The sequence below is a fragment of the Neomonachus schauinslandi genome, chromosome 8, assembly GCF_002201575.2.
Source record: "Neomonachus schauinslandi chromosome 8, ASM220157v2, whole genome shotgun sequence".
NCBI lineage: Eukaryota > Metazoa > Chordata > Mammalia > Carnivora > Phocidae > Neomonachus > Neomonachus schauinslandi.
Genome location: NC_058410.1, coordinates 74,683,768 through 74,826,197, shown reverse-complemented (window position 1 = coordinate 74,826,197; position 142,430 = coordinate 74,683,768). Strand labels below are relative to the sequence as shown.

The window sequence follows — 142,430 nt, the reverse complement described above, 5'->3', positions numbered from 1 at the left end:
GGGCGCCTTTTATAATGACAAAGTGATGACTGTTGATTCAGGAGTGATGAAATGTTGATATGTTTATCTGGCAAAGCTCCTATAAGCATGGATAAGGTAATAAACTTAAGAGAATATAATACCTCCCTTCTTCCTTTCATCACTTTTTAAGTTTGAGCTAGATTTTAATATTTCCATCCTACAAAAGACATTTCTGGCCTTTTTTTTTTCTGAGGTAATGAAAAATTCACCTCTCTTATGGTAAGAGTTTAATGTGAATAGGCAGGAAAATAAATTCCCTATTCTTGTTCTGTAAAAGACATTCTGTATTTCAACTTGCTGTGGTTATTTTCAGGCATATATGTATTGTGAGCTTAATGTTTAAATTACTGTTATTTTGTGTTCTTGAACAAAGAGTTCAGATGAATAGACCATTTGGTTCGGTGTTTCTGTTTTCCAAAAAATAATTTACCTGAATGGTAATACTAGATTTATGAGTATACACAATAATTTGCTATTCAACCAGAGGTCAGGTTGCTGTTAATCTAAGGTTCTGCGATACAACCTCAATTTGGAAGTAAGAAAAGAGCCCTCTTGATGAATAGTCTTTATTTCGTTAAAAGAGCTTTCACCCAAAGGAGTAGTTTCTTTCCTGTGTCTCTACTATAAAATAAAGCAGCAGGATAAAAGCAGTGCAGATAAACTCTTACATTTGAAAGTAACAACTGACTGTAATCAGAAAAACTATAAAAACATAGCAGTCTTAGTCCTTTAAGTTATACAGGTAAATAACTGTTTGCTTTTTGTGTGTGTGTGCTGTATCAGCTGCTTGAAACCCTTAGAATATGTGTTAGTATAATCAGTCAAATTTTCCAGTGTATATTGTACACCACAAACGTCATCCCAGTCTGCTATTACGCTTTCTGCTTGTCTTCAACACGATGTACTTTGCACAGTGGCTTTTCATATACACTTAACACGTCTTACAATGTCTTGATTTTAAAATTTCCTGGACAGAAACTGCCTTCAGCTCAGGTCGTGATCCCAGGGTCCTGGGATCGAGTCCCGCATCGGGCTCCCTGCTCTACGGGGAGCCTGCTTCTCCCTCTCCCACTCCCCCTGCTTGTGTTCCCTCTCTCTGTCAAATAAATAAATAAAATCTTAAAAAAATAATAAAAAAAAAAGAAAGCAAAAGCATAATAATACAGGCCTGAGTGGTGGCATGTTCTAAATCTTGATTGTGTTGGTGGTTACCCAGGTATGTATATAATGTACACATAAAATGAATGCACATTATCTGTAATTTTTTCCTTAAATTTGGTACCATGTCTTTGACCTATGCAATGAAAACTTATTGAGGTTTTAGGCTTGGATAGCTTGGCGGGGCGGGGCGGCGGGGGAGGGGGGTAAATAGGTAAATACAATAAAAGGAAATCACCATTTAAAGACAAGGGAATCAAAAGTACTTATTTTCATAACGTAATTAACCCACACTTATATGATCAATTAATCTATGACAAAGGAGGCAAGCATATACAATGGGGAAAAGTTTCTTCAAGAAATGATGCTGGGAAAAAGGGATGGATACATGAAAACGAATGAAACTGGACCACTTTCTAATACCATACACAAAAATAAAATGGATTAAAGACCTAAATGTGAGACCTGAAACCATAAAAATCCTAGAAGAGAACAAAAGTAGTAATTTCTCTGACATTGACCATAGCAACATTTTTCTAGATAGGTCTTCTTTGGCAACAGAAAGACAAGCAGTAACTATTGGGACTACATCAAAATAAAAACCTTTTGCAGAAAGGAATAACGTAAATTTTCAATAAAACCTGTAAGCTATTACACAGGTTAATTTCTGGGGCTCTCTCTTCTGTTCCATAGATGTGTCTGTTTTTGTGCCGGTACTTTACTGCTTTGATTACTACGGCTTTGTAGTATATCTTGAAATCTGGAATTGTGATACCTCCAGCTTTATACCCAATAAGGGGTTAATGTCCAAAATGTATAAAGAACCTATACAACTCGACACCAAAAACCACCCCCAAACAATCCAATTAAAAAATGGGCAGAGGACCTGAATAGACTGTTGTCCAGAGAAGACATACAGATGGCCAACAGATACATGAAAAGATGCTCAACATCAGTAATCTTCAAGGAAACGCAAATCAGGACCATGATGAGATATCCCCTTACATCTGCCAAAATGGCTAAAATCAAAAAGACAAGAAATAATTAGTGTTGGTGAGGATGTGGAAAGAAAGGAACCCCCACGTACTGTTGGTGGGAATGCACATTGGTATAGCCGCTGTGGAAAACAGTATGAAGGGTTCTCAAAAAAAAATCATAAATACCATATGATCCAGCAATTCCACTGGGTATTTATCCAAAAAAAATGAAAACACAAATCAGAAAGATATATGCACCCCTATGTTTGTTGCAGCATTATTTGTAATAGCCAAGATACAGAAACAACCTAAGTGTCCACTGACAGATGGATAAGGAAGATGTGGTACACACACACAATAGAAAATTACACAGACATAAAAAGGATGAGATTGTGCCATTTGCAATAAAATGGATCGACCTAAAGGGTATTGTGCTAAGTGAAGTAAGTCAGACTGAAAAAAGACAAATACCATATGATGTCATATGAAGAGTCTAAAGAAACGAATGAACAAAAAGCAGGATCAGACCTATAAAAATACAGAGAACTGATGGATGTAGGAGGGGATGGGGATGAGGGGATGCGCAAAATGGATGAAGGGTAGTGGAGATACAGGCTTCCAATTATGGAGTGAATAAATCATGGGAATAAAAGGTACACCATGAGGAATATAGTCAGTGATACTGTAACAGCATTGTATGGTGACAGATGGTGGCTACACTTGTGGTGAGCATACCATAAGGTCTAAACCTGTCAAATCACCTGAAACTAATGTAACATTGTGTGTCAACTATACTCAAAAAATTTATTTTTTATTTTTATTTTTTTTAAAGATTTTATTTATTTATTTGACAGAGAGAGACACAGCGAGAGAGGGAACACAAGCAGGGGGAGTGAGAGAGAGAGAGAAGCAGGCTTCCCGCGGAGCAGGGAGCCCAATGCGGGGCTCGATCCCAGGACCCTGGGATCATGACCTGAGCCGAAGGCAGACGCTTAACGACTGAGCCACCCAGGTGCCCCTCAAAAAATTGTTTTAAGTAAAATATTTTTGAGACTAGTCATCTATGGCTGCATAACAAATTATCTCAAAATGTAGTGATTTAAAACAATAAATACCTCTCAGTTTCTTTCAGAAGGGATTGGGGAGCAGTTTGGCTGTGAGGTTCTGGCTTAAGTTTTGTGAGGTTGCAGTCAAATAGTGGGCTGGACTGCAGTCATCTTTAGGTTCAGTTGGGGTCGGAGAACCCCTTTCCAAAGTAGTTCACTCACATACTAGCAGGTTGTTTCTGGCTGTTGAAGGGAAACCTAAGTTTCTCCCCATAGCGCTACTTAAAGTGTCCTTATTACCTAAAGGCTAGCTTGCGCCAGAATGAGTGATCCAAGAGACAGCATATAGACCAGCTGTGATTTTGTATAGGAGGGGTAACTAAACAAGAGAATGAATATCAGGAGGTGAGGATCATTGGAGGCCATCCTGGAAGCTAGCTACTACATTTTAAAAAGCTAGTATGTGTGCATGTCACTAATAAGCAGTACATACTTAATCAGTATGCAGTTTATACACAGCTCATGGTTTTAGAATATTTAAAGATTAACTTAATATGCTATTTGATTACATTACTAAATGAAGCATGTACTTTATCCACAAAATTCTTAGTTTTTGGGGTTCTGTGGGATGATTCTGGGTTCAAATGTAACACTAAAGATAGAGATTTTATTCATTTTGATTTTCTTTTTGTTATTTCTTAGATGAAGGAGGGAGGTAATGCCACATGTTACCCAGCTGCTATTTGATTTTCTATGGGGACATTACTCCTTTACTTTTTAAAAAAGTAAGCTTATTTAATACCAAAAAGAGGGAATAATTCACATGATTTTAAAAGTATAAAAAAACTATACAGAGAAAAGGCTCCCTTCCCCGGCCCCCATCTATGCAATTTCCACCTGGCCAACTGGAAGTAATCAGTTTTATTTTCTTGTTTGTTCTTTCAGAGCTATATCATATACATGCAGATTATGTGACTGTATTTTTCCCTTTTTATATAAATGGTAGCATACTATGTACACTGTTGTGCACCTTGATTTTTTTTTAGTTCATATATTTTAGCATTTTCTAAATCAATAACGTAGACTTTATTCATTCTTTTTACCAGCTGAGTATATTCTATTGTCTTCAGTTTTTATAATTATTGGTCACTTACTGTGAGTCAGGCAAGGACTAACTAGGAGCTGGGGATGTGAGAGCTAAAAATGATAAATGAGTACTCTATCACAGGGATTAATACCCTTGGGAGTCACACAGTTCAATTAAGTAAAGCAAAGTTCTGTGGTAGATGAAGTACAGTGTGTAGTGGGAATTCACAGGAAGGAGATGTATATGTGACTGTTGGAGAGAGAGAATAGTTAGGGAAGACTTCACAACAGGGGTAAAATCTGAAGCCAGAACCATGAGTAGGTACTGGCCAAGTTAAGTTGGGATTTAGTGTTTCAGGCAGAAGGAAGTTCTTAAGATTTTAAAACATATTACAAAGCTATAGTAATTTTAAAACAGTGTGGTACTGACATAGAGGCAGACATGTAGACCAGGGGAGTAGAATAGAAAGCCCTGAATTAAACCCTGGTGTATATATGGTCAAATAATCTTCAACAAAGAGTGCCAAACCAATCAATCGGGTAAGGACAGCCTCTTCAACAAATGGTATTGAGAAAACTGGATATCCACATGCAAAAGAATGAAGTTGGAAACTTATTTCTCATATGCTATATGAGAAATTAATTCAAAACAGATTAAATACCTAAACATAATACCTAAAACGTAAAACTTGTAGAAGAAATCGTAAGGGAAACCCTGACATTGGGTTTGGCAATGATTTCTTGGATATGACAACAAAAACACAGGTAACAAAGGCAAAAATAGGTAAGTGGGACTACATCAAACTTAAAAACTCTTATGCATCAAAGGATACAATAAAAAATATAAAAAGGCAATCTAGAATGGGAGAAAATTTTCAGAAATGTATCTAAGGAACTGATATCCTGATTATATAAAGAACTGCAACTCAGCAACAAAAACACAGCCCAATTAAAAAATGGGCAAAGACTTGAATAGTCATTTCTCCAAAGATTATATGCAAATGTCTGAAGTATATGAAAAGATTCTCAGCCACATTGGTCATTAGAGAAATGCAGATCAAAGCTACCATGAGATGCTACCTCACACCTATTTCAATGGCTACTATCAAAAAACTGAAAAGTGTTGGCAAGGTTGTGCAGAAATTAGAACCCTTATGCACTGTTGGTGGAAATGTAAAATGGTGCGGCCGCTATGGAAGACAGCTTGGTGGTTCCTCTTAAAAACAGAACTGCCATATGGTCCAGCTTTCCCACTTCTGGGTATTTTTGAAAGAATTGAAAAGAGGATCCTGAAGAAATATTTGCACACTCAAGTTCATAGCCACACCATTCACAATAGCCTAGAGGTAGAAAATATAAATGAACAGATGAATGGATAAATGTACACATAGAATCGAATATTATTTAAAAACTTAAAAGGGAAGGAGATCATTAGGGTCCATTCTGGGCATCAGACTACCTTAAAAAAAAAAAAAAAAAAGGAAATCTTGTCACATACCACAGCATGAATGAACCTTGAGGACATTATGTTAAGTGAAATAAATCAGTCACAAAAAAAGCCAAAATTCTGTATGGTTCCACTTACCTGAGGTATCTAAAGTAGTCAGATTAGAAGCAGAAAGTAAAATGCTGGTTGCCAGGGGCTGGCAAAGAGGGAAGAGAAGAGTTTTTTAATGTGTGTAGAGTTTCAGTTTTGCAAAATGAAAAAATTCTGGAGGTTAATTACACAATGTGAATATACTTAACACTGAACTGTACACTTAAAAATGGTTAAAATGATAAATTTTATGTTTTTTTTTACCACAATTGGAAAAGATAATATTAAACTTTTAGAAACATGAAGCATATATGCATTTTAAAATGCTATCCTGTAATGAAAGTCATGTCTCTAAATATTGAAAAAGGGGCTGATTAAAGAATGAGCCTAGAGGGGTTGAATTGTACTGGCTCAGTTGGTAGAGTATATGACTCTTGATCCTGGGCTCATGAGTTTAAGCCCCACATCAGGTATAAAGCTAACTTGGAAAAAAATATATATACAGAGTTAGAGCATTTTGAATATAGTTTGGTAGAAAAATTTTAAGTGATGAAAGGGAGTATGGGGCATACCCAGAAAGGTATGTGCCTTTATTTAAAGGCACTGAGGTGGGAGGCAGCAAGTCTTATACAGTTGGCTAGTTTTAAAAAATATGTATTGGCTCTTGTTAAAGATAATAAGGCCAATTTTATTAAGGATCATCATGATAGGTATAGGGACCACTGCAATGGGATTTTACAGTGGAGGAGAGAGATCGGCCTCAATTCTGAATACAGCATGTACAAGTGTTGGTTTGTAACCTCCTCAGAGCCATTATCTGAAATCCCTCTCTGTGGTGAGAAAGGAGTGACAGCAAAGGGATCAACCACTCCAGATTTATAGGTGGCAAGTTTAATAACAGGGAATTTACATATGAGGCTTGTCTTGGGTGGCCTCAAAACAAGTAGATCACACCCACTCACCTGCTGGAATCTTAAAAGTTTATATAGATGCCTTTACTGGGTTCAGTCACGTACCCAGTCCAGGTAGCCTCCACACCACGTTTCTTTCTCAAGGCTGTATCCTCAGAGCAGCTTCTGGGAGCAGGGAAGGCAAGCATATCACACATTCTAAGGACAGGGAAGGAAGTGGGGAGCCTCCAATTGCCTGGGTCCAGCTCATGGCTCAACAGGCAGTCACATCTTCTTGATGACCTCCAACAGCAAGTGGGACTTTATAGCCAAGGAGCACGGTGGGAGTCAGAGGATGGAAAATGAGTCTAAAAGGAAACATCAGGGGTAAGGGGGGATTTTGGCTAACAGGATTCTTGTTGAAGATAGATTGGGGTGTCCAAATGATGGAGGATGAGGAGGCTGATCAGATATGGAGGGTGGTCAGTTACTGAAGGTGTGGGTTTCTGGTTAAGCTGATATAGCAGGGTTCTTGATAAAACTACATTTTAGCAGAAAGTGCACAGGTGGGCCTAGGAGAGGATTCAGAAGTTTTACTAAAGTTCGGTCAAGCAACGAAACTTTGTCACCAGGTTTTGCTTAGCTAGGACAGAAATACAAACTATAAGATTGAATGAATAGGTCCAGTTTATGAAAAGACTTTAGTCATATGATTAAGGGGGTTATGTTTCATTTCTAAGTAATTATTACAATTATAGCAATGATAGAGTATTTCTTAGGTGTTAAGTAAGCCCTGGTCTAAAGTGCTTCTTGTGGACTAAAGTTTACTTTCAGAGCTTCCAGCAGGGCGTATGCCCAAACTGTGTTTTGCTGTGTAAAATAAATTGGCTCTTAGAAAGCTGAAGGTGGTGAAAATAGAAGGCTGTTACAATAGTCCAGGTGCAAACTATTCAGGAGACATGGTTAAAAGACCATTCTGAAAGATAGGGCCTACCACAGTCAACTTTGAGAGGGGGTGAGGGGGTGGTGAATTTATAGATAGATTTGATACAAGAATAGGAAATAAGGCCAAAGTGCAAGCTTGTGTGATTGGGAAGATGACAGTACTGTTTATTTCAGTAATGGAGTAAAAACAAAAAAACTGAGAATAATAATAGCAGTGCTTCACAGGTTATATTTCTAGTGTTGGAGGGATATCCTAAAAAAATTTAAGAGCAGAGTATGAAACAAAGTGAGGAGAGGTGTAATAATAATGATAACAGTTCATGGTTTATCAGTGTTTCGGAGGATACCCAGTTTTTGTAAAGAGACTCTGAATAAAGATTTTACAATAAGCAACACCGTATTTTGGTTCTGATTCTGTTAGGTGCTTTCAGAATCTACCAAAGTATCTAGAGTTAATTCTTTTTTCTTGCCAGGTAGGTAACACCTTAGCAAGGTTCTTTTGTTTATTCATGATATTAATACTGTTGCTCTGTTTTCATTTAAACCTTAAAACATGATACGAGATGCCCATTGGAAGAGATCATAGAAGCAGGGTCAGGGGTGCCACAGGTAGTTGCCCATTTTTCTCTGTGAAGTATCTTGATATCTTCAAAATTAATTATAGCTGCTTTCCTTTGCCCATTAAGGGATTTAACCCCTGCAGTGCTACTTACTGTCCCACACTATTCTTTCATAACTTTGAGTAAACTGATGTGCAGACACATGCATGGTTTGTGTCCAGTGTGAGTCCTTTTTTGTATATCCCTATATGTACAATTACTCAGCTAAAATGTTAGTTTCTTCCTGCTCATGTAATACTGTGATCTTATTCTTTAGATGCATAGGCACAGTTGAATTTGCATCTCTGTGTATGTGTGTTTTCCTCCTGATTTTACTTTTGGAACAGTTTTAATAAAATTTACAAAAGAAAATAAAACTCTGCATGGGATTTTTTTGTTGTTTAGAAAAGATTACATCTTTTTTCAAAGGCTAGAAAATTGGTTTACAGATACTCATTTAAACACACTGGGAAATACAGTGTACTGTTCAGTATATATAATATAGCATTTTTTATGTTCATGTAACAACCAGTCTCTCTTTTTAAATTGAATACTATAATTAACAGTGTGTCGTTTATTTTAAAAATGCTGAGAACATTACTATTATTTTAAAAATGATTAAATTTTATTTTCTTGGAAATAATTGTTTAACTTAATATGGTGGGTTTAATTGTACTGTAAATTATTTTTGCTTTTTTTTTTTTTTACATTTTTTCTAGTAGTTTAAGAGTATATTTCTTTCAAAGGTTAAGCAAACTCATTTGTCGTTGTTAAATGAAGAATAATACTCAGCGACTAATGAGCATATTTATTTTGAGAAGGATACTTTCTGAAAGGGGATGTTTTAAATAAACTTGAGGAAGTACTTGGTAGGATAGCTAACATTAGTGTTTCCTTCATCTTGTCTTTCACATCTTTCTTTTTAATCATTCTGTGTAGTCACACACTCATTATTGTTACTTATATTATCTCATATTTTACCTTCTGTTTATAAAAAAACAAGCAGTGTTTTTTTCCTTCTAATTGAAAACCAGAATATGGTCAATCTAAATAATTTAGATTTTCTTTAAGTATATTATGCTGACACTCTCAGGCTGACTTACTCTTGCCCCCTAAAAAGTTAGTTTCATTTCCCACCACCAAATTCAATCAGTGTATATATAGGGAAATCAAATGGATTTTAATATTAGCAAATACTAAACATTAAAAAGATATGTTTGAAAAAAGCATTATAAATCCCAAAGCCAAATTTTTTGTTTGACATTCTCAGTTTTAGATTATTCACTCTACTTCTTTCTATGTGGTTGATACAAATATGATATGACTAAATCAGAATATGTAATTGAATCATCAGTGATGTCCACAGGTTTCATAAAAATGTGGGTAATTTCTTTGAAATATTTGCTTTCTGAACTATTACTTTGTCCCCTCATAACAGCCCTCATGAATTCTATCTCGAGATCCCGAGAAAAAAACAAAACCTGTCTTTCCTGGGTCTTGTTGGGTGCTTCATAATAAAATTTCTAACCTTGAACATACCCCTAATGCAACAGGAATCTTGACATCATCCTTAATTTAGGGACTGCCACACCTATAATTCCGTTTTTGGATGCACAATCCAACCTGCAGCACCTCTCTAGGATTAATCCCACATGAGAGCATATTTTTACCTTTTTGGTATTGTTTTCTCAGGGGAGTAGATTGTGTTCTTATACATCCTGTATAGAGTGCTCCTTCCACCATGGTCATTGAAATAGGATCACTGTTTTACAGATAACCAAACAAAACCCTCATATCAGAATTTACAGTTATTTCTCCTTATGCTTTAACCTACACACTTTCAGTATTGAGCAGTGATGTAGCTTTGGGGTATTCAGAGTTAAGCTTTGGTCCTTGTCCCTAAGCCAAGGTCTAGAAGGAATGACAGAAATATATGTACTTGCACCATTATAGTATTTTATAAAGTAAGTGGAATAGGAAAAGAAAGAACAATGTCTAAAAAATGAGGAGTTAAAGAGTCAAGAAGGGCTATATAGCCTGAAGAGGTTTTTGAAAAGTTGAGTAAGAGAGGAGAGGTAGGATACGTCAGGCAGAAGAATTAAAAGAGTTGTGATAAAAAAATAGTTGAGAAAGGCAGTGATTATGGGCTGGGCCTAGGTGTCAGCCAGCCAGAGTTCTTCCTGGTTCCTCCTCTTAACTTTGTGTGAAACCTTAAACACCAGAATGTTCATATGTACATGGCTGCATGAGTGTACTTGCCTCATGGATTTGTTATGAACATTACATGAGATAATTTATGTAAAAGGACTTAGCATGGTGCCTGCTACACAGTGTCAGTGTGAGCTGCTATTAGTAATCATCATCAACTTGAATAATGTTTGGGCAATATTTATTTGGCTGCTATGGTTTGGGGACAGGATATTACCTTTAACTCAAGGGCATATGTTTCACTGTTATAGCTATTAACATTTGAAGCTTACAAAAGAACCCTAGCTACCCATTAATGAGTTATTTTAGGTGGTAGTATGTGTTCACACTGTTCTATTTTCTAAATTACTTTTCTTCATGATGCTTATGTGTCACAAAAATCAGAGTTTAAAGCTAGAAGAAATCTTTAGTTATCCTTTTTATAGAATTCGGACTATTTTTAAATGATGGATAATTTTTTATATATTGATTAACTTTACTATCTTTTTTCCAAGTAAATAAATCTTGCTGTTTGTCATCTGGTTAGAATTGTGGGATTTTTGATTTTTTGAATCTTAGGTTTTATTTTTATAATTTTCACCAAGATCAAAAGTGAAAATATAAATAAATATATAATTAAAATGCAGTAAAACTCTTTGTCAGAATTTTCTCCAACTAAAAATTTGCATCTAATTAATTTTAAAAGCTTTTAAAATTAATTGCATCCCTGGGAGTATCATACATTTACTTTCATGGGGCTAGAATGACATCCTCCATATTTAAGTAGGTATGCTAAATAAAGATGCTAAACTCAGCTAATTTTTTAAAATGTAACTGGACAAAGCACATTTTTTTATAGGTGTTCTTAGAATCTTTCAATTTTTTAAAGTACTTAATAACCATATGAATATAGTCTGTTTAAAGGGAGTGAGGTCAAGTGTGGCTATCGATTAAAAAATTGAAGTGTAGTTTTGCTCTTTTCTCCAAAGCTTTTCTCAGAAAAAAAAAACAAAGCAAAATGGTTTGTGAGCTGTGTTCACACTGATAGATGCATTTATTCAAAAACATATTTGAGGGCCTACTATGTATCAGCCACTTTTATGGGTCCGCTGATTCAAGAATGAACAAGTCCATTATTGGACATTGGCTTCTGACCTCATGGCATTTGCATTCCATTAAGGGAAAGTAGGTAGGAAACATGCAAACAATGGGAAATTTCAGATTGAAGTGCTAGAAAGGAAATAATGGGATATTCTAAAGTAGATGTTAAGACTGTGGGCTTGGCATAGGCCACTTGACATGGACTGTTCAGAAAAGGCTTTTCTCAGGGTTTGATATTACTTGGAGGATGGAAAGGAATTTGTCACACAGAGTTGACCTAAGAGTCTTCAGGTACAGAGAATAGCAAATATAAAATGCCCTACAATGCAAAAAATATTGGTGTGTTTAGATTTAGATATTCTCATAATGACATAATACTATTTTAAAAGATCTCTGGCTTCTCTGTGGAGAATGAATTATAAGGGCTTAAGAGTAGAAACAGGATTTGGTGGTGGAGTGCAGTGGTCTCTAAGCAGAATAATAGAAAAGGAAAAGTGGTGGTGGAGACATTTAGGATATATTCTTAACAAATGCTATTTGAAGCTATAGGACTAGAGGAGCTGACTCTGGAGAAGAGAGTTCCTGATTGAGCCTTGAAGTACTTCAGCATTTACAAAATAATAAATAAAATTTGAATAGAGAAGAGGAGCTGACATAGACTGAAAAAGACTGGCTAGAGAAGTCAGAACATACCTTGAGAATGAAGAGTCCTGGAAGCCAAGAACCAAGTACTGAACATTGCTGAGAAGTTGATTAATGTGAGGTGCTGGAGAAATGACCATTGGCTTTGGCTAATGCAGTTTACTGGTGGCCCTTATGTGGGTGGTTTCCTTGCGGGGAGAGTGTCATAAGGCATTTTTGAGTGGGCCAAAGAGTGAAGAGGAGATGAGGAAATGAAATAATATAGAAAAATCTTTCAGAAAGTTTTGTAATGAAAGAGAACAGAAAAAAGGGTTGGTATCCAGAAAGTCTGTGAGAAGCTATGAATTTTAGTTTCTCACCATGGGAGATCCCAGGATTTTGTCTGTAGGCTAATGGAGAATAATCCTGCACAGGAAGAGAAACTTAAGACTAAACAAGGCGCTTGAGGAAAATCCTTGAGAAAGCAAGAGGAGAGGAGATCCAAAAAGAGCAAAAGGGTAGGTCTTTGATTGAGGAGGGTCCTTTGTTCTTCAGAACAGGAAGCAAAGTAAAGAATATGGACATAAGTGGAGATAGGTTTGCAGATTGTTGGAGGGAATGTAAGCATTCCTTTTGCTTCTGTTTTCTTTTTTGTTCTTGTTCTTGCATGATCTTCAGTTATTTTTAATGGTTGAATATCTTATTGAAATGGTGGGCTAAAATTTTGTTATTTTTTAATTTAAATTCAATTAACATATAGTTAGAAACATATTATTAGTTTCAAAGGTAGAGTTCAGTAATTCATCAGTCTTATACCCGGTACTCATTACATCACGTGCCCTCCTTAATGTCCGTCACCCAGTTACCCCCTCTTCCTATCCCCCTCCCCTCCAGCAACCCTCAGTTTTTTTCCTGCAACTAAAGTCTCTTCTGGTTTGTCTCCCTCTCTGATTTTGTCTTGTTTTGTTTTTCCCTTCCTTCCCCTATGATCCTCTGTTTTGCTTCTTAAATTACAGATCATATGATAATTGTCTTTCTCTGATTGACTTATTTCTCTTAGCATAATACCCTCCAGTTCCATCCACATCATTGCAAATGGCAAGATTTCGCTTTGATGGCTGAGTAATAGTCCATTGTATGTATATACCCCATCGTCTTTATCCGTTCATCTGTCAATGGGCATCTGGGCTCTTTCCATAGTTTGGCTGTTGTGGACATTGCTGCTGTAAACATTGGGGTGCAGGTGCCCCTTTGGATCACTCCATTTCTGTCTTTGGGGTAAATACCTAGTAGTGCAATTGCTGGGTCATAGGATTTGCTTCTATTTTATTAATTAAATTTGAAGTTTGGTCTTTAGCAACAATGGAGGGAGGCAGTATTAAGAGTTTTGAAAAGAAGACAAGGTATGAAATACTTGGGTCAGGCAAGTACATTTACTAAGGAAACAGTGATTAGAACAGTGTTGAATGCCTATTTGAGGTTTGTTTCGCACTTTAAAATGCAGTCAGCCAGCGTTGGTTGTGATTTTTCTCCAGCCATGTTCAGTTGCTTGGGTTCAGGCATGGAAAAAGCAGAAAATCAAGTTCAATTCAGTTTGGGATTTTGCCAGTTATGTATCAAAAGAGTAAGGAAGACACTTCACTCCCTGGCCCTGAAATAGGATGGGTATAAAAAGGAAAAAAGCCTCCGTGAAACTGAAGAGTAGTGGTTAAGAGAACTCTAGGGGTGCCTGGGTGGCCCAGTTGATTGACGTCTGACTCTTGGTTTTGGCTCAGGTCATGATCTCAGGCTCCACACTCAGCAGGGAGTCGGCTTGAGATTCTCTCTCTCTCTCTCTCTCTCTCTGCCACTCAAAGAGTTAGAACTCTAAAGCCAGACTGTTTCTGTTCCCTGGCTCTGCCGTTTATTTAATGTATTACATAATATTTCTATACCTCAGTCTCTCTTTTTTTTTTTTTTTTTTTAATTTTATTTATTTGAGAGAGAGCACATGAGAGGGGGGAGGGTCAGAGGGAGAAGCAGACTCCCTGCTGAGCAGGGAGCCCGATGCGGGACTCGATCCAGGGACTCCAGGATCATGACCTGAGCCGAAGGCAGTCGCTTAACCAACTGAGCCACCCAGGCGCCCCTATACCTCAGTCTCTTTATCTGTAAATGTGGACAGTAATAATGCATACTTCATAGGCTCAAATAGGATTAAATTGATTAAAATAATGCAAAGCATTTAAATAGTCCCTGGCATGTTATAAACCACAGCATAAGGTTAGCTAAGATGCTGCTATCTCTGCTGCATTAGAGGTCTTACCTGAGAAGGTAGTTAGGACTAGAAGGCAGTCAGATGTGCAGAGAAAAGCTGAAGATCTGTTGGTCACAAATTTGGAGTTTCTTAAGAGGGTATACCATTTTGAAGGTTTGAGATGGGGTCAGATGAGGGGAAGTACAGAACATCAGGGTTCTAGTGGGTACCTTAACTTATTTGTGAAATACCTGGTAGGTGTTGTCTTTTATCCATATTGTTAGCCCTCCTGGGAAGTTTCCAGTTCTCTGGAGTAACTGGATTTATGAGTTGACTGAATAAATTATTTGCTAAAGAGTATTAGTGTGTTAGTATTTGAAACCCAGAACTTTTGACCAAAATGAAATAGATTTATTAATAAGTGTCACATTCATTTGTTAAATGGTAACAGTTAATGATAATTTTTCATTTAGTAAAAAATGTTTGGAAAGAGTATACTATTTATATAAAGCATTTTTTAAAGTACTTTTTCATTTATAATCAACAAGTAGAGTTTTTCCCCCTGAACTGCATGGTACTTTAAGTAATTTATTTATTTACATACTTGGAATGTGATAAAACTCTTAGAAAGTCCCCAGATATATCTGTGGAATTGGCTAATACTGAATAGTCCTTTGTCTCTTCAGCCCTCCTCTGACTTTTCATTGGCAAAGGAGAGAGGGAAGCAGGGAACTCAGCTAGTAATGAGCAAATCAGCCGAAGTATCTTTGTGTGTTTATTTTCTGAAATTAGGTCTACTTATTTTTTATAATGATTTAAACAAATTTTTTAAAAATGCAGATGGTCTGTTGGAATGTTTTCTTTCTTAAATTTTGCCTTTTCATCCTGTAAAATATGAATACCCTCATAATTATCATAGGGCCTAATTTACCTAGAGAAATCTACGCCTTTTTTAATAGCTACTTTGTTTCATTTTATATTTGAATGAGACAAAAACACTACACTAAATCATGCTTTATGACAATTCAGGTCCAATTTATGTAAGTTATAAGTTTGAAAGAACAGCTAAATTGTCAAGGGATATGATTATAGATTAAGTCAAAAAACCTGCTTATTAACAGCTCCAGAAAGAAAAAATTTTTTTTAACAAGCATAACTTTTTTTGTCAAAGTGTTATATTAGTTTCAGGTGTACAATATAGTGATTCAACAATTCCATACTGAAAGAAAAATTATAAATGCCACTTGACTTTACCTGTATCACTTTAAGAAAAAACAAATCACAATTTTTCTTTTTATTTATTGATTTTTATCTACATTTTCAAGTTTCCTAGTTATATTAGTTATTGTATCTACCAGGAAATAGGTTTTGGGTTTTTTGTTTTGTTTTAATTTCAAACCTCATCTGATAGAGGTGGTAGAATTGCTTGGTTTCTTGTTTATAGTGATGCAAATGTTCTATATCAACTCTGGTGAGGAATCTTGATTGTTGTGATGGTTTTATGGGTATATACATTAGTCAGAACTCAATAGGTATGTTAAATATGTACAGATTAATAGAAAAACCCACACATTTGGCAATGACAAATTTTAATTTGCATTCATGAGACAATTAGATATAATTTAGTGAGAGTCTTCACTTTTCCATTTTACTACCTTTATTAAGTTCAAAACAATATCTGGTTCTTAATTATTATTTATTAGTCTGTAAAATTAGCATACTTGCTTCCTAGTACTTTTTGTTTTTATTGGTTCTGATGGTGGCAATAACTTTTTAGAGCATTTTCTGTGTGCTAGGCACTCTGGTAAGTTTAATATGTTCTTTATTTAGTTTTGACAACCGTCGAGCTAGGTATTATCGTCTTGTTTTACAGATGAGGAAACTGAACTTTGACATCTTAACCAAGGTCATACAGCTGAGTGTTAAAACTAGGATTTGGATCCCCAGCTGTCTTGACTTTAAGTCCTGTGCTTTGTGGGTAGCCCACTATCTTTGTGGGCTGGGGGGGGGGGTGGTTCTACAAAACACTGTTTTATTATTGAACATGTGCATTTTTTGCCACCTGTTACTACATTTCTGGAGAAGAGGCAGTGTATGAAGTTTCCTTGATCCAGTATGGGAAATGCTTTATTTGCATTATGATCTAAGCCAATGGTGCTCAAAGTGTGATTTGTGGACCATTTACAAATTCTTTGTTAAGGAAACATGAGATAAATACAGATGAAAGTAAGCATTAGACATTTTTTTTTAAGCTGTATTTATTTGGGAGACAGTGAGTGCACATGAGGGTGAGGGAAGAGGGAAAGAAGCTCAAGCAGACTCTGCAGCTCAGAGCCAACACAAGGCTCAAACGCAGGACCCTGAGATGATGACCTGAGCCGAAATCAAGAGTGGGACGCTCAACTGACTGAACAACCCAGGTGTCTCTCATGTTTATAGCAATTTGATATCCCTACAGCTACATGCATGATTTATATTTATATCAGTAAGCAGTGGATTGGGGGAAAACTGGTTCTTCACCACACTAAGAAGTATAGATCTAAGCCACTTTAAAATAAAATATGGGAAAAAAATACCTGAGAGCTGGAATTTGCATTTATAAATTGGTTGAAAAATTCAAAAGTGATATATCCCTAGACTTCTCTTCTGATATGTAATGAGTAATTTTATTTTCATTAAAAGTCATTGAGGGGGCGCCTGGGTGGCTCAGATGGTTAAGCGTCTGCCTTCGGCTCAGGTCATGATCTCAGGGTCCTGGGATCGAGTCCCGCATCGGGCTCCCTGCTCCTTGGGAGCCTGCTTCTCCCTCTGCCTTTCTCTCTCGCTCTGTCTCTCATGAATTAAAAAAAAAAAAAATCTTAAAAAAAAAAGTCATTGAGGAAGCATAACCTAATTTCTAGTCCCAGGATCGGACCATCTTTTCACACAAAAGAAAGTACCATACATAGCTCCTTGCTGATGAAACCTGCAAAATACCCTTTTCCATTTTTCAGCTGTTTGCATAAGATTTTGCTTTTAATATTCTACCTGATTGTTACATGTGTCCAAACTATATGGATTCTTTTTAGTTACATTTAAATATTTAGATGATTTTTAGCTAAGTAAGAAAAAAAATCAAATTTCTTATCTGAGTCAACTTCTTTTAGCTGCAAATACATAAAAGAGTTCTAAACCCCACAAATTTAGCTGGTCATTATTGGTTGGTTTTTTTATACCAAATTTAAAAAGTATGTTTGAAGAATATGTCAATTGAGGTAAAATGCCTCAAAATTATATTACTACTCTGATTACAATTAACATACTTTCATTTATAGGAATTACTACTAAATCGATTTTTAGGTTAATTTCCCCATGCACAAATACTGTGTGTCTTATCTTGAAAATGATGTGTTATATCTTATACTGGAAATATTGCTAAGGAAAAAAAAGTCCTTGTCCGTAAAAATTATATGTGTGCTTTCTCTACCACTCTTCTTAGGTTTATTGATTAGAATTTAGTTATTTTATACTACTTTTATATGTTTTCAGATAATCCAGTCAAGTTGACTTTTTTTCCCTGAACTTAATTTGGTTTTACAATTCTTTCTTGTATTTCTCAGAAGCAAAACCAGAAATGATTTAGTTTGTGTTCATTCTAACCTTCATTCTTTGTATTTCACTATGTGTTAATATTTAGCTATTTTATCATGTATCAAAGTTTATGGCTTTAATTGTTTAGTATGTTAGTCTCTTTTTTTGAAGAATTTAAGTATAATATATCCATTTAATGAAACCATTAAGAATTATGATTGCATAAGAAGTAATGGGGAAATGGTGAAAAAAAAAATACCAAGACATATATGCTCTATGATCTTAGCTATTTAAAAAATACACATTAACAATTAAGTAGATAATCATGTTAATCACTGTTATTTGGCAAATATATCCACCTGCTTATTTTCAGTTGTTTGCATTTTATTTAATGCATTTTCTAATATATTTCTTTTATTTAAAAAAAATTTTTTTTTAAGTAGGCTCCACTCCCAATGTGGGGCTTGAACTAACAACCCTGAGATTAAGAGTCACATGCTCTACCAACTGAGCCAGCCAGGTACCCCTATTTTTCTTTTATAAAGTAAAACTCAGTAAAGAGAAATATAAAGATCTTTTTGGCCTTCTAGTTTGCCTTTACAATGACCTTTAATTTATATTGGCCTATGCTTTTACTTTATTTTTATTGAAATTTAATTGAAAATATTATAATAATTTTAGGTGTACAACTGTTGATTCAGCAATTATTACTCAGTGCTCACCATACAACATTGTTACAATATTATTGACTATACTTCCTGTGCTGTATTTTTCATCTTTGTTATTTATTTTATAACTGGAAGTTTATGCCTCTTAATCCCCTTTATCTGTTTCACCTATATGCCCACCTACCTCCCTTCTGACAATGACCAGTTTGTTCTTTATTTAAGAGTCTGGTTTGTTTGTTTGCCTGTTTGTTCATTTGTTGATTTTTTTAGATTCAACATGTAAATGGAATTATGTGGTATTTGTCTTTCTCTGACTTATTTCAATTAGCATCCAGGCTCATCCATGTTGTCACAAATAGCAAGATCTGATTCTTTTTTATGGCTGAGAAATATTCCTGTGTGTGTGTGTGTGTGTGTAGTATATACCATATCTTCTCTATTCATCTATCCATGGCAGTTGTGTTGCTTTCATATCTTGGCTATTATAAATAATGTTGCAATAAACTAGTGGTGTATATATCTTTTCACATTAGTGTTTTCGTTTTCTTTGTGTAAATTCCAGTAGTGGAGTTACTGGATCATATGGTATTTATATTTTTAATTTTTTGAGGAGCCTCCATATTGTTTTCCATAATGGCTGCACCAATTTACATTCTCACTAACAGTGCATGAAGGTTCCTGTTCTCCACATTCTCGCTAATACTTGTTATTTCTTGTCTTTTTTTTTTTTTTTTTTTTTTAATTTAGCCATTCTGACAGTAAAGTGATACCTCACTGTGGTTTTGATTTGCATTACCCTGGTGATTTTGATATTGAGCAACTTTTCATTTGTCTGTTGGCCATCTGTGTATCTTTTTTGGTTTCTACTACCTTAGGGCTTTGTTCTTTTTCTAGCTCTTCTAGGTGTAAGTTTAGGTTGTTTATTTGAGATTTTTCTTTTTTGTTTTTTTAAGGTTTTATTTTTTGAAAATAATCTCCATACTCAATATGGGGCTCAAACTCAAAACCCCAGGATCAAGAGTCGCACAGTCCACTGACTGAGCCAGCCAGGCACCCCTCTTGTTTTTTTGATGTAGGCCTGTATCACCATAACCTTCCATCTTAGAACTGCTTTCTTTTGCTGCATCCCAAAGATGTTGGACTGTTGTGTTTTCATTTTCATTTGTCTCCATGTATTTTTTTATTTTATCTTTGATTTCTTGGTTGACCCAGTCATTGTTTAGTAGCATGTTGCTTAGTATCTGTGTATTTCTGTTCTTTCCAGATTTTTTCTTATAATTGATTTCTAGTTTCATTACCATTGTGGACAGAAAATATGCTCGGTGTGATTTTGGTCTTAAATTTATTGAGACTTGTTTTGTGGCCTAACATGTGATGTATCCTGGATAGTGTTCCATGTGCACTTGAAAAGAGTATGTATTCTGCTCTTTTTGGATGGAATGTTCTGTATATGTTAGGTCCATCTGGTCTAATGTGTCATTCAAAGCCACTGTTTCTTTGTTGATATTCTTTCTGGATGATTTGTCCATTGATTTAAGGAAGGTGTTAAAATCCCCTCCTATTACTGTATTACTGTCAATTTCTCCCTTTATGTCTGCTAACATTTGCATTATTTATTAAGAGAGAGACAAAAGGAGGCAAAGAACTTACTGGAAGAATTAATAGGTAAACTCCCCTAATTTGTGGAAAGAAACAGACATCCAGGAAATGCAGAGAGCCCCTAACAAGATTAACCCAAGGACATCCACAGCAAAACACATAATAATTAAAATGGCAGAAAGTAATGATAAAGAGAAAATTTTAAAAGGAGCAAGAAAAAGCAATTACAAACAAGGGAAACCCCATAAGGCTATCAGCTGATTTTTCAGCAGAAACTTTGAAGGCCATAAGGGAGTGGCATGATATAAAGTGCTGAAAGGAAAGAATGTACAACCAAGAATACTCAGTGAGGCTATCATTCAGAACAGAAGGAAAGATAGTTTCCCAGACAAAAGTTAAAGGAGTTCATCACCACTAAACCAGTTTTACAAGAAATGTTAAAGGGAATTTTTTTAACTGGAAAGAAAAGATCATAACTAGAAGAAAATAAAAATTTCGCAGGTAAAAGCAAGCATGTAGTAAAGGTAGTAAATTAATCACTTGTAAAGCCAGTATGGAGGTGAAAACACAAAAGTAGTAAAATCAGTTATATCTAGAAAAACCAGCCAAGGGATACACAAAATGAAAAGGCATAAAATATTATATACATAAAATGGAGGGGGGAGTAAAAATTTAGTGCTTTCAGAATTTGTTCAAACTTAAGCAACCATCAACTTAATATAGACTGCTATATACACAAGATGTTCTATATGAACCTAATGTTAACCACAAATCAGAAACCTACAACAGATAAACACACAAAAAATGATCCTGAGAGTAAGAATTCCTCATAGCAGTGAGATCATATGATACATGTCTTTCTCTGACTTATTTCACTTAGCATAGAGGGACATAAAATGCACATTACTAAAAAACTACATACTGTGTATTTCCAACAATAAGACATTCTGAAAAAGGCAAAACTTATAGACTACAAAGTCAGTAGTTGATGGGGATGGAGATACAGTTGAATAGGTGCAGCACAGAGAATTTTCAGGGCAGTAAAAATATTATGTATGATATTACAGCTATGGATATGTCATTATACATCTGTCAAAACCAATAGAATATACAACATTAACAGTGAACTCTAAGGTAAACTCTAGGCTTTGGGTGACTATGATGTGTCAATGTAGGTTAATTAATCCTTGGTAAAAAATGTGCTGTTTTGGTGAGTGATGTTAACGGTGATAATGGGGAGGTTCTGAATGTGTCAGATTAGCAGGCATACAGGAAATCTCTGTACCTTCCTCTCCATTTTGTAGTAAAACTAAAACTGCTCTTTAAAAAAAGTCTTAAAAAAAGATAAAGGAATCCAAGCATAGCACTAAAGCAAGCCATCAAGCCACAAGGGAAGAGATCAAGAGAAGAAGAAAGGAACAGGGAAAAACTACAAAAACAACCAAAACGCAATTAACAAAATGGCAGTAAGTACATACCTATCAATAAGTTTAAATGTAAATATACTAAATGCTACAATAAGAAGACCTAGGATGACTGGATTTAAAAAAACAAAAACAAGACCCATCTCTATGCTGCCTAGGAAAGACTCATCTCAAACCTAAAGACACATACAGACTAAAAGTGAAGGGATGGAAAAACTGCAAATGGGAGGGAAAAAAGCTGGTGTAGCAATACTTATTTTAGAAAAAATAGATTTTAAAATGAAGATTGTCTTTTGTGTCCGAAGCATATGTTGCTGTGTGTTTGTGCTTATGGTTAAATCCAGTTTTTAAATTTTTTAGAATATTTGGTTGATAATAAAACTGCTTGCAGAATTTTTAACTTATTCCCAGTCTTAACTGTTATACTTATGATACTGTGTATGCATCCAGATTGAGCTTAACTATTTTAAGTTATGTGCTGTCCCACATACAAATATGTATGATATATAGTTCCTGCTTTCAGAGACTTCTTCCCTAATAGGGGAATTGCATAGCCAGTTCTTTATGAAACAAATCAATGTTGAAAGGGAAGGTAGTTAAGATTCATTTTGATTCATTTATCATTTAAGTTCTTATTCATCTTGGATTTCTCACAGTACTTCAAAATACTGCTTTATTTTGTTGCTGTGAGAATCCAGAGTATGAAGATATAACAATAAAGTACAGTTTTTTCCCGACATAAATTTTGCATTATTTTAATTCCCCAATTGGGAGTGAAAGTATCATGAGGGTCAGGAATATTCTTTTTAATCAGTACCCAGACATAGTGCTTGGCACATGGTGTACTAAAGTGAATAAAAGTCAAGTGACTCTGTGTTTAAGGTAGTCTCTCTAGAAATGGGATTTGGAGATTTGTCTGTTTTTATTTTTATGGATAAAAGAAGGTGGAGAATTGGGAAGTTTGTATCATTCTTTTTGTCACAGCCTTAACCAAGAAAATTAGATTTAATAAATTCATAGATTTGTACCTTTTTTTCAGTGCAAGCATGTATTACTAATATAGATTATATTCTCTAGAGTAGTGACTCTTAACCTTTTAGAGGATTTTGTTAAAAACCATTTTTGAGAATATTATAAAAGTAGTAGACTATCTCCCCAATAAAATGTAGGAGGAAAATTTTGCATGTAATTTGAGGTAATTCAGATTCCCTAAGACCCAATATATAGAAAAAAAAATATGTAGAGATATACGCACATAACTTCATTGAGATATAATTCACCTACCATACAGTTCACCTATTTAAATTGTGTAATTTAGTAGTTTTTAGTACAGAGTTGTGTGACCATCCTTACAATCAATTTTATTTATTTATTGAAGTATAATTATCATACATTGTTAGTTTCAGGTGTATAGTATAATCAACAATTCTGTATATTACTCAGTGCTCATCAAGATACATGTAGTCTCGGGCGCCTGGGTGGCTCAGTTGGTTGAGCGACTGCCTTCGGCTCGGGTCATGATCCTGGAGTCCCGGGATCGAGTCCCGCATCGGGCTCCCTGCTTGGCGGGGAGTCTGCTTCTCCCTCTGACCCTCATCCCTCTCATGCTCTCTGTCTCTCATTCTCTCTCTCTCAAATAAATAAATAAAATCTTTAAAAAAAAAAAAAAAAAAGATACATGTAGTCTCAGTCCCCTTTATTTATTTCCCACATACACCAACATACCTCCCCTCTTGTAACCACCATTTTGTTCTCTGTATTTAAGAGCTTGGGTTTTTTTAATCTCTTTTGTTTCTTTGTCCATTTGTTTCTTAAATTCCACACATGAGTAAAATCATGGTGTTTGTCTTTCTCTGTCTGACTTTAACTCAGCATCATACCCTCTAGGTCCATCCATGGTGTTGTAAATGGCACTATCTCATTTTTTATGGCTAAATAATATTCCATTGTGGGTACACATACCACATCTTCTTTATTCATTCATCTATCAATGGCCACTTGGGTTGTTTCCATGTCTTGGCTATTATAAATAATGATGCAGTAAACACGAGAGAATATTTCAAATTCGTGTTTTCATTTTCTTTGAGTGAATTCCCACTAGTGGATCATATAGTAATTCTATTTTTAATTTCTTGAGGAATTTCCATATAGTCTTCCACAGTGGCTTCACCAATTTGCATTCCCAACAGTAGTGCATAGGGGTTCCTTTTTCTCCACATCCTTATTAACACTTGTTATTTTTTGTCTTTTTGATTTTAGCCATTCTGACAGGTTATACGGTGATATCTCATTGTGGTTTCTCTTTCATTTCCCTGATGATTATTGGTATTGAACATCTTTTCATGGGTCTCTTGGCCATCAGTATGTCTTCTTTGGAAAATGTTCAAGTCCTTTGCCCATTTTTTTTATCAGATTCTTTTGGTGTTGAGTTATATAAGTTCTTTATATGTTTTGAAAATGAGCCCCTAATTGGATATATCATTTACAAATATTTTCTTTTCTTCAGTAGGTTACTTATTTGTTTTGTTGATAGTTCCTTTCACTGAACAAAAGCTTTTTATTATGGTGTAGTACCAGTAGTTTAATTTGCTTTTGTTTCCCTTGCCAGAGGAGACATATGGAGAAAAATGTTACTATGGCCAATGTCAAATTACTGCTTTTGTTTTCTTCTAGGAGTTTTATGGTTTCAGGTCTCACATTTAGGTCTTTATTCCCTTTTGAGTTTCTTTTTGGGTATGCTGTAAGAAAGTGGTCCAGTTTGATTCTTTTGCATGTTGCTGTCCAGTTTTTCTAGCACCATTTGTTAAAGAGACTGTCTTTTTTCCATTATATATTCTTGCCTCCTTCGTTATAGAATAATTGACCATATAAGTATGGGTTTATTTGAGCTCTGTATTCTGTTCTATTGATTTATGTGTCTCTTTTTGTGCCATTACCATACTGTTGTGTCTACTACGGCTTTGTGATATATCTTGAAATCTGGGATTGTGATAACTTCTAGCTTTGTTCTTTTTCAAGATTGCTTTGGCTATTCAAGATCCTTTGTGGTTCCATATATAAGTGTTGGGACTATTTTTCTAGTTCTCTGACAAATGCCATTGGTATTTTGATAGGAATTTACATTAAGTCTTTAAATCTAGATTGCTTTGTAGAATATGGATATTTTAATAATATTGGTTCTTCCAATCCATGAACATTGAATATCGTTCCACTTATTTGTGTCATCTTCAGTTTCTTTCATCACTTTTATAGTTTTCAGAGTGCAGGTCTTTTACCTCCTTCGTTAAGTTTATTCTTACGTATTTTGTTCTTTTATGGTACAATTAGAAATGAGATTGTTTCCTTAATTTCTCTTTCTGCTACCTCATTATTAGTATAGAGAAATACACAGATTTCTGTATATTAATTATGTATTCTGTGACTTTACAGATTTCATATTTCAGTTCTAATAGTTTTTTGGTAGAGTCATTATGGTTTTTTATATATAGTATCATGTCATCTGCAAATAGTAAAAGTTTTACTTCTTCCTTACCAATTTGATGCCTTTTATTTCTTTTTCTTATCTGATTGCTGCAGGTAGGATTTCTAGTGCTGTGTTGAATAAAAGTGATAAGAGGTAACATCCTGTCTTGTTCTTGTTCTTCTTAGAGGAAAAGCTTTTACCTTTTCACCACTGGGTATGATGTTAGCTGTGGGTTTTTCACATATGGCTTTTATTTTGTTGAGGTATGTTCTCTCTGAACCTACTTTATTGAGAATTTTGATCTTGAATAGATGTTATCCTTTATCAGATGCTTTTTCTTCATCTATTGTGATGACCATATGGTGTTTATCCTTCCTCTCAATGTGATATACACATTGATTGTTTTGCAAATATTGAACCACCCTTGCAGCCCTGAAATAAATCCCACTTGATCATAGTGAATGACATTTTTAATGTATTGTTGGATTCAGTTTGTTAATATTTTGTTGATAATTTTTGCATCCTTATGTTCATCAGAGATACCTGTAATTCTCTTTCTTGTAGTGTCTTTATCTGATTTTTTTTTTTAAAGATTTATTTATTTGAGAGAAAGAGAGAGAGAGAGAACACATGAGAGGGGATAGGGTCAGAGGACGAAGCAGACTCCCTGCCAAGCAGGGAGCCCGATGCGAGACTCGATCCAGGGACTCCAGGATCATGACCTGAGCCGAAGGCAGTCGCCCAACCAACTGAGCCACCCAGGCGCCCCTCTTTATCTGATTTTAGCATCAGGGTAATGTTGGCCTCATAGAATGAATTGTTAGCTTTCCTTCCTCTTCTAATTTTTTGGAATAGTTTGAGAAGAATAGGTATTACCTCTTTGTTAAATGTTTGGTAGAATTCACTTGTGAAGCTGTCTGGTCCGGACATTTGTTTGTTGGGAGTTTTTTTATTACTGATTCAGTTTCATTACTAGTAATTGGTCTGTTCAAATTTTCTCTTTCTTCCTGATTCAGTTTTGGGAGGTGATATAATTCTAGGTTATCCAATTTGTGGACATATAATTTTTTCATAATATTTTCCTATAACACCTTGTAGTTCTGTAGTGTTGGTTATTTCTTTTCTTTAATTTCTGATTTTGAGTCCCCCATTTTTTTTTTTTTTTTAATGAGTCTGGCTAAACGTTTGGCAGTTGTTGATCTTTTCAGAGAACCAGCTCCCGGTTTCATTTATCTGTTCTATTGGGGGGGTTTTTTTTTTGGTTTTTATTTTGTTTATTTTTGCTCTAATCTTTATTGTTTCCTTCCTTCTTCTGGTTTTGGGTTTTGTTTATTCTTCTTTTTCTAACTCCTTTTTTAAAAAAAGATTTATTTATATATTAGAGCACATGAGTGGGGGGAGTGGCAGAGGGAGAGGGAGAGAGAATCTCAGGAGATTTCCCGATGAGCACAGAGCCTGATGCAGGGCTCGATCTCACAACCCTGAGATATGACCTGAGCTGAAACCAAGAGTCAGACACTCAACTTACTGAGCCACCCAGGTGCCCCTTATTTTTCTAACTCGTTTAGGTGTAAGGTTAGGTTGTTTGAGATTTTTCTTACTTCTCCAGGTAGGCCTAAATTTCTATAAGCTTCCCTCTTAGAACTACTTTTGTTGCATCCCAAAGATTTTGGAGCATTGTGTTTTCATTTTCATTTGTCTCCATGTTTTTTTTATTTTCTCTTTGATTTCTTGGTGTCCCATTCATTATTCAGTAGCATGTTATTTAACCTCCATGTTTGTGCTCTTTCCAGATTTTTTCCTTGCAGTTGATTTCTAGTTTCATGGTATTGTGGTCAAAAATGGTGCATGGTGGGGCACCTGGGTGGCTCAGTCGTTAAGCGTCTGACTTCGGCTCGGGTCGTGATCCCGGGGTCCTGGGATCGAGTCCCACGTCGGGCTCCCTGCTCAGCAGGAAGCCTGCTTCTCCCTCTCCCACTACCCCTGCTTGTGTTCCTGCTCTCGCTCTCTCTCTCTGTCAAATAAATAAAATCTTAAAAAAAAAAAAAATGGTGCATGGCATGACTTCATTCTTTTTGATTTTTTGAGACTTGTTTTGTGCCCTAATATGTGGTCTCTTCTGGAGAATGTTCCATGTGCACTTGAAACAAATGTGTATTCTGGTGTTTTAGGATGGAATGTTTTGAATATATCCATTAGATCCATCTTGTCCAATGTGTCCTTCAAAACCACTGTTTCCTTGTTGATTTCCTTTTTGGATGATCTATCCATTGATATAAATGAGATATTAATGTCCCCTACTGTTACTCTATTACTATCAATTACTTTCTTTATGTTTGTTATTACCTGCTTTATGTATTTGGGTACTCCCGTGTTGGATGCATAAATATTTACAATTGTTATATCTTCCTGTTGGATTATTCCTTTTTTTTTTTTTAAGATTTTATTATTCGACAGAGAGAGAGGGCGGGGGGGTGGGGCACCCACAAGTAGGCACAGTGGCAGACAGAGGGAGAGGAAGAAACAGGCTCCCTGCTGAGCAGAGAGCCTGAATGAGGGGCTCGATCCCAGGACCCTGGGATCATGACCTGAGCCAAAGGCCGACACTTAACCAACTGAGATACCCAGGCGCCCCTGGATTATTCCTTTTATGACTATATAGTGTTTTCCTTTGTCTCTTGTTACAGCCTTTGTTTAAAGTCTGTTTTGCCCAATCTAAATATTTTTACCCACTTTCTTTTCATTTCATTCGCATGGTAAATGCTTTTCTATCCTGTCACTTTCAATCTGCGTGTGTCTTTAGGTCTGAAATGAGTCTCTTGTAGGCAGTATATAGATGGGTGTTGCTTTTTTACCCCTTCTGTCACCCTATTCCTTTATTGGAGTGTTTAGTCTATTTACATTCAAAGTAATTATTGATAGGTATGTATTTATTGCTGTTTTGTTGCTTGTTTTATGGTCTTTTTGTAGTTCTTCTCTGTTCCTTTCTTCTCTTGCTCTTTTTTCTCATGGTTTGTTGGCTTCCTGTAGTGATATACTTGGATTTCTTTCTATTTAATTTTTGCGTATCTATTACCAATTCTTGACTTGTGGTTACCATTAGGTTTGTATATAATATCTTATGCATATAGCAGTCTAAATTAAGCTGATGATCGCTTAAGTTTGAACGCATTCCTTACTCCTCTCTTATGTTTTAGGTATATAATGTCATCCTTTTATTTTGTGAATCCCTTGACTGATTCTTATTGATATACTTATTTTTATGGCTTTTGTATTTCCTACTTATTCCTGTTTATGGTCTTTCCTTTCTACTCATAGAGTCCCCTTTAGTATTTCTTGTAGGGCTGGTTTAGTGGTTATGAATTCCTTTAACCTTCGTTTGGGAAACTCTTTATTTCTCCTTCTATTCTAAATGATGGCCTTGCTGGATAGTCTATTCCTGGCTGCAGTTTTTTCTTTCAGCACTTTGAATATATCATGCTCATCGTCTTCTGGCCTGCAATATTTCTGCTAAAAAAATCAGCTGATTGCCTTATGGGGTTCCCCTTGTATGTAACTGTTTTCATTTCTCTTGCTGCTTTTAAAATTCCCTCTTTAAGTCACTACTTTTTGTCACTTTAATTACTATGTGTCTTGGTGTGGACCTCCTTGGGTGGATTTTGTTGGGGATTCTCTGTGCCTCCTGAATCTCAATTTCTGTTTCCTTTCCCCAGATTCAGGAAGTTTTCAGCTCATATTTCTTCAAATACATTTTCTGCTTCCCTTTTCTCTCTCTTCTCTTCTCTTCTTCTGGGATCCTTATAATGCAAATGTTATTACACTTCATGGTGTCACTGAGTTACTTAAGTCTATTTTCACTTTTTATTATTTCTCTTTCTCTTGCTCAGCTTGAGTGCTTTCCATTACTCTTTCATCTAGGTCACCGATCCGTTCTTCTGCTTCCTTTAGTCTACTATTCCATCTAGTGTATTTTTTTTCCAGTTATTGAGTTCTTCATCTCTAATTGGTTCTTTATGGGTTTTGTCTCTTTGTTAAGGGTCTCATGAGGTCCTCCACTCTTTTCTTAATAGTGTAGTGAGTATCTCTATGACCATTACTTTAAATTCTTTATCAGGCATGTTACTTACCTCTGTTTGGTTTAGCTCTCACTGTGATTTTGTCCTGTTCTTTCATTTGGGATATATTCCTCTGTCTCATTTTGTCTAATTCTGTGTCTAATTTATGTAGTAGGAAAGTTAGCTACGTCTTCTGCTCTTGAAAGTAGTGGCTTATGAAGAGGGCCTGTAGTGCCTGGTAGTGCGTTGTTCTCTGTTGACTGGAACATGGTGCTTCGGGGGTGTCTTCTGTGTGTGTTGCATGTGCTGTTGTGACTGAGCTTCTTTTGCCTTCTGTCCATTCATCTGCTGTGGCTCTCTGCCTGTTGTGGGCAGGATTTGATCCTTTTGTTGTTAGTGAGCCTGTCTGTGGCCACCTTGGGCTTAACTTGAGTCAGAACAAATGTTTGCCAGAGATATGGTAGCACAGAGCTGTAGGAGAACATGAGGGCAGGGTGTAAGGTGTCAGCAAGGTTGGCAGCAACAGAAGGAGACCTGCAGCTGTTGGGAACAGCGACACATGGGTTGGAAGGGACTGACCCACAGAAGCATGTGGGGGCGGGTCAGGTGGTTTTAGCAAGGTTTGCCCGGGTCTGCTGTGGGAGAAGATCTGGAGTGGGGTTCTGGCTGGTTGGGGTGTGTCTGCAGGAGAACAGGTGGGCAGGAGGCACTATTAGTAAGTTAGGTAGTAAGTGTTGGTACCCCACTGGTTCCTGCAGGTGTCTTTGTGTTTATGCTGGTGGGTGGGGGAGAGCAATGGTGCCTGCCAGCTCCTTTGTTCCTGAAGAAGTCTCCCAAAGATACCTGCCCCTCCAGCACTTGCTTTGAGGTTAGTAAGCAAATCTCCCTCCCAGATACCCAGGCTTTTTTCAAACTGCTGCTTCTATGCTGTATCTCACTGGGGCTGTTTGTTGTGCTGTCTCTTTAAGGCTGGGTACTCAGTTTCCTCTCACCCTCGCTGTTCTCTCACAAGCCGCCTGATTTTTAAAGGACCAGGTTTTAAGCCCCGCTGATTGTAAGAACTCACAAAATTTGACCCCTCTGGTTTTCAAAGGCAAATACGGTGATTCATCTACCCCATGCAGTCTCCCTGGTGTGAGTCTGTTTGTCTCCTCTCTGAGGCCTGGGGTGTTCTTCCCTCCCAAGGAGAGTCCCATGGATCCATTTAGCTCTCAACCTATCACCACCCTTCCTACCTTCTTTGATATGGCCTCTTCTCTACACTTAGCTGTGGAAAGTTTGTTCTGCCAGTCTTCAGGTCATTTTTTTGAGTTATTTACATTGATGTGGCTATTATCTAGTTGTATCTGTGGGACAAAGTGAGCTTAGAGTTCTCTCACTCTGCCATCTTCCCTAGAAGTCTCCTCTTTTCCTTTCTTGATGATATCCTTTGAAGCAGAAAGGTTTTTCATTTTGATGAAGTCCAATTTATTTATTTTTTTGTCATTACTTGTGATGTCTTCTTTAGTGTTATTTCTAAGAAGACTGCCTACAAAAACTTACTCCTGTATTTATTCTAAGATCTTTATAGCTGTTACATTTGGATCTATCATCCATTTTGAGTTGATTTTCATGTAGATATGAGGAAGGAGGCAATATCTTTATTTTACATGTGGTTTTCTTTTTTTAAGATTTTATTTATTTGACAGAGAGACAGCGAGAGAGGGAACACAAGCAGTGGGAGAGGGAGAAGCAAGCTTCCTGCTGAGCAGGGAGCCCAGTGTGAGGCTCGATCCCAGGACCCTGGGATCATGACCTGAGCCTAAAGCAGACGCTTAACGACTGAGCCACCCAGCACCCCTACATGTGGTTTTCCAGTTTCCTAAAACCATTTGTTGAAGAGACTATTTTTACCTTTCATTTAATCATGTTAGCGTCCTCTGAGTCCCATTCTTAGACCCTCCTCCACATCCATCAATCTAGCTCTAAAGAAAGGTACAGCATTAGTTGAAAGTCCTATAGGATACCAAAAAAGTGGAGGAGAGACCACATTGGGTTTTAAGTTGAGCGTAAGTTAAATCCTTATTACTACTCTATTAGTTATCTAGTGCTGTATAAGAAATTTACCCCCAAAATCAGGGGCCTAAGTCAGCGCGATTTATGTAGGTCATGAATTTGAGAGACTTAGTTATGTAGTTTGGCTCAGAATCTCTCATGAAGTCACAGTCAGTATGTTGGTACTGCCATCAGATCAAGGCATGCTTGGAAATGGAAGACCTGTGTCTAAAATGGCTCACTCATATGGCAGTTGGCAGAAAGCAGCAGTCCTTATCATGGGAACCTCTCCATAGGGCTCCTTTAAGTTCCTTTAAGTGTTCTCATCATGTGGCAACTGGCTTTCCCCAGAGCTAATGATTTTAGACAGGGTAAGGGAGGAAGCTGAAGTGCTTTTATGACCCGGTCTTAGCCATTACGCATTGTCACCTCTGCCTTGCTATTTTTGTCAGAACTGAGTCACCAGATCCACCCCAAGGGGCTGCAGGATTTGGAACCACTTTTTAAAATTAGTATCGAAGAATGTGTGAACATGTTTTTTGGTTTTTTTTTTAAGATTTTATTTATTTATTTGAGAGAGAGAGAGAGAAACAGCATGAGAGGGGATAGGGTCAGAGGGAGAAGCAGGCTCCCCACTGAGCCGGGACCCCAATGTGGTACTCGATCCCAGGAGTCCGGGATCATGACCTGAGCCGAAGGCAGTCGCTTAACCAACTGAGCCACCCAGGCGCCCATGTGTGAACATGTTTTAAACTACCATATGTATTTGTCTTTTTTTATTAAAAGTAAGGTTTAATTCTGAAAAGCTAATGTTCCTTTATACTATATGCTCATTTGTTGCCTAATAAAATGAGATGATTTCCAAGTAATTAATATTTTTTCTTTTTCTTTTTTTTTTTTTTTGCATGTCCTTGATGTTTCCAATCCAACCACTTTTAGTGTATCTTAGTATCAAAACAAAGCAGAGGAGTATGTCTATCACAAATGTCATACCAGAAAATATAAGAAAAATAAATGATTTCTAAACAAATAAGTACCAAAATATTTCCTATTTTCTGTCCCTTCGTTCTCATAGCCATTTTCCCGTGCCTGGGAAGGAGCATATGAGTAGTTACCTTTGAAGCTGTCTTTGAGTACTTCATGACTCTATATACTAGCTGACCAGTTTTGACCACTTTGAACTCAAGAAACATTTTAAAGTTAGCCAGTAGTTTTGTAGCAAGAGTATATGAGCCTGTTTTAATACTTTACTTTGTAACTTTGGTTCCTTCTGCAAACTTTTTTATAGGTAATGATTTTACATGAGTTTGGAACTGGTCTCTAGTGGGACGCTGTGGGAGGATGAACACAGAAGAGCTAGAATTACTGAGTGACTCCAAATACAGAAACTATGTAGCTGCAATAGACAAAGCACTAAAGAATTTTGAATATTCCAGTGAATGGGCAGATTTGATATCAGCACTTGGAAAACTTAATAAGGTATGTCCATTTTACTCATTTCATAAAAAGTAAAAATCAGAAATCTGAGTTTGTACTTACTGGATTTCTCTAAAGGTTGAAGTAAAGAATTGTAAAAACATAGCAACAGCTCAGAATTACTTTTGGTACTGCTATTTTACTTCATGAGTTGCCTACCTATATAGCCAGCATATTTTTGTGGCCAAAACAACAACAGTACTTGAAAAATATAGTTATTCCATCATTGCTATTAAAAACACAAGACTAGGAAGCAAATATGCTAACTCCCGAGGGCTAACAAATTTCTGTAATTGATTATCAGATACGGTTCTGCAGTTCCTGACAGCAAAATTAAAAACTGTGTATAGAATGTAGTAACTTCTCTGTCCTTTGTAAATGTCATACATGTAGCAGTAAGGAAAATTTTGTATCCAGGAAATTCTTAGATATATTCAGTACTTTTTACAAAAGTGTCAAGTAGTCACTTAGGCCTTGGAGGTTCACCTTGAGTATTTCCCCTTAATAAGTCTGGTTTTAATCCCCTGTTATAGTGGCATTATGAATCAACTCATAGTTTTAAATTTTAATGCTGTTTTTTGTTTGTTTGTTTCTTAACTTAGATCAAACTTTTCTCACCTCACACCTACAGTTTTGGAGGGTTTTTGTTTTTTGTTTTTTTGGTTGTTTTGTTTTGTTTTGTTTAACAGTTGTTCTTGAATTGGGATGCTTTTAAATATCAAATGGAGTGGAGAAGATAGGAAATGAGAGCTCTCCTGGTAACTTTTAACATCAAACAGCTGAGCATACAATTATTAGTAAAGAAATTGTCTTAAAATGCATTCCAAGGACACTACTGTTCAACCTCATACATACTATGCGTAATTACTTTTGTATCTTCAAAAAAAAATAAAAACTGTCATTTTTAATGTGCCAAGGACTTATCGTAAAATTAGATGCACAAACTTCTGTTTGACATGTTAACTTCTAACATTTATCGTTTGATAAATTCTCAGATTTTTTACAATAGCCTCAAGAAATTGCATTCAAAAGTATGAATATGCTTAAAAGTATTTAGGTTCTTTTTTGTTCTGAAGAGTCTCTTTCTGAAAACTTACTAGGAACTATGTTTAAAAGTAATTTATTAAACTGAAGAGTCTCTTTCTGAAAACTTACTAGGAACTATGTTTAAAAGTAATTTATTAAATTGTGGAAATTAATATACATAACTGATTACATAATCAATATTTATAAAAACATTTTACTGTATCCAGATAATACAAAGTAGGATATGCAAGTCATTGAAAAAACTTACTTTAAGTTGAGAAACAGGCAAGGATTGTATGTTCTATATGTAATATAAATTTGTTGACCATAGTCTAAATACATGTTTTAATATAAAATTTTATTGTTTATTAATATACCTAATTTTTACCTCATTTATATAAGTTTTTCAACTTCAAAATACTTTTAGAAAATGGTGCCATATTTTACTTTTTAAATTTTATTTGGTATTGATAGAATTTTTTTATGAAAACATTTTGTGTTACAGATCATTAAGTTCTCTGCAGAAGTAATTATACTTGTCCTTAAAATATATGTAAATATTGGAGTACCTAACTGGCTCAGTTGAAAGAGCATATGACTCTTGATCTCAGGGTCTTGAGTTTGAGCCCCACGTTGGGTGTGGAGATTACTAAAAAGATAAATTAAAAATATGTAAATATTGACTCTTGGCTACTGTGTTTAAAATTCAAATTAATATTTTGGAAATGGAAGCAGCTAGTTGAAAAATATTTTTCAGGGCTATATTCTTACTGGTATTTTGCCTTTAATTTGCTTTTCATTTATAGATTTAATTTTATTTACATTCATTACATCCAACTTAAAACTGAATTAAAAGCTTGTAGTGGGAAGAACATTGAAAATGGTATATCTAAGTGGACCTCAGCTAGAGCCTGTGGTTTTGTTATAAACTGGGAAATCTACTCCTGACTTTTCTACTGCACTGCCTTTGGCAGGTCATTTTATATATTTTATTTTTTTTATTTTTTGGTCATTTTATATATTTTAACTTCAGTTCTTTGTTTTGTAAAATAAAGGACTTCTTTTATATTTCTTCGAAATTCCAATTCTAGCATATTTTATTGTTTTCATTCTGAGTTTATTTTGTAATTTTCTATCAGCACTTTAATACTTTGAAGAACTTAGTTATAACTTCTTTTTTTACTTAAATAACTAATCTCCTTTGGGTGGTTTGTAAAATAGAATCTTCTATAAATTCTACCTTATTATCTCTAAAGAAATGTTATGTTTGAATAAATACAGTTGTATTTGGTCCACTTGGGAAATTAAGTTAGTAAAAACAAATGGGCAATTATAATCTTAAGTAGATTCTTTTAAGCATTAGAATTCCTTGCTGTCATATGATATACTAAAGCAATGGTTGTCCCTCTTCCCAACTGCATTATTTATGTTGAGATCTGGTTTCCTTCATATCTTTCAAACAGTGTATCAGAAATAGATTGTAGGATAACTGACATTAAAGATTTGCAAAAATTAGGGCGCCTTGGTGGCTCAGTTGGTTAAGCAACTGCCTTCAGCTCAGGTCATGATCCTGGAGTCCCTGGATCGAGTCCTGCATCGGGCTCCCTGCTCAGCAGGGAGTCTGCTTCTCCCTCTCCTGCTCCCCCGTCTTGTGCTCTCTCTCTCTCTCATTCTCTCAAATAAATAAAATCTTTAAAAAAAAAAAATTTGCAAAAATTAAATCATTGCCTCTCTTCTGAATAAATTTGGCAAAATATTGTGATTTTTTTTAATAAAAATATTTCTGTTAACATGTAGTGGGTTTTTTCACAAAATAATTTTTTTACATCCTCAGTTTTAATTTTAAATATGGCATATACTGATAGATATAACTGACTAAGACAAGAATTGTTAGGCACCCTTTATAATTTTTTAGAGTGTAAAGAAGTCCCATAGGATTTTTGATAATTCTGTGCTAGAAAATGGAAATAAAAGATAAAATTTGTTTTTCTCAACTGAATTAAAATGTTTTCTTCAAGGTTTTACAAAATAATGCAAAGTACCAAGTAGTACCCAAAAAGCTGACCATAGGCAAACGCCTAGCTCAATGCCTACATCCAGCATTACCAGGTGGAGTTCATCGAAAGGCACTTGAAACATATGAAATTATCTTCAAAATCATTGGACCTAAGAGACTTGCCAAAGATCTTTTTTTATACAGGTAAGAATTATTTTATTATTTATGTATAAATAAAAAACATTTTTAACTGTTTTATGTTTTGTGCAGTAAAAGCTAAAATATTGAAAACTCCTTAATGGAAGTTTTTAGATATCAATGTCAAATATTTCTATAGTTAAGTGCTTCAGAAAAATTTAGGATATTCCTTAATGTAAGATTTTTTTCTTCTATGTCATTTATGAAAAGTTTTTGTTTAAAATTGTTGAGACTACACTACTTTCTGCCTTTTTAAACTTGAGGACTACACTGAGAAAAAATAAGATACCTTTATCTCTCAGCAGCTTTCAATGTAGTTGACTGTCTTTACCTGCAATAGTCTTTTTCTGTTGGTTTATATTCTGCAGTTTACTTTCTCAGTCTTCATATGGAAATATGGAATTTCTTAAAGCTTGCTTAGTCTCACGTTTTCACTTTATATTCTTTTGTTGGGTGAGCTTATCCACACCTGTGGTGTATCCTTTAAGTGTGGACTCCCAACTTGGTATCACCAGTGTTGGCTTCTGCTTTAAACTTCTGGCTTACTTGTCATCTCTGTGTGGTTCTATAAAAGCAACTGAAGCTCACCCTCTTCCAACCTAACCTCATTTTCTATAAATCCAGCCTTCTGCAAGTGCACTAAAGTTCAGTAAATGGCACCGTTTTCCATCCATTTATACAAGCCTGAAATCCAAGGGTTACACTTAGTATCTTGTTTTCTTTGCCCATATTCTTCTTCCTCCCATGAACAGTCTGTCACCAAGAGTTTTGTTTCTTAGTGGTAAAAAACAGAAGTTTTAGAATCAAAATGGTCTGTGTTTACCACTCACCGGCTCTGTGATCTTGGATCATTTTCTTCACCTCTCTGTGCATATTCTCATTTGCAAAATGAGAATAAGATTACCAGTTTCACAGGATTGTTAGTAGAATTAAAAATGTAAACACGTATAAAGTACTTAGAACAATGCAGCATATGAGAAGTGCTCAATAAATGTTAGCTGTTGTTCTGATAGATGTTCCAGTACATCTACTTCTTTCCATCCTCACTGGCAGCATCTGCTGTAATGTCACTGGCCTCCTAACATGCACATAATATTGTTTTTATCCTTTTATACCCTTTTCTCTACACAGTACCAGAGTAAACTTTTTAATACATTAAATAGATGTTAATCTCCTGCTAAAAACCTCCACTGACTTCTTCCTGTTACTTAAAAGTAAAATTCAAAGTCCTTAGTATGGCTTCTAAAGTTTTATGTACTTTGGCCCTGCCTGCCTCAATTACGTCCAACTCCTACCACTTTCCACCCAATGTACTCCATTCTGTGACACAGGTCTCTTGTTTACTCTTCCTCATTTTTTTTTTTGTTTGTTTCCCTCACCCTGTCATGCTGTAATCCAGGTCTCTGATTAAATATCAAATCTCGGGGTGCCTGGGTGGCTTAGTTGTTAAGCGTCTGCCTTTGGCTCAGGTCGTGATCCCAGGGTCCTAGGATCGAGCCACGCATCGGGCTCCCTGCTTGGCAGGAAGTCTGCTTCTCCCCCCCCCCCCCCCGCTTGTGTTCCCTCTCTTGCTGTCTCTCTCTCTGTCATAAATAGGTAAATAAATAAAGAGCAAATCAGAGAAAACTTGCCTAGCTACCCTATCTGTAAGAGCCTTTCCTCTACATCTTTGTCATTAGTACCCTGTAGTTTTACTGTGATGTATTTAGAGGGAGGTATCTTTTTATTTATCCTGGTTGGGATTCATTGGGATTTTTAACTCTGTGAATCAGTAACTTTCATCAATTCTGAATCTCTTCAAATTGCCTTTACTCCATCTGTTCTCTCTCCCACTTTTGGAACTATGTGTAAGCATGTGTTAGATCTTCTCACTCTGGCTTCCACATCTCTTATCCTCTCTTCCGTGTTTTCAAACCTCTTCTCTGTGTTGCATTCTGGGTAATTTCCTCTTCCCAGCCTCCAGATCACTAATTCTTTCTCTCTTTTCATATATATGTGAAATTTTTTCTCATCCTTATTGAGATATAGTTGGCATACAACATTGTATAAGTTTAAGGTGTACAACATATTTGATATATGTATATACTGTGAAATGATTACCATAAGTTTAGTTAACACATCCATCATAACCTCAGTTAGGATTTTTTTTCTTACAATGAAAACTTTGTAAGCTAAGGTCTACTCTCTTAGCAACTTTCAAATACACTATTGTTAACTGTAGTCACCATCCTGTACCTTATATGCCCAGAACTTATTTATCTTGTAACTGAAGTTTGTACCTTTGCCCACCTTCACCCACTTCTCCTCCCCACCCACCCCAGGCAACCACCATTCTCTTCTCTGTTTTTATGCATTTGGTTTTCTTAGATTCCATGTTTAAGTGAGATCATATAATATTTGTTTTTCTCTTATTTATTTCACTTAGCATAATGCCCTCGAGGTCCATCCATACTGTCACAAAAACAAGTTTCTTTTTTTAATGACCAATTAATACTCCAGAGAGAGAGTGTGTGTGTGTGTACATACACATGCACAAGCACATGTGACAGTTTATCTGTTCATATGTCAATGGATAGAAGTTGTTTCCATGTCTTGGCTATTGTAAATAATGCTGCAGTAAACATGGAGTGCAGATACCTCTTCATGGTCATGATTTCATTTCCTTTAGATATATATCCATAAGTGAGACTTCTGGATCATATTGTAGTTCTATTTTTAATTTTTTGAAGGACCTCCATACTATTTTCCATAATTACTGTACCAGTTGGCATTCCCTCCAACAGCATACAAGGGTTCTCTTCACATCCTTGCCAGCATTTTGTCATCTCTTGTCTTTTTGATAATAGCCTTTCTAACAGTTGAGAGGTGATACCCCATTGTGTTTTTGATATGCATTTCCCTGGTGATTAATGATGTTGAGCACCTTTTCATGTACTTATTGGCCATTCCAATATCTTCTTTGGAAAAATGTTCAGGTCCTTTGCCTGTTTTTTAATTGGATTATTTGACGCTTTTTGCTATTAAGTCACATGAGTCCCTTAAATTAGTTTTGGATATTTATTTTTTATCAGATAATGTGGTTTGCAAATATTTTCTCTCATTCCATAGATTACCTTTTCATTTTATTGATCACCTTTTACTGTGCAGTAGCTTTTTAGTTGGATATAGTCCCAGTTGTTTATTTTTGCTTTTGTTGCTTGTGCGTTAGATTTCATATCTAAAAAATCAATGCCAAGACCAATGTCAGGAAGCTCCTATGTTTCCTTTTAAGAGTTTTATGGTTTCTGGCCTTATATTTAAATCTCTACTCCATTTCAAGTTAACTTTTGTGTGTGGCATAAGGTAGGGGTCTAGTTTCATTCTTTTGCCTATGCATATCCACTTTCCCTCTTTCACTCTTGATGTTGGTACCTCAGACCTTATTTTTGATCAATCTTGTCGTGGGTTTATCAATTTTGTTAGTCTTTTTAAAAACAAAGTTTTAGGGGCACTACGGTGGCTTAGTTAAGCAACCCACTCTTGATTTTGCCTCAGGTCATGATCTCAGGGTCATGGAATGGAGCCCCATGTCTGACTCCATGCTCAGTGCAGAGTCTGCTTGTTTCTCCCTCCCCCCCACCATCTCTCTCTCTCTCAAATAAATAAAATCTTTGAAAATAAATAAATAAAAATAGAAACAAACTTGGGACACCTGGGTGGCTCAGTTGGTTAAGCATCCAATTCTTGATTTCGGTTCAGGTCATGATCCCAGGGTCCTGTGATTGAGCCCCACATCAGGTTCCCCACTCAGTGGGGAGTCTGCTTCTCTCTCCCTATCTCTCTCCCCTCCCCTCCCTCTGTGCCCCTTCCCCTGCTCATGCTGTCTCTCTAAAATGAATCATTTTTTTTTTTTAAAGATTTTATTTATTTGAGAGAGAGTGAGCAAGAGTGAGAGAGCACAAACAGTGGGAGCAACAGAGGGAGCAGGAGAAGCAGGCTCCCCACTGAGCAGGGAGCCCCGTGCAGGGTTTGATCCCAGGACCCTGGGATCATGACCTGAGCCAAAGGCAGATGCTTTAACCAACTGAGCCACCCAGTCAACCCTAAAATAAATAAATCTTAAAAAAAATAAAAACAAACTTTTAGCTTTCCTGGTCTGCTGTACTGTGCATATATGTTTTATCTTTAAATTCTGCATCAGTGTCTTAAAAAACACTATCTGAACTCAGTAACAGGCTATTTTTTTTTTTTTATAAAGATTTTATTTATTATTTGACAGAGAGAGAGAGAGAGAGAGAGAGAGAGAGCACATGAGAGGGGGGAGGGTCAGAGGGAGAAGCAGACTCCCTGCCGAGCAGGGAGCCCGATGCGGGACTCGATCCCGGGACTCCAGGATCATGACCTGAGCCGAAGGCAGTCGCTCAACCGACTGAGCCACCCAGGCGCCCAGTAACAGGCTATTTTTAATAGTAATAAATACTGCATTTCAAAGAACAGCACTTGAAAAGCCACAAATTTCTGAATCAGTGTTGCATGTAATTCTCTAATAACTGATAGATTTTCCTTTCTTTTTTTTTTTAAATCTTTTATTTAAATTCAATTTAGTTAACATATAGTGTATTATTAGTTTCAGAGGTAGTAGATTTTTCCTTTTTAATGCAAGACTTTTATAACTCATGCTTGCTATTTTTCAACTCATCGATAACACAAATTTTACCTTACGAAACTGTTGACTAGTTGGCTTAGTTGGTAGAGCATGCAACTCTTGATCTTAGGGTTGTAAGTTCGAGCCCCATGTTGGGTATAGAGATTACTTTTAAAATAAAATCTCAAAAAGAGAAAGAGAGAAGTTATAGGAGGGGAAAAAAAAGGAAAATGGATAAAGCAGGACCCTGGCAAAAGCTGGCATTGGGCCCTGGCACTTATGGGGGAAGGTAGCTTTGAGGAGGCTTCAACTGTAAATTTAGATCAGACTACCTAAAATTGGAGGCAGAAAAGTGGGAAACTGAGGGAGTTCTCTCTTGATGACCTCTATTTACTATATAAACTAGGAGCAAGGGATTCTTAATGTATTTGCTAAGCACTTAAGTGCAAGAGGGCGTGATGCTAGGACGTTAGGATACAGAAACAAAAAGATAGTCATGGTCCCTTGCTTTCTGATATTTACAGAACTACCTATTAGAATTGTTTAATAAGTACAGAATTACTTCTTGAATAAGTAAGTATTGGGTACTATGGGAACACAAAATAGGGAGCCTAACCTAGTCTAATTAGAAGACAGTCTCCTCCAGGAAATGGCTTAGGCTAATTTCTGAAAGTCTAGGGGTCACCAGACAACAAAAAGTATGTAAGTAAAGGAGCAGGAATTGAACCTGTCAGAGCATCGTGTAGAAAGGCCTGGACACTAAAAAGAGCATGGAAGGTTCTAAAACAAACCTGAAGGGAATTCTTCAGTAGAGCTGGAGCAGAAGGTGCAAGAGCAAAATTGGTGAGCTATATGTGGTCTGTACAGAGGTATGTAGTAGCAAAATGTCAAAAAATGGTAAAAGCTACATTAAACTAGACTGTATCTGAAAGGCAACAGGAAACCAATGAAAGGTTTTACTGAGAACAGGTGCTTTGGGGAAATACCAAAGCAGTACCTGGTAAGTCAGGGTGATTGAGCTCTATATAATGGTTGTGTCTTCTAAGGAAAAATCTGGTAGTGATGGAGATAATTTACAATATTAAAAATATCTAGAAGAGTGACTCGGAGAGAAAACTTAGTGATTGATGACAAGTTAGAGGCAATTTTTTAAGAGTCAAGGATCACTCCTAAATTTACAGCTTTTTGGTCAACCAGATGGATGGTGATGCCATATTTTGAAATTGTGAAATTTAAAGACTTTGTGAAAGTCTAGTCTAGCCACTGGGTTTATGAGTATGAAGCTTAGGTGAGAGACCTGAGTTGATTAAATGGATGTAGAAGTCATCAATATAGAGGATCTCATTTTGAGTTGATCAGTAGAAGTTATTATTTCATCAAAATTTAAATCAAGATTTATATTTATATATATAGGTACATATGAATTAATATTTTGTAGTTAAAGTGCTTCTCCCCACCCCCTTTTGTTTCTATTTTTTTAAACAGTTCTGGGTTATTTCCTCTTCTTGCGAATGCTGCCATGTCTGTGAAACCAACATTGCTAAGTTTGTATGAGATCTATTACCTGCCTTTGGGTAAAACACTGAAGCCTGGTCTACAAGGATTGCTAACTGGTATTCTGCCTGGCTTAGAAGAAGGATCGGAGTACTATGAGAGGTAAGGTGGTGCTGTTATTGGTGCAGCTAAGTAAGCAAAGTCATAGATTTGTCAGTAAGCATCCTTGGATTAATGATGTTTTAACATCACAAAAATTAATTATTCTAGACACTTCAATATATGACCTGAAAGTTTCTATAACAACAAAAAAAATTAGTATATGTAGTTTGTGTATTGCACTGAAAATATAGGTAGGTAATAAGAGCACAGACTTGGGAGGTAGATGGACTGGATTCAAATCCTGGCTCGACAGACACTGGACAGCTTAGGAAAGCTTTTTCAGCATTTCAGAACTTTATTCAGTTTCTTCATCTGTAAAACAAACATAATATTCCATTCTGTTACTGTAATAATGAAATCACTTAGTCTAGTCGTTAGCACATATAAGTCACTCAAAAAACTGCAATCCATAATTTAAAATAATAATATATAGGAACTTAAATTAATAAAAGAATGGGAAATTGGACCATGTGCCAACAGTTTTTAACTTACTAGTGGTGGAAAAGAGCCTAACACCAACTACAGTGCTGTTTCACTAGGTGTGACATGATGCTCTTGATATTTTAACTTTTTAAAGAAAATGAATTAATCTGTTTTGGAGCCTATTACTACTTCTTAGGAAGTTTATACTTATAGACAATGCATGATGGCATTAACTATCTTTAGTAGCTTGTTACTGATATTCTTACCACAAAGGAAATTGTGAGTTGAGGTGGCAAAAACAGAAAATGCCAAGCTTATTTTATGAGTACACTTAATGATTTAAATTTAAATAATTTATTCTGATGCACTGACCAGCTACTCTATTTTATTGTGGTTCCTATGTTCCTATAATGCGGTAAGAATCTAATCCTGAAAACACTGGATTACCTTCCTAAGCTACTTGGAGAAAATATAATTTTTGTCTAAAAACTTTCTTTTGTTAACTTTTTTACTTGCTTACAATTTTAGAAACATACAACATAATTTCATTTAGTGTATAACTGAGTTGTGTTTCTAATTGTTATATTCTAAGGGAAACACTTTATAAGTCTGCTAGTCACAATTAAAAATTTAACATAATAATGATTTTTATGAGTGTGGTATCCCTATGATTTGTCTTGTTACGTGTCTTAGTCCGTTTGAGCTGCTGTAACAAAATACCACAGTTTGGGTAGCTTTATAAACAACAAATTTGTCACAGTTCTAAAGGCTGGAAGTCCAGTATCGGTATCAACAAGGTCATGTTCTGGTGAGGGGCCCTCTTCCTGGTTCATAACTGAAGCCTCCTCCCTGTGTCCTCACACGGTGGAAAGGACTATGGAGTTTCTGTGGGATTTCTTTCATAAGAACACTAATCTCATTCATGAGAGTTCCACCCTCATGACTTAAGCATGTCCCAAAGGCTCTGCCTCTCTTGATGTCATCATTTTAGGGGGATAGGGTTTTAACATGACTTTTGAGGAGACACAAACATTCAGACCATAGCATTATGTTTTAGCAGTTATTCTACACAAATTCTAATAAAGGGATTTATAAACATGTTCTTTTAATCCATAGATCTATTAAGGCCAGAAGGGAGTATAGTGTTAGGTTAAATCATATAGCAAGTAAACAGTAGAACGCATCATCAGATTCTTTTGATTCTGACTCTACTGTACTACAGTGTAATAAATTTTTAGGTGTTATGTTATTCTGTGCTTGAAACAAATCAAATGTAATTTATTTTTAAATGTAGTCCTTAATAAAGCAATAATGCATCTTTGATTTTGTTATAGGTCTGATTCATTAAAGTTTTATGAATTACAGGATGTGAGGAAATCTGGCTGTGACATCTGTCACCGGTGCATTGATCACTAGGGTTGATTCAACTGACCTGGCTGACTAGGCAGGTGGCCCCTTCTTCCTTCACTGTTCCATGTGTGTCCCTCCTGAAGCTGTGTGCTTGATCAAAGTGGACAACCTTCCACAATAGAGGAAGACCATTTTTCGGTCAAGGCTATATGAGTAGCTGTGCTCCCCTGCTAGAATCTCCAACAAAGTTTCAAAGTTATTGTGAATTACATAATATGATTTCAAAGAGAAGGAAACATTTGGAAAACATCCTTTAAGAATTCATGGGGTGGGGAAGAAGGGGCCCATTTGGTTAAGTGTCCGACTCTTGATTTCAGCTCATGTCTTGATGTCAGGATTGTGAGTTCAGGCCCCACGCTGAGCTCCATGCTGGGTGTGGAGTCTACTTAAGGGAGGGGTGCACCTGGGTGGCTCATTCGGTTAAGTGTCCCAACTCATAATTTCTGCTCAGGTCATGATCTCGGGATGTGAGATTGAGCCCCAGGTTGTTGGGCTCCAGAGGGAGCCTGCTTGAGATTCTCTTTCTTCCTTTCCCTCTGCTCCTCCCCCTGTGCACACATGCAGTACACATGTGCATGCTTTCTCTCTCTCAAATATTTTTAAAATTTTTCATAGAGGGGTACCTGGGTGGCTTAGTTGGTTAAGCATCTGGCTCAGCTCAGGTCTTGATCTCGGGGTCATGAGGTCAAGCCCCATGTTGGGCTCCAACACTGGGTGTAGAGCCTCCTTTAAAAAAAAAAAAAAAGAATTTCATAGAAATTCAACAGCAAATACATTCTGCTGTAGGATTACTGGTAACTAAGATGTATAGGACTAGGGGTGTTTTGTTGTTATCTTCATTTTACAGATCAGGACACGGAACTGAAGAAAGATTAAGTGACTTTTCCAAATTACACAGCTAGTAAATGGGGGAGCCATGGCTGAAATCCAGTCCTCTGAAGTATACAGTTCTAGTCTATCACACTTGTCTCCAGGGCAAAGCATGGAACAACAGTGGGAATGCTTTCATACATTCTGGAGGAGAAGAATTTCTTTTTAACAACGTGAAACTAAATGCTTGTTTTCTTAAGCCCCTTTGTTTTGTATCTCAGAACAAACACCTTGTTGGAAAAGGTTGCTGCTGCCGTGGACCAGTCAGCCTTCTACAGTGCTCTCTGGGGTAGTCTCCTCACCAGTCCTGCTGTACGGTTACCAGGAATCACATATGTTCTCGCCCATTTGAACAGGAAGCTTTCCATGGAAGATCAACTTTATATAATTGGCAGTGATATTGAGCTAATGGTACGTCTATGTATGGTTGCTCACGTAACATACTTCTTCCGAGCCAGGCACACTATTCCAGACAGATAGTGAGAATTGTGCCACGAACAGAGTTCCTGTTTTCATGGAACTCACAGTTTTCATCAAGGAAACTTAAAGACCAAATTAGTCACTAAGTATTGTTTTTAAAAGCTTCAAAAAATTTTTTTCATGGGGAAGGAATTGTAGGTTATATGTTATCTCCAGCTGTTATTCAAGCAAATAAATGGTCTTTATTACCATCTTTATAACTGATCAGACCACTATTAACATAGCCACATTAATTATGTCATTCCAAAGGAGACCTTCTCCTCAGTCATAGCTTTCATTATAGGAATGATGGATTTTCAACAAAGTGACAGCCAGATTCTGTATGGAATTTACACAAGAAGATATAATACCAAAGGAGATGGTGAAAGATAGTACCCAAAAAATCACATTGATTGCTTATACTTTTTAATTTCTAGATTAAGAACAGAGGGAAACCTTTTATCTCTGTAGAGTGCTATACTGTGAAAATTAGCAAGGAGTAAAAAACAAACCTTCAACGGTCACTATGAAAAGGTGTTTTTTTTTGTAATTATGGTTAATCATCCTGCACTTTTTTCCCGTATGATTATGAAATGACAGATTTCTATGCAGATTTTTGGTTACATTTATTAAACTATAATTAATGTACACTGAAAATAAAATCTTGTGTGTACAGTAGTATGAATTTTGACAAATGCCTACAGTTGAGTAACCAATACTATAATCAAAATAAAGACTATTTACATCACTCCAAAAGTTCTTCTGGGCCCCTTTGTAGTTATTTCTCTTCATACTCCCAGGCCCTTGTGAACACTGGTCTGATTTCTGTTCCTATAGTTGTACTTTTTCCAGAATATTATATAAATGGGATCATACAGTATAAAAAAGAACTACACCAGGATACCAATTTCATATATCAGATTGGCAAAAATGGAAACACACACACACACACACGGGTAAACATGGAAAAACAGAAATTGTCACACAAAGCTGGTGGGAATATAAATATATATAACCTTAATGGAATGCATTGCGTTATTTATATTGCAAATGCATATACCCCAAGACCCAGCAGTTCTATTTTAAGGGATTTATCCTACATGGGTACTTGTACATCTGTATATTGTAGCATTATTTACAATAATAAATATTTACAAACTGGGGCGCCTGGGTGGCTCAGTTGGTTAAGCGACTGCCTTCGGCTCGGGTCATGATCCCAGGGTCCTGGGATCGAGTCCCACATCGGGCTCCCAGCTCAGCGGGAGGCCTGCTTCTCCCTCTCCCACTCCCCCTGCTTGTGTTCCTGCTCTCGCTGTCTCTGTCTCTGTCAAATAAATAAATAAAATCTTTAAAAATAAATAAATAAATAAATATTTACAAACAGCATAAATATCATTAGAAGCCTATTAAAAAATTAGGATTCATCTATGAAATAGAGTCTTTAGCCATGAAAAAATAGTGAAGCTGTGTATGTAGTATTAAGCAAAGATCTCCAAAATCTATTATTAAAAGAAAAAGGCAAAATTTGGGATATATGCATGTGTGTTTTTATTTACTTATATTTGTAGGAAATATTCACTAGTTATACTGGTTGCATGCAAAAAGGAAATTGAGTGGTTGGGAGACAAATATGGGAGAGAACTTTTTGCTGTATATATTCTATTGTGTGCCTTAATTTTTTTTAAACCATCATAATATATTTACCTATTCAAAATAATGTAAATACATTTCATCAGTGATAAGAAACTGAGAAGGATACTTCTGTCTATTGGAGAAAATGAAGCATTCCACTTGCATGGTAAATCTTTCCCAGTGTAACAGGCAATAGATGTTAAAGGCTCTCTTTATTTCAGGTAGAAGCAGTAAGTACTTCAGTGCAGGACTCAAGTGTACTTGTACAGAGAAGCACATTGGACCTCATACTCTTCTGTTTTCCATTCCACATGAGTCAGGTAAAACATTAATAATGACATTAATATAAGGAATTCTTTGGAAAACCATAGATTCCTGATGTATAGTTATTTTTTAAGTTGGATTTAAGTTGAATTCTTTTGTTTTATGAATTGGTAAGTACAATACATACTATGTAGAATACATGCAGGGCTTGAACTCACAACCCTGAGATCAAGACCTGAGCTGAAATCAGGAGTCGGACACGTAACCAACTGAGCCACCCAGGTGCTGTGAACAAGTTCCTTTTTTAAGGAGTAGAATTTGTAGGGTTACCTGGGTGGCTCAGTTGGTTGAGCGTCTGCCTTTGGCTCAGGTCATGATCCCAGGGTCCTGGAATTGAGCCCTACATCAGGCTCCCTGCTCAACGGGGAACCTGCTTCCCCCTCCCCCTCTGCTTCTCCTCCCCGCAACTCGTCTTCTCCTTCTTTCTCAAAGGAAATAAATAAAATATTTAAAAAAAAAAAAAGAATTTATGGAAATTTTGAAAAAAAGTTTATTGATTTGCATAAGAACATGGAAATAAAAATAGACTTTTCATACCTTTAAAAAAAGTTCTAACCTGGGCGCCTGGGTGGCTCAGTCGGTTAAGCGACTGCCTTCGGCTCAGGTCATGATCCTGGAGTCCGGGGATTGAGTCCCGCATCGGGCTCCCTGCTCGGCGGGGGGTCTGCTTCTCCCTCTGACCCTCTTCCCTCTCGTGCTCTCTGTCTCTCATTCTCTCTCTCAAATAAATAAATAAAATCTTTAAAAAAATTTAAAAAATTAAAAAAAAAATAAAAAAAGTTCTAACCTATAAAAAACAAGAGGTAATCATTGCTAGCTTTGAGTGACGCAGGACTCTGTGACCCAGGCCTTCTACCCAGCTGTTATCTCTGTCCTGATGTAATTTACCTTTTCTTAGTTTGGCGATTTGGTGATTTATGTCAGACCCGTAGCAGAGTTCGCTGTTTGAAAGCCAAATATTCAGTCACTGTGACAGTCTCTAGTAGTTTTATTACAAATGAGAACAATTAACAAATCATGAGTGAAGTGTTTCATTGGTGAAAATATAATCAATGTCTTCATTTTTAAAGAGGTGGTCTGAATTCTTTTGAGTTCTAAACTTTGATAAGGACTTATGTAGAACACCAATATGTGAACATTCAGAATGGAAGAACAAAAGTAATAAGATATGGAAAATTTCTACCTTGGAAAGAGGTATTTATTTCTAAAAAGTCATTAGCAGAAAAGACTATTATTTTGGGTTTTTGTAAGAACTATGGTTAGTAGATAACTAATGAATTTTCATTGTGATCTGTCATGCTCACATTTTTCTTTATTACTTTATTCAGTTTGAAATTGAATTATTAATAATTGAAGAATTTTACACGTCATTGCCTGTAGTCCCTAATTGGGACATAAACTGTCCCCATTTTCTGTTTTTGAGATTTTCCATCCTTAAACCAGAGGCTTTTACTCTGCCTCTGGCTTTTCACAGAAACACCTGCTGGGACATAAGTCTAGTCTAAACTTACCAGTATAGGGGTGGGCAAACAGCTTGTCAGGTAGTGTAATGAGTTTGACTTTTTTAAAGACTCATAAAAGAAAGCAAAGAAGAATATGCTAAAGTAATGTATATGGCTCAAAAGCCTAAAATATTTATTACCTGGGTCTTTATTGAAAAAAATGTATTGACCTTTACTCTTAAACTTTCCCATTGTTTTCTTCCCTTCCAAGCATTTAACGTTATTAGTCTTTCAGTATACTGATAGGTGACTTCAGCAAGATCTGAGGGATTAAGTCATGGTAGACTTAAATTGGGAAGAACTTAATTTGTAATCTCATTAGACCAGTGTTTCTCAACCTTTTTTTTTTTTTTTTTAAATTTTATTTATTTATTTGACAGAGAGAGACACAGTGAGAGAGGGAACACAAGCAGGGGAAGTGAGAGAGGGAGAAGCAGACTTCCCGCGGAGCAGGGAGCCCGATGCGGGGCTCGATCCCAGGACCCCGGGATCATGACCTGAGCCGAAGGCAGACGCTTCAGGACTGAGCCACCCAGGCGCCCCTCTCAACCTTTTGTTTAGCTGAATTTCCTTCAGTACTTTCTTAATGTACCACCTCTGTATTCCTACCAGCCAAGATTTTCTTAAGCGTTACCTTATATAATTTGTATTATAAAACCAATAGCTGTATTTAATGTTTTTTTAATACATACCCTACCCAGACCCAATTATATTTTCCCCCTATTACTCTACCAGATTTTTAGATTACCTGAGAATATGGAAAGACAAATCATCTTTGTTCCCCACTTTTCCTCTTTCCATATCTTTCATATATAATCAATTTTAAGCAAATATTGATTGTAATCGTAACTTAAGAGAGCCTTCATTACATTGTCCCAAAAGTGATTGCTGTTAATAGCTTCAGCAGTTGATGGGTTCTTAGACTCTCTCTACTTATTTCATGGAGAGTTGACCCTAATCTCTAATACTTATATCTTTAAGTGAGAGTTCTTTTCCATATTAGAAATGTGTGGCAATGTCAACTGTAATCAAAAAGTGACTTCTTACGTTCTTAAGAGTAGTTTGGGCGCCTGGGTGGCTCAGTCATTAAGTGTCTGCCGTTAGCTCCAGTCATGATCCCAGAGTCCTAGGATCGAGCCCCACATCGGGCTCCCCGCTCAGCGGGAAGCCTGCTTCTCCCTCTCCCACTCCCCCTGCTTGTGTTCTCTCTCTCACTGTCTCTCTCTCACTCTCTAATAAATAAATAAAAAATCTTAAAAAAAAAAAAAAGTAGTTTGGGGGAGAGGAGGGCACATGGGTGGCTCAGTTAGTTAAGCAACCGACTCTTAATTTCAGCTCAGGTCATGATATCAGGGTCCTGAGATGCAGCCTGTGTCGGGCTCCACTCAGCAGGGAGTCTGCTTCTCTTCCCCTCTCTCTTCCCCGGCCTCCCCCCCAAGCATGCACTTTCTCTAAAATAAACAAATCTTTTTTTAAAAATAAAAGAGTTGTTTTTTTTTTTTCCAAAATAAGATTGAGAGACATTAGTACTTAAAAAAAATCTTTTTTTAATTTATTTATTTGAGAGAGAGAGAGGGAGAGCAAGCACATGTGCAGAGGGAAAGGGAGAGGGAGAGAAGCAGACTCCCTGCTGAGCAGGGAGCCAGACAGGGGGCTTGATCCCACAACCTGGAGACCATGACCTGAGCCAAAATCAAGAGTCCGATGCTTAACCAACTGAACTACCCAGGCACCCCAAGACATTAGTACTTACCAAGATTTTGTGAAAATGTCTGTAATCTTCATATCTGATGTTAGATAGAGCAGCAGTTCTCAAATGCTTTAGTTTTAGGACCCTATTACACTCTTTAAAAATATTGAGGATCCTGGGGTGCCTGGGTGGCTCAGCCGGTGAAGCATCTGCCTTCAGCTCAGGACATGATCCCAGGGTCCTGGAATCAAGCCTCTTGTCCAGCTCCCCCCTGCTTGTGTGCTCTCTCTCACTGTCTCCCTCTCAAATAAATAGAATCTTGAATGAATGAATGAATAAATAAATAATATTGAGGATCCTGGGGTACCTGGGTGGCTTAGTTGGTCCTGCCCGTGTGCTCTCTCTCACTCCCTCTCAAATAAATAAATAAAATCTTGAATGAATGAATGAATAAATAAATAAATAATATTGAGGATCCTGGGGCACCTGGGAGGCTCAGTTGGTTAGGGGTCCGACTCTTGATTTTGGCTCAGGCCATGATCCCAAGGTCTCAAGGTCCTGGGATCAAGCCCCACTTTGGGCTCCCCACTCAGTGGGGAGTCTGCTTGAGGATTCTCTCCCTCTTTATCTGTCCTTTCCCCTGTTCATATGCTCACTTGCATGTGTGCGCCTGCTCGCTCGCTCTCTAAGATAAATAAATCTTTAAAAAAATATATTGAGGATCCTAAAAACATATTTTGCTTATGTAGTTTAGATCTGTCTATATCATATTAGAAATTAAAACAGATTTTTAAATATTTACTAATTCATTTAAATATAACAGGTAACAGGAGCGCCTGGGTAGCTCAGTTGGTTGGGAGTCTGCCTTCAGCTCAGGTCATAATCTTGGGGTCCTGTGATCAAGCCTCTAGTCGGACTCTCTGCTCAGCGGGGAGTCTGCTTCTCCCTCTTACTCTTCCTCTGTGCTCTCCCTCCCTCTCTCTCAAATGAAAAGGTGAAATCTTAAAAATAAATAAAAATAAAGATAGCAGTAACAAAGTTATCATGTTAGTATAGATAACTTTTTATGAAAGTAACTCTTTGCCAACACATTAAAAAAAAATGGTGAATAAAGTAGCATTGTTTTATTTTTCCACAAATTTCTTTAATGTCTGGTCTAATAGTACAGAGCAGAATGCTCATATCTGCTTCTGTGTTCAATCTTTTGTGATTTTTTTTCTTTCAATTGAAGTGTATGGAAAAAGATCTCTCACTGATACATGATTGGAAAAGGGAGGAGTGTTTCAGCAGTCTTTTGCTGTTGTTAAAACAGCATATTCTTCGATATTGCACCAAAACTCAATAAGCTGTAGTTTTAAAAAAATTAATTGTAATATGGAATCTAAAACCAAATCAGTGAACTTTTCATATTCTGTTTCATGAAAATCTGATCTGTCTTGTACTTTGAATACATCTTTTACCCAAAGTTTTATTTGTTTGTTCGCTGGGCATGGGGTGGGGCTTGAACTCAGGACCCCGAGATTAGGAGCCAAGCTGAGGTCGAGTCCATCACTCAACCAACTGAGCAACCCAGGTGCCCCCAAACACGCTTTTATAACATCATGATTGGTTATTTGGAAAATGTTAGTTTCCTGAATTATGCAGATATTCCAGAGGTTAACACAATAACAAACTGTCACATTGCTTACTACTACCACCGATCTCATAGGTAAAGTTTTTTAGGTATTGGGAAGCTTTCAAGCCAAATACAGATTTTCTAAAATTTTAATTTTCTTGGGGTGCCTAGCTGGCTCAGTTGGTAGAGCATGTGACTCTTGATCTTGGGGTTGTTATGTTCAAGCCCCATGTTGGGTGTAGAGATGACTTAAAAGTAAAATCTTTTTTTTTTTTTTTTTTAAGATTTTATTTATTTATTTGACAGAGAGAGACACGGCGAGAGAGGGAACACAAGCAGGGGGAGTGGGAGAGGGAGAAGCAGGCCTCCCGCTGAGCAGGGAGCCCAATGCGGGGCTTGATCCCAGGACCCTGGGATCATGACCTGAGCCGAAGGCAGATGCTTAACGATTAAGCCACCCAGGTGCCCCTTAAAAATAAAATCTTAACAATTGTAATTTTCTCTTGGAAGCTCAAAATTTATTCTCTGTTATTATGAATATTAATTGTTTTTCTTGAAGTGACAGTCTCCCTTTATTTTTGAGAAAATATCTGCCAGGTGGTCACGTCTGAGTAATCATAGTTTGTATCAGTCCCTCTTTCAAGTAAAAGTGGTATTTGGTAAAAAACAAAACAAAAACGAGTAGTACAGCTCACAATTCAAACAGTCACACAGTGCTTTTCCTCAAGACATCTGTCTTGTAATGTCAAAAGTGTTTTGTGTATACTCCCCATTTCATTACACAGTATTAAAAGATTTGGGTGCAGGGGCTAATATTTAATAAAATAAACTTTTTTCTGCTTCATTACAACATTCCTAAGGGAAACTAGCTTTTTTGTCTTTGTTTTTAATTTTACTGTAAGTACATGACAGTAAAAAATCCCGACTCCAAGGACAGTAAATGCCACTGCTGTATTGCTTCTGTTCATGCTCAGGTGCTGGCAGGTTTACCCAGTATTGCTCAATCAGAGCAAATGTCAACACATCTCAGAAGGCAGATAGCATCTTGGTATTGTCAGGAATATAGTTTTTACCTTTTGGACCTCCTGAAAGGGTCTTAGAAATCCCCAGGAGTTCAGGAACCACCCTTTGAGAATTTCTTAGGTTAATAAAAGGCATCTGTGCTCAGATGAGTGACCATACTTTTTCAGCTTATGGTGATCTGTGTTCTGTAACATCTTAAATTTCTAAGATTCCTTTAAAATAAATAAGCTGGGTGCATCCTTTTCCAGTACTGTCAAGGAGCATGGTGTAGTGAAAAGTTGACAAGTCAATGATTAAGAAGTCTGTTCTCAAAAAGAAAAAAAAAATTGTTCAAATTAAAAAAAAAAAGGTTCTTTATTCAGGTGAGGTACTAACCAGATATTTGGTTAAGTACTTAGGCCCTGTGAGGCTCTGTTTTTTTATTCTAGAATGATTTTTAGACTGTAGTTGATTTCCACATTACCTTCTAATGCTCAGATTCCACGATTCTATTCTAAAGTCATTATCTAGTAATACTTTTAATAGCAATTCAATTAGCTGTCTTCCTTTTATCTTTCTTTTAACTTCACCTCTTTTAGCTAAAACCAGACCATTAGGAAATCATTTTTTGAACATCTAATTAAGACTATTAGGAAATGCAAAGAAAGAAATGAATTTTCTCTTTAGAAGATCTGGAGTAAAATGAAAAAAAAAAATTAAGATGTGTTAAAGTTGGATATGGGTACAAAAGCATTTCGTTATATTGTTTTCTTTATTTTTCTATATATTTGAAATACAAGATAAAAATGTTTTAAAGATCAGGAAATGAAAGACTTGGAATTGATGAAGATCGTGAACTTCTAACTTAATTACTGCCAATTGACACCCCTATGAATGTGAAAGACTAAAGGCCTACGATTTTCTTGAATCTGTTCCATTTCTCTCCATTTTTTTTGTTTTGTGTCAGATCTTGCTAATATTGGATAGGATAAAGAACTTTAAACTGGAGATTAAAATAATTGAGTTATGCAACTAAATATCTGTGCTACCTTTTCTTATTGTTTCCTAATCTGTAAAAGGGAAGTAATCATTCCTGTGTTTGAAAAGTCAAATGAGTCCTATATGAAACTTACCTCCTAAGCCGTAACATTCTGAGTATTGCAAGGTGGGATTTTTTTTAAAGAGGAAAGAAAGGAATGTGTTTTTGTATGTGATTAAGTAAAACCACGTTTCTAACTTTTTCAGGCCACTCGACCAGATATGATCAGGATCTTGTCAGCAGCCCTTCACGTAGTACTGAGGAGGGATATGTCCCTGAACCGGAGACTTTATGCATGGCTTCTTGGTAGGTGTTTGATGTGTATGGTCTTAGCTGAGGAAAGACAGAGGGAAATTTGCCATACCTAAATATTATCAAGTTTTATGTATGTCCTAAATGAAGAAACTCATAGTCTGCTTAAATAGACAGTAAAAATATAAATAGTATAAACTGTGTATTATATGAAAAAATATCAAAACCTTAACAACAGAGGCTATTTTAACCCATAAGTCATGTTTCCTTTGACAAGAGTATGTAGACAAGGAAAGATAAATTAATAACCAAAATAATAACAATTTCCAAAACTTCGAAGTCATCAAAGGAATCAACAATTACTATTGTCTCGCACACGGTTCCTTACCAGTCTCCCACTCAAGCAATAACTGCTTTGTTCTTCCATACTTTCTGTGAGTGTTTGGCCTGTCTTCATAACTCCTTACTGCCCAGAGTGAAAAGATACAATATAACTTATCTTGGGTTTTCTGAATCCTCAGTTATTTCACTCTTAGTAAGATTGAAAAAAAATACAGGATAATGCTGGAAGAATACTATGATATTCACTTAAGTATTGAACTGGTTTCCCTTTATTAAACTATCTAAAATGATCTCTCTTGCTGACATTGATTGGGCTACTAATTGGTAAGTGTTTGGTGCTGTTTTTGAGATATTTGCTGTTTTCGTATTTAGTGAACAACAGGAGAATTCCATTTTAATTTATTTTGCTATTTGCTTCCATGGAGGTTTTGATAACAACGGTGCTATGATAGGACCCAGAAGCACAAGGCACAGTAATCCTGAAGAACATGCCACTTACTATTTCACTACCTTTTCAAAAGAATTGTTGGTCCAGGTAATGAATGCTTTCACTTTATTTTTTGGTTACTCCCTGATCAGTGGAGTTACTCAACAAAGTGTTAGACAAGGTCATGCCTTAATTGAATTCGTTCATCGTTGAAGGGTGGAGACAAGGCTCACAAATATCCTAAGAATGACTGTAACAAGCAAATGATTACAATAAAACGAGTAAGTAATCTTAAGATAGACTCACTTCTTTATAAGTCCAGAGATCTTTCTTAACTTTGTTCTCATGACTTTATGAAAACATAGTTTCATCTTCTCACCTGTCTGCCCTATGAATTGGAGCTCTTCCAAAAATGAGCTAGGACCTGTGTTACTTCCTCTGAAGTCTCATGGAAATTTTGGTTGCAAGAGGAATCTAAATGTGGTAAAACTACTATTGTAATGGAAAGGTTAAAATGAGCCATAGTTTTATTTTATATTATTTTTACTTTAATTATGAGATATTCAAGATAGTAACAGAAAATACATGGTATCTGAAGCATTTTTAAATGAGTGAGGTTATAAGAATACAGTTTTGAGTTACCAGTGGGAAGACAATTGAATAGTAACAGACGCTGTCACGGTACTGTGCCATACTTTGGGGCCTGTTGATGATATTAAATAGAAACATTTTTATCTTTCAGGCAAAAAGTCAAAGTAACTCATGAATTTATGTTTCTAGATTTTCTTTAACTTTTCCACTTTTTTTCTAGAGAAAATGTAAGCACTCTTTTTTCCCCTCAAATGGATGAATATAACTTTTTTTTCCCCTTAGCAGGGGAAGAAAGCTAACTTCAGTGAAAGAACTTCAGAAAAGCAATAGATGTAAATCTCCATTACATATGGTCGTATTTAAATTTTTTCTTAAGAAAAAAGTCTTTGCATCTGTTTATTTAAATGACTAATATACTTTTTCTTTTTTAAAGGCAATGGTGGGGATCTTACAAGTGAATGGATTTGGAGAAGAGAGCACTTTAATGCAGGATCTAAAACCTTTTCGTATTTTAATCAGTTTACTTGACAAACCTGAACTAGGTAATATATACTGTCCTAGGGCATAAGATCACGTGTGGTTGTTTTGTACTGTTTCATAATAAAAATAAGACAAAATCATTATGTAGAGAAATTGCTGTATTTTGAGGTGGCCTTCAAATACAGGTTCTCAACAATTTCTTAACCTAAAATTTACTCTAGAACATTAAGAAGATACAGATGTATACATCCAAGCCATATGTTCTCATATTTTTACCTTGTGATATATATATAATGGAGGAATCGTTTTAAAGATACTATCTAAGCTCTTCTTAATCCTGATTAAGTTATTGAAGCATTTATGATCTATTATGACTGTCTTATGCATTCTCTCCCTCAGCTTGATTCCCCACATCCCCCTTGTTTTCTGTGTTTTCCCTATCTTCATTGTATATTTCTCAGATATTAGCTCTGTTGGGAAGTTAGTTATGGCACCTGAGACAGAAATTAAGAAAAACCAAAAATATTAGAAACAATAAAATGAAATAATAAAGTATGTAATTTTATTAAATTACATGCAGATGTTTTAGCAAATGTGCATGTCTTCTCACCAACTCAAAGTAAAAATGAAAAATTTTAAATATAAAAATAATTTGAGTTGTTCAGTGGCTTTGAGAATTTATTTTAGCTATTGTGTGATAATAGATGAAGTTCAGAAAATTTTTTTAAGGAGATTAGCATCTGTTGTAGCAAAATTTGCCTTGTGCATTTTTATATCATTTAAAATAACATTAGTAGTAATGTTAAGTATTGAATACTCATTATATTCTGGGAACTATGCTCCCCACCTTACAAATATTTTTTTCCCAACCATGTAACGGCCCTGTAAGTTTGGTATTATCCTCATTCTAGGTGAGGAAACCAAAGCTCAGAGAAGTTAAATAACTTTTCCAAGTATATTGCTATTTTAACTGCCAAAACATACTTCCTTGATTTTGTCATTTTTATTATGTCAACCTATTTTTAAATAAACATTTGTTCAGATCAAAATGTGAAGTTTAGTATAGCTTCCAGAAAAAATTATTTTTTCAAAATAGTTGTTTTAAAGCATCCTATGATTAGGCCAACTTGTAAATAATCCTGAAGTGTCAATGCTAATTAATTATTGCCTTTAATATGTATATTAATTTTAGGACCTGTAATTCTGGAAGATGTCCTAATTGAAGTATTTAGAACATTGTATTCTCAGTGCAAAGCAGAATTGGATCTTCAAATGGAACCACCCTTCAGCAAGGATCATGCTCAGTTAAGCAGGTGGATTACCAAAAACCTAAGCATGATATAAAGATGTCCTCATGGAATTTATGTTCTGAATGAGTAAATCTGATTTTAAATATTACTGTATTCTGGCAGTATGAACTCTCATAATGAACTGCACTGATCTTTCAAATAGGCATTTACAGCTTAAGCATTATATAGTAGAACCACCACATTCCAGGTTGGTTCTCAATCTATCTGGTTAGAATACTAAATTTTAGCAATTAATGTGAAGATATAGATTCCAGGGAATTTATTCACACTTTCCAAACTCAGAAGAGATTAACTGCCACATGTCAGTTAGGGATGGAAGTTGTACCTTGCTTGGTACTAGGCCTGGATGTTTGCATGGAGTTGTGCCTCTTGCTTACTTGACACACTCAGGAGACCAAATCGTAGTTCAGAAAAAGATTTAACGTGGCGTTAAATGAATCAAAGGACACCAGGGGTTCTTTCAACAAGTTTTTTTTCAAGTTACGGTTATTTCTTCTTTCATATATATATAAATATATATTAATCCCTGGGAAAAGTCATGTAATATTAGCATATCCTTTTCTCTAGTCAGTGATAGATTCATGTTGACAAGGTCTTACTTTTTCATTTCTTCTCTACTTTCAGCAGCCTGTTTTCCAGTCTCATCTGTCGTTATGACAAAGGTTTCAAGACTATAGTTTCTTTTACATAATTTGCATTCCATTTGTGTTTCCTTAGTGGGCTTTGGAGATAACCTGGGCTTTCCTAAAACACAGTTTTACATTATTAAAACATTTTAAGACAGTTTTTGATTTCTGATAAATATTCCTGTAATTTTTGTTTGAGAAGTTAATATTGACTACCCTGGTACTTGATTTCATTTTGTACTCTGCCTGATAATCTGTATTGCCCCATAGAGTATTCAGTTAGTCTTTTGTGCTGTGATATGCTAGCTGTATTGACAGTACCTCACTATATATAAAAACAACTGTTTTAATTGTTAGGAAGGTTGGCAGGAGATGGTAGGTAGGTGGGTGCTTAATAGTCCAGATGTTCCCCACTTGAAATAAATTATTTTTCCCTGATGGAATTTCAGTAATCATGGCATTTTACAGTATTATTTTGTTGTTTTTCAGCTAAGAATAATAATTTCCAAGGGAAACAAAAGAATGTAATGCCATATTAACAGGCACTCAAAAGTTCAAAAATAACTTGCTCTTCTTTTGCTGGAAGCACAGATATTTTTTCTTATACGCTAATTTCTGATCTTGATCATACATTTGAGTATGAAAACCTGAATTTGGAGAAGTAACTACACATAAAGTAATAGAGTGTCAGTATATAAAAATTATTTGTTGCGATTTTCTCACTAGCAAGTGTTCTAGCAGCTACCTAGGAATACGAACTGCCCTAACAACATTGCACTCAAATTTAATTCTGAAAAAAATAGATGTTAATATTTTTTCAGTTTTTGTTTCTCTTTTCCTTTTTTAGTAAATTAAGGGAAAATAAGAAAACAGCAGAGCTGATTAAAACTGCCAACCTTCTCTTTAATTCCTTTGAGCCTTATTATATGTGGGATTACGTTGCACGTTGGTTTGAAGAATGTTGTAGGTATGTTACACTATTTCATTTGTCTTAATTTAATAGCATCCCAAGTCAGTTTTTTTAAGTTGAGTCTAATGAAAAGAATGTTCTTATATATATACGTATGTAATATATATATGTACTATCCCCTGAACATAACAGGGCGCCTGGGTGGCTCAGTTGGTTAAGCGACTGCCTTCGGCTCAGGTCATGATCCTGGAGTCCCAGGATCGAGTCCCGCATCGGGCTTCTTGCTCGGCGAGGAGTCTGCTTCTCCCTCTGACCCTCCCCCCTCTCATGCTCTCTCTCTCTCATTCTCTCTCTCAAATAAATAAATAAAATCTTTAAAAAAGAAAAAAAGAAGATATATATATATTCTACTGACAACTATTATTTAATAAACATAATCTGGCTCTGTCATGTCACTCTAGAACATAGAATCATTGGTCATATAATCTTAGAATTGAAAAGGAATTTAGAAAACAAGTTATTTAGTTACCAGCATAGATGAAAGATTTCCCTCTCCAGTCTATAGTAATCTGGTTTTTCTTCGTTGTAGAGAAAATACCAAATTTTGGGGCTGCTGCCTCAGCACACTTTACCAAAATGATTCCCACTTTTAATAACAAATTCCTTGGTCATTCTTGTGTTTCTAAAATCCTAGAACCAACCCATATTGTCACTGGTGAGTAGTAAGTGCCCTCTACCTCTTAGGACATAAAGTTTAAAAACTCTGAAAACCCAAGAATACTGGTGAACCTGAGTGGAATCTCTGGATTCTAGACCAAATCCTCTCAGAACCAGATTAACCTCTCAAGCCTTGGGAGCATGTAGTCAAAAAGTAAGCATGTGCGATCTTGGAATTAGAAGTCTTTTAAAAATACAAAACAGTATAACACCCAGTGCTGGGTGTTATACGCAAACATGAATCATGGAACACTACATCAAAAACTAATGATGTAATGTATGGTGATTAACATAACATAATAAAATAGAAAAAAAAAATACAAAACAATAATCCCTACAATGGTTTATAAAGTTGTTTGCTTACTCATTCAATAGATAATGAGCACCTAGGAATATAGACAGTCCCAGTCTTCAGAGACCTTATAATGGGAACAAGTAAAACATGCACATGCTTATTCCTCGTATTAAATTAAAAGTTACAGATACCTTGGGACACCTGGGTGGCTCAGTCGGTTAAGCATCTGCCTTTTGCTCAGATCATGATCCCAGGGTCCTGGGATTGTGTTCCCAGGTTGGGTCAGGCTCCTAGCTCAGCGGGGAGTCTGCTTCTCCCTCTTCCTCTGCTCCTCCCCCCTGCTGTGTTCTCTTTCTCTCTTAAATAAATAAATTAAATTTTTTAAAAAAGTTATAGATACCTTAATAAATTAAAATGTGGTAGGAATATTGAGGAAATTATGAATGTCTTTTTGCCACCTAGCCCTGGCCTGGGTTTCCTCCTTCATAGTGGAAACTGTACTATCCCCTGAACATAACAGTGCCTGAGCCTTCACTCCTGCTGCTGAGCCTTCACTTGTGCTCTTTCTTCTAAAACATTCTTCTCCCACCCTCCCCCAGCCCCTCTGGGAGGTCCTATAGAGAAGTGACCCACCTTTCAGTAGCCTTCCATGACTCCCTCAAATCTCCCATCAGAATCAACTCCTACACTGCCACATTGGTGTATTTATTTGTCTATATGCTTATATTTTTGCTGGTTAGGGACTCTATCATATCCTTTTTGTGTCTTCAGAGTGTAGGGCAATGTATATGGTCTTATAGGACTTACAGTACTTGGGACTTTAAATCTTACAGGATTTAAAGTGAATGTTTGTTGGAGGAATGATCAGAAGACGCTTCCTGGAGGACATAATGTTTGGTCTCAAACCATAAAGGATGGGTGCATTCTGGATTTGAGAGAATGAGGTTGAGGGAGGACAGCAAATCAGGAGGACAAGTTGGTATTAAAAAAAGGCCCTGAGGTTATAAATCAAGCAGCAAATAATCCATGTTAACTAGGAGATGATATGTATAGTGGGAGCAAGTCCAAAAAAGTGAGATCCACCCAGAACACTTGGAAGTGTAGGATGGGAGCTTCAGGAAATTTAAACCTAGGAATCTTGCTTTGGAAATTTTCCACTTGGAGTTAAGTGTCCTGGGGAAAGGGAATGTTCACAGGAACATCATTGTGTGTGTCCCAGTGTTGACTCTCATTAAAAAGAAAGTTATGTATGTATGATATGAATATGCTTATCACTTATACTTGATAAAGTGAATTTTGTCCTTTTAGGAGGACATTGCACGCCAGACTTCAGATTGGGCCTGGAGATAGTAGTGAGTCATCTGAGTTACAGCTGACGAATTTCTGCTTACTGGTGGATTTTTTGTTGGACATAGTTTCTTTGGTAAGACCACCTTGGTAAAAAAAAAAAAAAAAGTATTGAGGCAGTGTAATAACAATAGTTCAAATATTTCATGTTGGACATAGACCGCATCTTTAAATAAATTTCATCTTTAAAGTTGATTTTTTTCCCTTTTGGCATAACTTTTTTTTTCATAAATTTTTCCAAGTGTTCTGTCCTCTGACATATATATAATACATATATAAGTCTTATATAATACATGGAATATACTTCATAGCTGCATGTTACTGAAATTTTAAATGTTTAGTGTATAGTGGTCTCATGCTGCATTTATACTCACTAATAATTCTTTCTATTAAATGAAGACTGTTGGAAATCTTTTCTCCTTTTCTCTCCTCAATTCTTTGCTTTCTCATTTTGAAGCCTACTAGAAGTATGAGGGTGCTGTGTCAGGTATGACGTTCAGCCTGTCTTTTGTCTTTAACTGATTGTGTTCACTTTTTTATATTATAATTTCTGTAATATAGCAGATGAAACTGGGATTATTTTATATTATATACCTTGGAGTACTTAAATTGAGAATTTGGGAATAGAAATTTTTTGTCAGTAATAAAATGACCATACAATATTAATTAAGAGCATGATACATATAAAATATTGCAGATCAATAAAATTATTTTTGTTATATACATTAAAAATAAATGAAATAATAGAATTTTGGGGTTATACATTATATAAACTTTTGTCATTTTCACTTTCCATCTTCAGGAAACTTACATTGAAATCCAGACAGAACACTTGCCCCAGTTGCTGCTCAGGATGATTTCTGCCCTGACAAGCCATCTCCAAACATTGCACTTGTCTGAACTCACAGATTCACTCAGGCTCTGCTCAAAGATCCTTAGCAAGGTTCAACCTCCACTCTTATCTGCCAACACTGGAGGTGTGTTGCAGTTTCCAAGTGGGCAGAGCAACTCAGTCAAAGAATGGGAAGACAAAAAGGTAAGGTTTGCTATTATTTTTGGCATTAGAACAATTATATTTCTTCAAAGCAGAATAGTTTATATGTAGTCATTTAAATATTAGTGAATTTTTTTCTAGATTCGAGTGTTGTGGCAGTAGACCATCCTATAGGCTTTTGGCAATTTAACTGTCTGTATCAGCCCTCCACTAGAAATACAATGCAAGCAGCATATGTAATTTTTAACTTTCTGGTAGCCACATTTAAAAATAGAAACAGGTGAAAATAATTTTAATTATATTTTATTTAGCCCAGTATAGCTAATATAATATCATTTCAACATATACTCAATATAAAATTGATAATATTTTAAAAATGAGCTATTTCACATTCATTTTTGTACTAAATCTTCAAAACACACTGAAATGTAAAATTTTACACTGAAATGTAAAATTTTTATCGGAAATACTTGATCTGTATTTAATTTTATAAAGTGTATATTTGAAAAATTAGATTCACATATCCAAGTTCTAAACATATTTAAAAGTTTTATCACAACTAAATTAAGTATTACTTTGTGAATTTTAAATTAACTGAAAAAATTTAGTTCCTTTGTCAGATCAGGCATATTTGAAAGCTCAGTAGTCACATGTGGTTAGTAGCTACCATATAGGACAACAGTTTTATAATCTAAACTTTACTCGTCCTTTTCATATATACACTAAATTTTTGGTGTGCTCTTCTCAAAATCTAGAGTCTTTTTGCTCTATTCAGTCTTCCAGATTCTTAATGCTAGCTTTATGACGTTGAACAGAATTATGATAATTTTAATGGCTGGCCATAGTATCTTACTTAAAACACCTGTGATGCACCTATGGAAAAAAACATGTATATAATTCTGTTGAACTTAGGCACAGTGGCTCTCTTTTAAAACAAAGATTTAAAATTTTCTGGCATTTAGGGTTCATTACCTTAATTCTGGGTTTGGGCTTGTATAGTTGCCCTTACTTTTTTTTCAGTTGCTTTTTTGTTTCCAGCCAGGCAAAATATTTTATCAGGATAGTCTAATACAACCTTTCCCATCAAATATTAATCCTAAAACTCTTTTATTGGACCTTTTAAATATATTGCTCTTCGTATATGAAATGAACGTCACTGACCCACAATCAATTTAAATATATCCCAGGATTATCCTACATAAATTAAAATCAGTCTCTTATTTTCCTTCTTACCTGCTTACTATTTATATGTGATATATATACTGATTCTGTTGTAGGAGAATTCATTTTGTATTGCTGTTTCCTTAATTTATGCCTCTAGGACCTTCTTAGAAATAAGACTAAAATAGGTTTTAACTGCTCTGTTTTTTGTTGTTGTTTTTTGAATGAGATTAGTTCCAGTAGGGGGAGGACCTCAGCATTCTCCCAATAGCATATTCAAATATGTGAATATTTACTACGTAGAAAACATCTGGAGGCACTTATCGATGGTTACAGGGTAAGGTAAATGGGAACATCCATTCATATTAAATGAAGGACAATGTAATATACTTTTTTTAACATAATGGTGCATTAACCTGAGTATGCTTTTCCCTCTCTTTGGTTTGTTTCTGTATTCTCAGGCCATATGTTTTTTGTTTTTTGTTTTTTTTTTTACCGCAGCACAATGGTATTGTCTTCACTGAAATGTCTAAAATTTATCATATTTGAAAGCTAAGAGTATTTTCCTTATTCCTTTTTTTAAAAGTATAAGTAAAGGAATGATTCTTTAAAAAAAATTGTGGCTCTAATTTTGTCTCCATGCGCACTTAGTACGTTGTTATAAAATTAGTGTATTGGGTATCTATACCCAAATGTCCAAAACATGTCATTTCTTTCTCTTTTCAGAAAGACATTTTATTATAAAATAATCTGAAACATAGTTATATAATATAGACCATACAAATGTATACAAGTGTAATTGAATTTATAGCTTGAATTCTATTAATGTAACGTCCATTGTTTTATGATCCTTATATGAAAAAAGATTAATACAGAAATAACTTTACCATAATAAGCTAATAACAGTTTTACCATTTAAGTGAGACTTCTTTTCAAAAAGGTATTAAAATACAAGGTTTTAGGTGGTTGTTAACCTTTCAAAGTAGAAATGTCGACAGTTCAATTCTGATAGATGCCTCTAAACTCTGGCATTATAATATGAAAAGTTCTTATACTGTTACAGTGATAGGTTACGGTAAAAATATGAAATTTAGAATCACCTAAGCTAAGCTCTTCTAATAACTACTAACCTTATTTGCTATGTAACGTTGGGCAAGTTTTGTTTTTAACTTCCCTGAGCCCTCAGTGTGCTTACCTTTGAAACAGTGAAAACAGCCTCTCTTTATCCAGTACCCACTCTGTGTATTCAGTGGTGAAGTATGCACAGTCCCTGCCTTCCTGACCCGTTTTTGCTAGTTGGAAGGCCTACATTAAACAAATAATTGCACATTTAATTATAGTTGTGATAAACACATGAAGGAAAACATAGAGTGGTAGGAATATGGAAAATGTGGTGATCTGACCTAGATTGTGGGTGTAAGGAAGGCTTTCTTAAGGAAGGATTGTTTGAGTGAAGCCCTAGAGAAATGGGGGTGGGATGAGGTAGAAAGAAGAGAGCACTTGAGAAAGGAAGAAGCATTCCGAAAGGCTCTTCGGCAGAAACGAATGCTGTGCACGCAGTGGGGGAGAGATGCAGTCTTGAGATAGGCAGGGGCCAGGTCATACAGAGCCTTTTCACTATACCAGGGCTTTTATTCTTTATTTTAGAAGCAGTGGGAAGGCACTGAAAGGTTAAAAGGCAAGTGACATAACATGATTTGTGTAATAGATAAATTACTTTGCAGTGTGCAGCATGGATCTCAGAAACAGTGTGGATGTGGGGAGACCTGCAGTAGTGCAGGTGAGAGGTGGTAACATGCTAACAAGATGGGGGCCTGAAGACAGAAATAAATGGATTAGCCTTACATTTAAGAGAAAACAATCAGTAACCCTAGTAGCGGATTGGTAAGGGTAATGAGTGATCACTAACATTTATTGAGTGCTTACTAACTGGCAGGCATTAGGCCATGCGCTTTAGATATACTGTCTTACTTAATCCTCACAGCAACTGTAAAATGTAGGAACTAGTGTTATCTCAGTTATATTTATCAGGAGACTGAGGTTTAGAGAGGTTAAATAACTTGCCAAGCTAGTAAGTGGCAGAACCTTAGCCAACTCATGGCCAGTACCCTTCGATGCTGTTCTGAAGTGGATGTAGGGGAAGTGGGAAGGAAAGGTGGAGAAGATCCCAAGAATCACCCCTAAGTTTCTGTCTTCTGATTTGATGAATGGTGGTGTCCTTCACTGAAGCAAGGAACACTGGGCAAGGCCCAGCTTTGTAGCCGCAGAACATTTTTTGTATCTTCAATAATCTTCACTAAGATCACTTTTTAGTTACTAAACAGTACTCATATTCAAATTCAACTTATGCTCTGGCACAGTCCCCAAGCAATTCATGATATGGACAACTTTTGTTTCCTTAAACTAAGCCAGAAAATATGCTTGGCGGTTGTACTCCTGTCTTTTTAGGAAGGGGATGGTTAATGCATTCCAGCTCTACTCAGCAGCTGGTCCATCTTTCCTTGATATTTTAATTGTCTTCCTATCTTCTCTTTCAGATTACAAACCATTCCTTTTATTCCTAGTACCTAATATAGTGTCTGACACATAATGTGCGTTCAATAACCATTGAAAGAATGTAAGATTAATGGCACATATTTTAAATGGTACTTTACACATTTCATACAGAAATTTCACCTTTGTGGGTTCTGAACAGATGACCTATTAGAATTTATTTGTTTTTTAAAATTTCTCATTCTTTGCGTTGTTTAGACATTAGGAAAGTGATTTCATCAAGTAGACTGAATAAATTGTCAGTCATTTGAAAACAAGGATATGGATCCTAGAGATTTGTGCATACACATATTTTGCCCTCAAGAACCCAGCATTAAGCTATGCATGTAGTGAATAATAAATATTTAGCAAATGAGTTTATATTAATATATTCATTAGACCCATACCAGTATTTCCTATTGATTATCATAGACATACGAATCAGTGGTAGAAACTATTCTAAGATTCCAGCAGACATGTAGATTAAGTTTTAAATCATCTAATCCAAACTGACTTCTCTCAAAACATGGCCATTTCTAATTTTTAATTTCTAATATACACACTTAACCACTTAGCCTGTGCTCTTTTTAATGTCTATCAGGTATCATCAGTTTCTCTTGAAAATCCTACTGAAGTGTTTGAAGATGGAGAAAATCCACCAAGTAGTCGATCATCAGAGAGTGGATTCACTGAGTTTATACAGTATCAAGCAGACCGAAGTGATGACATTGACAGAGACCTGAATGAGGGACAGGGGACGGCTGCCATCCCCATCGGTAGCACATCCTCTGAGACAGAAACGGCCTCCACCGTGGGATCTGAAGAAACCATCATCCAGCCCCCTTCCATAGTCACTCAGGGGACAGCACCCCGAAGTGGGAAGACAGCCCAAAAAACTGCAATGCAGTGCTGCTTGGAGTATGTCCAGCAGTTTCTCACCAGACTTATCAACCTCTACATCATTCAGGGTAACACTTTTTCTCAGGCTTTGGCGACAGAGCATCCAGGGGATCTCAGTCGAGAGCGAGAGCAAGGAGAGACTCCAAAATGGGACAGAGATTCGCACGGGGATGTAAAAGAGAGAAACATAAGTAAACAAAAAACTTCAAAAGAATATCTTTCTGCCTTCCTTTCTGCCTGTCAGCTCTTCCTGGAGTGCTCCAGTTTCCCAGTTTACATTGCTGAGGGGAACCATACCTCAGACTTACATTCTGAAAAATCGGAGACTGGTAAGGTCATCTTGGTTTTATTTAAATATTTTTTATGGCACGCCTTTTTTTAAGGAGCACTCAGATATTAAAACTGGGACTTTTTTTTAGCCAGTTCATTTTTTTAAAGTGTTACTTAGTTTGTAGATTTTTTTGATGAAATACTATCGTCATGGGGAGATATATAGTGATATATTAGAAAATGTTGTGATTTTGATGTCTTTCACAGATTGCTTACAAATGAGTAGAAGCTAAGAAGGACATTAACTTCTTTCTCTGGAGAAAAGTAATGTAACATTTAGATCCATTGGTTTCCTTTATTAAGACTAGCATCATATATGTTTACCATTATTTAATTTTTATATATGCACACGCATAGTGCAGTGAGTGCTATGAGTGCTACATCATGTGTGTCGATTAATGTACTATTTTTCAGGGCAGGGAAATAGATTTATGACTTGGCATAAGAAAACTACATACTAAAAAAGTTTATGAAATTCTTGTTGCTGCTTTATTTTCTTAAAGCTCCAGTCTAGGTGAGAAACCATGGTTTTACTAACGAATCAAGGCCTAAAGGTAGTAGGAGGTGCTTTGTTTTTTGAAATTAACCTGGAAGTTGGAATCTGCATGAAAGGTTTATCGTAATGAACCCTGTTGGCGTCCATCTTTTTGTTTCAGACTGGGAGCACGTGCAGCCTCCGCTGTGGCTCCAGACTCTAATGAATGCTTGTAGCCAAGCAAGTGATTTCAGTGTGCAGAGTGTTGCTATTTCTTTGGTCATGGACCTGGTGGGACTGACTCAGTCTGTGGCCATGGTCACCGGGGAGAACATCAACAGTGTGGAGCCTGCCCAACCCTTAAGTCCAAACCAGGGAAGAGTAGCAGTGGTTATTAGACCTCCCCTCACTCCAGGCAACCTGAGATACATCGCTGAGAAGACTGAATTTTTCAAGGTAAATTCTAGGAAGTACATACATGACTAAGATGGTACTTGACCTCGTTTGCTTAGCAGAGATTTTAAAGATGATAATCAGGCTTCATTGAATACCTCTTCGTATTATACTGTATAGAAAAAGATACATACCAGCTTAATCTGCACTGCTTTGCCAATCTTATCCCCAGTTTTGTGAGAGGGAAGAAGATAAGGATGAGAGGAGATGAGGATGAGGTTAGGGAAGGCAAGAATTAGGGCTCTAAAGTCACAGAGGAAATAATTACAGCTAAAAAAGAGGTAAGATCATTTACACAGTAAAACTTATTTCCCCATGATGTGGTTATTGCACTTTTGGTTTTCATAGAGTACAGTCTCAGCTCTCCAAAATTCCCAGGAAAAGTTTTTCTAACTCTGTATTGTCTGATCATCATCTGTAGTGTATGATGCCATTCAGAAAAAAAATGCAGTTTTTTTATTTTGATCACAACAGTTAAGATGATATCCTCTACATAGAACATCAAGTATATTGGATTATATTACATCTTAAGTAGGTAGATTCTTTATATATAAAAAAAATTTTTCTTTATCTCATTTCAAGTCATTGTGCCCCACAGGATCATTTCTCCTGCTAGATTAGAGTTGGTTTCTGTAACAGTATTATAGTGGTAAACCCTAAAAATGGTTACATTTTTTATTAATGCTATCATAGATCATCAAGTGCTGTGTTAACACATGTAACTCTGAAATACATACAACCTATTTTGTGTGTGTTAAATAATTTGGATATTTGGACTATGAATTAGATTTCATTTTGTAACATATAACCATAAATATTAAATTATATTCAATGTGGGGTTTGTATCCTCTTAAGGATAATGTATTCTAGCAACACTTTACTAAATGTCACTAAAATAGTGAAATGGGGTCTTCTCTGGGCCCTGTAGAAAGTGCTTCCATGTTTGATGTTTAAAACAATACCATTAGGGAGGGACCTTAAAAAAAATGAAAATAATCAGTCAATCATTAAAGGTCTATCGTAAGAGTTTCTAATTGCCTGTATGACCAAAAAGTGAGCACATGGAAAGCTACACTTGTAAATTTCATCCTAGTGGCGTAATGGATATTGAAGACCTTCGAAGTCTGGCCTTCAGAGGCTTGTTGTACCTAACAGGAAATGCTTGTTAAAGAAGGTTTAATTTATGGTTTCATAACACTGTCACTTTTACATCTTTTTCTATAGCATGTAGCTTTAACATTGTGGGATCAGCTGGGAGATAGGACACCTCAGCACCACCAGAAAAGTGTGGAACTGTTCTATCAATTACATAACTTGGTTCCTTCTTCTAGCATCTGTGAGGATGTTATAAGTCAGCAGCTAACCCACAAAGATAAGGTAAATTTTTTTTTTATCTTGTCCCACCCCCACCCACCCCACTCCCATTATACCAAAAGATAAATTAAAGAAACTAGGAAAATTATTGTGGCTAGTATCTGATTAGAGATTATATAAATTCTTTCAGAGTGATCTTCATGTCTTTAAAACAAATTTGTTCTGTCCTTTTTGGAAGAAAGTTCTTTGCAAAAGCACCAGTAATCTGAAAAATCAAGTAATCCACAATCAGATACTGGGTTTATTTCTTGGTTCAGGACACAAATTGTGGGCAGCGATGATTAAAGTTGTTGCTGGTCCAAGTTCTTGGATCATTTAAAGAGGAAGCAGTGGCCTTGGTTATCGAAGTATGGATACATTAACAAATGCATGTGAAATGAAGTGATATGTGTATCAAGTTACATTTATAAGGCACAGAATGCTAATACTGGAGATATTATTTGCATTATAATAAATATCCAAAATAAGCATTTTGTATCCTAATGTATACGAAGTAATCCGTAAGTCAGTAAGAGTAAAAGTGATAGAGTTCTGGGTGCTCCTGAGAAGAAGCTGGAATTGTCATTCTGGTTGACCTCTTCAGGCAGTTCAGTGAAGAGTGTGGTCTTCTCATGCCTGCTCTTGAACATCAATCCAAGATTTTATCAAACAGCTTTTAGAGGTGCATCACCCTAATTTTTTAAGAACTCTAAATGCTAGTGGGTTTCAGTGGGCCCCCAAAAAAGGCATTGTGTAGAGTAAATGAAGCTTTTGGCAAGGAGGGAAGTGGCAAATGAAGGAGTAAAAGAGAGGAATAAAAAGTTTATTTTATTAAAATTCTGTTTCTACTTTAGCACATTCTTTGAAAATTGTTTAGGAATAAAATGTTTAATAAAGCCTTGCATTTAATTTCATTTGTTTACATTAAGTGTAAATCTAGGATAAATTATGTACCTGTTTACTTGTGTAACATTTTTAAAGAAATCATAAGTTCTGAATAAATGTATTATACAATACTTTTTTTTTTTTTTTTACATGCTTGTATTGGTTGATGTACAAACACAGCCTTCATAGGAAAAGCATTTATTAGGCCTAAGGAAAAAAAGAAAGCACTCCTAACTGATCACAAGCAATTTAGACAGTTTCAGTCCCTGATTTTGGGAGGCCTTTACTTGAAGGATTCCACAGATGCTAGAGGAAGACTATAAAAATCTTGATAACTTCACATTTCCTACCTGATTTATGTTAATTTATGTTCATTATCACCAAAAGCTGCTCTTTCTGAAAAATGTATTTTTCCATGGTTCTTTCCATTACTACCATAACACTTAATGTTTTCAAGATAATCTCAAAGTGATGTAATGTTTTTCCTACAGAAATAATTTTGTAGGTGTTTACATTTTTGAATCTAATAAACCAGCTTTGTAAGTAGTGACAAATTCATTTGAGATTAATATATAATTTCTGGGAGCAAAAGTAAATTGTATAGTGTAATAAAATAAATTTTGACTACTAAGTATTTATATTAAAACAAGAGAGAAAGTGCTTCCTATACTGAAGACATAATAACATGTGCATTACTAGTTCTTTCCATCCCCTGTTATACAGTAATCTAGAAATCTGGTTACCTAGTCTAAACTAAATTCTAATGATTTATGAGGTAGCGTGAGATGATCCTTCAGGTTTAATATTTCTGCATATATTTAAGTCTTTTTTACATTTCTACTTTCATAAAAACAGTTTATTGTGTTGTGTGTTGAGTACTATGAACATTGAGCCTAATACTGCCTCTTAAATTGCTACTTCGATTTAGTAAAATCCTTTAATATCTTCAAGGGAGAATAAAATAATTTAATCTCCCATATTCCTCCTCAGAAAATAAGGATGGAAGCACATGCAAAGTTTGCAGTTCTTTGGCATCTCACAAGGGATCTCCATATAAATAAGTCGTCATCTTTTGCACGTTCTTTTGACAGGTTGGTTGCGTTTGATATTTGGATTTACAGTCAGATATCTCAGTGTCTCTTTTCTTGAATCCTCTGGCTAGTTTGGCAGGGGTAGAAAATAAGAATTTACAGATTTTATAAAGAGAACTTATAAATTATTTTTTTAATCGAAGCTATATTAAAATGCATGGCATTGAAGCACCCAGAGCCCCATTCTTTCACTAGATGACGATTCATCAAGACCCTACTGTGTGCCAGACACCATTCTAGGTGTCGGGGATACAGCAATGAATACAGCATTTTGAGTCTCTCTTCATAGTGAAGTTTCATTAAAACAGTAGATTATGTAACTGTTTCTCCAACAGTTATTTTCAATCTTCTGCCTGAAATGGACCTAATAGATCTATAGCTAAAATACTGACAGACCACTTCATGTGGATTCAGAGAACCTGTAGCTGCCTGAGAGTGGTTTTGCTACTTGTCTAGACCACTTAAGATGACTCATCCCCCAAATATGAGATTTGCATTAACTTCCAAGGAGATGCTGTTACGTGGTGGTTCAGATATTGGCACAGGATAATAGCAGTTTCACCAGCAGCTCTCCTAGAGGAGGCCACAGATCTGACTATGCTTATAGCCCCAGCTCAGGACCAGATGTGTGCTTTACTGGACACTACTTTTTCAACAGCATCACCATTTTTAAATCATCTGCTGTTGAACTAGTACAATGGACTAGGCCCTTGGCCTACGTACTTTACATACAATTATCTCTCATTTGATGCTTGCCTTTGCTCATCATACAAACAAGGCACTGAAGGACCAGAGAAATTAAGTGGCTTACCCAAAACCACACATGAGGTCGGGTGGATAACCGACATTTGAATCTTGGGTTTTCTGATTCCAAACCACACCTCCATACCTTTCACAGGTCTTTCCTTGAATTAAGCTCATAGGTTTGACTCCTAAAGAGATTGGGTGCAGAAGAACATGGGAGCAGTGCTGACTTGCAGGGAGTTCAATATTTGGTGACTTGAAAAGGAATATGTTGCTAAAACAAGACTAAGGTGTTTTTTTTTTTCTATTTTATAAAAGTAACGTATGCTTGTGAAATTTAAAAAAAAAAAAATGCAAGTATATAAGAAAAGGGGAAAGACGATTTTCTCCTTTCTCCTATCTGCTGAGACTGTAGGGATTAAGATTATTAAAATACTGTGGTCAACAGTTATCCTGAAGTATGACTACTTTTAAAAAAGTTAATTCAAGGGGCGCCTGGGTGGCTCAGTCGTTAAGCGTCTGCCTTCGGCTCAGGTCATGATCCCAGGGTCCTGGGATCGAGCCCCGCATCGGGCTCCCTGCTCAGAGGGAAGTCTGTTTCTCCCTCTCCCTCTGCTGTTCCCCCTGCTTGTGCTCTCTCTCTCTCTCAAATAAATAAAATCTTTAAAAAAAAAAAAAAAAGTTAATTCAAAATAATAACACTTATAATAATATTGATTTAAGAAAAACTAGAGTGTTACAATTCAAGTAGGTGTTTTGTTCTTTTTTTTTTTAATTATCGGTGTTTATTGTAGGTCGCTGTTCATCATGTTAGATAGCCTTAACAGCCTCGATGGTTCTACCAGCTCAGTGGGACAAGCCTGGCTGAACCAAGTGCTACAAAGACATGATATTGCAAGAGTTTTGGAACCATTGCTATTGCTCCTGCTTCATCCTAAAACTCAGAGGGTTTCAGTGCAGCGTGTACAAGCAGAACGCTATTGGAATAAGGCTCCCTATTATCCTGGAGAAGAGAGTGACAAGCATTTCATGCAGAATTTTGCCTGCAGCAGTGGTGAATATCACATGGAAGTAGAACAGCTTTATTTAGAATTAAGTTATGAAAATAAAGTGAGAGGTGAACACAGCGGTGATTGGCGACAGTGAGGTGTTCTGCATGGGGTTCCCCCGCCCCGCGTGCCATGGCGGTGCTCATGTGGGACGTGTCAGAATATCCTTCATCAGTGAGCACCTTAGAGGACTTGGATCTCTCTTATGAGTTGACTCTTTCAAGGGAGGAGTCAACACAGGTCTGGGCAAAGACAGTCTTCCAATTTTGATGAAAATGCCTTTAGAGTGTAATTAGCAGTTTTGGTCCTGCAAGGCTGTGGAGCTACTTCACTGGGAATGTGTAATAAGTTTGTAGTGCACATTTAGCTTTCATGAGTCATTTTCTTCCTCTGTGAAATGGGGATCGTAGCACCCACCTTTCCAGGCTTCACTGTGAACATCAGATGTCATCCTGTTTGTGAAATGTTTATTGCAGACTGGCATATCCTAAGTGTTTGTTAAATATTCACTATTATTCCTTGAAGTCCACACTTTACAAACTGTCGAGTGATGCCATCTGTAATACAGTGATAATGGCCCCATAGATTAGATTAGTTTATTACACTTCAGAGACAAAAGATGCTTACATATCTCATTTGTATCTTCACAAATAACCCTGAGCAGGGAGCTGCTGCTGAGCGGGCTGTGGCTTTCTCACAGTCCCATGGCTGCTGAGTGATGAAGCTGCGACCGAGCCGGTGTGCTCCTACTTCATCTTTAGTGTGTCTCTACAGAGCCTTCTTTCCTTTCTCTGCCTTCCTTTCCACCGCTTCCCCTGAGTGTTCTCAGAGCATGCCCTACCCTGCTTATCGCCCCAACTTTGTGTTAGCATTTTACCCGCTGCAGTTCCTGCCTGTCTGCTGAATTCTCACCTTGTCTTGAGATCAGTCTCCTTACCTGTAGGGTCACCATGCTTTCCCTGAGTTTCATAACATTTGCTTGGTACTATTCATATGGAACTAAGCCTTCTGCTCTTTCTAAAAAGAATGCCGTCAGCCTGGTATGCCCCTCAAAAAGTATAGAAATGGATGCATGTGTTTGTGATCCCCTACTGAGTTCAAACTCTATAGAGAGCAATGATGTCTTTTCCTTCTCTCACCGCCATTGTCTACAGGTTCAGGGCCTTACTCATATTAGATAATTCATAAATGTTGAATTTTATTGAAATCAAGGAACTACATATATGTATATATATATATACCTATTCCCAAACTACTTGAATTCTTAGAAATAGCATAGCTAAAGGGAAGTATCACACAGGGAGGAAAAGAACTAAAATTTTGAAGTGCAGTAAAAAAGATACCTTATTTGGGGATAAGGGCAAATTTTTACATTGTATCTGTTTTAAATGTGTTGTTCTGTTCAATTCAATTGAATTAATAGGCTTTCTCTTGTTGAATTGTCTTTACTAAATTCTAGTTAATAGTCATCTACATAATTTTCTAACTTAAAGGGTCTAAAATAGTAATAAATTAAAATATAATTTTAGGAAAGTATAAGTTGGTGATGAAGCTAATGATTAAAAATCTTGAATTCGGTCTACCATTTCAATTATTTTAATATGTCTTCTATTTTTCCTTTGCTATTTTCTTCATATGCCAGTAAGCCAAGTACAACTCATTGCATCTAAAGGGAATGGTGAAAAGCCGCTTACCATGGATGAAATAGAGAATTTTAGTCTCACTGTTAATCCATTGAGCGACAGACTTTCCCTTCTAAGTACCAGCAGTGAGACAATTCCAATGGTTGTATCTGATTTTGATCTTCCAGACCAACAGATAGAAGTACTTCAGAGTTCTGACTCTGGATGTTCACAGTCCTCTGCTGGGGACAATTTGAGTTACGAAGTCGATCCTGAAAATGTGAATGTCCAAGAAGATTCCCAAATGCCAAATGCGAGCTCCCCGGATGATGACATTCAGCAGGTAGTGTTTGACCTGATATGTAAAGTTGTAAGTGGCCTCGAAGCAGAATCTGCATCACTTATATCTCAGTTAGAAATTGAAGCTATGCCCCCAAAGCATAGGGACGTAGGCCCAGGCGAAGAGACACTCCAAACTGACGATCAGTCCGCTCCGCAGAGCCAGAGTGCTGTGCTGAGTAAGGACAGTTCCCACTTTCTGTCTGTGTCTGCGGAGGGAGGCCATGAGTGCGTGGCAAATGGAATCTCCAGAAATAGTTCCTCACCTTGTATTTCAGGAACCACACAGACTCTCCAGGACTCTAATGTTGCTTCCGTAGAAACCAAATCTAGACAGAGGAGTCACAGTAGCATTCAGTTCAGCTTCAAAGAAAAATTATCAGAAAAAGTCTCCGAGAAAGAAACCATCGTTAAGGAGTCTGGTAAACAACCAGGAGCAAAACCTAAAGTAAAACTTGCCCGAAAAAAGGATGATGACAAGAAAAAAACTTCAAATGAAAAACTCAAACAAACCAGTGTGTTCTTCAGCGATGGCCTGGATTTAGAGAACTGGTACAGCTGTGGAGAGGGAGAAATTTCTGAAATTGAGAGTGATATGGGTTCTCCCGGATCACGGAAATCTCCCAATTTCAACATCCATCCGCTCTATCAGCATGTGCTTCTGTATCTCCAGTTGTATGATTCATCGAGGACTCTCTATGCTTTTTCTGCCATCAAAGCCATCTTAAAAACTAATCCTATTACTTTTGTAAATGCCATTTCAACCACTAGTGTAAATAATGCATATACCCCTCAGTTGTCTCTCCTTCAGAATCTCTTGGCCAGACACCGGATTTCTGTTATGGGCAAAGACTTTTACAGTCACATTCCAGTGGACTCAAATCATAACTTCCGGAGTTCTATGTACATAGAAATCCTTATTTCCCTCTGCTTGTATTACATGCGTAGCCACTACCCAACTCACGTCAAGGTCACTGCACAGGACTTAATAGGCAATCGAAACATGCAGATGCTGAGCATCGAAATTTTGACGCTTCTCTTTACTGAGCTGGCAAAAGTAATAGAAAGCTCAGCAAAGGGTTTCCCGAGTTTTATCTCTGATATGTTATCTAAGTGCAAAGTTCAGAAGGTGATTCTTCACTGCTTGCTGTCCTCCATCTTCAGCGCACAGAAATGGCATGGCGAGAAGGTGACAGGCAAGAACGTGGTCGCCGTCGAAGAGGGTTTCTCAGAAGACAGCCTTATCAATTTCTCGGAGGATGAATTTGACAGTGGCAGCACACTCCAGTCACAACTTCTTAAAGTGCTTCAGAGGCTCATTGTTCTAGAACACCGGGTAATGACTATCCCCGAAGAGAGCGAAACGGGTTTTGATTTTGTCGTCTCGGACCTGGAACACATCAATCCCCACCAGCCCATGACTTCTCTTCAGTATCTGCACGCTCAGCCAATCACGTGTCAAGGCATGTTCCTTTGTGCAGTGATACGAGCTTTGCACCAACACTGTGCTTGTAAGATGCACCCGCAGTGGATTGCTTTAATCACGTCTACTCTGCCTTACATGGGAAAAGTGCTACAGAGGGTGGTTGTTTCTGTGACGCTGCAGCTTTGCCGAAATTTAGATAATCTAATCCAGCAGTACAAATACGAAACAGGATTATCCGATAGTAGGTAAGGTTGATTTTTAACTTTATCGTTGACATCTTTCACATCATGACACAGAATTGTCCACAAAGTCACTTACCGTTTGAGTAAATAAATTAGTGGTTATCAGTAGGTTACAGAAAGTATGTTATTTTCACAAAGAACAAAATTCAGCTTGAGAAAGAGTATCGATAAAAGAATGCAAGAATGGCGGAGAGGAGTATTTAAACAGACCTTTTTTTATTCTAAGGGTTTTAATTAATTTTGATGTTCTTGACTGAGCTGGCGAAAGTAATGCAAAGCCCAGCAAAGGGTTTCCCTAGTTTTATCTGATAAGTTATCTAAGTGGAAATTAATATCACACTAAAATTAATTTTAAGGGGCGCCTGAGTGGCTCAGTGAGTTAAGCATCTGCCTTCGGTTCAGGTCATGATCCCAGGGTCCTGGGATCAAGCCTCTCATTGGGCTCCTTGCTCAGCGGGGAGTCTGCTTCTCCCTCTCCCTCTGCCTGCCACTCCCCCTGCCTGTGCTCTCTCTCTCTCAAACAAATTTTTTAAGAAATTAATTTTAAATTAAAAATAATTGTTTTCCCATCTGATTTTATTTCTTGTTTCCGATTTTCATGTTTAGTGGTGAATTCCATCTGTATCCCCATGTTCAGTTAGTCCGTCAGAAATTAACCAGATGTTTAATAGATTAGTGTCTGGTTTATCTCCTGTATAACCTTCGCTACTACGTGTAAAGTATGAGAGAACTGCCTGTATCATTTAATATTGATATGCCTGCTTTTACATAGTTACTAGAAATTTACTGGCTATATTTGTTTATTTTGTATTGAGTTCTTTAGCCAAAAAGAACTCTAGTACAACTCACTTATTTTAGAGATTAGGATATAAAAGCTTCTAATATGTGCTCTTAGTCATTTATTCCTGTACTATTTATTGAGCACCTACTATGTGCCTAGCACCTGCTGGACATTTACTATTGATAAAAACATGAACTTTTCTTTCACAGAACTTGTGTTCAAATGAATACATTTTATTTCAGGCCTCTGTGGATGGCATCAATCATTCCACCAGATATGATTCTTACTCTTTTAGAAGGGATCACAGCCATTATCCATTACTGTTTGTTGGATCCTACTACTCAGTATCACCAAGTAAGACTGCATGAATATTTGGCTAGTTTGAAAAGAATGAGGTCCAATAAGTACCCATTTGTAAACCTCAGTAAGTGATACGTGTTTTTCCCCCCGATTTAAGCTTTTGGTCAACGTAGACCAAAAACACTTGTTTGAAGCCCGCAGTGGAATCCTCTCGATCCTTCATATGATCATGTCCTCTGTGACATTGCTTTGGAGCATCCTGCATCAGGCTGATTCTTCAGAAAAGATCACTGTTGCTGCCTCTGCATCTGTTACCACCATTAATCTTGGAGCCACAAAGGTTAGACAATTCACACTTCCTCTGTGGAGCTCAGAAGTTGATTCAGGGACTTTCCTAAAGACTTTCCTAATTTTGAGTAATTAATTCCCAAATAATTTTAACTGTTTCATTGAGAAATGACATATCACAGAATTCACCCATTTTAAGTATATACAGTACAATGATTTTTTTTCCTACTACATTTCTAGAGTTGTGAAACTGTCACCACAATCATTGAACGTGTCCATCACCACAAAAAGATTCCTGGTGCCCAATTTGCAGTCACTCCCTGTTCCCCTCACTAACTCCAATAAACCACTAATCTGTTTTCTCTACATATACATTTCTTTTTCTGGACCTTTTTAATAAATGGAGTCATGTGTTACTTGGTCTTTTGTATATGGCTTCTTTCATGTGACATAATGTTTTTGAGTTTCATTCATGCGTATTATAATTTTATTCCTTTTCTTTAGGACATCTTGACATTTTAATATGCAAAACTCTCCTAGAAAATAGTTTAGCAATATGCACAGAGAGCTTTAAAAGTTTTGTAGTCTATGACCTAGTAATCTACTTTAGTAATGAATTCTAAGGTAATCAAAATTATGCAGAGATACATACATATCATTATAGACTTATGTAGTGGCAAAAAAGAGAGATCCTAAACAGCAAATATGGAAATGGTTAAATAAATTACACTTTTAATGTTACATTACATAGCTACTAATAATTGTGGTTTTAAAGAAATCTTAGTGGATAGAAAATGTGTAAAACTTCAGTGAAACAAGGACATTATGTAATTGAACAAATCTTGTATCTATAATTCTATAAAAAATTATATGCAGAAAAAGAAATTAATGTTAATAGTGATTATCAGCATAATATGATTAATGGTTCAGTGTCTAAATTTTTTTGTTACACTCTGGCATTTTCCAAATTTTCTACTTTATACTTAGAGGAAAATTCTATTTGAAAGCATGTTATACAATGTCAAGTTGTTGAATTGATATCCCTCAGTTACCTAATCTTACTCTTAGACCTGACTCCCTAGATCGGGGAGTAATGGGAGCACAATTGAAATTAGGGGAAGAGGAAGGGTGGAAACTATTTTAAAATTTTACTTAAGTACTTACGTTTAGATTAAACTATGCTTTTCCGTTGTATAATTTCACTTAAATATAGAACACTCCCTTTCCTTTTTAAAAGAATCTACTAATTGGATTTCATATATAGTGTTTTCCTATTATGTCATATAGACTCCTGCATTTGGCTGACTGGCAGTTGTCATTTTATAGGGTTTTTTTTTTTTCTTTCCCAGTTAAAATAACCATGATTGCCTCCTTTAACACTATTAAAGTGTCCTCTACTGTTACTTGGGTGGCAAAACATGAAAGCACTATATAGTATTTAAAAAAAAAAAAGCTAAAAGTGCAGTCTATTAATGTTCCATAATTTTTAATTCACTTGTTTATTTAAATTGTTTTAGAACTTGAGACAGCAGATTCTTGAATTATTGGGCCCCATTTCAATGAATCATGGTGTTCACTTTATGGCTGCTATTGCGTTTGTATGGAATGAAAGAAGACAGAACAAAACCACCACCCGGACCAAGGTACATGTTTAACTGTTTGGTACTTCTGTTGTGTCGTTTGAGAAGCAGTGAGTATATGTGAATTTTCAATTCCCCGTTAGTTGCAATGGGCCTGGGGTGGGATGGGGAATAGAAAAGCAGTAGTTTTTCTACAGGTATAATGATGTATTTACTGCCCAAATGTCTTAAATAAGTATAAAAAGCATCATTTTATGGAAAAAAAGAAATTCGTATATTAACTCTATTTGAAATAGAAAAGTTAACATAGTACAGGGTATTTTTTTAAATGTTAGTCATTCAGGGTATGGAGAGTTTTCATCTTGACTAGATTTTCATTAAGACATGATAGCTTAGGGCTCCTGGGTGGCTCAGTTGGTTAAGCAACTGCCTTCGGCTCAGGTCATGATCCTGGAGTCCCGGGATCGAGTCCCACATCGGGCTCCCTGCTCAGCGAGGAGCCTGCTTCTCCCTCTGACTTTCCCCCCCTCATGTACTCTCTCTCATTCTCGCTCTCTCAAATAAATAAATAAAATCTTTAAAAAAAAAAAAAAATGATAGCTTAAATAGTTTCTAAATGTAATCCATATATTGGCTTAACTGGATTATATATACGAAATTTTTGCAGCTTTGTGAGTTCGAAAGCTCAAAAATGTTCTATATGGGAAATAGTGACTCATAAGAATATTAAGGCTATTAAATAATTAACATTCACAGAAGATACATGATTTATCTAGTTAAAGGTTTCTGATCTGTTATTTTTGTGTTGATTTCACATTACATATATGTTGAAGTTTCAAAAGGAATAAAAATAAATATGACATTTTTTACATGGTAGGATTCAGTAACATACTACATTAGACAGAAGTAAAATCCTTAAGTATTTAAAATCAGTCAAGGACCTGTGGTTTGTTATTAACAAGGCATAACGAACACATGCATTTTTCTGTGCTCTTTCAAAATTGAGAATAAAAGGATTTAAAAATGCATAAACCCACAACGACAAAAAATTGAGAGAGTTGACCACAGAAAAATAAGAAGTGTCAGCAGAATTTTACGAGAAGAAAAAAAACACATGTCTGTGTGGTAACTGATTTAATAGAGAAAATTGATAACTAAACTGCTGCAAGAAAGGAAGCAGTTTCCACTGTAAAACTATAGATGGACTCTGGAATTCGAAGTGTCAGGTACCTCTAAAGGCACAGGGTTGGGATGCGGCTGAAATCTGGAGGATTGATTGAAAATTTATATAAGGAGCAGCTGGACGACTTCTAGATCCCTTTTCCCCAGCTCAAGCAACCACCCGCTCTTAATTAGCATTAAGCACCCAAGCAGGAGATTGGAGTTAAGTTTGCCCTGTAAAGAGTTGGTCAAGAAAGGCTCTGAACCCAAGGGCACAAGATTCACACAGGTACACATTAGACTTCATGGTGAAAACAGGAGCATTTGCAAAAAGTTTATATACTGAAAACTGGGCACCAGCCTCACCCCAGTAGGTAGCAGGAAGCAGTATGGCCCTTAGGTAGGAATTTTGAGGATTCCCTTCTGGGAAGATGACCTGACCAAGAAAAAAGACATAGCTACTAAAGTTTTTGAGGCTACTAACAAAACACTAGGCTGCAGTCACCACACGGGGAGGCCTCCCTGCCCACTGGTCTTGCACACAAATGCTTGACTTATCACTTTTTAATTTCTTTTTCAAAAGCAATAATAGCAGAGTTGTTACGAGCACAGACTTTGAAACCAAACTCTTACTTTACTAACTGTATGACCCTGAGGTAGAAATACTACTTCATGAGGTTGTGAGAATTGGAAGAATATAGATATGTGGCACTTAGAGCAACGCCTGGCACTTAATAAGCACTGTAAATATTAGTCGTATTATTATTCCTGACATTTAAATATGAATAAAGAGCCAAGGATTACCAGCCACATGAAGAAAGCCTCTACTATTGATAGACAGTGACCAAAACAACTAGATAAAGTCAAAAGAATCAGTGCAGGTAACAGAATAACATGTAAGTAATAATAGTGATGCCCTTGCAAGAGGTGAAGCTATATTGCATCCATGATATAAGAAGATTCTAAGAAAGACCTTTGCAAAAATTAAAATTTTTCTTGGATATAAATTTTTTTTATAGCAGAAACGAAACAAAATCAGTACAAGTGTTGGAAGAGAAAGTGGATAAATACCAGAAATAAAATATAAACTTAGAGATATGGGAAGTAGGGGAAAGGAGATCAGAAAATTAGGAGAGTGATACTGGAGGGTCAGTATCTTTTTTGCAGAAAGAACAGAAGAAATGAAGGGAAAAAATATTAACGAAATGGTACAAGAGAATTCTCCAGAAATGAAGGAAATGAGTTTCCACAGACACTATGAAAAGAGATTTACACAAAGATCAGCATGCAGTTTCAGAACACTGGAGATCAAAGATCTGAAAATCTTCTTAAGAGAAAATACTGTTCCTATTCAGTGGAATCATGATAAGACTTATCAAGAGCAGCGCTGGAAATTGTGATGGGAAAATTAATTTCAACCTATAATGCCTTATCCTGTCAAACTGTCACTCAAGGCATTTTGAACCATGCAGTATCTATTTTTTATAAAGGTATTACATACCATCAATTCACCCTTTCTTGGCTACTGGAAGATGCATCTCCATTAGAGGAGGAATAAACCAAGAAGGAAGAAGACACGGGATCCAAGAATGAGGGGTTTGGACACAGAAGACAAGGAAAGGGAATTTCTAGACTGATGGTCACAGAAAAGATATCAAGATGTTACTTTGTAGCAAGCCTAGGGAGTACCAACCCAGGGTGGAGCATAAAGACCTCTAACAGATGTCTCAAGGAAAAAAAAAAAAAAAACATGAGGAAAAGGGTAGAAGATTAATTATCTAATATATTCGAATATGTAATAAGAGGTTTACAGTTGTTGGAGTAATTTGGGGATGAATTTACGATAGAGATGGAGAAAACCAAACAAAAATAAAGCAGTTTATTAACTCTAGGAAAAAGAAAAAGTAAAAGAAATGTAATGACAGTATAATACACAGTACAACCGTAAATAGTTAATGAATATTAGATATTGATTTAAGTAAAATTATGACATAACTATGTTGGGAGGTAGGGAGAGAAGTGTAGGGGAGCTAAATTTTTGTCTTCTGGTGTAGGAAGTCAGTAGGAAATTGAAAAAAAAAATCATGAAATGGGGGAAAAAGCTGTGTATCACTCAAATAATAGAAAAGAGCTAAGAGTTGAGTAGGGTTGCTTTGGGAATGTGAGATATAGGATAGGACACTGCTATCTTTTCTTGTAAGGCTTATTGTCCTATTTGATTTTTTGAAATGATGTATATACATTGTATTGATAAAAATATATTTTTTTACCTAATCAAGAGACTTGCAAAGTCCTTTATATTAAAAAGAGCCCATGAGGGGCGCCTGGGTGGCTCAGTCGGTTAAGCTTCTGCCTTCGGCTCAGGTCATGATCCCAGAGTCCTGGGATCGAGCCCCGCATCGGGCTCCCTGCTCGGCGGGAAGCCTGCTTCTCCCTCTCCACTCCCCCTGCTTGTGTTCCCTCTCTCGCTGTGTCTCTCTCTGTCAAATAAATAAATAAAATCTTTAAAAAAATAAAAAAATAAATAAAAAGAGCCCATGAGATATTCTCTTAATTCTGTGACTTCTCTTAAAAGACTTATGTACCCACCTACATACAGAGATACAATGATGTGTTTATCCAGGTCATTCCTGCAGCGAGTGAAGAACAGCTTCTACTAGTAGAACTGGTTCGCTCCATCAGTGTCATGAGAGCAGAAACCGTTATGCAGACCGTGAAAGAAGTTTTAAAGCAGCCCCCAGCCATAGCCAAGGACAAGGTAAGAAGAGCTTTTCTTTGCATTTATTGACAATTCTGTTTCAAAAATGCTGCTGGGAGGTAAGATATTTTTTTGTACAGCATTGTCCTTTTACAGATTGCAGAGAGGAAGGCATGTTGGCCTCACACTACCGTAATCAAAACATTTATCAGTATCTGCAGTGACTGTTATTGTGATCATTCCCATAGCCGGTGAAGAGCCATTCACTGCTTAGATCTCTTACGTGAATGTCTAAGGCCGTTCAGACTTGTATGACCAAATTCTTAGGGGAGGTTTTTCTGGTCATTTAAAGGAAGAACACACAAGCCAGAGCCCAAGGTCGACTGACCTCAGTTGTTTCCTTATTATTATTATTATTATTATTTTACAGCTTCTTAATTGCTTTCTCTCTGGAATGAATGTCCAACATTTTGCCGTAACCTTAGTTCTAGTCAATGTCATTTCTTGACCATGTACAAACCCGTGCTTTGCAAGGGCTACAGAAAATGAATAATAATATAGTAATACTAATACAATACAGTAATAATAATACATTGCTCATAGCACATTGTCTCTAATTAGGCAGATATAAAAGTCTGCAAATGAGTAAAATTATGGACTTCTCTACTTTCTTCTGTTCCTTGTTCCAGCAATACTGAGGTCATATTTTCTGAGAAAACAAACAGAATTGTTACACATATCTGAAAATGTTTATTTTTTAAAATTTTATCTTTTTCTTGAGTTGCCAATGGGAAGAGTATACTTGCATGTGTGAATAGCTAATATCCGTGTTAACTTCTAACATGCTAACTATTCTAACATCACCCCTGCGGCATTTGCGATAGGATTTTAAATTTGCATGTGAAAGCTCAATTCAGCATAATATTTTGAGCATCTGCTTGTGCCAGACATTGGACTAGGCATGAAGGATATGAAAACGAGCAAATTCCACCACCACACCTTCCAACGGCTGCCTCCTTGCTCTGAGTCTAAATTCTGAATCCATTAGATACTGGATTTTTCTTTGTGTGTGATAAAGGGGAACCTTCAGGGGAATAGTTGGTACTAAAAAGGAACAAATCGGTAAATGTCAGTGGACATCAGTATCATTTTCTTGCCTGTTACTAATTTATTTTATTTTATTTTATTATGTTAATCACCATACATTACATCATTAGTTTTTGATGTAGTGTTCCATGATTCATTGCTTGTGTGTAACACCCAGTGCTCCATGCAGAACGTGCCCTCTTTAATACCCATCACCGGGCTAGCCCATCCCCCCACCCCTCTAGAACCCTCAGTTTGTTTCTCAGAGTCCAGTCTCTCATGGTTCGTCTCCCCTCTTTTACTACCAGTTTCTGCTAACTTAGTGTAGTGCCGAGTATAACATATAATAAAAAAGAAAACACTTGTCGTTAGAAATTAGCACACTCGGCACTATCTCTAGTTAAAGACTACATTAGGAGGCTATTAGGAGTTGGTCTCAGATTTGAACAAACTACACTAAGTTAGCAGAAACTTGTAGTAAAATAGATTTAAATTCTAATTTTGTAAAAATTTTCAACCCAGTTCTGCTAGCACCACCCAAGTATAATATAAGCTGATTAAAACTGATGTTGATGCTTACAGAGTAAATGGATCATTTAAAAATAATGGCTGGAGTATCAACTTTTGATGTGTGGTGGGGGAGGTTTGAGAACCTTTTGATTTCTTCTGTCCATTTTCAACTTTTTAAACAGATCTTGGGTTAAGTTTTTTTCTACTAAATGAGTTCGCATGGCTTTATTTTTTTATGACAAACTAGTGTTTTTGTTTTCTTTTAATGTTTTATATTAAAAATTGGCAGTAAAGTACAGAGTAGTTGCAACAATAAAAAAGCTAAAGCAGCGTTTTTCTTCAATGTAAAATTGATTTCTTTTGTTTATAGAAACATCTTTCTTTGGAAGTCTGCATGCTTCAGTTTTTCTATGCTTATATTCAAAGGTAAGATAACTGATAATAATCTCTCCTTTCTGCATTAGTAATGTGTAAAAGTCAGGGAATAGAGGAGACAAGCACCTGAATCCTTTCAAGAAGTTGCTAATTTTTCCTTTTAAAACTAAAAGAACAAATGCTAGCAACATTGTCTATGGATATATTTATACAAGTCAATGGGTATGTTAATGAGCCAGCCAGGCAGATCCTGCAAACCTAAAGACCTAAGTGTATTAGAGATTCTATGGCTACTGAAACAATGAATTGTAAGAAAATCATTTAAGTATAAATGAAATGCTGAATCCAACTCTTGAAACCATGCCTGTTGCCACTGAATCCATTATTACTTTAATATGGGTGAACATGTGGTAATCTAATCTGACTTTTTTTTAACGTTAGGAATGATGATAAAATATCTTCTTGTTCTGGTATTCCAGTTTTGTGTTCCCCTGAACAGAAGTCAGTTGAGTTTTGATAAACTTCTTACTGAAGACCTCAATCTTAATCCTCCCTTATAAGGCAGTTCCATATTAATCACCAAACTTGGCATCAATTTGTGATCTGTGACTAACATTTATAAAGTTAGGTTAGGTAGTATATTTAAACTGATTGTGATTTAGAGCAAGGACTACCTAACGTCTGAACTTAGATACATAGAGGTGTTATGGTTAAGGCCAGACTGAAACAGAGATAATCTTAATTTCTCTAGATGTGAGACCACTTGGTTCAGGACAGATTGGTAACTCTCCCTTCGATGAGATAAAGACTCATAGGTGAAGGAAAAAGAGCTAATATAAATGGAGAGGACAGGACCGAGAGCAAGTGACTATGATGTCAGTAATTAAACTGAGACTTACTGCAATTGTATTTTACTTCTGAGAGTCCATGTAATTAAAACTGGGATTTCTCTAGCAAAATTTCTGTACTAATAAGTCACACTGTATATTTTAAATGTGTTGGGTTTTTTATATATATATAATATTAATAGTAAACATAAGGCTTTTAGGAATTTTGTCCTATCATAGTCTATACAAATTTAGGGAATGTTTCAGAGAAACTAGTAGGAAAATGTGTTAAAGGCTGTGGGAAAATATAAAGAAAACTAAAGTTTGCTGTGCCTCTCTCTATATATACGCAACTATATTTATCTTGCAGAATTCCAGTGCCCAATTTAGTGGATAGCTGGGCATCACTATTGATACTTCTGAAAGACTCTATACAACTGAGTCTTCCAGCCCCAGGGCAGTTTCTTATACTTGGGTAAGCAATTTCGCTTAAAAATATTATTTTGAAGAACAGAATAATGATCACTGTCCTAATTGCTGAATAACAGATGTTTTGGGTGACCACGCGATCACTGTCTTCTCATGGAATTCTCAAGGTATAGAACTAGGCATATGGTATGAGGCCTGAAAAAAAGGCAGGAGGCCGTAGGGAGGAAACAATGCATGTTTATACAAAATGTAAATGTACTAACATAAAACTTGTAATAGTAGTTACTTTCGGAATGAGTAGGATGGCTGATGGGGAACTTCATAGAGGAAAGTCATTTGAGTTCAGGGCCCTGAACATAAACAGGCTTTACCCCAGACCACCCCAATTAGAATCTGCTTTCTAGCAAGATCCCCAAGTGATTTGAGTGAGTATACACTAAAGTTTGAAAAGGACTGCTTAAGATATAAGGGGCGGGGGGGAATAGAGTAAACTTTTCCCCAGCCTTTTTATATTACGTCAGACAGTCCAGTGAGGTCTTCAATGGCCAGTGACAGTCAACATGTTCTCATATTGAATGGATATAAATTCAACCAAGTCCAAAGAACTTTGACCTTTTGGTTGACTTCTATAGTTCTGATGGGGATTTTACATGTGTAGATGTGTGACTCTATATACAAAGACACAGCTTCGACCCTTATTTTCCTTATGGGAACTAGCAGTTCTGGTTTGGCAACCAGTGGTCTAGAAAATTTTGAAGTGGAGAAGAAGGAAGGTGAGGATTCTTCAGTGCGATGGCCTCAAGTTTTCTGGTAAATGTGGGCATGTACTCGCACTAGGAAGCAGAGAGGAGGTAGAGAAACCGTGGTGAGAGCTTGGTGAGAGCAGGTCAGGCTGAGGTAGCTGAGTAACACTGAGGTCCCAGCCCAGCCAAAGTGAGCCAGAGCCCCTGCCCAAGAATTTCAGGCATCATGATGATTCCCAGTCCCTCACACTATCTGTTTTGAAAATTATCTAAATCAAAAAGCTGAAGGAGTTTTAGATGTTGAAGATATGATGAGAAAAGAACAGCCGACTCAATGTCTGCAATTCCTGGATCAAAAGTTAAGGTAACTGGTGTGTATGAGTTCTAGTGATTGAGAAGATAAATATAAATCCTAGAAATCAAACAACGTACTCATGAAGATTTCTAATTCTCCTTTTCTAATCTCTAGTTCCAGCCCTCGTCCCTGTGACCTTGGGTACCTCAGTAAATCTCTCCAAGGCTATTTTCCTGTCTATCAAGCAAAAATAGTGGCGCCTGCCCTACCTACCTAAGTTATTTTAAGGCTCAAAGAGGGACTATACGTACAGTTCTTTGAGTTATCAGCAAATAACCCTGCTGCCTAATTTCATTAGAAATTAAAGCTATTTATTGTCACCTGTAGCTTCCCCACAGGAGACTCTCCTCACCTGCTTTTTCTTCCTTTCTCATTTCTCAGAAAATAAGGATCTTACCTCCTTCTCAAGTGTATATACTCAGATTGTTTAAGTAAAAAGTTGGACATTTCAGTTAGACTAGAAACTTAATTCCCTTTTTAAATTTCTGGTTGTGTGTTTGTTTACTACCGACCATTCCACTGATGTTCTCAAAATTCTTAATTATAAAATAGAAATTGATATGAAGGTTGCTTTTCAAAATAACCTCACATGTTAGTTTGGAAATAATTATGCATATAATTTATCTTAATAAAAGATAAATGTCAGAGTAAATATCGAGTGGAATTTTAGCAAACAACAGAAGTTGAAATTTTTTTTCATTCATGAAGTATTTTTAATCTGTTACATACACACAGGATTAGAAGCCATTTCTGTTACAATTTAAAATTGCTGGGGTTTTTTGGTTTTTTTTTTACTTTTTTGTTGATATATAAAACAGAAAAATATACAAATAATTAGTACACTACCCCACAAGTTATTAGAGTGAACACATCAACTATATAATTCAAGTCTAAATTAAGAAATAAAACACCATATGTCTCCTCAGTTCCCCTCCCAATCACTGTCCGAACCTTCTCCCCAAAGATAACCATTATTCTGGCCTCTAACACCACAGATAAATTTTGCCCTTTTTTTTGAACTCTAAGTATATGTAAATATTTTATTTTGTGTCTGCTTCTTTCACACAACTTATGTTTATAAGATTCATCCGTGTAATTTCATGTAGCTATAATTTATTAAGTTTCATTGCTGTTCAGTATTTCACTGTATGATTATGCTACAAATTCTCTTCTGTTGCTGGACTTTGGGGTTCTTTCCAATTTGGTGTTTTTATGAATAAGCTGTCAGGAACATCCTTTACATGTGTTTTTGTGCATATGTTTATTCCTTTCAACAGAGTCATAGGATACTCATACATTCATTAAACACATAAAATAGAAGTTGAGGACACAAAGCCACTTGGTCACTGGGAGAAATCAGATTGCATCATTTCCTTTACACTGATATTTCCTGTTTTGTTTTGTTTTTTTCCCTTTGGCCCTTTTAGGGTTCTGAATGAGTTTATTATGAAAAACCCTAGTTTGGAAAATAAAAAAGACCAAAGAGACCTTCAGGTAAGGCATTCTGAATTGAGGGCCGTTGCCAAAACTCTGTGTCTCGGTGCCCTCAGCTCTAAAAAGATAAGGTTAAATAAGATCATCTCTGAAGTTATGAGCACGTGTGTGTGCGCACATGCACACATATACAGGGAGTGTTTTTTTTCCTTGTTTCTTTAGGATGTGACTCATAAAATAGTGGATGCAATTGGTGCCATTGCTGGTTCTTCTTTGGAACAGACAACATGGCTGCGACGAAATCTTGAAGTTAAGCCTTCTCCCAAAATAATGGTGGATGGAACCAGTTTGGAATCTGATGTTGAAGGTATTGATTTCAAACACTGGGGTTCATATTTATAGGCACCTGTTTACTACGAAATCCTGGCAACTAGCACTGTAAGCACCATAAGATCATCCCTTTCTCATGTTAGCAGGTAGCTTTTTTTACGGGGAAAGGGTCTAACTGTACCTTGACCTGTCTTTTCTCTTATTTAGATATGTTATCACCTGCAATGGAAACTTCAAACATAACTCCTTCTGTATATAGTGTCCATGCATTGACATTACTTTCTGAGGTAAATATCAAGTTTTTTCACATGAACTTCCAAGTAAACAGTGTCACAATTCAGTATTAGCAGGTAATTCTGACAGGAGTTTTTAATTTGAAAAACCATTTTGTACTTCTAGAGATCACTATAAAGAATAAAGTTTTGGGCGCCTGGGTGGCTCAGTTGGTTAAGCGACTGCCTTCGGCTCAGGTCATGATCCTGGAGTCCCGGGATCAAGTCCCATATCGGGCTCCTTGCTCAGCGGGGGGTCTGCTTCTCCCTCTGACCCTCCCCCTTCTCATGTGCTCTCTCTCTCTCTCATTCTCTCTCTCAAATAAATAAATAAAATCTTTAAAAAAAAAAAAAAAAAAAAAAAAAAAGAATAAAGTTTTGACTTTGTATTCAGACTATTTAGTTTGTTAAATATTAGTGATAGCTTTAGATACTGCTTCCTTCCCCATGCACTGTTTTTTTAAGTATGATTTTTAAAAAGAAAAGTGCTTTTGTATCACAGTATGATCAGGAGGGTTAGAGGTGGTATAATGATGCTTAATGATGCTTGCCACACTGAAATATTTTACAGTTTACCAAATATTTTTAGATCTATCCTCTGACATGCTGTTTTTTTAATATCCTGTTATATAGCCTTGTAGGTCACTTTTGTTTCCCCTTTTCAGTTGTGGATACAAAGTCTCATAAAGATTAGAACAATATGACTAAGGCCAAAGAGCTATTAATTGATAGAGTTGGGACTTAAACAGCTCGGTTCATTTGGTTAGTTTATTTCAGGCTCTCTTTTAACTGTCAGAGAAAGAGAATACTGAGTGTCTAGTCTTTAATTCACTGTTTACTCACTGTCACATTAGAAGGTTCTTGATCTCTCTTTTTCTATACTTCGCTATCTCAGTTGGAAATAGTAAAAATTTGCTCATACTCCTATATTTATAGTGGGCAAAAAACAGAGTGACAGAAACCATTCATATAAAAATGGCTTAGTGACATCTGATTTTAGATTTTTATAATTTTAAGGTATTCTAGGTATTCGACTTACAGACTGAAACCCACCTCCAAATGCTGTCAGTTTTAGCTGCTAGATTATACTTCATTTCTTATGTTTTTTAGGTTTTGGCTCATCTTTTGGATATGGTTTTCTATAGTGATGAGAAGGAACGGGTTATTCCTTTACTTGTAAATATTATGCATTATGTTGTGCCCTACCTCCGAAATCACAGGTACTCTTATTAAAGTAGTTTTCTTAATTCAAAGCCTATTAGAAACAAATTGTGTTCCTTTATTGCCGTTTTTGGAATTACCACAAAATGACATTATTTTTGCTTTGAATTGTAATGATTTTTAAAGAAAAACATTATTTCTGTTATGGGGCCGTCATTTCATATCATCGTTTTAGGTGAATGTGAACATATATGAATCACATGATTCAAGTTAGACCATATCGGTTAAAGTGGTTCTGGTTCTCCTTCCTCCTAGTGCGCATAATGCCCCTAGTTACCGGGCCTGTGTCCAGCTGCTTAGCAGTCTTAGCGGGTATCAGTACACACGGAGAGCTTGGAAAAAAGAAGCCTTTGACCTCTTTATGGATCCCAGTTTCTTTCAGATGGATGCCTCTTGTGTTAATCAGTAAGTCATGGTCTTGCTTTCATTCAGTGTGATAATGCATCTCACTGAAACCAGCGACTGTCCTGCAAAGTAGAACACTGTGTTTTTAATGGTAACAGCAACAAAATCTTAATTACGTATCGTAATCCTTGTTTCTTTCAGTTGGAGAGCAATTATGGACAATCTGATGACACATGATAAAACAACATTTAGAGATTTGATGAGTGAGTATTATGGGAAGCCTAAGCAGTGTATTTCCTGATCATGACCCATTCTTATTGTTTACCTTGTTCTTCTCTAGAAACTACTGAATTAGCTCTTTGTCAAGTTATACTTAATATCCTGTAGGGATGGAATGTTAAAATTGAAAGAGGATGGGACGCTTGGGTGGCTCAGTCAGTTAAAGGGTCTGACTTTGGCTCAGGTCCTGATCCTGGGTGAGTCAGGCTCCCCACTCAGCAGGGAGTCTGCTTCTCCCTCGCCCTCTGCCCCTCCCCCTGCTCACGCTCTCTCACTCGCTCACTTGCTCTATCAAATAAATAAAGTCTTTTTAAAAAATGTAAGGAGGACAACAGGTGATAAATAATCAGTAGAACTGTTTGGTCATGTCTAATTTGTGTCTAAATTGTTCCCCCAGCACACAGCATAGCACTTGGCACATTGTGAGCACTCCATGAGAAATGATTAAATGAATGAAAGACTGACAAGTTGAGGGGGCAGGGAAGGGCTGACAGCTGGGTTCAGCCTGTCAGACAAGTCACTCTAAATGCTGGGGCTCTGTTTATCTCCTCTGAAGGAAGAAAAAGAAGGACTGAGAAGATCAGAATCACTCTCTACCCGCCTTCTACTCTGTCTTGATTGGTTTTATATAGTAGGGTTCCTATAGTATTTCATCTGAAAAAAGGGTTTTCTTGTTTTTTTTTAATTTTATTTATTTATTTTAAGTAATCTCTGCATCCAACATGGGGCTCGAACTCACCATCCTGAGATCAGGAGTCACAAGCTCTTCCGACTGAGCCAGCCAGGTGCCCTGGGGTTGTTTTTTGTTTTGTTCTGTTTTGTTTTTTTTAAGTATAAAGTTACTAAACTAATGACTAGCACTAAAGCAGGGTAAGTCTGATGATTTCGTGTAAGTTCTTGAACAAAAGCTGTAGTTTCCCATCTGGAAAAGGGGCAGCATATTCTCCATCCTCTGATCATCACAGGGTTGTTTTAAGGTTCAAATTCATCTGTTCAACAAATATTTATTAAAAGACAAAAATGGGCCAGGCCATTATGCTAACCTTAATCAAATAAATAAGATTATTTCAGGGAGTCAATAGTTGTGAAGAAAGTAGGGTGATATGATAGATTTTAAGTAACACCTAAAGAGCTGACAGGTGAGGTGAAACTAAAGAAGCCAACCCTGGGAAGGCCTAAGGGCAAAGCATTCCATGCAGGGAACAAAAATTACAAAGGGCAGGCCAGATATTATTTTTAAAGCAATGAGGCATTAGGCAGATGGCATGAAATGTGAAAGGGTTTTATAAAATGCCATTGTTGGTGTTCGGAATTTTCTAAATCTTCCTCTCTCTCCACATTCACAATTGCTCCCCTGTGCTGGGTCTGTTTGCCAGCCCTTCTGCCCCAGAGAAGAGCCGAGAATCCTCTACCCCAAGCTCCTCCCACCCTTGGAAGTCACAGGGTGTCTAGCCATTTTTAAAAACAGATGACAGAATAATTGGAGGGCGGAGCAAGATGGCGGAGGAGTAGGAGACCTGGATTTCGTCTCCTCTCAGGAATTCAGCTGCATAGGGATCAAACCATTCTGAACACCTACAAACTCAACAGGAGATCGAAGAAAAGAATAGCAACAACTCTCTCATCAGAAAAGCGACCACTTTCTGGAAGGTAGGACGTGCGGAGAAGTGAATCCGAGGCGATATTCGGGAGGATAGACGGCGGGGGAGGGGCCTCCATCCGCCGCTTCTGGCAAGTGATAGAGCCGCGGAGCACAAAATCGGAACTTTTAGAAGTCGGCTGCGCTGAGGGACGTCACTCTGGTGGCTAAGCGGGGAGTGGAACCCTCCGGGACAGTGTGGTCTCAGGACCCTCGGGGTCACAGAAAGATCAGGGGTGCCTGAGTGTGGCAGAGCTCCCAGGTAACGGAGCAGGGAAGCCGGCTGCAGAGGCGGAGCCCAGGCGCGGGCTCTCAGCTCGGGGTTGCCATAAACCGTGATCCGCGGCACAGTCGGGCCCCTGCTCCTCCAGCAGGGACCCAACAAGCGGCAGATCCGGGGAGACTCACCTTCCTCCCCTGGGAGGAGCCGTGCAGGAGTGTGCCGCAGGGATCTGCTGGGTTTGGAGACTCCACCCGGGGTCGGGTGCCAGAGATAGAAACGCACGGTCACAGGCCGGGTGAGCACGGAGGGCAGCCGGAGACCGGGGAGACGGGAGTGACTGACGGCTTTTCTCTGGGGGCGCACTGAGGAGTGGGGCCCCGAGTTCTCGGCTCCTCGGGCGGAGATTGGGAGGCCGCCATTTTCGCTCTCCGCCCCCAAAGCTGTACGGAAAGCTCGCAGGGAACAAAAGCCCCGGAGAACAAACCCGAGCAGATTACTTAGCCGGGAGGGGGCAAGGGCGGGGCAGTTCCGCCTCCGGCAGAGACATTTGGAAACCACGGCAACAGGCCCCTCCCCCAGAAGATCAGCGAGAACAGCCAGCCAAGACCAAGTTTACCGATCAATGAGAACGGCAGAACTCCACCGCTAGGGGAATACTGCACATAGAATTCATGGCTTTTTTACCATGATTCTGTAGTCTTTCAAAGTTAATTTTTTTTTTAACTGTCTTTTTTTCTTTTTTGAATTTTTCTTTTTCCTTTTTTCAACCAATCCCTTTTTTTAAAAAAAATTTTTATTTTTCATTTTTAGAGTCATATTCTATCCCTTCGTAGTAGTTACCCGTATTTTTGGCTTATATATGTAAGTTGTTCTCTCTTTAAAATTTTGAGATAGTTTCTTCTAACAGATTAAAATATACCCTAAATCTCTAGTATATGGTGTTTTCTATTCCCCTGCCTGATCACATTCTCTCCCTTTTTTTTTCTTTTTTCTTTTTTTAAATCCTCTTCTTTTTTCAAACAACTTCTTATCAATTCCTTTTATAAAATTTTTTATAGTTTCCATCTTTACAGTCATATTCCATCCCTTCATCATATCAACCCTTATTTTTGTACATATGTAAGTTTTTCTTTCTTTAAAATTTTGGGAGGCACGTTCTTCCAAAAGACCAAAATACACCCCAAATCTAGTGTGTGGCACTGATCTATATACCAGCCTGATCATATTTGATCACATTCTGGTTTTTTTGTTGTTGTTGTTGTTTTGTTTTGTTTTTGTTTTTATCTTTATCTTTTTCTTTTTCTTTTTTTGTCTCTTTCCCTTTCTTTTCCCACTGCTTCAGGTCTTTTCTGATTTGTTTAAAGTATATTTTCTGGGGACGTTGTTACTCTGCTAGCATTTTGTTCTCTCATTAATCTATTCTCTGCACAAAATGACAAGATGGAAAAAATCACCTCAACAAAAAGAACAAGAGGTAGTACCGACTACCAGGGACCTACTCAATATGGACATTAGTACGATGTCAGATCTAGAGTTCAGAATCATCACTTTAAAGATACTAGCTGGGCTTGAAAAAAATATGGAAGTTATTAGAGAAACCCTTTCTGGAGAAGTAAAAGAACTAAAATCCAACCAAGTAGAAATCAAAAAGGCTATTAATGAGGTGCAATCAAAAATGGGGGTGCTAACTGCTAGAATAAATGAGGCAGAAGAGAGAATCAGTAATATAAAAGATGAAATGATGGAAAATAAAGAAGCTGAGAAAGAGATAAACAACTACTGGATCACGAGGGCAGAATTCGAGAGATAAGCGATACCATAAGACGAAACAACATTAGAATAATTGGGATCCCAGAAGAAGAAGAAAGAGAGAGAGGGGCAGAAGGTATAATGGAGCAAATTATAGCAGAGAACTTCCCTAATTTGGGGAAGGAAAGGCATGAAAATCCAGGAAGCACAGAGAACCCCTCTCAAAATCAATAAAAATAGGTCAACACCCCGACATCTAATAGTAAAACTTACGAGTCTCATAGACAAAGAGAAAATCCTGAAAGCAGCTCGGGAGAAGAGATATGTAACCTACAAGGGTAGAAACATTAGATTGGCAACAGACCTATCCACAGAGACCTGGCAGGCCAGAAAGGACTGGCAGGATATATTCAGAGCACTAAATGAGAAAAATATGCAGCCAAGAATCCTATATCCAGCTAGGCTGTCATTGAAAATTGAAGGAGAGGTAAAAAGCTTCCAGGACAAACAAAAACTAAAGGAATTTGCAAACACAAAACCAGCCCTACAGGAAATCTTGAAAGGGGTCCTCTAAGCAAAGAGAGAGCCTAAAAGCAACATAGACCAGAAAGGAACACAGACAATATACGGTAACAGTCACCTTACAGGCAATACAATGGCACTAAATTCCTATCTTTCAATAGTTACCCTGAATGTGAATGGGCTAAATGCCCCAATCAAAAGACACAGGCTATCAGACTGTATTAAAAAACAAGACCCATTGATATGCTGTCTGCAAGAGACTCATTTTAGAACCACAGACACCCCCAGATTGAAAGTGAGGGGGTGGAAAACCATTTATCATGCTAATGGACACCAAAAGAAAGCTGGGGTGGCAATCCTTATATCAGACAAATTAGATTTTAAACCAAAGACTGTAATAAGAGATGAGGAAGGACATTATATCCTACTTAAAGGATCTATCCAACAAGAAGATCTAAGAATTATAAATATCTATGCCCCTAACATGGGAGCAGCCAATTATATAAGGCAATTAATAACAAAAGCAAAGAAACACATCAAAAACAATACAATAATAGTGGGGGACTTTAACACCCCCCCTCACTGAAATGGAGAGATCGTCTAAGCAAAAGATCAACAAGGAAATAAAGACTTTAAATGACACACTGGACCAAATGGACTTCACAGACATATTCAGAACATTCCACCCCAAAGCAACGGAATACACATTCTTCTCTAGTGCCCATGGAACATTCTCCAGAATCGATCACATCCTAGGTCATAAATCAGGTCTCAACCGGTACCAAAAGATTGGGATCATTCCCTGCCTATTTTCAGACCACAATGCTTTGAAACTAGAACTCAATCACAAGAAGAAAGTCAGAAAGAACTCAAATACATGGAGGCTAAAGAGCATCCTACTGAAGAATGAATGGGTCAACCAGGAAATTAAAGAAGAATTAAAAAAATACATGGAAACCAATGAAAATGAAAACACAACTATTCAAAATCTTTGGGATGCAGCAAAGGCAGTCCTAAGAGGAAAGTATATAGCAATACAAGCCTTTCTCAAGAAACAAGAAAGGTCTCAAGTACACAACCTAACCCTACACCTAAAGGAGCTGGAGAAAGAACAGCAAATAAAGCCTAAACCCAGCAGGAGAAGAGAAATAATAAAGATCAGAGCAGAAATCAATGAAATAGAAACTAAACAGTAGAACAGATCAATGAAACTAGGAGCTGGTTCTTTGAAAGAATTAACAAGATTGATAAACCCCTGGCCAGACTTATCAAAAAGAGAAGAGAAATGACCCAAATCAACAAAATCATGAATGAAAGAGGAGAGATCACAACCAACACCAAAGAAATACAAACAATTATAAGAACATATTATGAGCAGCTCTATGCCAGCAAATTAGATAACCTGGAAGAAATGGAGGCATTCCTAGAGATGTATCAACTACCAAAACTGAACCAGGATGAAATAGAAAACCTGAACAGACCTATAACCACTAAGGAAATTGAAGCAGTCATCAAAAATCTCCCAAAAAACAAAAGCCCAGGGCCAGATGGTTTCCCAGGGGAATTCTACCAAACATTTCAAGAAGAATTAATACCTATTCTTCTGAAACTGTTCCAAAAAACAGAAATGGAAGGAAAACTTCCAAACTCATTTTATGAGGCCAGCATTACCTTGATCCCAAAACCAAAGACCCCATCAAAAAGGAGAATTACAGACCAATATCCCTGATGAACATGGATGCAAAAATTCTCACCAAAATACTAGCCAACAGGATCCAACAGTACATTAAAAGGATTATTCACCACGACCAAGTGGGATTTATCCCTGGGCTGCAAGGTTGGTTCAACATCCGCAAATCAATCAACGTGATACAATACATTAATAAAAGAAAGAACAAGAACCATATGATCCTCTCAATAGATGCAGAAAAAGCTTTTGACAAAGTACAGCATCCTTTCTTGATCAAAACTCTTCAGAGTATAGGCATAGAGGGTACATACCTCAATATCATAAAAGCCATCTATGAAAAACCTACAGCGAATATCATTCTCAATGGGGAAAAACTGAGAGCTTTCCCCCTAAGGTCAGGAATGCAGCAGGGATGTCCACTATCACCACTGCTATTCAACATAGTATTGGAAGTCCTAGCCACAGCAATCAGACAACAAAAAGAAATCAAAGGCATCCAAATTGGCAAAGAAGAAGTCAAACTCTCACTCTTTGCAGATGATATGATACTTTATGTGGAAAACCCCAAAGACTCCACCCCAAAACTGCTAGAACTCATACAGGAATTCAGTAAAGTGGCAGGATATAAAATCAATGCACAGAAGTCAGTGGCATTCCTATACACCAACAAGACAGAAGAAATAGAAATTAAGGAGTCGATCCCATTTACAATTGCACCCAAAACCATAAGATACCTAGGAATAAATCTAACCAAAGAGACAAAGGATCTGTACTCAGAAGACTATAAAGGCTCATGAAAGAAATTGAGGAAGACACAAAGAAATGGAAAAATGTTCCATGCTCATGGATTGGAAGAACAAATGTTGTGAAGATGTCAATGCTACCTAGAGCAATCTACACATTCAATGCAATCCCCATCAAAATACCATCCACTTTTTTCAAAGAAATGGAACAAATTATCCTAAAATTTGTATGGAACCAGAAAAGACCCCGCATAGCCAGAGGAATGTTGAAAAAGAAAAGCAAAGCTGGCGGCATCACAGTTCTGGACTTCCAGCTCTATTACAAAGCTGTCATCATCAAGACAGCATGGTACTGGCACAAAAACAGACACATAGATCAATGGAACAGAATAGAGAGCCCAGAAATGGACCCTCAACTCTATGGTCAACTCCTCTTTGACAAAGCAGGAAAGAATGTCCAATGGAACAAAGACAGTCTCTTCAACAAATGGTGTTGGGAAAATTGGATAGCCACATGCAGAAGAGTGAAACTGGACCATTTCCTTACACCACACACAAAAAAAGACTCCAAATGGTTGAAAGACCTCAATGTGAGACAGGAGTCCATCAAAATCCTAAAGGAGAACACAGGCAGCAACCTCTTTGACCTCAGCCGAAGCAACTTCTTCCTAGAAACATCGCCAAAGGCAAGGGAAGCAAGGGCAAAAATGAACTATTGGGACTTCATCAAGATAAAAAGCTTTTGCAAAGCAAAGGAAACAGTCAACAAAACCAAAAGACAACCGACAGAATGGGAGAAGATATTTGCAAATGACATATCAGATAAAGGGCTAGTATCCAAAATCTATAAAGAACTCATCAAACTCAACACCCAAAGAACAAAGAATCCAATCAAGAAATGGGCAGAAGACATGAAGAGACATTTTTCCAAAGAAGACATCCAAATGGCCAACAGACACATGAAAAAATGCTCAATATCGCTCGGCATCAGGGAAATCCAAATCAAAACCTCAATGAGATACCACCTCACACCAGTCAGAATGGCTAAAATTAACAAGTCAGGAAATGACAGATGTTGGCGGGGATGCGGAGAAAGGGGAACCCTCCTACACTGTTGGTGGGAATGCAAGGTGGTGCAGCCACTCTGGAAAGCGGTATGGAGATTCCTCAAAAAGTTGAAAATAGAGCTACCATATGATCCAGCAGTTGCACTACTGGGTATTTACCCCAAAGATACAAAAGTAGGGATCCGAAGGGGTACGTGCACCCCGATGTTTATAGCAGCAATGTCCACAATAGCCAAACTGTGGAAAGAGCCAAGATGTCCATCGACAGATGAATGGATAAAGAAGAGGTGGTATATATATACAATGGAATATTATGCAGCCATTAAAAGGAATGAGATCTTGCCATTTGCAACGACGTGGATGGAACTGGAGGGTATTATGTTGAGTGAAATAAGTCAAACAGAGAAAGACATGTAGCATATGATCTCACTGATATGAGGAATTCTTAATTGCAGGAAACAAACTGAGGGTTGCTGGAGTGGGGTGTGGGGTGTGGGGTGGGAGGGTTGGGGTGACTGGGTGATAGACACTGGGGAGGGTATGTGCTCTGGTAAGCGCTGTGAATTGTGCAAGACTGCTGAATCTCAGATCTGTACCTCTGAAACAAATAATGCAATATATGTTAAGAAAAAAAAAAAGAAGAAGAAGGTAGCGGGAGGGAAGAATGAAGCGGGGCAAATCGGAGGGGTAGACGAACCATGAGAGACGATGGACTCTGAAAAACAAACTGAGGGTTCTAGAGGGGAGGGGTTGGGAGGATGGGTTAGCTTGGTGGTGGGTATTGAGGAGGGCACATTCTGCATGGAGCACTGGGTGTTATGCACAAACAGTGAATCATGGAACACTTCATCTAAAACTAATGATGTAATATATGGGGATTAACGTAAGAATAAAAAAAAAAATGACAGAATAATCTTTTTGCATATGACTGCAGGAGTGTATCACAACCTCTCGCTTGCGTTCCTCTTTCAGCTCGTGTAGCTGTGGCTCAGAGCAGTTCCCTTAACCTCTTTGCAAACCGAGATGTGGAGCTAGAGCAGAGAGCCATGCTTCTCAAAAGATTAGCATTTGCTATTTTTAGCAGTGAAATTGACCAGTACCAGAAATATCTTCCAGATATACAAGGTAAATAGTGAAAACCTATTTTCTGTGTCTTCCAAACTATGTTTTTTTGTTCCTTAGGAAATACTTTCCTTAAGCTATAAGTTGGGGTGAAATATACCCAGTGTAGGTGGATGGAGAATGTTGTAGAAACAGAAATCTGTTCTGCAGAATCAACAAAAATTACCATCACCAGCATGTAAAAAAACATCAAGCACTGAATTTATAGTATTTGCCTAAATATGGTCTCTATTTTTGTTTGGTTTGAGTTTCCTAAAGAATTCATGTTTAAAGATGAGGCATAAGACTATTTTGCTGCGGGCAGACATGTTAGTGGGATTTTTTTTTATTGTGGGTAAGGGGCTGTTTAAGGAGAGCTAAAATATAGGCAGAGCCGAGACATTTTGGCCAGAAGTAACATTTGAGATCTGTCATTTGTATGGGGGATTGCATAAGGTTTTTGATTATCAGCTTTACCAAATGGGTTTAGATGAACTTGGCCTGGGGCAGAATTGTTCCATACCGAGGTTCGTGCACGTATGCAGCCACCAGCTTCAACAGCCACCACTGGGGACTGGGTGGGCTGGGAAGGACAGTTGTCATCTCTTTAGTGAGATCATTTCTCTCAGAAGATAAATGGCTGCGTCTTTCCTAACCCTTTCTACCGGTCTGATAGGCAACATTGCACACTATTTATCATGTGATTTTATTTTTAAAGCTGACCAAATCAGTGCTACTCAAAAGTGTGGTCTCTGGACCAGTACCAGGCTATTATCCCGTCCATGATAAGTACAGAAATTTAGAGTAAGCATTTTAAACTTACTTATGAAAATTTGACAGAATCTGTTGAATCTAATAAGAAAATGGCATCTGTATTTTATATCTTCCTTTGACTTTTTTCTAGTAATTCATTTTTATTGTATTTTATTAAAGTAACAATCTGCAACAGTTTGGAAATTTATTTTTTAAATTGATCCTTCACCAGATAGTTCGAGAAGTAGTAGGCTAGCTTATATGGAAAAGCTTACATGAAAATGATCGTCACTATTAACCTATTGAAAATACACTGCATGTCTTTCAGAGAGATTGGTTGAGAGTCTCCGTTTGCCCCAGGTGCCAACTCTTCACTCGCAAGTATTCCTGTTTTTCAGAGTGTTACTTTTAAGAATGTCTCCACAACATCTTACCTCACTCTGGCCTACCATGATTACAGAACTTGTGAGTTAATTTTAATCCTGAGGTTAAAACAGTGTGATTAGCATCAGCAGGCTTACTGGATAAAAATTAATCTTGGAAAAGAACCGAACTCTCGTTAATAAGCTTGTTACTGACAATTTTTACAGTTGAAAATGGTAAAACTAGGGGCGCCTGGGTGGCTCAGTCGGTTGAGCGGCTGCCTTCGGCTCGGGTCGTGATCCCGGAATCCTGGGATCAAGCCCCATGTCGGGCTCCCTGCTCAGTGGAGAACCTGCTTCTCCCTCTCCCTCTGCCTGCCTCTCTGCCTGCTTGTGCTTTCTCTCTCTCTCTCTCTCTCTCTGTCAAAGAAATGAATAAAATCTTTAAAAAAAAAAAAGAAAGAAAGAAAATGGTAAAACTAGTCAGATTCCATCTCCACACAGCTGAAACTTCCTTGGAAATCGTTACTTCGTCTGATCTGGTTTCATGTCTTCTCTTTAAGAACACCAGATTTTTGGTCATGGCTTCCAGGCCTGGTTGCAGGCCGCTGTGGCGGTGCCCCTGGAGGCCTGCGAGCTGGCTTCGCTGGGTTAGCTGCCATGAGGCTCGTGCTCACTCTGGAAGGGCAGCACTTACCCGAGCTAAGCTTCCTTTATGGAGACTTTCATAGATTTTGTAATCTCCCAAACAATCAGCCTTCCTGAGTCCCACCACACCCATCCATTCTCCTCCCTGGACCATACCATCACCCTCACCTGAGTGATTTGGGGAGCTGGGGAAGAGGACATGAGTAAAGAAAGGGAAGTGAATCTGTAACTCCGAAAACCCAAATCTTTATAATCCTCACAAAGACATTGGCTTTAATATTTTTTTAAAGTAACTGTAACCATGTTCCATCATCACCAGACAAAAGCCTGGCTTCATCCCAGGTCAGTCAAGTTATTAGGAAGGCTCTGTGCTAACTTTGCAGTTTAACTTTCAGAAACTAGGTATGGTTTAATTTGATCGGACCCTAAAATTTATTTTTGGTTTAATGAAAATATATCCTAAAGAGAACTTGAAAGAAACATTAAATGTCAAGTTTAAATATTTAACGTGAATTTCATGGTCTTCAGGTACAGGTATTTTTACTGATGGAGCAGGAACTCACCGCTGACGAAGATATTTCACGGTAATATGTAATACATTTCCATATTTTCTTGTCAGTGTTCAGTATCCTAGTCATCCCGAATGTTACAACTAGGAGAGTATAGATACTGTTTTATATGAATACTTTGTATATTCATCTGTTATTTGGATATAATTGATCCAAATGATCATATTTGGATATAATATAGTGTCATTTATTCCTTAACCATTTTAGACTAAACTGTCAACACGCATGGCCTTTGTCTTCGAGACAAATTTAGTTTAAAGCAATATTATTTCAGCTCCTGAGCTGTGTTGGTTTTGGTAGGTCATATGTTGTCCCTGAAACATCAGCAAAACCTATCATGTCAGGTAACCTGTAAATAACGTATCCATATATCCAGATCTTCCAGCATGATCTCAGTGTACTACACTTTATTCTTTTTAGTACAGGTAATGTACTAATATGACTGAATAGTTTTTTATATATGTAGGAACTTTTGTACAAGTAAGTTTATAAATTGAAAAGTTTCCTTTAACACCATGTGTCTTGAATATATTTTATTCTTCAGTGCTAGGTCTATTTAAAAAAAAAAAAAAATTCACCAGTCCTAATAACTGTTTTTATAGAAAGACCTCCCCCCCAATCTTTACAGAGAGACATCGAGTAATAGGGAGGTCTGTTGGTTTTACAGCTTGTATTTTTCTATTTCTTGAGTGTAACTTGTTATTCTGTACTATTTTTACATTTTCAACATAAGTGAACTTTTTAGGGGCACCTGTGTGGCTCAGTCAGTTAAGCCCCCCGACTCTTCATTTTGGCTCAGGTCACGATCTCAAGGTCCTGAGATCGAGCCCCACATTGGGGTCTGCACTGGGCTTGGAGGCCGCTTGAGATTCTCTTTGCCTCTCCCTCTGCCCCTCCTCTGCTCACTCTCTCACCCCGCCTAAAAAAGGGTGGGGAAGGGGGGGAGGGGAAGCTTTATTGGAAAAGAGCAAAATTAATTTAGTCATGACCTTGCTCAGCAGTTACTGGTACACGTACCGGAATGAGAACTGTTAGCTGGCACTTTGGGAATCACCTGTAAGGAAATGGGTGCAACTGCTGACATCACTGTCTGCTGCTTACAGGACTTCAGGCCCCTCTGTGGCTGGTCTGGAGACAACCTACACAGGAGGTAATGGCTTTTCTACTTCATATAACAGCCAGCGGTGGTTAAACCTCTATCTCTCTGCTTGCAAATTTTTGGATTTGGCTCTGGCATTGCCCTCCGAAAATCTTCCTCAGTTTCAGATGTAAGTAAAAGCAAGGATCTTAAATGGGTATTTTTGAAAATGCATTTGCTTTGGTAACTGACATCTAGGACTAATTTAAAAGTTTTTTGTGTAAGTTGAAATATTTTGGGGGGAGTGCAACAGTTAACTGGAAGTAAATGGTTGCTGTGGATAAATTAACAGCATTTAGTTAACAAATTGAATACCTACCGTATGTGAGGCAGTGGGATATGTGACTCAGCAGCTTCCAGTCCAGTTGAATGCATGCTGGGTGTTCTGATAGCTGACATGCAGGAGGCTATTGAGGTCATACAGCAGAGACCCCCTCCTAGCTTTAGGCCCCAGTGCAGATTTATCCTGACATGGTGAAGAACAAGGGGGACAACACGTGGAGTCTGGGGGGTTGGAATGGACCTGGTTTGTGTGAAATGCTGAGGAATCAATATTGTAGGAGCAGAATGTTGTGAGAAGAGGCTGGAAAGGGGCTGAATAATGTAAGGCCTTGTGAGCTGTATTAGAGCATTTGACTTGAACCTAAGGACAGCAGGAACCCACTGAATCATAATAAGGAATGAAGTGATGTTACCAGACTTGCATTTTAGGAGTTTTACTTTGGCTGCATAGTTTGGACAGAGGACTGGAGATGGGCAAGCCTGGAATCAAGGAGGCTTTCATTTCAGATGATAGTGAACTGAATTGGAGAGATGATAGCAGAGGGGACTAGGGAGAAACTTAATAGAAGTAAATTCTCATAAGTGTTCAAAAATCTTTCATTATGGCTTTTCATATTTAAATTTTTTAATAGGCAAACTATGTAAGATTGTTTTATCAAATGTAGCTAAGATAACTTGAGAATTTATCCATATGATTAAATATGTTTTTATATATAATGTGTTTTATTTTTCTTCTGGAATGGAGTTATCGGTAGGATAAAGAGTAAGCTACCAGAATCTGCTTTCTATACTGGCTGGACATGCTTAAGTCTCTAAAAAGTGCTGTTTCACAAGCTTACTTTTCACTAAATTTAATGGTAAGAACTAGAAATTCTTTATAGATTATTTCTAGTTCCTTTTTTCCTTCCATTTGAAAAGTACACCTACTTCTTAATAAATTTGAGGAGTCACATATCTTTAAACTGATGTTACTCCTGAAGAAATTCAGAAAGGGACCCTAAGCAGAATTGTCGGAAAGAGTGGCCAGAATTCATTTAGGAGGCTTATCGTCACAAAAGTGATAGAACTATAGTCTTCGGGGCTCTAGGAAGAACATTAAGTAGTATGCTCATGGTACTGATTTTTGGCTTCCGTGATCAGAACCAAAATGAGTTCATCCTGTTTACTTGTTAGGACAGCCTTACTAAAGAAAAGGGATGAAACAGGCTGTAATACTAAAAAAAAAAAAAAAAGTACTAATTTTTTTTTAAACTGTTTTTTTAAAAATCTATAAAGTAGTAGAAGATGACATGGAGAATTTAATCTTGAAAGAGTAATATCTTTCTACACATGATATATATTTCAGAAGTTAAAGATATTTAATAACCATAAAAAATCTTAAAGGTTTCTGTGTGACCAAAAACTACCATGAAGTGGAAAAGGCAGCAATGAGTTGGGGAAAGATATTTGTGAACTTAATATGTAAAAATCAGTAACCCAGTAGGAAAATGAGCCATTGACAGTTAACAAATGGTTCATAGAAAAGAAATGACCTGTAAACACTGGAAAAGCCATACTCATAAGAGAAGTTCCACTTACAAATAACCATCATAATGGTAAAGATCTAAAAGTATATTTCTCTGTAACCTTAAGAGAAGCATTATTCTAGTTGCAAGCATACACAGATACTGTCCAGTAATTCTCCAAGGAAGTTGTATTTACCAAAATTCAAGATACACTTTAAGCCAGTAATTGTTTCCAAGAACTTACCCTATCGCTATACTGTCAGATGTGTACAAAAGTCAGCATTACGTGAGGGTAGCCGTTGTGGCATTATTTGTAATAGCAAGAAATGGGACAATCTAGGACGGGTAAATTCAGTTCATTCCAACACGGGAGTTCTGTGTAGTTGTTAAAGAGAATGGGGTTTTTATAGGATATTATCTCCAAGATATCTAATTAAATCAGAAAAAGTAATAGTCATGCTTTTGTAAACTTCATTAAAAAGGAGGATGGTTGTGGGCAGATGTGCCCTATTCACGAACCCTGGGTGGACACACAGGAAACGTGCTATTCATGGATCCTGTGGTGAGAGGGAGACAGACCCCTTTTCTTTACTATGTCCTTTTATACTGTTTGAACTTTTCCCATAGTCAGATATTAATTTCACTTATTGAAGACGAAAATAAAAACAAAAATACAAGGGAGGTATGAAAGAAGTCCTACTTAATTTTTTTATTTCTTTGCCTCCTTGTGTGTGTGGGATCACCTGGCCAAGTACATGGTAGAGATTTTGCCCATTAACAAATGAGGATGGAATCATTTCAATTACTTGCTTTATGCTCCTGACCAAAAATGAACACTTTGCTTATTTACAGTTTACAACCCTGTGAGGTACTTAATAGTATCTTTATTTCATGGGGAAGAAAAGGGTCAGATGAAGAATCCTGCCCTGGGTGACGGGGCTGCAAGCAGCACAGCTGCCACTGGAATCTGTTTGAGTGGTGGGGTCGTGATCTTTCCACTGCACTCATGTGGCCTCGTCTTACATGGCACATCTTGTCTTAGCAGTGTTGAAATTCTTCTATACGTAGGTACCGATGGGCCTTTATTCCAGAAGCCTCAGATGACTCCGGTTTGGAAGTCAGAAGGCAGGGCATACACCAACGAGAATTTAAACCTTACGTGGTTCGACTAGCAAAACTTCTTCGGAAAAGGGCAAAGGTATTGCATTCTTTTTAAGTATAAGACAAAATTTGTAAAGTGTATTTATAGCCTGTTTTACGTACTTTATATCTTTCAGTATGCATCAGGCTAGAGATCTTTGCCGCAGAGGATAGTGAATTTGGCATGCTCATCAGTGAGCCTTTATTCCAAATCTTTTGTCTTTTTTTAACATTAAAAAATTTTCAGGGACACCTGGCTGACTCCATTGGTCACGCATCCAACCCTTGATCTTGGGGTCATGAGTTCAAGCCCCACGTTGGGTGCAGAGATTACTTACAAAAAAAAAAACAACACAAAATTTTTAAATTTTTTTATTCTTTTCAAAAATGTAAAGTTTGGGGATGTGCTTTTGGGGTTTGCAATATGTGCTTTGAGTGCTCAGAAATTTTCCAGTCTTCTGGGGTCCCCTAATCAGGCAGCTGCCCCTAAACTAACCCACATTCCACAAACAATGGGATGGAAGAAAGTGATTAAAGAGGAGGTTGTGCTTGAAGGATCTGAGGAACTTGATTTTAAAATTCTTTAGGAACTAAGTGAAAGGGCAGAGACGAAGATGAAAGTTGGATCCAGAGTTTAGGATAGGACTTGAGTACTTCTCACTTTGATATTACAGGGTTTGAAAAAATAATCGTGACGATAAATCCAGAAGCCATGTGATGATGTATATGACCCCAGGCACATGCACTTTCTGTCATCCCTACATCTCATTAGTATTGACCGTTTCTATAAGACCCCTCTCTGTATCTAAGGGATAAACAAGACAGCCTTTTGCTGAAAACGTGTCCCCCAGAAGAATAAAACAGTTTTGATTAGAAAGCATTTTCTACACTTTAAACAAGGTCTTCATGGCCAAGCATACTTGTCATTGGAACAAAGGCTATGAGTTCTCCTCTTTCCTTCCACAGGACAAGGAGGAGGACTTTAAGACAGTGATTTTGGAGGGATTGGAGATGGCCAAGCATCAGGTGAGGGTGGCTTTTTGATGCTTGTGATGTGGCAGCAAAAGTTGCCACATCTGGACCAAATACTGAGACACAAACCCAGGTCTGGATCTCAACAAATACAAGAGAGGTAAACAGGAAGGAAGTCTGTCTTCAAGTGTAGACTGGTGAAGTGAAAGGAGAAATCATTTTTATGGAAACATGTCTGACTTTTTATTTATTATTGAGGAGGTGTTACAGTTCTGATGAAGAGCAGAACACCAAAACAAGGGCACTCTTTATCAGTCAAGAGCTTAGTAGTAAAAGTCCCTCTCTTACAGGTACATCTTGGCAGGAATATAAACAAAAGATTACACCTCAGTTACATTTGGAAACTAGTTGTATGGAGGGTTCAAGCATATTATGCCTTTTCCCTCAGGATAAATTCATCTCTTTACCCTTTAATTACTTTTGGATTGCAGTTTAATTTAGGGGACTGGAAAGGTGGTATGGTCAGCCACCGAATGGTAGTCAGTGATGGGAAAGTCGGTCCCGGGACTGTCATTAAAGCCAGTGTCCTAGTTAAGCAAAAGGAAGACGTTTTCTATATCCTGTATTTTAGATTGGAGGTTAAAGAATTGCTGTTTTTTTCTTTTTTTCTGGCTCTAAAGAACTGGATGATCTTTTTTTGTTTGCTCCTGTTTTAACTTAAATCTATTTTCCTTTCTCAGGATTTCATTTTTAAATAAACAAAGCTTGTGATCACACATGACAAGCTGGATTTTGCATCTGCTTTCTCCACTAGGAAACTAGTGTTACTAAAAAGTAGATTAACAGTGAAAGAAACATCTGATCTGAGAAGGCAAACTCCATTTGTTAACCAATAGGACAGATTGTAGTAGTTCTGCTTTTTAAGTCCCCCTTGATGATTTTTTTTCCCATTTTCTATCCAGTCCATGTCTGTTTTCATTCTCTCCACTCTGTGTTTTTATATCTGTGATTCTGCCCAAACTCAGACATCTCCAGTTCTCTCGTAACTTTCCCTAGATAGGCTGATGTCTACATCTTTATATAATCTAGTTGGCTTCTTAAACCAGCCTCTTGGTACACAAATTATTTTAATTGCATTTACATTTAGTTGACAGTTTTCACCTACATTCTCGTTTGACTTCTCTGCTGGAAAATAGATCGTTTCCCCACTTTTTAAAAGTGAGGAACCTTTCTGTATCTTGCCCACGGATGTCCCCCAGGGAGTAAATATAGAGCCGTGACACCCACCCCGTTATTTTGACCCCAGGTCCAGCTTTCCTCCCCGTGTTGTTTAACACAAGAAGCAGATGGCAGTGTCTCTGCTGAGTGCTCCTTTCCTTTCTCTCGTACTGAGTTATTCACTTGGAAGCCTGCTACCACACTGTGGCAAGCTTAAGCCATTTGGCTAGAAGGGAACTACCTGATTTACTAGTGGTGATGTGGAGAAGGCTGCTGTCTCTTCCTAACCTTCTTCTGTGGTTACTTTGTGACTTAGTCCTGGGTCACCTTAGCGGGAGTCCAGAAATCTGGGAGCTTTTTGAGTATATGCAAAGCACAACATAAACTGTTAATATTTGACTCTCCCTCTCCAAAACCAATTCCACTAAGAAGCGTACTTACGCATTCCAGTTGGAAAATGTGACTACAGCATTGGACCCTTCTACCCACACTTCATAACTGGCACGAAGAGGCTTCAGTTAGAAGCAGGAGTTTAATCAAGTCTGGAATGGAGACTTAAGTATTTGTTAACTGTTGCTGATGTTTATACCCTTTGAAATGTTCTCATGGACTGTATTCATCTGTATAACAACCCCTTGTGTTTTCTACAGAAGAATCCGGAGGAAGACAACTCAGGGAGAACGTTGGGTTGGGAGCCGGGGCACTTGCTGCTCACTATCTGCGCCGTGCGCAGTATCGAGCAGCTCCTGCCGTTCTTCAATGTGCTCAGCCAAGTCTTCAACAGCAAAGTCACCAGCCGGTGTGCAGGACACTCAGGGAGCCCCATCCTCTACTCAAACACCTTCCCTAACAAGGACATGAAACTGGAAAACCACAAACCATTTTCCAGCAAAGCCAGGCAAAAAATAGAAGAGATGGTAGAAAAAGATTTTCTGGAAGGGGTGATAAAAACTTGAGGCATTACAAGTGGTCCATTTAACTAGATGTAAATGTAATTATTTAAAACTAAAACATTGCTCTGAGTTGTATAGTTTCTTTTTTTCTTTTTTGTATGTAACAAAACACATTTCAGGTTGTATTTAATTTAAATATTTGTAAATAAGAGCAAAAATGTCTGAATGTGGCCTGAATCAAGTTTAAATATTGTTGGCTCATATTGATTATGGTGCCTGAGAGAGATCTATATATACATCTATAGTCCATTGTTTTACTGTCCTGAATTGTCTTAAACCTGCAAAATACACACTGCACATTTTTTGCTATTGGTTTCAGGCTTTGTTTAATTTAGATTTGTTGGGATCTTCTATTACTGACCACATTCTAGTATCAGAATGGCGTCACTTTTCTGTCGGAGGCGTGGTAAGGTATGACCATTAGTTTTCTCCCACATGCCTTCACTAAGAGGAGTATAGAATAACTGGAGCCCAGGCCATGCATCCTCCTAAATGTAGCATGAGCATCTCAACCTCCATACGGAGTAGAGATGCACAGTCTCCATCTCACACCTCTGAATTCCTGGTGATGTTCATCGAAGAGGTAAGTCATTTAATAAAGAATCATTCTAAAAAAATTGTTTGTATAAAGTCTTTTCCACCCTCCCCATTCGTATCAACAATGGTGAATCCTGCAAAACAGCAAGCATGGCTAGGTAACGGCGATGGAAAAGACACTCCAAGGAGCTGATAATAAGGTTTACTTTTCCAGCAGCCCTCATGAATTTTCCCTGCATGTATTAGAAAGTTAATGACTGAATCACATAGCGAAGCCCAGGTACTTTACATTAGTGAGACTGAAATTCGGTAAGTTTCGCTTTTTAAAAACTAAATTTAACAAGAATAAGGCTTACCTACTTCTAAACAATTAGTTATGGTAGTGTTTAAGAAAAACAATCTGTTCTAGAAGCAGTCTAGTAAGATGCACTGTAAACGTTTTGATTACAAATGTGTTTGAACCTGTCACCATAATGGCAGTACTATTTTGTAAAAAAACTTTTTAAAAATCCAGTTTCTCATGAACATAAAAAATTGTCTTCAGAAACCTGGTCGGGGTGTTTCTCCAACTCCTCCAGCCAGCTGAAATACTGCCAGGCTCACTGCATGTGCGAGGCTATCCGCATTTTCCTGCAAATTACATGAAAGGAGATTAGATGAGAACTAGCATCAACTCTGAGGGAAGGGGAAGGATCTTCTTGATTTTGTTTCACTAACGTATTCAAATGAAAAATTTTTTTTTGAATCTTTCAGTAACAAATTCCAAGACTCTGAGAAGAATTTGAGTTTTCCATTTATTTAAGGCAGGTGAGCCCTTAACTGATTTTTACAATCTAATTTGATTATTCCCAAACTGAATAATTCAGTAAAACCTACTCCTTTAAAAGGAAGGCCACAACTGGCCTAAGAGTAAGGAACCATTCAGGTCCCAGATGGCCTCTCCCCATCCACCAGGGATTTTTATTCACTATATTCTGGGACGGCCTAAGCTTCTGCCAAAAAGCTACCAGCTCCCTTATAAAATGCCTCCTTCTGACTACCTGTTATCAAGGGTTTAAGATGACGGTGTGTGAAGAGGGCAAATTTTAAAAATCCAGACCATGAGGTCTTGTCCAGAGATAAAGGGGTGCCTGGGTGGCTCAGTCAGCTGAGCATCGGACTCTTGGTTTCCACTCAGGTCATGATCTTGGGGTCCTGAGATCGAGGCCCACATCCAGCTCTGTGTGGAATCTGCTTGTCCCTCACCCTCTGCTCCTCCCCCCCCCACTTGTGCACACTGTCTCTCTCTCAAAGTCCAGAGACAAAGATGAATTTCAATCAGCATGGCTGATGGTACCGGTTAATTTAAACACGGATCTCAAAGCTGGTTGTTTTCATAAAGCAGCAGGATTATGTTTTTAAAGGAGGGGAAAGAAGGATAATCCACTTCAGGCCACATAAGGCAAACCAAGTCTCTATTAGTTATTCATGCCATAGCTAGAAATAGGGCAGTTTCAGGAAGTCTGGAGTAAATCAAAAGAAAAATATTTGGGGAAATAAACTAAGTGCATCTAATTTTGTTCAACTACTGATGAAAATAATTTTGTAGTATTAATATGAACCTAAAAATCTGCATAAACAAATCTCAGACATTAAACCCTTAATTATCAGTAATAGTTTTTCTCTCCTGCCACCACCCCCGCTACCCATGTTGTCAGACTCTCACTGCACATTTTTTCAATAGCACTGCCCCAGCTTACCTGCGAGTCCGCTTCTGCATATACTCGGACTATATCTTCCGTACCAGAAGGCCGGACAAAAGCTCGGGAAAGCTTGTACTTCTTCACCAGGTCATTGATGGCCTCCTGTAGTCCCGGAGGTGTAACTACTTGTCTTTCAGCATCAGTGGTGCTAATAACTTGCCTGTCTGCAATCTATGCAAAACATTTTGTATTTGTCACTATTACACTTCCTTTCAGAAGCCTGACCTCTTCAACACAATTCCTACCAAAAGACTGTGGCCATTTCATTTTAATAGTAAGACCTACATTTCAGCTTACTGTACCCCCAAGTGCAACACTGTCAGACAGTAAGGTAACCAGAATACGCACAGAATGCAACTGCATTAAAATTTCATGGGGCGCCTATGACTCTTGGTCTCAGCTCAGGTCATGATCTCAGGGTTGTGAGATCCAGCCCCACGTCACGCTCTGCGTGGAGTTCGCTTGAGATTCTCTCTCTCCACCCACTCACGAGCTCACACTCGAAAATCTTTAAAAAAAAATTTTTACGATTTTTATTTCTGACAAAATCAAGGTTAATTTCAGTTATACAGGTTCTTTTATCTAAAGAATTACCTCAAGCAAAAAAGAGATACCATTTCCACAGTCTTATAGTTACCACTAAAATAATGGCCAGTAAGTACTGTAGGCCTTAAGTCACTGATCAAATAACCCTAAGTATTTCTATAAAGTGGAAAGTGGCAGTTATGTAAGAGGGTCATGATAAAAATTGCCTAAATATGCCAAAAACTAATCTGAACAATCAGTAGCCATTTGTGTGAACTTGGGCCTTACTACCTCTAATTATCTTTCTGTACAATGGCGTACATCTGTATAGATAACAATTAACATTATATGAAATGCCTTTAAAAAAAATTCTCTCCTACTTTGCAGCATCTAGCCCCAGGAAAGTACTGTATGAACCAATAATCATGCAAAGGAAATATTTTCACTCGAAATGATAGGCTATCAGGATTGCTTCAAAATTAGTTGAAATCTGTTGAAGCTGAGCACGTGGGGGTTTCATTATTTTGTTCTCCCCACACTTCTGTGTTTTAAATTTTCCATAATAAAAATCTTCATTATAAATAATAATATGTATCACCTTTTCTTTAAAGTTTGTAAAGTGAATACTTCTCAATTAAATGGTTATGCCATAATTTTTAAGATGTGACAAAACACAGATGATATAAGGCATTTTCTATGCAATATATGTACATAATGAAATATGACACAAAGGAACTACTTTCATATAGAGATTGGAGATAATATATTTTAATTTTCAGAAAAGAAGTAATTTTAAAATCTCGCTCCCACCTTAACTTTGAGCTGTCTGTTTGGGAGATCCGTATAAAGAGCATCCCACTGCTGTACAGTCAGGCCCTTCAGAATCAAGATTGCCTCAATCACCAGCATGTCAGAAATAGCATCACCAGCTGCCTACAAGACACAGTGGAAGAAAGTACTTTAACGCCAGCAAAGCTTGGAATTAAGAATGCTCTTAGAAAACCAATCACAGTATCCTGTGCTTCCTCCCGGCCCCACACGGGATTATTAAACTGGAGTGGATGGAGAAATAAAAAGGGAATGGAAGACCATAATGAATTAAAGAACACTGAAACTAGCTCTTGGGAAACTTGCCTCTAATCTTCCTCATTACATATATAAGACTGGCTAACTCTTAAGGTTCCAGCATTAACATTCTATGATTCAAATTTTCCTTTATAACTAGATCCCTTTTGAGATTTTATTACCATGAAAATGGAAGGCATCATGCATGGTAAAGTGGTGTAAGACACACCTGAAGTTAGATCCCTACTCCTCACTTAGTAGCTCCGAGCCCTTTGTTCTTTCATTTATGAAATGGGAATTATAATAACCCCCCCCCGTGGTATTATAAGGATTACACAACGAGGTATGTCAAGTGCCTCGTATGTGCAAGATACTCAAATATTAGTTCCATCGCTTTTTCTGGTCCCACTCTTTGCTTGCTCTTCCATTGCCATATTGTAGACTCCCAATCTCAGCGATGCAACACATACATATATAGACTCAATAGCTGAATCTTGCCTCTAGGTGGAAGCAACTCATTATACTTAAAAATTTTCATCATAAAACGTAGGGCCAAAGAAGCACATCAATGTTCTATCACTGCATTTCAGTGTAAATCTCAACTGTATATACATACCACTGTGGCAAGGAGGCTGCCAGGACTTTTCTACTTTAATGTTTTATTCAGGCGCGCCTGGGTGGCTCAGTCGGTTAAGCATCTGACTTCGGCTCAGGTCATGATTGCAGGTCCTGGGATCGGGCTCCCTGCTCCCTGGGAGTCGCTTCTCCCTCTCCCCTTTCCCCCCACATACTATTCTACCTTCTGAATAACGTAAAAGTAACCAAGAGCCTGCCACCCCACCAGCTCTGACCTGGTTAAACAAGTCAATAACATTTTCAAGCATCTTAGCAGCTTCCCTTTTCTTATCTTCTAATTCTTTTGCTAGTTTTATCTTTGTTTCAGCAGCTTTACTAAACAGTACCTGTAATGAAAGCATAAAACACAAAGTCACAAACCACTATCCATGCCCCAGGCATCCTAGCTAAACCACTTTTGAAACTCACAGTGAATCTGGAAAAACTGAGGGGAAAGATAACAGCAGCCTTCGAATGAATGAAATTAAGATCAAATCAGAACCCAAAAGATATTACGGGGGGAGGAAGGATTCATTTATAAATTTTGAAACTGGTTATCAAAAGCTAAGATTACAAAGAAAGTACCACCCTGGCAGAGGCAAAGTACATGATGAATTCATTATGTCTGCCCCTCGGCCAGCTCCATCTGTCCTGTGCAACCAGATTCTTGAAGCCTATCTGTGTCCATTTTACTTGGAAGAATATATAATTCAACATAAGCAGGCAGTTTTCTTATCCTAAAAATTTTAAGGATATAAGCTAGGTAAAAGTAGAAAGAGGTTCATCGTATTTATCACGTTATGGCAAATAGTACCATGGATATTATATACATCATGTTCCTCAGGATTCCTGTCATTTTAAAATTCTTTGCCCATGATTTTAGTGCCTTCCAAGGCTCAATACTACAGTCAGCACTTGATGAAATAGATGTTTGTTGGTAAACTAAAATACACTGGTCAGTTTTTGCCGGAATACGGCCATACCCACTCACTCACCCTACACCAGCAACAGCGACCTTATGGCCCAAAGACTAGAATATTTACTATCTGCCCTTCAAAATCATTTATCAATCTCTGCATTAATTAGATTACTGAAGTTATATTTTAACTGCATTTCCTAAGAACTTATTTTTCTTGCGTTCAAGGCCTCTAGAAGCCAGCTCAGAATTAATGAGGAAAATAATCTGACCTAGTTAATATTTTTTGTTGGCCACCTCCAATCCATTTATGAAATGAGGTGAGATATAAAAATGTTTTAAAAAAAAAATCAACCTTATGAACATACTGAAAGCTACATAATATACTTCAAAATGGTGAATTTTAAGGTATGTGAACTATATCTCAAACTTTTTAAACATTCTACCTATAGAAAGCCCCCTAAAAATTTTATATGCTTATTGCTAATTACATTCATTTCTAGTTGTTCATAACTTAATTCTCAAGCGTTCCAACACTTCAATTCACCACAGCTACTGAACTTTCCTTGTACCACCTGCGGCCCGTTCAGAGAAAAGATTTTAAACAATATATAGATGATCTGCTTGTAAAAAAAGAACTGCATATTTTTTTAAGAAACTGAGAATCATCTCTTCATACTCCAAGATCATGATCAATCTAAAAGACAACCAGTTTCACAACACATAAGAATACAGTACGTTAACCAAATGATCTTATTCTACCATCATACCAGATCATTTAAAAAAAGGGGGCTATAACCTATTACCATCCAGATACAGAACTCCCATCATTAAAAAACGTCCAGCTAAAGCCGGTTGTAGCTGATTAAAAGAACTTACCGTGCCATGCCCATTTGCTTCAAAATAAACTCCAATGTCAAACTCTTGAGCCTTGTGGTGCAAATGTTTTACACCAGTTTTAGTACAATAGACAGGCACCTATAACGTATATTTAAAGAAACATAACAGCAGTTATTCAATGGGCAGATATTTATTATGTACCTACTCTCCCAAGGACACAATAGGGAACAAACCTCCTGGAGCTAGCTAGTGAGGAAGACAAGCAATTAAAATACAAAGTGGTATCAGTATGGGGGAGAGAAGGCACTACAGAAGCCCACAGCCAAGGAAAAAGAGAGAGAGAGAGAGAGAGTGTCCCCTGATGAGATAATGAAAGATTCCAAGTGGGGGAGTGACATGATCTAATTGTAGAAAGCTCAGTTAGCTACAGTGTGGAGAATGGCTTACAGTAGGGGTCTGCAAGCTTTTACTACAAAAGGCCAGATGATAAATATTTTAGGCTGTACAGACCATACGATAGAGACCATATCACAATGGCTCACTTCTGCCACTAGCGTAAAAGCAACCACAGCTGATATGGCAACAAATGCGCATGGTTGTGTTCCAATAAAACCATAAACACGTGGCAGACTGGATTTGGTGCACAGGCCCGTTTGCTATCCCCTGCTTTAGAAGGGTCAAAGAGATGGGTTAGGAGGTTTCTAGGACTAATCCCATTAAGAAATTATAGTGGTAAGACTAGCAACACTGGGCAGCCCAAGTCTTGGAGAGATCTGAACGAGAAGAGTGGTTAAGACTGAGAGCGGCAAAACTAGAGAGGAGACCAAGATCAAGTCAGATCAGCATCTGACTGGATTTAAAAGACCTCAGGAAAGGCTAGAGCTCAAAATACTTCATCCACCCCTAGGAGAATGGGTTGATGATTAACAGTTTCTGGTGGATTCAGTTTCTTAAACAGGGTATCTTACCTACAAAAAATTTTTAAGACAGAACATGAGAAAATACTAAAACGATAACCCAAGTACTGAGAATAATCCTCATGAACAGCGGGCCACTAGGCCAGATGGAGTGCCGAGTGTGTTTACTGCAACCTTATACTTAGGTCACAAACTAGCAGCCTCCTGATGTGTTTTATTTTGCCTACCTATTTCTTTGGAATTTTGCATCAATTGCCAAGACTAAAAAAGTAGGAGGTTCACACAAAAATTCAGATTTTCAGCTTCTCTTGAAGAATCTGACTAAAGGAGACAGCAGTGGGCCTGGTGGGCACTGTTCCTAGTCCTTACACCCCTGCTGTACTTATTCACCTCACCTATTCTACAAGAATTTGACTTTGCCATTCTTGCTTAAAAAAGAATGAAAAGGCAACAAAAACTAGTAAAATGCAGCAATCTGAAAAGGGATACACAAAAGTTGGAAAACAATACACTAGCTAGTGAGAAAAAGAGAAAGACAAAGATCTAATTTTGGCCATGGACCCTCTAACTCACTCTTAGAGCAGGTGATGTGGTATAGAGGATGGTCAGTCATCTGGGGGATGTTGGGGGAAATAATAAGATACAAAACTAGTAACAAATTCCATCCTCACTCCAAACTTGCCCTGTGAGCCTGAACAGGTCCTATCCATGGGCGCGTCTCCCAGAGTCCAACCTCAGCAAGAATGTCCTACCTTCGACAACTGATCAAAGTCCTTACGCTGTACCATCTCCCAGGTAATATCTAATCACGCAGCCTTCAGGTAGTTCAGGAGTTCAGGTAGATTTAGCCAGAATCCTCCCTGACCCCTGATGACTACTCTGTAATTTTCCATCTGCCAACCCCCTCCACCCTTGCTCCTTGGCTCCAAAATCTCCACTTTTCCTTGTTGTATTAGGAGTTGAGCCCAGTCTGTCTCCCCCACTGTGAAACCCCAAAGCAACAGTCCCTATGCCTACTGAATAGGCCCACTTCTCAAGAAGACTTCACAGGACCATTTGTCACACACTTTGTCTTAAATGTGCCTGATAACTGTGGTGGCAGTGTTTAGTCCTTACCAAAAGAATAATAAAACCTCTCATATCTCTATAACAAGCAGATAAGTGGCTGGCTCCAAGCTCTAACTAACAGAAACTCTCAGGAGCCTGGAAGACAGGGGTGCTATCTTCCCTTAAGTTCACATTTCAATGAGGGGACTCCAGACCCTTATGGAAAACATTCCCGAGCTATAAAACTTGGCTTAGCCTTTAAAAAGATTTACATTCATTATAAAGAAGGCAGAGAAAGAATTTATAAGTTTTCTAAAAGAAATGCTCTAAAAAAAGAGAGGGGGGAGAATCTCTCTTTTCACATCAGGGACAATATTTTTTTCCTATTTTTGATTTCTACTTACCCTTAAATGGGTAACAGCTCAGTTTCATGTATTACAACCTATTCACTTATATGAGGGCATTGTTTTCCTCACAGAAATATCTTAGAATATATTAAGAAGCTACCAGAAAATTGAAATGGTTCAATACCTTCATAACTTCTTCAAGATATCGTGTTGAACTTCCATTTGCATACGCAGTTTGTACAACACCAATATTCAAACTTTCTCCAATCTAGATAAAAATAATGATAATTGCCTGGCCATCAAAAGTAATGACACTAACTACAAAAGCAAACATATAATGAGAGTTCTAAAGGATGACAAAATCATCGCCCAGGTCAGCTGTGTCTTAGTTTATGCAATAAATGCCTAAAGTGAAAATTTACATGAATGCCAGAAAAAAAAGCTAAAATACTTTTGAGCATTAAAAAGTATTTAACTGAATTCTCAAAGTATATCTTTCCCAATATTATAATAATTACTTCTCATTACGTTCTATACGTATAGCTGGCCTAGGATTTCCAAAAGAGCAAAACAGAATACACCTCTCACATTATTAAGCATATTATAACACAGTATATACAGCTCTCAGAGGATGAGATTTTCTGTTTAAACTTGAGGCTTTGGGACTGATAATGGGAATTCTCATTAAAGTGTCAGTTATGAAGAAACCACAACTTCATAAAGCTTCAAATCACAAACTCTGCCAGTATAAGGAAGAAAAGAATACTACCTTCAGGTTCCAACTGCCCCATGTTGAAATGACTAAAATTACCGTATCTTCTTGTATTTTCTGGCCACAAAGGTAAGGAACTCTGTAAGAATAGTGCCTCTGGGACATTCAAATGCCTGTTAGTCACCAGTAAGTCTTGTTTTAAAGGGCAGTCGATAACCCCACCATACCTCCAACAGGAGCTCTTTAAGGAAACTGCTAATTAGTGTTGCTATCTTGTCTCCATCTATGAGATGAAAGTGACCATCTACATCAAGGTAGTAATAAACAATTCTGTCTGCATCTCCATCAAAGGAACAGCATCTTTCATTAGACTTCATTTCCATTCCTAGCAGACAGAATTTTAAAATGCATTTCAGTCATAGAAATGGGAATAAACCTCCATATAAAAGTTTTTTCTCTTACATTAGTTACACGGGAAAAATATTTCACTAAAGTATGATCATAACTGGCCTTGTGGTACTTAAAAAATTATCCTTCCAAATAAAAGCCAATGTCTTAATCTTTAAATAGTATAAAGGTTTATTGGTTGTTTTTACAGGGTAAATACTTTCACAGCTAACTGGAAAATAATTCTATGCTGAAACTTGATGTAATATTAAAATAAAATTCTGTTTTATAAGCCAGTTGGTTTGGCAAGACAGGTTCCCATATAGTTTTTTGAAAGCTACAGATACTTGTGAATGCAACTGACCTAGTACTATGACGTCCTTTACATATAAAAAGTAATCAGCAATAGGGGCGCCTGGGTGGCTCAGTTGGTTAAGTGTCTGCCTTCAGTTCAGGTCATGATCCCAGGGTCCTGGGATCGAACCCCGCATCAGGCTCTCTGCTCAGCGGGAGCCTGCTTCTCCCTCTCCTCCCCGCTTGTGATCTCTTTCGCTATCTCTATCACTCTCTCTCTCTCAAATAAATAAAATCTTTAAAAAAATAATAATAATCAGCAATAGATGAGGTATGTGCTTTAATTCTAATAGAAATGATTTTTATTTGTTCACACCATCAGTAACAAGAAACATTGGTAACTAAGAGCGAAGAATTATAAACTGTGAGAGAAATATGGCTTGTGTAATTTGCATAAAGCTAACAAAACCTCAGCAACTGTCATGTCAAACTTATTAGAAAATTCTGCTGTTCCTTAGCCATGACAGCAGCGGGTGGACAAATCCAACATGAGACTTCCGTGAGGAATATGAACATAAGGTTGACTAAGGGGCATAACACAAGCTTCAGGAAAGTGAGAGGGCCTATGCTTTTGTTCATACGGTAGCTCTGGGATGTGGGGCCGCCAGTGCATGAGTCAAGAAAGAATTCTTGAGACATTTTAAAGTACAAAAATGTGCTTTTATTATAGCAGGGGACAGGACCCATACCAGAAAGAGCTGCGCTGTGATTGTGAGGAGTGACTGATTATATACTTTTAAGTTTGAGAGGGGGAGTGATTAGAAATAAGTTTCTAAGGAATTTCTCCATGCTGAAAGTGAGGTTTACAGGACCTTGGAGGTCTGGTTATTGTCAAGATAAGGTTGCTTTTAGAACATCAACATGAAGGCAGCCATAAGTTCCTTGAGGTATGTCACACTCTGCATGTCTCAGGTATTAGTGGGCTACAAGTTGTAAAGAGATTAATTTTAGCTACCTTTCTCTTGCCTTTGTTCTCCTTACCAGTGCCTACAGCAAGGGAGAGGAAGAGCTCAACATTTAGTGAATGGACAGAACCAAACTGTCAGTAAAGGTCAAAACAAGCAATTCAATAAAAAGGAGTTCAAACTGGTTGATTCAACTAAAAATTTAAACGCTTACTACAGTGAGGCAGGACCATATAAATGAGAGAGGTGACTGGATGAGGTCTGTGGAGTTCTGCAGAATGCATGTCCTGTCTGAAGTGGGCAGGAGCCACTCCACAGCAGCTGATTACTGCCATGTGAGAAGGGACATTTTCTGATTTTGGTAAAAAGAAGCCAGAGTTTCTAATATTTAAGTAAAATCACGGAGTTTTTAAATGGCGACAATTACACACAGCAGACCAAACAAAACACATCTGCAAGCCAAGCGTGGCCCACCCGCTAACAATTTAGTATCTGTAATGCAGTTAAATATAGAACACCTCTTACTACAACTACAGTCTATAGAAGTTTTCCTCCTAATATACCAACTGTAGAAAATAGTGATTTTTGCAGACAATTATAATTAAGCAGAGTTGCATTCCCTTTCCATAGTGTGTCTAATTCAGATAAGGTGAAAAATGCTACTTACTATTGCTGTCCTTTAGATCAATGATTCTCAAAGTGTGGTCCCAGGAGACCAGCACCATTAAGGAAGGCTGGGTACTTGAGAAATGCAAGTTCTTATCATACCTAAATCCTACCCTAGACCTACAGAATCAGAAACTCTAGAGTAGACCCAGGAATCTGTGCTAATAAGCCCTCCAGGTGATTCTCATGCACGCTACCGTTTGAGATTCACAGCCCTAAAACACCAATTTCTGATTTTGCTTCCCCCCACCCCCACACGGTAGGAGTCGTGTGACTTACGGCAGAGAGTCGACCATGTTCTAAATGGCACTGACAAGTGAGGAGACGCCCAGATGTCTCAAGCAGCAGCGCCAGGACTAGCTGCATGACTCAACTCGGCCACTCTGTCTGGAAATAAGATTGGTTTCAAAGAGCTCTAAAAACAAATTGTCTACATACCCTGTGGAGGCTTCTGATGACTTTTCACAAAGTCAGCCCCACATAAATGGTTGAGTTTCCCTTTGGTTCCATCATTAAACAGCTGAACTGCCAGACCCTGGGAAATGTAGTGTTCCATTTCTCTCAGCTTCAGGGCCCCTATGCCGTTTGCGCAGTCCACCTTAAGTGATCTATATTCATCTCCACTGCAGAAAGCCTTCAAAGGAAAACACACATGGGAGAAAAATGTCAAGGTATAAAAGAGTGAAGCATAAAGCAAATATAGGCATATGTAAACATCTTCCATTGTTTCAGTTAACTCATCTATTTTAACCTGGGAAACAAAAGGGTACACACATTCAGGTGAAAATTGTAGAAAACCGAAGTAAAATTTCAAAACCTTTAAAAACTTGTTTTTTTGAACACTGACACTAGAGCAGTTTCACTGATTGAATAACTTATGGAAATGGAGCTTTGTCAAAATTTAGCCTCAGTTAAGCAGGGTCCCTTCAAAATAATACTACAGCCTATATTACATGACAGGCATTCAAATGTGGGAATAAGTATATAGATGGATGAGCAGAATGACGCCTGTCATTCTCTTCACAGCATATAACACCCCTGGGCATGTCTGGGTTTTTCCTTGTCAGTCTCCTCTCTGGCCCATCCTCCCTTCAGAATATAAATTCTATGAGAACAAGGGCTTTGTTTTGGTTAACAACATGCATTCAATATCTGTTGGTCAAATTAATTATACCCCCCAAATCTCAACCAGGTTTAAGACGCTAATCTACTCAGGAGATAATCTTTCTCAGCAGTAGACACTTCAAGCATCACGCCAATAGCACCTAACATTAACCCTATGAGAAAATTCATCTGAATGAATAGGAAACCACAAGAACCCCATGTTTTCTCTCCCAATTATCTCAGAATGTACTACGTGCCTTGCCAAGTAAATGCCAACAGATATTTAGCAAGATACAAGGGTCAAACCTTGTGGAGCCCTAGAAAGAAAAAGGAAATACACCGCATTTTTGGAAAAACAAGGAGTGATAAACTACCTAATTAAGATAAATTATTCAACTGATGTTACTCATTTGCTTAAACTCTAACCGTGTTCAAGAGCTTTTCACCTGTTTGGTAAGCTCCATAAAGGCCTTAGAGAGTTTCTCATAATAACCTTCTATGGTTGCCTTTCCATATTGGCCGCTGGTATTTCGACAGTACACCATGTAGTGTAGCTGGGGCGTTGTTAACAAGCCGTAATCTGTCAGAGAAATACAAAACGCAATTTGTCACATTTCTTTTTTTTTTTTTTTTTTTATCTATTTTTTTTTTTTTTTTTAAGATTTTATTTATTTATTTGACAGAGAGAGTCACAGCGAGAGAGGGAACACAAGCAGGGGGAGTGGCAGAGGGAGAAGCAGGCTCCCCGCCGAGCAGGGAGCCCGATGCGGGGCTCGATCCCAGGACGCTGGGATCATGACCTGAGCCGAAGGCAGACGCTTAACGACTGAGCCACCCAGGCGCCCCGCAATTTGTCACATTTCTTAATAAACAAAAAAAAAGTTTAAATGGATTCATACCATACGAATTTGACAGATCTTCCTTAAAAAAAAGACATCTCAGAAAACTAAAATGCTAACTTCCAAACTATTCAGAAATATGCATAAATATCCACTGAAATCATTACAACTAACTGTTACATTATGATGTTGTGATTTATAATAAGAAATAGAGATTTCGTCTTTGTCTCCATTCCTGGCAGGGCTTCTAACCCTTAGAATTTCTAAGCGATGAGAGCAAGGAATTGTCTTTTGTTATGCTAATGAGATGACAAGGAAAGCTCCTAGAGCACGCTAGGATAGGGCCAGGTTGGTTGCCAGGGAAACCAACCATGTGATTAAAGAGTTGAAACTTTCAGACCTCTCCTCTCTTATTCCTGGGCCCCCTGCCACTCCAGGGAGAGAAAAGGACTAGAGATTGTGTTCAAATAGCAATGGCCAATCACTTAATTGATCGTGCCTATGTAATGAAGCCTCCATAAAAACCCAAAAGGATGGGGTTTGGGTTGGTAAATGTGTGCAGACTGGGGAGAGTGGCTGCCCAGACAGAGAGCATGGGAGCTCCATGCCCCTTCCTGCATACCTTGCCCTGTGCAGCTCTTCCCGCTGGCTGCTCCTGAGTTCTATCCTTTATCATAAACCAGTAATCTGGTAAGTGAAATGTTTCTCTGAGTTCTGTGAGCACTTTAGCACATTAATCAAACCAAGGAGGCGGTCGTCAGAAGCTCAGGTGACTGGATTCTGAAATGGGGGGAGGGGAGGAGACATGGCACTGAGCCCTTTACCTGTGGGATCTGACCCTATCTCTAGGTAGATAATGTCAGAGAATTAAGTTAATTGTTTGGTAGTGTTAGAAAAAAACACACATTTAATATGGATAGGTAACATAAAAAGAGAATATAGAAAAATAATAACTGAGTTCTATTTCCAACAACACTGCCAACTATTTAATTCAGATGAACCGTACTCCTGAAAACAACCAAAAATGCTAGATAAAAGAAAAATCACTTTTAAAAAAGCATTGCTGGGGGCACCTGGGTGGCTCAGATGGTTAAGCGTCTGCCTTCGGCTTAGGTCATGATCCCAGGATCCTGGGATCGAGCCCCGCATCGGGCTCCCTGCTCCGCAGGAAGCCTGCTTCTCCCTCCTCCACTCCCTCTGCTTGTGTTCCCTCTCTCGCTGTGTCTCTCTCTCTCATATAAAAAAGAAAAAAAAAAAAAAAGCATTGCTGTGCCAACAAGTTACAGAGGACTAAGGCCAAAACCTCTGTGAAGAGAGAACTCCAAAATTTGAGCTCTGGGAAGCCAGTTTGGCTTTGAGGGCATTCCTCTACAGCAGAAATTAACCTACTGCTTTTGGTGCAAAAAAAGTCCTTGCTGACTTAAGATGGGAAGGAAACCCAGTAGAAGACCAGCCCCTCATGAAGCTGAAGCCTCAAAGAACTATTCTTCAGTGCAAGGCTGAGTCAGAAGTGAATTAGCTCCAAGTGCCCACTCCTAGGAGATTTGTCTTGACATCAAGAAGAGCAGGAGATAACCCATCCCTGAAGAGCTGTCACCAGAAGCACAGGCCTCCCCTGGATTTCTAGCCCAAATCACGTAACCACAGGGGTCCAGAAGAACTCCATCAAGAAACTTGTCATCCACCCATCAGGTAGCACCCCCAGGCACCCAGCAAAAGCAATAACCAAACTCTGCCACAGAAATAGGCCTTCACCATAAACCTCAAAAATGTCCCACAAATAATTTCCCAAGAAAAATAAACAGCTTATAGTCAAAAAGAGCAAACCACACAAGAAAAGCACCAAAAGCAAGAACAAGAAACAGGAGAAATAGCAGAGATGACCAATATCCAATAAATATTCTGTAACGAAATCCATCAGAGGTCTTCAAAGTCCAGCACAAGAGTTAAAAGTCATTTAAGCTACTGAGCCCTGCAGGTATCCAGCGGAAATGGTATGTTATGAAGGCAACCATGGCTCTGATACAAGGATCGGATCGAAGGAGAGGGAGGAGCTCAAAGTGGATCAGCACTTAACCTAGTTTAATGGAGGTGTATAAGGAGAGGAAAACAATATTCCAAAAGACTTACTCAAGGACGGAACAAAAGGATTTTGTGACCAATATCAACATTAGCAAATAAACATTCACTCAATAAATTTTTACTTAATAAAAAATAACTATTATATAGTTACTCATCTGTTCCACCGATCAACCCAGAAACCTAGAAGCCATTCTTCACAGCTCTAGCCTCATCATGTATCACAAAATCCTTTGAAGTCACTACTAATTTCAAACTTCTCCACTTCTCTCGCTATCATCACTCTTGCATGAACTGCTATACCGTCTCTTTTCCTTACAAACTTCCTCTCTACACAAAAGTCAGACTGAAAACCCAGAGTGACTGACTTAAAATGGATATGTGATCACACTTCCATGTATAAAACCCTTCCATGGAGCTCCTGTGCATTTGAAATAAAACCCAAATCTTTACTACAACCTCGGGATGATATGGCTCATGCTTACTTCCCTAACCTTATCTACTAGCTTCCCCCATTCTCCCTATGCTGTGGCTACATTAACCTTTCATTTCCTCAAGTACGCTAAGCTGAAGAGAGAAATGACGGAAAGGTCCAAAAAAAAAAAAAAAATTACTTTCATATTTTTCTAGATTAAAACATTAGAACAGTGATGGTTCTAGAGCTAGAATGACAGTGCAAAAGGTGAAGCATTCTGAGGATAGTATAAACAATAGTTTTAAGCCAGGTGAAGCTGGAGTAAGGGCAGATCACCTAAATGGAGACCTCTCAGACTAGTGCTTACAAATTGCAGACCTGAGCCCATCAGGAATCATGGAATCCACTTAGTAAGACACAACCAGCATTTCTGCATTTTTTTTTAAATAAAACAGATGAATGCACGTCATGCAGTGTGGGTATTATTTACTGATACTTTTGTGTCAGTTACACACACAAGTACATATACACACATCATGATACAAAATGGGTTTCTTACTTTAAGTTGTGAGCGGCATGAAATAGACTCCCTGGAGGGTTGTGTATAGAAGGCAGTCAAAAATGTTTGATGGGGGCGCCTGGGTGGCTCAGTCGTTAAGTGTCTGCCTTCGGCTCAGGTCATGATCCCAGGGTCCTGGGATCGAGCCCCGCATCGGGCTCCCTGCTCAGCCGGAAGCCTGCTTCTCCCTCTCCCACTCCCCCTGCTTGTGTTCCTTCTCTCGCTGTGTCTTTCTCTGTTAAATAAATAAATAAAATCTTTCAAAAAAAAAAAAGTTTGATGAACTAATAAATAAAAAATTAAACTATACATAGCTGGAGCTTTGGCAGTAAAGATGATCATTCAAAAATCAAGCAGAATCAAAGAGAGAAATAAGGAACACCCATATGAAGAGAGTGAACCCATACAGAAGACCAATAAGAATGAGTGGCCAAGGAAGTAGAAGCTTCAAGAAAGAAAGGAAGAGGTCACAGTGTGAAAGCTATCAAGACAGCAACTGAAATAAAAACTTCAAAATATAAATTCTGAAAGTTATTTTTATGTCACAGATCCCTCTGAGTATCTAACGAAAGCAGTAACTCTTCTCCCTAGAAAAGTGCGTGTGCTGGTTGGTAACACTCTGCACACTGTTACCAAGAGATCAACCAGGTCCCTGCAGCTTAACCACACATTTCCCAGGGAGCCCTAGGCCCCAGGCTGAGAATCCCCACTTTATAACAGCCATTGGATTTGGCAATTAGAATTCAGGTGAGTGTTGAGAGAGACACTTCACCGAAGGGGCAAGGACGGAGACTTTGCCTGCAGTGGGCTAAGTAATGAGTTGAAGAGCAGAGAAGTAAGCTCCTGGAAGAGGCTAAATTAACTCTGAAGGACGAGCACAGAGGAGCTGGAAAGGAGGTTAAAGAAGTCTTTAAAATGAGAAACTAGGGAGATACTAGGGAAATTCACCTCCAAGCAAAATGGAGTCACTGCATTCACAAGGGGCATGACTGATGTGAGAGGAGGATTCTAGTCTCCATTTTCTGTCATGTAATTCTTCATCTGATAAAATAGGAAAAACTACCTGTCAAAACTTAAAATCAGATTATAAGCAGGCCAAAGACATTTTCCACCACTATTTGATAGGTAACAGCTGATTCCACATGTGATCAGCTATTTGGGAATACATGATATTGACAAAAGCTCCCCAGAATGAACATCTTCAAGTTAACTTCAAAGGTTTTTATTTCAGGAAATTTGGCCTTACTAAAGTAAAGAAAGTTAAGATCAGTATTTCTTACATATAATCTCCTATAGCTAAACCAAAATATGCACACCCAGAAAAAATTTTTAACTGTTTAAATTTAAAAAGCTAGTATTTTATACCCAGTTCATTTTTTTTTTTAAAGATTTATTTATTTGGGGCGCCTGGGTGGCTCAGTCATTAAGTGTCTGCCTTCGGCTCGGGTCATGATCCCAGGGTCCTGGGATCGATCGAGCCCCGCATCGGGCTCCCTGCTCAGCGGGAAGCCTGCTTCTCCCTCTCCCACTCCCCCTGCTTGTGTTCCCTCTCTGTGTCTCTCTCTGTCAAATAAATAAAACCTTAAAAAAAAAAAAGATTTATTTGAGAGAGAAAGAGGTAGAGAGAGCGTATGCTCGTGCAAATGGGGGGAAGGGCAGAGGAAGAGAATCTTTAAACAGACTCCTCACTGAGTGTGGAGCCCAGTAAGCGGCTCTATCCCAGGACCCATGAGATCCTGGCCTGAGCTGAAAACAAGAGTCTGACGCTTAACTGACTGAGCCACCCAGGTGCCCCGTTCATTTTTTAAAAAGTTATTTTATCTGTACTTTCAAACTCTTTTAAAATAAATGGTACTATTTTTACAACTTTCTTAAAAGTTATTTAAGTTTTTTAAAGTTTAATTTACAACTCAGGATAGCTACATACCATGGAATTGACCTTCTAAAACAGTCACACCATCTATTACAGACTGTGAAAGTTTCTTGCTGCTAGGCCTAGAAAAGAAAAGGAAGAAAATAACACATCCCATTCTGAAACCAAGAGTTGCTAGTTCTGAAAGCAAATGCTACAAATTCCAGGATAATAGGTTCACTGTATTTGAACTAAAACCTGTAAAGTCTGAAAACTGCAGAGATAAGAGGTAGAGTATAAGCATTTTCCAGCAGCCTTTCACAATACATTTCTTGGAAAGAGTTTGGCTTTTAAATGAATTTAGAAAATAAATATAAAAATACACTAACTACATCATACCCAAAAACCTTTTCAAGTTTGACTGTAACAACATATACACTACCTAAAAATAGTAGCAATAAATACTGAATGCAAACACTTTGCATAATGCAGTACTGGGTATTAAACCACCAAGGATACAGAACCTATTTTTCATTTGAAAAAGTCAGAACAAATTATCTATCTGAAAATAAAGTAGATCATTATAACTGCCTTGTAGAAAATGATGTTTTATATCATTTAAACTAGTTAATTGGTAAGAGGCAATTACATGTGGGATGGCCTTACTGTAGGATAATAATTTGTTTCAGAACATAAGTCACTAGGCTACTTCTGATACTTATAAATCCACAATCAATGGTATTTAGAAGTCTCTCTGGTAACACATTAAGGATAAAACACCATTGTCCTAATGTCCTATCATTAAGACTATGACTAGAAATTTCCTTTAGAAAGAATCTCTGGCTAAAATGAAATCTTACAGTAAAGAGAATGCTAGTGTTTCAAAGTACACTTTTAATCTAACATTTTACAATAATATCTTTTTGTAAAGGAAGGCAAAAGCTGCCAAATATGACAAGTAGCCCCCCCTCTTGTCCACGGTTTCGCTGGCCATGGTTTCAGTTACCTGAGGTCAACTGTAGTCCAGAAGCAGATGATCCACCTTCTGACATACTGTCAGGTCAACAGGAGCCTAACACTACATCACAATGCCTACATTCACCTCATATCCTCTCTCACACAGGTATTTTATCATCTCACATCATCACAAGAGAAGGAGGAGTACAGTACAGTAAGATATTTTGAGAGAGAGACTACATTCACATAACTTTATTATAGTATGTTGTTACAATTGTTCCACTTTATTATTATTTATTGTTGATCTCCTACTGTGTTTAACTTATATATTAATCTTTATCATAGGGGCACCTGGGTGGCTCAATGTTAAGCATCTGAACTCTTGATTTTGGCTCAGGTCATGATCTCGGGGTCCTGAGATCAAGCCCCACTTTAGGCTCAGCGCTGGGCGCAGAGTCTGCCTGGGCTTCTATCTCTCCCTGCCCCCTGCTCCTCCCCCCATTCGTGCTCTCTCTCTCAAATAAATAAGTAAAATCTTTAAAAATTAATCTTTATCATAATTATGTATGTATAGAGAAAAACATGGTATATAGAGAGTTCAGTACTATCCATGGTTTCAGGCATCCACTGGGGGTCTTGGAATGTATCCCCTGCAGATAAGGGGCAGGGGGAATTACTGTATGTGAAATAATATATTGTTAATGTTTTCCAGTGAACTCCAGCATGGGAAAATAATATAAATATATGAACCAACAATAATGTAGATTATGAGGTAAATCTCTATAAATATTGAATTACAATCACATGTTCTTACTTTATAGAAGAAAATAGTAAATCTACAGAAGTAAAGGGGTGGGAGACATATGTTAAGTACTTCTCTCGGGTCAGGAAATAGGTATTTTGCATACATTATCTCATGTAATCCTCACAAAAGCCCTGAGTTGGGCTTTAATATCAACAGTTTATAGATGGGCATATGGAAGCTCCAAAGGTTAAGTAACCTACCCAGTCATACAGTGTTAGAGTTGGGGTTCAGACTCCAAAACCTAAGATGCAGGAGCGGATTACCTCCTCCATCCTATCAAAAATAAAAAGGCCAGGTAGGTGGAGGAGCCTCTCAGTTCCACTTAATTTTTTCAATTTATCATGGGTACTAAAACTAATGCAATCGTTTAGGTCCAGTTCCCAAAGCTGCTTTCACCAGTAACTCTGATGGTCACCTGGTATCTCTACCAATCACTACGAAGGCATCTTGTTGCAGATTCACGGCTGCTTTCACACTGATGTCCATCAACATTCTCGGCATCTCGTGTTCCTCAGCATTTGCCAAACAGGTAGCATGTTCCTCCCAGGACGGTGCCAACATTTCACCCAAAGGATCAACCAACTTTACCCCATTGTCTTCCTTAAAAGAAAAGCGAACAATAAGCCATCTGTGCATATTCACAAGGGTGAGTTGAGGAAGTAAACTCAAGCTGTTTTCCCCTAAAAAAGACACTGATGGCTGAGTGGCTTTACCTGTGACCGTATGGAATGCCAGGCACTGGACTAGGTGTTTTATATAAATCCTCATAACAAACATCAATCCTACTAATAATCCTATTTTTATTCCAATCTTACTTTGAAAAAAAAACAGATTCGTAGCAAGTAATCTGCTTATGTTCATACAGTGTCAGTGCTGGTATTAAAACATCAAGTCTACATGACTCTTAAACCCACCAGCCACTATGCTACACTAGTTTTTTAAAAAGGCTGTCATCTGTGCATTCACCATCAATTACATGACCAGGGCACGAATGGAGTAGAATGAAGGCACCGAGAGATCCTCCTCACTATGACTCTGGACTCTTTAAGAACATACTGGCCAATATATCAACCAGCGGGTGACAAAAGCTGAAAACTGACTCCCAATTCTGTTCTGCTCAAATTTTGGGGAAGAAATAAAGTGTAGTTCAGAGTGAATGTCAACTGAAGGAAAGAGTTCAGTATTGTTTTAAGAAGTACTTCTAGAACTAGCAATAAATACAGGCTTCAGCCCACAAGTCATTAATTGTGGTGATTTAGACATTCAGACACTTACACATTTATAATAATGATCCACATTTACAAGCTGGACAAGCTATGTTCTCTTGTGTGGGGGGAAGAGGAGGTTATAATCCTTCACAGACCTACACAGCTTTAACTTGCTGCTAATTTAGCTACAAAGGCAAAAGTCTCATGCTCTTGCAATCAAACAGAGGCATGTTATTCAAACCACATATTAGTGAGCTATAGGCAATACATAATAAAACAGTTAAACTGCGTCAAAAAGAATACTTTGCTTAAAAAAATTGGGGGCGCCTGGGTGGCTCAGTTGGTTGAGGGTCCAACTCTTGGTTTTGGCTCAGGTCATGATGTCAGGGTCATAGGATCAGGATCAAGCCCCACATCAGGCCCTGCGCTCAGCAGGGAGTCTGCCTGAGAATCTCTCTCCCTCTCTCTCTGCCTCTCCCTGGCTCGCACACTCTCTCGCTCTAAAATAAATAAATATATCTTTAAAAAAAAGAAGTAATTCTCAAAACACTAGAATCATCAGGCCTCATCAATAATCTGCCCAAAGCTCACTTTTGTATACGTGGAGCCACCTGTTTGGCTGTTCATTCAGAACAGGAAACTCTTCCCTAATATTCCCTAACTACAAAAAACGGGTCTAGGGGTGGCTGGGTGGTTCAGTCAGTTAAGTGGCTGCCTTCGGCTCAGGTCACGATCTCAGGGTCCTGAGATCAAGGCCCACATCGGGCTCCCTGCTCAGTGCGGAGTCTGCTTCTCCCTCTCCCTCTGCTGCTCCCCCTGCTTGTGCTCTCTCGCTTGTGGGCTCTCTCTCTCTCTCTCAGATGAATAAAATCTTTAAAATAAAAAAGAAAAGAAAACCAGTCTAAAAAATTTTCAAAATGCACTAAATCTTTTCAAATGTTTGCCCTTCTCCCCACCTTGGCTTCAATCTCTCTAATCTCTACCAAATTAACACAAGTAATACTTTTTGTTACTTATTCTGTCTCAATACAACTAACTTGGAAGGACATTCTGTTATTTCTCTAATATGGACACAGTCCAAGAAATGACTCTCAATTTCATTCTCTCCACACCCTCTACAGTCATGAGCTAAATGACCACTCATCAAGAAAAAGCCATTTCAGGGGCGCCTGGGTGGCTCAGTCAGGTAAGTGTCTGACTCTTGATTTCAGCTCGGGTTGTGTGTAGTCTTAGGCTTGTGGATCCAGCCTGGTGTCTGGCTCCACATTCAGTGATCAGTCTGCTTGGGATTCTCCCTCTCCCTCTGCCCTTTCCCTCACATGCACTCTCTAGTCTCTCTCTAAAATAAATTAATCTTTAAGAAAAAGCCATTTCAAATCCAAAGGCACATACCGAGTAGGCACATTCCTAGAATTAGAATTTGTACTTGGGGTCAAACTGCTCAGACACTAAGATGTGTTCTTGTAAATAAAGGTTTGCTTTATAAGAGCACTAAAGGCATTACCTCAGGATTGTGTGATGCCGTTACCATGACTCCTATTGTAGACTTTGTCTGTTTTGACCTCAGGACAGCTAATAATCCCATGCGAAACATGACATGATCAAGATGTTCTGCTTTTGTTCGAAAGCCAGCGGTCCCATATTGAAGAACGAGTCCATTGGGTTTGGCATGTAATGCTGAGTATTCTCTAATAGCATCTAAATCCATGTCTACAAAATTAAGGAATATTTTTCAAGCATAAGAAATCTTTCAAGGACCATTTGCTTCAAAAACTGCCACCTTAAACTAACAGGTCTGCCTCGTTCTGAACCCCAACAAAGAATGTTTGAGAAAGAAAAGAATGGTACAGGGGCGCCTGGGTGGCTCAGTCGTTAAGCGTCTGCCTTTGGCTCAGGTTATCATCTCAGGGTCCTGGGATCAAGCCCCGCATCAGGCTCCCTGCTCGGCGGGAAGCCTGCTCCCTCTCCCACTCCCCCTGCTTGTGTTCCCTCTCTCGCTGTGTCTCTCTCTGTCAAATAAATAAATAAAATCTTTAAAAAAAAAAGAAAAGAAAAGAATGGTACAATAAGTCCTGGTGGTAGGCATTACCTACAAGATCCTGCCCAACTTGCATCATCCACTCCAGGGCAGATGGCAGATTACCCCAACTCATCTCTCATTTTGGCTCCAGGGCTATTCCTGAACACAGGGTGAACTTAAAATGGTCCACTCTCAACTAAAATGAAGATTCCACACATAGATTCACAGACTGCTACACAATCAAAGATTACCTCATTTCACAAATGGAAAAACTTAAGCTTGGGCCTCAGTTAAATAACCTAAATTTACATGGGTAGCTGGTGACAGACTGGGGCCTAAGGTCATACTGTCAGATGGACTGGGACTACATATCCAAAATATCTGGGAAATCTGTTGGTTCTTTTGTTATTCCTCCCACACCACAGAGACATACACCCAAAGGAAAAGCAAAGGACAACAGCCTCCTAAGACCGCCCAGACCTCCTAATAGTGGATTTTTCTATTTTCATAAGGGAGGATCAGGACACCCTTCTAAATTAAGCTCTGAAAGTAACATCTTTTTACCTTTAACTGGCCCCTAGCCCACTAGTACTTCCTTCTCTGGGATACTCCAATTTTAAGTGGAACTTGGGGTTTCCAACCTCAGTTGTATGTACTGTTTATTCAATTCTTGGGTCAGTCCCATTCCCAATTAGCCCAGAGATGAGCAGCAGTCCTATCTTGTTTTCTTCATTTTCTTTCATTGCTTCAATGAACAAAAGTTAAAGGAAATGGTGAAAAATTTTTGCTTTTGCCCAGCTAGAAAAAACTGGTATTCAGCAAGCTTATTTAGTTTGGTCCAAAGTGATCAAATCTCTTTCACAAGCATGAATACACTTTGTTAAAAACTGACCATTCGGTAATATATCATGATTATTCATAAGGGCGTAAACCAGTGGTGTTAAATCCAGAAAATCTTTTAAAAAAGAAAAAATGCTTCCACCCTTCAAAGCGTTTTCGGTCCTAAACCTACGTTCAATGAGTGGGCGAACGCTTTTATTCAAAGCTTACAAGCCCAAACAGTGACCACTCTAAAAAAGTTGAGAGCATCCCCCTTCCCTCCATTCAATTATCAACCGCTTGCTTGTTCCGCTTTCTTTCCAGGCCCCAAATGGCCGCACGTTTCCCGGCTCTCAACCCTGAGCCACCACCCCCCGCTCCAGGCCTCTGGACCAGAACACCCAGCATGAGACCCTCGGGCCCGCTCTGAAGGCGCAGGGGCGGGTGTGTTCCGCGCGCGGTCCGTGGGTCAGTCCGCTAGCCTGCCCGCTAGCCTACCCGCAGCCCATCGGTAGGCCGAACCCCTACGGACTGGAGAGTCCCATTCCCGTCGCCAAGCCTAAGGGCCCCACTCACCTCCGCCGGAGATTACTCCTCACCTCCACCTCACAGAGCAGCTACCCAGCGCTACCCAGCGGCGGCTCCTCCTACCTGACTGAAGCTCTCCGAACCTGCAGACGTGGCGCTGCGTGACTTCCGGCCCATCGCCACGCCCCCCAGCCAATCACGGAGGGGGGAGGATCCGCTGGCCCCGCCTCGCCTCCTTGCGGATCATGCGCAGCTCGCGCCTGCAGAACTGCGGATCCGGGTTCTGAGAGGGCTTGGGGCTGTTTCCTTTGAATGACCGGGAAGGGTGAGGCCCCCCGCGGTGGCCCGGGGGTTGGGGCCTAGGGTCGTGGGCCATCAGAGTACTGCCACCGGCAAAAACGCAGTCCCCGCCTCCAAATTTGGGTCTCAGAGGGTGGCAGTCTTGCGTTCCTGGGAAGCCAGGGTTCCTAATGATCCCAGATGGGGGGTACCAACCCTGATTTGGGGCCTCTGACAAGGTGGCCTCGGCCATCTCCCCTTTTCCCGCATCCCCTTCTAGATCCTCGAGGTTCATCTCCCCAAACTTTGACTCCGGGAGCCTTCTCGAGCCGCTACTCACGCCCCATCTCTCCGCACCAGCTTGCACTAAACATCATTTTATTCATGTACCTGTAAGACTCCCCGTTAGCCTGGGCCCCTCCACACACAGGCCAGATGGACCCAAATCGTCCGGAGCTATCAGGATGCCATCCCGGGGTGATGTGGCTCGCGGTTGAGCCGTAAAGGCCCGCTCGGGAGGGGTCCTTGGCGCTGGGGCCGAGGAGCCGCAACTGCCGTTGCGGGCGGCGGGGCCCTCAAGACCCCGGAGCCAAGGGATGCGACCACAGCCTCGCCAGACTGCGGGCTTCCCTCGCCACAGGGCGCAGCTCCGCCCAAGCCCGAGACCCTAGTGGGATTGCAAGCTGGGCTCCTTGCCTTTCCCAGAATTCAGGCTTGCAGAGCATCTGCAGGTGTTTGCCAACCACCTGCAACGGAATAATTTGGAACACCTGTTGAAAGTCCAGATTCCCGGATTTAAATCGGAAGCGGGGGTGGGGGTGGGGAGATCACGGACTGGGAATCTGAATTTTAACGAGGTGTCTTGAGGGATATTGTGCATACTAAATTTGTGGGTTGGGAGATAAAGCGAAGAAAGAGTTTAAGTGTCCCGGTTTGTGCCCCTAGCTGTCGGTGCGTAGCGTTACTGCAAAACTGCTTCCACGGAAAGGGACCTTCAGGAAATTTCTCTGGACACCGCTGAAATTAACAAACCTAGTGCCCCTGGGCCTTTCCAGTTTTCCTGGCAGGTGGATTTCGAGGCAACATGTCTTCTTCAATGAAAGAATGCCTGCAGCTTCAGCTGCTAGAGATGGAAATGCTGTTTTCTATGTTTCCTAACCAAGGAGAAGTAAAACTTGAAGATGTAAATGTCCTGACGAATATAAAGCGATATTTGGAAGGCACAAGAGAGGCGCTGCCGCCAAAAATCGAATTTGTGATTACCCTCCAGATTGAGGAGCCCAAGGTAAGTACCCTGAGTTGTTTTCATTGTTGCCGGGTGCCCGGTTTTTAGTGGAAACACTTGGAACGTGAGATTTCTGTCCAGGAAGCAAATAGAGAATATTCCAGATTCGTATATCCTTTACTTGTTTGAAAGTGAAATATGTAAAATATGGGATGCCCTGTAAATTGTCTTCAATAAATATCTTGAAATTTCCATAAACATGCACATCTTTTTTTTTTTTTGGAAAAAAATCTGTTTATAAATTTTTTTATTCTTATGTTAATCCCCATACATTACATCATTAGTTTTAGATGAAGTGTTCCATGATTCACTGTTTGTGCATAACCCCCAGTGCTCCATGCAGAATGTGCCCTCCTCAATACCCACCACCAGGCTAACCCATCCTCCCACCCCCCTCCCCTCTAGAACCCTCAGTTTGTTTTTCAGAGTCCATCGTCTCTCATGGTTCGTCTACCCCTCGGATTTGCCCCGCTTCATTCTTCCCCTCCTGCTACCTTCTTCTTCTTCTTCTTCTTTTTTTTTTCTTAACATATATTGCATTATTTGTTTCAGAGGTACAGATCTGAGAGTCAACAGTCTTGCACAATTCACAGCGCTTACCAGAGCACATACCCTCCCCAGTGTCTATCACCCAGTCACCCCATCCCTCCCACCCCACCCCCCACTCCAGCAACCCTCAGTTTGTTTCCTGCGATTAAGAATTCCTTATATCAGTGAGGTCATATGCTACATGTCTTTCTCTGTTTGACTTATTTCGCTCAACGTAATACCCTCCAGTTCCATCCACGTCGTTGCAAATGGCAAGATCTCATTCCTTTTGATGGCTGCATAATATTCCATTGTATATAAAGAACATGCACATCTTTTTAACAAATATGTGTAGTGGTTTTTATTAAAAACATCTTGCAGTCTCATACTACCATTGTTATTCTGTTCACTCAACCAATTTTTTACCATTCCAGCTATTGTAGTATGTACTGCCTTGTACATGTATCGTGATTTTTACAAATCTAAGTATTGCCGTTAGCAAAACTGACTTGAGTGGATGAATGTTTCTTTGGTGGTACCATGACACAAAGAAAATACAGACAGGAAATCTAAATACTAAAAATGAATTTCCCTTCATCTTCTGATCCCTCGTCTCCAGCAACATGAGCATAGCATAGGTCACAAGTGGACTAGGCTTTTGAGAAGCCCTCCTCTAGTGATTTCCTGCTTATCCTTCAGCTGTCATTCCCTAACTGAAGAGCTCCTGGTTCCCAGACTGACTTCTGTCTCACTGGTTACACATTTCAGCGGAGCCCTGTTCTTCTCATCATTGAAATTAAGTACTTGTGATGTGTAATTATTAGTTTAATGTCTGTCTCCTTCACTAGGCTCTAGTCTTCATGAATAGCAGAAATTGTGTCTAGCTTCTTCACTTCTTTATCCTAGCATGGGGTCCCTGACACATGGTGGGTGCTCAGTAAATATTGGAATGCGTGAATGCGTAAATGGAAGGAATAGTGTATGTGACATTCTCAGTACAGTCTCTGGCCCATAGCTGACACTTAATAGTAGCAACACTGTTATATTTATCAAAATCATGCCGTTGCCACTGATTAACCAGCTTAGGTGATTTTTATGGTACTTAAATCTATTTGATTTTCCTTTTAAGGTGAAAATTGATTTGCAAGTAACCATGCCTCACAGCTACCCCTATGCAGCATTGCAGCTATTTGGACGGTCGTCTGAGCTTGACAGACAACAGCAACTACTTCTCAACAAAGGTCTCACTTCTTATATAGGGACTTTTGATCCAGGTGAGCTCTGTGTATGTGCGGCAATCCAGTGGTTGCAGGACAATAGTGCCTCCTATTTCCTGAACAGAAAGCTTGTTTACGAACCATCTACACAAGCAAAGCCAGTCAAGAACACATTCCTCCGAATGTGGATCTACAGTCACCACATATATCAGCAGGACCTAAGAAAAAAGATTTTGGATGTTGGGAAAAGGTTAGACGTGACTGGATTTTGCATGACAGGAAAGCCGGGTATAATCTGTGTGGAGGGCTTCAAAGAGCACTGTGAGGAATTCTGGCACACAATTAGGTATCCCAACTGGAAACACATTTCCTGTAAGCATGCTGAAAGTGTCGAAACCGAAGGAAATGGAGAGGATCTGCGCCTTTTCCAGTCTTTTGAAGAATTACTCCTTGAGGCCCATGGTGACTATGGATTAAGGAATGACTATCACATGAATCTGGGCCAATTCTTAGAATTTCTGAAAAAACACAAAAGTGAGCATGTGTTCCAGATACTATTTGGTATTGAAAGTAAAAGGTCAGACTCCTAGGAAGCTTAATTAAGAGGCCTATGCTTGTAATTTCACTAAGGCAGTATTTCTGTTAATAAGACCAAAATAAAAGGGCCAGTGGCTGTTTAGTATCCTCTGTGAGACACCTAGCCCCCAAATTTTTACCTGGTAATGAAACACAAAGGCCTTTTAACTTTATAACAGTGCAATTGTGATGTAATCTCTATGTTCTTGTGTTAACTGAAAACTATTTAATTGTAAATTAATAAAAACAGTCAATTTAACCAGTGAAGCTGACTTGATTAAAGAGGAGTCCAAAACCCGTAATTAATACTGATAGTCAAATTGCAGCTCTGAACTCATAAGTAATATTCCTCTCTTTCATGATATTAGCACATGATGAAACAGCACATTTTCTTTCTTTTGTTATCGGAGAATGAATTCTCAGTCAAGCTTAAAGTGAGAAGAGTTGACTACATTTCTTACTTTAAGTCAAACCCTCTATTTCTAGTTTTTTCTTTTAGTAAAACTCAATCCTAAGTGCGGTGGCAGAGGAATCAGAACAATGAAGTCTCAAGAGTAATGAAGACGACATGTAACTCTATGTGTTGTTGGCTGTTTTCACCAGCTGATTAATGATACTAAGGATAAGGATACCAATATTCTTCGTTATACACACAAAAAAGATGCGGTTTCGTGCCTACAAAGTGTTCCACAAGTAATGTGTACTGGCAGCCTTCCCCTGTGCGCCAGGATGCATTGCTTTGTAGGGCGGGAGTGTTGAGGAGGACCACGATGGATGGCTCTGCTCCCATCACCTTGGGGGGAAAAAATCAAGCTCTGCGTTTTGGTGAGAAGTCACTGCCATCTCCTCTGAAAATTGCCGGCTTCACCAGCCTTTGTCAAAAATGAGAGTTTATTTTGATGACAGTGACTTCTATTTAACTAGCACCTGCCACACCTTTTCCTTTTCATTGCAAAGTAGCCACCGTCTCCAGGAATTTCTGGGAGTCCCATCTGTGTTAAGAGATGTCCTGAGCTGACTCTGCAATTTTCTCTGGTTTCCATGGTCTCTCTTTAACCACTACTGCCCTTTCTCAGGGAGCATTTCATTCTCCGGCTGGTCTCAGGCACCCCACTGATGCCCTGGTCCCACCAGGATGCCAAAAATGGATGCCGAGAGTTAGTACCTCAAGGGGAATGAGTGCCTCACTCCCTATGTTGTGATACATTCTCTTAGATGCCAAACATTGCTGCATGTGCCGGGGGGGCTTACAGAATTTTTGGTGAAATGGTACATTCTGGTTTTACTTTCTGTGTCTAGGATATAGACACATGTCCTTGAGCTAGGGCAAGGATATAATGCAACAGCAGACCCTGCACTAAGCTGACTGTCTTGACCTTGAGGCCTTGGAACTGGGTCTACTCTGCCCTGCCCACATACTCATAGCTCAGAATGAGTTTCTTTTCAGGGCACAACTCAGACCTTCAAACCAAGGCTCTCGTCATGGGCCTGCCCTGCCAGATGATCCAGCTTGCCCATTCATGCTTTAATCCTAGCCTTGGATGTGGCTGGGACCCAAGCAAGGGCCTTATACTTTACCTTTACCTATATACAAAAGGAATAAATAGGACTTACATTGCCAAAGACTCATTTCTCAATCTTTGTCCGGGACTGAAAACAATATAGTATAGGAGTCAGTATCCTACGTATTGTCCCCAAGACCATCAGTGAGTAGCATTCACAAGTTTTTAGGCCCTAAACAGATGTGACTGTTAATTTTTTTTTCCATATTAGATGCCATCCACCTAATAATGTGCCTAAACTTCTCATAGAGGATTTTTCTTCTATGATTAAATTAGCAGAAGTAGTGATGGAAAGATAAAGAAGCTTAAAGAAGTATAATATAGGATAAAAAATTACATAATTCACTAAATGAAAGGAATAACTTATGAACTCTTTACTGCTTCTGGAGCTATTTCTGGTGGTAATTTTTCAGAACCTATTTTTACATGCTTGGTGTTACCATGCAGCAATACTTTTTTTCCTATCAGAAACACTAATAATAGACATTAATTATGGGAGAAGTATAGGTTTTATAGAAAAAAATAGACATATATGATAATTCAAAGCTTAGCTTTGTATGTATAGTAGACTGCTAATTTTCTCTGCCCAGCCTGATAGGAGCACAGACCACCCTCCTTCTCTAGCACCTCCCATCCCCCTCCACCCCGCCGGCCACACACACACACAGAGACACACATACAACACTTACTCTGAGGAACCGCCCTTTCTCTGTATGGTTTGGGAGAAGTAATTGGGAGCCTTCTAGAGAGATGGTTTTGAGCTCTTGCTGCTTAAATCCATAGTGCCACCCTCATTTCTGGCCTACTGAATGTTCAGCTGTTCAACACTTCTTTTGAACTACCCAACATCTGCCCTTTTTTTCTTGAGAGTCAGAATCAGTCTGAATCGCTTGGAATTTAAGAATCATGATATTGTATACTTTATATTTTTAAATGGTTATTTGGAAAGAATGCTCTTTATAAATATTGCAGTGTCTTTTTAAAACTTACTGATTAAATCAACCTTTCTTCATGTATGTTCTCTGCCTCTCATTCCTTACTGGTCTGTCTTGGGCTAAAGGCTGAGGATATTGCATAGTGGATTAAGGAGTGGACCAGATGAGTTGACGGACATAATACAAGGACCTCTAAAACATCCCTATATTAAATCAGAAGTATATTGCCTATGAATTTGAGTTTCCATATATGACTGTTTAACATGCCAACCATCCCTTCAGAAAACTTGTGAAGGCCTGAGGGAGCCTACTTGAGGTCTTCACAGAACCCTTTTGAACAGAACAATTTTCTTTCATTTGCTTTATCTTATGTAGCCCAGTAGTAAGTTGAAAGAATAGGTATTTTCTGAAGATGACATGGTTTGTTCAAAAATCCTTGTTTTATACAGAATCCTGATTTGCCTCAAAATTCTGAGCCCACTGGGTCTCCCTCATAAGGTCTACATGGTAGAACGACTTTCCCTGCAGCCTGGGCCAGCTAGAGCAGCCTTTTTCTGGGCCCAATTAAAGCTAGAAGCATTTGGATCAACCCATAAATCAGTTGAGCAGTGGACACAAATTTCAAAGAAGCCCAGCAAATAGTGAGGGGCCTTCTTAGTCATAGATGGAACAAAGTACACAATTAGTTTATTCCCTAAGGTCACATCCTAACATGCATAAGACATTCGACCTCCACAAATTTGGCTGAGGTGGCAGACTCTTGTGCTTTCATGAGATCTTAGCAGGTATTCAGGAAATCTAATGATGCCTGTGCTCTAGGCCCAAGAATATAATGTCATCATCAGTTTGTTAGACCAGCGTGATACCCTGTCTAGCAGTGAGATGATCAAGGTCTGGTGTCAAGAATTATATTCTGGCATAGAGTCAGAGAGTTAATGGAACATTGAA

The 142,430-nt window shown here is 37.9% G+C and overlaps 3 protein-coding genes across 8 annotated transcripts; 2 read left to right on the top strand and 1 right to left on the bottom strand.

Annotated features, from left to right (window-relative positions):
• The first annotated feature begins 32,558 nt into the window (after nucleotides 1-32,558).
• DOP1A (DOP1 leucine zipper like protein A) lies at nucleotides 32,559-110,647 on the top strand. Of its 5 annotated transcripts, XM_044917615.1 has the most exons (38): nucleotides 32,559-32,696; nucleotides 35,738-35,919; nucleotides 42,023-42,193; nucleotides 45,118-45,307; nucleotides 47,209-47,307; nucleotides 54,366-54,465; nucleotides 55,206-55,288; nucleotides 56,205-56,313; nucleotides 57,444-57,564; nucleotides 59,035-59,154; nucleotides 61,418-61,532; nucleotides 61,914-61,943; nucleotides 62,259-62,492; nucleotides 66,745-67,372; nucleotides 68,030-68,304; nucleotides 69,526-69,678; nucleotides 71,530-71,630; nucleotides 73,169-73,428; nucleotides 75,066-77,055; nucleotides 78,076-78,187; nucleotides 78,291-78,473; nucleotides 79,939-80,064; nucleotides 83,786-83,920; nucleotides 85,827-85,882; nucleotides 87,029-87,133; nucleotides 89,613-89,679; nucleotides 89,842-89,986; nucleotides 90,157-90,236; nucleotides 91,332-91,441; nucleotides 91,698-91,847; nucleotides 91,989-92,050; nucleotides 100,672-100,824; nucleotides 101,882-102,018; nucleotides 103,092-103,147; nucleotides 104,236-104,400; nucleotides 107,126-107,255; nucleotides 108,164-108,223; nucleotides 110,038-110,647. In XM_044917615.1, exons 1-38 carry the CDS (start codon nucleotides 32,559-32,561, stop codon nucleotides 110,341-110,343), a joined length of 7,437 nt encoding a protein of 2,478 aa, XP_044773550.1. In that variant the 3' UTR covers nucleotides 110,344-110,647. The 5 variants fall into 5 exon arrangements, with proteins under 5 accessions (XP_044773550.1, XP_044773553.1, XP_044773552.1 ...); XM_044917618.1 differs by lacking the exon at nucleotides 108,164-108,223; XM_044917617.1 differs by lacking the exon at nucleotides 108,164-108,223 and having other exon boundaries at nucleotides 55,179-55,288.
• On the bottom strand, nucleotides 110,374-135,160 carry PGM3 (phosphoglucomutase 3). Of its 2 annotated transcripts, XM_044917620.1 has the most exons (13): nucleotides 133,823-133,838; nucleotides 133,238-133,443; nucleotides 130,941-131,125; nucleotides 128,839-128,906; nucleotides 123,466-123,599; nucleotides 122,354-122,549; nucleotides 119,831-119,988; nucleotides 119,076-119,159; nucleotides 116,620-116,718; nucleotides 115,061-115,171; nucleotides 113,955-114,077; nucleotides 112,617-112,790; nucleotides 110,374-111,507 (listed from the first exon to the last, which is right to left on the bottom strand). In XM_044917620.1, the coding sequence occupies exons 2-13, from the start codon at nucleotides 133,439-133,441 to the stop codon at nucleotides 111,418-111,420; spliced, it is 1,626 nt and encodes a 541-aa protein (XP_044773555.1). In that variant the 5' UTR covers nucleotides 133,442-133,443; nucleotides 133,823-133,838; the 3' UTR covers nucleotides 110,374-111,417. The 2 variants fall into 2 exon arrangements, with proteins under 2 accessions (XP_044773555.1, XP_021549335.1); XM_021693660.2 differs by lacking the exons at nucleotides 133,238-133,443; nucleotides 133,823-133,838 and adding an exon at nucleotides 135,149-135,160.
• A 1,303-nt stretch (nucleotides 135,161-136,463) lies between these two features.
• Nucleotides 136,464-139,123, top strand: RWDD2A (RWD domain containing 2A). Its single transcript, XM_021693549.1, has 2 exons — nucleotides 136,464-136,664; nucleotides 138,322-139,123. The coding sequence occupies exons 1-2, from the start codon at nucleotides 136,464-136,466 to the stop codon at nucleotides 138,997-138,999; spliced, it is 879 nt and encodes a 292-aa protein (XP_021549224.1). The 3' UTR covers nucleotides 139,000-139,123.
• Nucleotides 139,124-142,430: the final 3,307 nt, after the last annotated feature.

Bases quoted from the DNA above. Each gene is read 5' to 3' on its own strand.
- DOP1A (XM_044917615.1), top strand. From the start codon at position 32,559: ATGAACACAGAAGAGCTAGAATTACTGAGTGACTCCAAATACAGAAAC. The intron at 54,466-55,205 runs GTAGGTGTTTGA...GTGCTATGATAG, and splicing joins ACTTTATGCATGGCTTCTTG to GACCCAGAAGCACAAGGCAC. The intron at 55,289-56,204 runs GTAATGAATGCT...TCTTTTTTAAAG, and splicing joins CAAAAGAATTGTTGGTCCAG to GCAATGGTGGGGATCTTACA.
- PGM3 (XM_044917620.1), bottom strand. From the start codon at position 133,441: ATGGATTTAGATGCTATTAGAGAATACTCAGCATTACATGCCAAACCC. The intron at 128,907-130,940 runs GTGACCATCAGA...TTTCTTTTCTAG, and splicing joins GTGATTGGTAGAGATACCAG to GCCTAGCAGCAAGAAACTTT. The intron at 115,172-116,619 runs GTAAGTTCTTTT...CTTTCATTACAG, and splicing joins AAGCAAATGGGCATGGCACG to GTACTGTTTAGTAAAGCTGC.
- RWDD2A (XM_021693549.1), top strand. From the start codon at position 136,464: ATGTCTTCTTCAATGAAAGAATGCCTGCAGCTTCAGCTGCTAGAGATG. The intron at 136,665-138,321 runs GTAAGTACCCTG...TTTCCTTTTAAG, and splicing joins TCCAGATTGAGGAGCCCAAG to GTGAAAATTGATTTGCAAGT.